Source organism: Mesoplodon bidens, assembly GCF_964165515.1.
Source record: "Mesoplodon bidens genome assembly, chromosome: 1".
Lineage (NCBI taxonomy): Eukaryota > Metazoa > Chordata > Mammalia > Artiodactyla > Ziphiidae > Mesoplodon > Mesoplodon bidens.
The window spans coordinates 86,968,782-87,112,960 of NC_138176.1; the positions used below are offsets into that span (position 1 = coordinate 86,968,782).

General features: G+C 37.5%; 1 long non-coding RNA gene across 1 annotated transcript; it reads left to right on the top strand.

Moving 5' to 3' along the window:
- Positions 1–33,469: 33,469 nt before the first annotated feature.
- Positions 33,470–96,784, top strand: LOC308620929. The gene is made up of 3 exons (XR_014016360.1): positions 33,470–33,557; positions 35,147–35,197; positions 94,219–96,784. It is a non-coding gene; the product is annotated as an uncharacterized lncRNA (long non-coding RNA).
- The last annotated feature ends 47,395 nt before the right edge of the window (positions 96,785–144,179 follow it).

Genomic DNA, 144,179 nt, shown 5'->3' on the forward strand with positions numbered 1-144,179 from the left:
AAGCAAGGTCAGGAAGAGATATTTGTACACCCATGTTTATAGCAGCATTATTCACAACAGCCAAAATGTGGAAACAACCCAAATGTCCGTTGATGGATAAATGTATAAACAAAACGTGGTCATATGTATATACATGGTCATATATATATATGGTCATATATATGTATATATACCATGGGATATTATTCAGCCTTAAAAAGGAAGGAAATTCTGATACATGAACAACATGAATGAACCTTGAGGACATTATGCTAAGTGATATAATCCAGTCACAAAAAGACAAATACTGTATGGTTTCACTTATCTGAGGTACCTAGATTAGTCAAATTCAGAAAGTAGAAAGGTGGTTGCCAGGAGGTAGGGGTAGGAGGGGATGGAGAGCTGTTGGGATATACAGCATTTCAGTTTTGCAAGCCGTGAAGAGTTCTGGAGATTGGTTGCACAACAATGTGGGTGCACTTAACACTACTAAACTGCACACCTCCCAATGGTTAAGATAGTAAATCTTATGCTATGTGTATTTGAACATAGTTTTTAATAAAGGAAAAATGCATTAATAGTATCATTTGAACTATACTTTACCTGCATTATTTTATTTTCACAACAACCGTGCTTTTATTATTTTCATTTTATAAATGAAAAAGGGAGGCATAGAGAATATTATGAAACTCAAGTTCACACAGCTAAAAACTGTTAGTCTGTTTCTCAAAATTCCCGTCAGTCAGGCTTTTAAGCCCATGCTGTCTTTACTACTCAGCAAAAAGCTATAAACTTATCAGGACAGAACCAAAAAAAAAGGTGAGGCAGGGGCTTGAGGCATGAAGTTGGTAATGAAGGAAGCCAAGCAGGTATTTATACTAGTGAACCTAGATTACAGGAACTACAGCAACTGAGTGGATTATTTAGATACCAGCTTCCTGACAAGAAGGGAGTCAGGGCCAGGAGAAAAATATAAAGTACTGAAATCCTCATTACTCAAAAAAGAAAGGAAGCATGCTGGTATGTCAGAAGAGAACAAGCTCTTTCTGGCTCTGAATTCTTGGGGGTGGGGGAGTAATTTACCACATCAGCCTTTATAGAAGAAACATTGAAGTACGTACTGGATGGTGTCTTCAGTACTGGTGGACATTCTGCATGTAGCCATAGCAAACGATGCCAGCTGATGGCATAATTCAAGTCATAGTTCTATAAAATGATGTGTATGGAAAACCAAAATAATAAAATGCAGGTATGGTGCGTTCTGGTGATTTGATTCCACAGGAAAAAGCTTAGGGAATGTATTACTATTCATGTCTCATAAACTACCAGCCCTGAATATCAATTCTATTTGTCAGGCTTTGGACAGGAGCTGTATAGGAAATGGCTCTAAATTGAGATAAATGAGGTAATCTCTGCTGTTGATTGAAAAGAGATCCAGTTGCTCTAGACACAGCATATCCACCGTTAGTGGATTTGCTAGGAAAGTTAAGGGGCTCAGCTGCGTTGTCCTACTGTTCAAGTGGACCCCTCCGATTCTGCACGGAGATTGGCAACAGATTGTACAGCCGGAAAGCAAGAGGATGACGAACTTAACCGATGGGGCCGAAGAACCACTGCTGAGAATCTTTAGAAAATCAGAAAACCAAGAAAAACAGTGTAAACTAGACATGGGTAAATTCTCCATTTCTCCAAGAAGGAAAATGGGGATTTTTAAACCATAAGTTTGAGGCCAGCTCCAGTAAAACTCTAGAGTAACTTAATAAAAGGAGGGAGATTATAAGCACAGGTTTTTATTAAGAACAAGTTTTGTCAAAATACTACATTATTTTAAGTGTTGCTAGACTAATGATAAAACACTGTGGTCAGGGGATACCCTGTTCATGAATGAATCCCAGCTCTGTCACTCACAAACTGCAGAACCCAGATGACTTTTTCGTTTTGTTTTTTGGCTGCATTGGTCTTCATTGCTATGCGGGCTTTCTCTAGTTGTGGCGAGCGGGGGCTACTCTTCATTGAGGTGTGCGGGCTTCTCACTGCGGTGGCTTCTCCTGTTGCAGAGCACGAGCTCTAGGCATGCAGGCTTCAGTAGTTGTGGCATGCGGGCTCAGTAGTTGTGGCTTGTGGGCTCGAGCGCAGGCTCAGTAGCTGTGGTGCATGGGCTTAGTTTCTCCGCGGCATGTGGGATCTTCCCGGACCAGGGATCAAACCCGTGTCCCCTGCATTGGTAGGTGGATTCTTATCCACTGTGTCACCGAGGAAGTTCCAGATGACTTTTTTTTTAACCTGTCTAGGCCTCAGTTTCCTTGATTATAACCTGGGGATTGTAATACCTACTTAACAGTTCTATTGTGAGCAGTAAGCAAAATAATTCATGTAAATTGTTTAGCATGGCGCCTATCAAAAAGTGGTTGATAAACATTAGTTATTGTGATTTTCTTCTGTGAAAATAAAAAAGCAAGCATAGGTTTAAAATAATGAGTTTAAGGCTCAAAACCCTTGGGAAATGCTTTCATTTTTATTAAAATGCTTTTCTTTGTGCCTATATGTAGGGTAAATTTCTCTATTTCACAGTCTCCTAAGGTTCATTTTTTTCAAACACAAATGTCGTTAAAGGCTTTGACTAACAATAGAACACAAGAAAGATATTGTAGCTGAGTGTTAGAAAGGTCTTAGGGTCCTTCTAGGGGGCTTTTACATTTAAGTTTTAACCTCCCTAATGTTTAGCTGACTTGTCTATAAGTTACTTTTTAATAAGACTAAGATTTTACACAATATATTGCTGAAGGAATAAGGTATGATTCAATTTAATATGTGCAACAATGTGTGGCCATAGTAAATGGAGAGATGATAAAGGGTTAGCGGTGGTGGTATAAGCACAGATGCTTTTTAGTTACTTTGTTTTGATTAGAAGTGTTTTCTATTTTTTCCTACAATGAGTATATATAAAAACAGCGGAAATATTTTGAATTTTAAGATGTAGAGTGATCAGGAATGTCAAAATCTAAAATTTTTATAATAGGATGAGAACATGCTTGGAATGTATTTGTTTAAATTTTCTAGCCAGTTGAGTTTAGTGGATAGAAATTGTAGCCTCCAGCCTTAGGAAAAATGTGTAAACACATTTCAGAATGTCCATTTATTTACTCATCAAGCACACATTATCCCCAAGATATGCCACATGCTGTGTTATATATTAGGAGTAAAATGATAAGTTAGATAGAGCATAATTCTGGGTGGCAGAGCCTCTTGCCCTTCCTAGAACAAAGCCTAAATTTTCCTAAGTCAGAAGTTCTCAGGTTTGGAGGCACATTCAAGTCATCTGAGGAGACTTTAACATCACCAATGCCCAGGCTCCACCTGAAGAGACTCTAGTTTAATTTAAAAGTGACTCAGGTGACTCTAATATGAAGCTACAGCCTGAAGAATGGGTATTAAAACCGACCGTTGAGGGATATGAGGAGGGGCATGCAGGGATGGAGGGAAGAAAGAGGCCGGGTAGAGGCTGGACAGTGATGGCAGAAGTGGACGAGGGATGCAGAGGGCATGGGAAAGAATGATGCCCAGTGACACCCTAAGAAACTACTGTGCACCTGCTTACAGGTATGCCCTGTGTAAATGTGTTTTTTAAATGTTTTACTAAAAAGGATCTGGCCCCTTTAATAAAGGAAAAATCTGTGCCAGCCATCCTGAGACAGGTGGGGAAAACTGCTAGAAGCCTGTGACATAGCTCAGTAAAAACAAAATTCCATTTGCATATAAAGAATTTATCATAAACCCCAGCTCCAGTGGAGAGAAGGCTGTCAAACCTCAGCTCAAATGGCACTTGCGGTGGGTCAGACTAGAAAAGACCAATAATCAGAAACACATCAAAACTGCAGGCGCAGAGAAGGTCACTGGGACAAGTCTCAGCAGTTATTGACAATAAAGCAAAGAACATACAGGGAGATTGACAAACGGATTTCAAGAGGCCTGGCAATAGTCCTAAGGCCATGAAAGCAGACTGTGGATATCAGCAAGATACAGCAGCAGGTGGCCGGCTTAGGCTGGGGCAGATATTTGGAGCTTGAACTACAGACCCCAGAGGGATGAAAGGGTGATTATCTCAGGTCAGGGCCTGCATCAGAGGCTGCAATGTGAAGGTGAGCATGAACAAGAGAAAAACAGAGACACATTCTTAAAACTAAGATATAAAGAAGGATATGATCACAGAAGTAAGTCAACAGCCTATTTGTGAGTGGACTAAAAGTCAGACTATATCCACGGTTATGTATGGGCCAACTTTAAGAGTGATGTGGCGCCCTTCATGAAGGAAGAGTTCAGGGCCCCCAGCCAGGCTCAGCTGGCGGCAGCTACAGTTAAGTGGCTCCAGCTGCAGGAACTCTAGGGCCTCTTATGAGCGAGCCCCGCCTGTTATCACGAGGCAGGCTGGAAATAGATCCAAGGAGAAGGGAGCAGAGGGCTCCCTTCCTAAGGCCTAAGGCTGCAAGAGCCCCTCTCTCCCCGCCGCTGCACATCAGAGAAAGGTGAGTTCTCCCTGGATCTTAACGGCCCCTGAGCTATTTTTTTCTGTGCTGAACTTGGCTGTCAGAAACGCTGAAAGGGGGTAAACCAGGAATGTTGGGAAGGCAGTTAGTGTGGGGTAAGAATGCCTGCAACACAGGAGAGGGCTACCAGGGAGGACTTTACACGTTCTGTGATGATGCGACTGCAGGCGAGAGCAAAAGAGGTGTGTTTGTTCATTTGTTTGGGGAGGGGAGAATCACTTTTTTTTTTTTTTTTGCAGCATGTGGGCCCCCCCCCACCGCCGCGGCCTCTCCCGCCGCGGAGCACAGGCTCCGCACGCGCAGGTTCAGCGGACATGGCTCACGGGCCCAGCCGCTCCGCGGCATGTGGGATCTTCCCGGACTGGGGCACGAACCCGTGTCCCCTGCATCGGCAGGCGGACTCTCAACCACTGCGCCGCCAGGGAAGCCCGAGAATCACTTTTTTAAGAGAATGAAAGGCAAGACAATTACACTGAGATTTTCATAGCAATGCACATTGTTAACAAACGGTTAAACTTAAGTTCCTGGTACATAGTATATGGCTTAATTTCAGTTGTATAACATTGAAAAAGAGGTTTGCCTGAATGCAGAACAATTGAAAATAAAATTAGATTAAGCAGTTACAAATAAGAGTTGGCATTTAGGAAGTTTTGCATTATTATCAACGTATTTCTTTATACAAAGCGCTTAAAAGTGTGCCTCTGAGAGGCTTCCCTGGTGGCGCGGTGGTTGAGAGTCCGCCTGCCGATGCAGGGGATACTTGTTCGTGCCCCGGTCTGGGAAGATCCCACATGCAGCGGAGCGGCTGGGTCCATGAGCCATGGCCGCTGAGCCTGCGCATCCAGAGCCTGTGCTCCGCAACGGGAGGGGCCACAACAGTGAGAGGCCCGCGTACCACACACACACACACACACACAAAAAGTGTGCCTCTGAGCTCCTGCTGCCACTGCTACTACAGCTGCTCTATTTAAAAAAATAAACATTTAATAGGCAGAATAATGGTTATGAGCCAAACTGATGGAACAAAAATCATGACTGCCACTTACAACGAGAGTGACTTTGGATAAGTCACTTAATTTCTGTCCCTTATTTCCATCAGCTGTAACATGGAGATAACAACAGTACCATAGGGTCATAAGGAAAATTAGGTGAGTTTATATTCATAAAATGCTTACAGCAGTGCCCAGGTACGTAGCAGGTACAATATCACAAGTGTTTGCAATTATTATGTCTAATTAAATAATATAAAAAATGTTAAATCTCCCTGTAAATCAGTAGTTCCCAAACTTAAATAAATGTTGGAATCTCCTGGGGCACTTTAAGATGTATGACACCTGGATCCCACCCCGAGTTATTATATAATGGAAACTCCCTAGATGATTGTAATGGATAATTAAGTTTGAGAATCATTCATGTAAATAATGACTCCCTTGCTTCAAGTAATGAGTTTCATTTAATTAAATAGGTCATTTTATAATAAATGAGTCTAATGACAGCTAACCAAACTGTAGATATAAAACCAACTGAAAAGAATCAGCTTTGTGACCCAATTTGGGAGGTACTTGCACTGAGTTCATCATACTTGTTTTATGTATTACATAATTCTAGTACTATGAGAAACACTGTAAACACCATGAAAAACAATATTTAATTGCCAACTCAATGGAGCAGGGATCATTTGAGCAGATGTTTTATCAAGGGAGCCACAAGGGGGAAAAGGCCTCTGTCCTCAGGATGGTGTATGAACTCATGCAAAGACTATACTCAGAAGCTTTTATTATTCCTGTGTATTTGTTTATGATGAGGGTAACACAGAATTGCTGATGTTCCCAGGATAGTGTAGCCCACATGCTACTGGTTTAAACAGAGATTTTCCTCCAGGGCCACTTCTGGGGCACTAGTACAAAAATAGTAACTGATGCTACATTTTCCAGGAAATGCCAGAGTATCATAGAATGGGAAATCAGTTTTTATCTCAGAGTCTGAGTAGCAGATAGTTCTTTGGGCTGAAGGGAGATTAAAGTGTGTGCATCTCCTGTTAGAAAGGCAGAATCCAGTGATTGCAGAAAGACCACAGCCACAAGATCACTGCAGACCCGGGGGTATTCAGATTAGAAAGTTTGAGAGCTGTAAAATTCCTGAGGTTGGTAAGCAAGGCAGGCAGCCAGAATTTTGTGCAGTGTTTTGGAAGGAAACAGCATTTTCTGAAGAAATTGATTGCATGCTGCTTAAAGACCAAATTTGGAACAATAAACAAAGGCATAAAATCTCTCTATGATTAGTATCAGGAACTCTGAACTGCATAGGATGTAAGGGAAGAGTCCTTTAGCTGCACTGGTCAAAGGCAATGGCCAGTTTTTGAGTGAAGACACAAAGGCCATCCACACCTACCATATACCCTTCTTGTATAGCCCATGTATGCTTAAATGTGTATAATTCCCATCACAGAATAAATTTACGGTCAGTCTCAGCAAGTCCATGTGAGAGGTAGCACGGCATAGCACAGCACAACACGACTGATTCAGACTTCCCAGGTTTGAATCCTGGCTCTGCCATGTACTCACTGGGGAAGCTTGGGCAGTTTTTTCATCTGTAAAATAGAGTCCATAAAAGTACCTACTCTCAAAAAGCTGTTATGTAGATTAAAAGAATTCATATTTGTAAACCACCTAGAAGAGTGTCTTCACACTGCTATAGAAATGCTTCTGAAATAAGTAAACCTTCATCAAGCCTCAAATTAAAAATTCCTTTCTGACTTCATTATGTGTAGTCATGTTCCTGGATCAGGTGTCTATCTGATAATCAAAGTCCCAACTCTGGCATTCAGACGTGCAGAAAATAAGCCATACTTCTTTTGGAAACGTGTTTTGCTGGGATTATCTCTACCTGAATGAGGACTGTGTTATAACACCCACTTAGAGGGTATCAGGATGACAGACAGGATGCAATTTAAGAATCTGAGGGCATCATTTGTCTATTACTCTCATATCAGGAAATAGGATGTTAATAAACTTCCTTGGATGTCAAGAATACCAAACAGCGCATGAGATTCAACCATTCATACTCAAAACTCTGCCCAGTGTTTGTATTTGTTTGGCTGGTTGGTTGGTTTGTTAGTTTGTTTGTTTGGTTTTTATGTTTATTGTTCAGTGTTTTTACAGTCTGGAGAAGAGACATGAAATTGCAGAAGCCTATGCTTCTCATATTTTCTGGGGTTGGCAATGCTCAGGGCAGAGACAGCTCTTTCAATTATGGGTCTCGGCCAGTGTTGGCCACAAGGAAAAATGAATGGCCACACAGTCCTAAGGGGCCAGTATTTTTTTTTTTTAGTTTTATTTGCATTTATTTTTTTGTGGCATTTATTCCCAGGCCATAAGTTTTTTGTTTCTTCGGTTTCTTCTGGGTTATCTTTTTCTTCTGTGCAGCCCCCTTTTCTGGTTTAGGAACAATCTGTTCTTTTTCAGTAAGGATCATCTCAATGTGGCAGGGAGAGCTCGTGTATGGGTTGATCTGACCACGAGCTCTGTAAGTCCTGCGCTACATCTTGGGGATTTTGTTCACGTGGGTATGCTCAATGACCAGAGAATCTACATCTAAGCCCTTAAGTTCAGCATTACTCTCTGCATCTTTGAACATGTGCAGTAAAAATTCAGGAATCTTTTTGGGTCACTGACCCTGCGTCCAGCCCCACTGTTTGGCCTGGCACACCTACCAATTCGACCACCATAACAAAGGAATGGCACACATTGCTTCTGTAAAGTGACATCCTTCAGATGCTTGGTAGCTTTTCTGCTCTGCATACCCTTAATGGCCTGGGCAGTTTCACGAGTGTTAAAGTGAACATGAAGATTTGAACCTCTTGACTTGCATGATTTTGTGGGGTTTTCTGGGTCAAGGGAATAGAAAACCATTTTTAGAGGTCACCTCAGGCCATTTACCAGAAAAGCAGCGGCTAGTATTTCTATATCACATAGAAGCTGAAGCCCAAATTCACCGTATCTGCAGCAGGGACTCAAAGAAGCTACCCAGTGACATTCTGCCCCCAAAGTGCTCTGGCTAACTCGTTACAAGCTTTATCTTTGATGGGCCAGTGACTCTCTCAGCTGGTTTAGTGGCAAAACACTGTTGACCCTCAGCCAATTTCTACATGGTATCATCATGGTAAAAGGATGACTCTAAGCAGCTCCTCTGGCCATACCTGCCCAGAGCGGTAAAAAAGGAATGTATGCCAGCACCGTGCATCCTGAGTGGCATAAACAGCTGACACCCTCCCACTTGGGATTTTAAGTTTTCATCCTTCTTAATGTGTGCAAGTGTCATAAGACTTTGACACCTCTCCCAGGATTTCTCGGGATATTTTCTGAAGAGCATTTGGCCTAGAACCCTATTGCTCCAGACTGTACCTCGTCTCTCTTCCTCTGCTGTTCTCTTTACAGCTAGACTTGCAGGTAGATTTGTGTTAAAATGCTTAAAAATGAAGATTATATATATATATATATATATATATATATATATATTTGTTGTTGTTGTTGTTGTTGCGGTACGTGGGCCTCTCACTGTTGTGGCCTCTCCCGTTGCGGAGCACAGGCTCCGGACGCGCAGGCTCAGCGGCCATGGCTCACGGGCCCAGCTGCTCCACGGCATGTGGGATCTTCCTGGATCGGGGCACGAACCCATGTCCCCTGCATCGGCAGGCGGACTCTCAACCACTGTGCCACCAGGGAAGCCCAGAAATCATATTAATACAGCTCAAAATTTACCTTATTTTGTTCCAAAAAAAAAAAAAGCACAGAGTGAATTGTCGAGTTTGAGCTATGAATGAAGCTTTGGGTAGATTTCAAGGCAACAATGCCAATTGGCCTACTGAGTTTATCCCAAAGTGGACTGAAAGTTTGAGGAATCTGGCTGTGCTACTTAGATTGCCTAACCCATCCCATTAAATATTATTTTCTAGACCCAAAATTTCCCTTTTAGATCATTATCCATTGTCTGTTTTCTTGCCTGTGGTAATTACTGGGCTCCTGCACCACTGGAAGTACAGCAGAAACATGCAACACATTCTTTTTTGTATTATGCTCCTAACCCTGTTTCTAAGTCCCAAGCAAACTCTCATCATCCTAAATTTACACATTCCTATTTTTCCTTAGAGAATGGTATGCATTTCGATTACTAAAATAATATAGTGGAAAAATATTTGCAATAAAACTTGTTTTTTCTCTTATTTTTAATTTTTATACAGTTTTTAAAGGTTTCACTCCATTTACAGTTATTACAAAATATTGACCGTATTCCCCATGTTGTACAATACATCCTTGTAGCCTATCTTACTCCCAATAGTTTAAACTTCCCACTCCTCCATTCCTATTTTGCCCACCCCGTTCTCCCCAAGGGTAACCACTAGTTCTCTATATCTGTGAGTCTGCTTCTTTTTTGCTGTATTCACTAGTTTGTTGTATTTTTTAGATTCCACATATAAGTGGTATCATACAGTAGTTGTCTTTTCTGTTTGACTTATTTCACTTAGCATAATACCCTCCAAATTCATCCATTTTGCTGCAAATGTCAAAATTTCATTCTTTTTTATGGATGAATAGTATTCTGTTGTGTGTATGTGATATATATCACACACACACACACACACACACCACATCCTCTTTATCCTTTCATCTGTTGATGGACACTTAGGCTGCTTCCACATTTTAACAATTTGTAAATAATACTTCTATGAACATTGGGGTGCATATATATTTTTGAATTGTTTCCATTTTTTTGGACATATATACACAGGAGTAGAATTGCCGGGTCATATGGTAGTTTTATTTTTGTTTTTTTGTTGGTTTTTTTTGACACATTTATTGGAGTATAATTTCTTTACATGGTTGTGTTAGTTTCTGCTATAACAAAGTGAATCAGCTATATGTATACATATATCCCCATATCCCCTACCACTTGCATCTCCCTCCCACCCTCCCTATCCCACCACTCTAGGTGGTCACAAAGCACTGAGCTGACCTCCCTGTGCTATGTGGCTTCTTCCCAATAACTATCTATTTTACATTTGGTAGTGTATATATGTCAATGCCACTCTCTCACTTCTTCCCAGCTTCCCCTTACCCTTCCCCATGTCCTCAAGTCCATTCTCTAAGTCTGCATCTTTATTCCTGTCCTGCCCCTAGGTTCTTCAGAACATTTTTTTTTGTATTCCGTATATATGTGTTAACATATGGTATTTTTTTTCTCTTTCTGACTTACTTCACTCTGTATGACAGACTCTAGATCCATCCACCTCACTACAAATAATTCAATTTTGTTTCTTTATATGGCTGAGTAATATTCCATTGTATATATGTGCCACATCTTCTTTATCCATTCATCTGTAGATGGACACTTAAGTTGCTTCCATGTCCCGCTATTGTAAATAGAGCTGCAATGAACATTTTGGTACATGACTCTTTTTGAATTAGAGCTTTCTCAGGGTATATGCCCAGCAGTGGGATTGCTGGGTCATATGGTAGTTCTATTTTTAGCTTTTTAAGGAACCTCCATACTGTTCTCCATAGTGGCTGTGTCAATTTACATTCCCACCAACAGTGCAAGAGTGTTCCCTTTTCTCCACACTCTCTCCAGCATTTATTGTTTGTAGATTTTTTGATGATGGTCATTCTGAGCAGTGTGTGGTGATACCTCATTGCAGTTTTGATTTGCATTTCTCTAATAATTAGTGATGTTGAGCATCCTTTCATGTGTTTGTTGGCAATCTATATATCTTCTTTGGACAAATGTCTATTTAGGCCCTCTGCCAATTTTTTGTTTGGGTTTTCTGTTTTTTTGATATTGAGCTGCAAGTGCTACTTGTCTATTTTGGAGATTAATCCTTTGACAGTTGCTTTGTTTGAAAATATTTTCTCCCATTCTGAGGGTTGTTTTTTAGTCTTGTTTATGGTTTCCTTTGCTGTGCAAAAGTTTTTAAGTTTCATTAGGTCCCATTTGTTTATTTTTGTTTTTATTTCCATTTTTCTAGGATTTGGGTCAAAAAAAATCTTGCTGTGATTTTTGTCAAAGAGTGTTCTTCTATGTTTTCCTGTAAGAGTTTTTATAGTATCTGGTCTTACATTTAGGTCTTTAATCCATTTTGAGTTTATTTTTGTGTATGGTGTTAGGGAGTGTTCTAATTTCATTCTTTTACATGTAGCTGTCCAGTTTTCCCAGCACCACTTATTTGAAGAGGCTGTCTTTTCTTCACTGTATATTCTTGCCTCCTTTATCAAAGATAAGGTGACCATATGTGCATGGGTTTATCTCTGGGTTTTCTATCCTGTTCCATTGATCTATATTTCTGTTTTTGTGCCAGCACCATACTGTCTTGATTACTGTAGCTTTGTAGTATAGTCTGAAGTCAGGGAGCCTGATTCCTCCAGCTCTGTTTTTTCTTTCTCAAGATTGCGTTGGGGCTTCCCTGGTGGCACAGTGGTTGAGAGTACACCTGCTGATGCAGGGGACACGGGTTCATGCCCCAGTCCGGGAAGATCCCACATGCTGTGGAGAGGCTAGGCCCGTGAGCCATGGCCACTGAGCCTGTGCATCCTGAGCCTGTGCTGAACAATGGGAGGGACCGCAACAGTGAGAGGCCCACGTACCGCAAAAAAAAAAAGATTGCGTTTGCTATTCGGGGTCTTTTGTGTTTCCATACAAATTGTGAAATTTTTTGTTCTAGTTCTGTGAAAAATGTCATTGGTAGTTTGATAGGGATTGCATTGAATCTGTAGATTGCTTTGGGTAGTATAGTCATTTTCACAATATTGATTCCTCCAATCCAAGAACATGGTATATTTCTCCATCTGTTTGTATCATCTTTAATTTCTTTCATCAGTGTCTTACAGTTTTCTGCATACAGGTCTTTTGTCTCCTTAGGTAGATTTATTCCTAGGTATTTTATGCTTTTTGTTGCAGTGGTAAATGGGTGTGTATCCTTAATTTCTCTTTCACATATTTCATCATTAGTATAGGAATGCATGAGATTTCTGTGCATTAATTTTGTGTCCTGCTACTTTACCAGATTCACTGATTAGCTCTAGTAGTTTTCTGGTAGCATCTTTAGGATTCTCTATGTATAGTGTCATGTCATCTGCAAACAGTGACAGTTTTACTTCTTCTTTTCTGATTCAGATTCATTTTACTTCTTTTTCTTCTCTGATTGCTGTGGCTAAAACTTCCAAAACTATGTTGAATAATTGTGGTGAGAGTGGGCAACCTTGTCTTGTTCCTGATCTTAGTGGAAATGGTTTCAGTTTTTCACCATTGAGAATGATGCTGGCTGTGGGTTTGTCATATATGTCATTATTATGCTGAGTTAAGTTCCCTCTATGCCTACTTTCTGAAGAGTTTTTATCATAAATGGGTGTTGAATTTTGTAGAAAGCTTTTTCTGCATCTATTGAGACTATCATATGTTTTTTATCCTTCAATTTGCTAATATGGTGTATGACATTGATTGATTTGCATATATTGAAGAATCCTTGAATTCCTGGGATAAACCCCACTTGATCATGGTGTATGATCCTTTTTAATGTTCTGCTGGATTCTGTTTGCTACTATTTTTTGAGGATTTTCACAACTATGTTCATTAGTGATATTGGCCTGTAGTTTTCTTTTTGTGACATCTTTGTCAGGTTTTGTTATCAGGGTGATGGTGGCCTCATAGAATGAGTTTGGGAGTGTTCCTCCCTCTGCTATATTTTGGAAGAGTTTGAGAAGGATAGGTGTTAGCTCTTCTCTAAATGTTTGATAGAATTTGCCTCTGAAGCCATCTGGTCCTGGGCTTTTGTTTGTTGGAAGATTTTTAATCACAGTCTCAATTTCAGTGCTTGTGATTGGTCTGTTTATATTTTCTATTTCTTCCTGGTTCAGTCTCGGGAGGTTGTGCTTTTCTAAGAATTAGTCCATTTCTTCCAGGTTGTCCATTTTATTGGCATATAGTGGCTTGTAGTAACCTCTAATGATCCTTCATATTTCTGCAGTGTCAGTTGTTACTTCTCCTTTTTCATTTCTAATTCTATTGATTTGAGTCTTCTCCCTTTTTTCTTGATGAGTCGGGTTAATGGTTTATCAATTTTGTTTATCTTCTCAAAGAACCAGCTTGTAGTTTTATTCATCTTTGCTATCATTTCTTCATTTCTTTTTCATTTATTTCTGATCTGACCTTTATGATTTCTTTCCTTCTGTTAACTTTGTGTTTTTCTGTTCTTCTTTCTCTAATTGCTTTAGGTTTAAGGTTAGGTTGTTTATGTGAGATTTTTCTTGTTTCTTGAGGTAGGATTGTATTGCTGTAAACTTCCCTCTTAGAACTGCTTTTGCTGCATCCAAGAGGTTTTGGGCCATCGTGTTTTCATTGTCATTTATTTCTAGGTATTTTTTGATTTCCTCTTCGATTTCTTCAGTGATATCTTGGTTATTTAGTAGTATATTGTTTAGCCTCCAGGTGTTTATATATTTTACAGTTTTTTTCCTGTAATTGATATCTAGTCTCATAGCATTGTGGTTGGAAATGTTACTTGATATGATTTCAATTTTCTTAAATTTACCAAGGCTTGATTTGTGACCCAAGATATGATCTAGTCTGGAGAATGTTAATAAGCACTTGAGCAGAAAGTGTATTCTCTTTTTTGGATGGCATGTCCTATAAATATCAATTAAGTCCATCTTGTTTAATGTGTCATTTAAAGCTTGTGTTTCCTTATTTATTTTCATTTTGGATGGTTGGTCCATTGGTGAAAGTGGGGTGTTAAATTTCCCTACTATGATTGTGTTACTGTCGATTTCCCCTTTTATGGCTGTTAGCATTTGCCTTATGTATTGAGGTGCTCCTATGTTGGGCGCATAAACATTTACAATTGTTATACCTTCTTCTTGGATTGATCCCTTGATCATTATGTAGTGTCCTCCTTTGTCTATTGTAACAGTATTTTAAAGTCTATTTTGTGTGATATGAGAATTGCTACTCCAGCTTTCTTTTGATTTCCATTTGCATGGACTATCTTTCTCCATCCCCTCACTTTCAGTCTGTATGTGTCCCTAGGTCTGAAGTGGTCTCTTGTAGACAGCATATATACTGGACTTGTTTTTGTATCTATTCAGCCAGTCTGTGTCTTTTGGTTGGAGCATTTAGTCCATTTACATTTAAGGTAATTATCAATATATCTGTTCCTATTACCATTTTCCTAATTGTTTTGGGTTTGTTATTGTAGGTCTTTTCCTTCTCTTGTGTTTCCTGCCTAGAGAAGTTGCTTTAGCATTTGTTGTAAAGCTCGTTTGGTGGTGCTGAATTCTCTTAGCTTTTGGTTTTAATTTCTCTGTTGTATCTGAATGAGACCCTTGCTGGGTAGAGTAATCTTGGTTGTAGGTTTTTCCCTTTCATCACTTTAAATATGTCCTGCCTCACCCTTCTGGCTTGCAGAGTTTCTGCTGAAAGATCAGCTGTTAACTTTATGGGGATTCCCTTTTATGTTATTTGTTGCTTTTCCCTTGCTGCTTTTAATGTTTTTTCTTTGTATTTAACTTTTTTTTTTACCCTTCCCCCTCCCTATATCCTCAAGTCCATTCTCTAGTAGGTCTGTGTCTTTATTCCTGTCTTACCCCTATGTTCTTCATGACATTTTTTTTTCTTAAATTCCATATATATGTGTCAGCATACAGTATTTGTCTTTCTCTTTCTGACTTACTTCACTCTGTATGACAGACTCTAGGTCCATCCACCTCATTACAAATAGCTCAATTTCATTTCTTTTTATGGCTGAGTAATATTCCATTGTATATATGTGCCACATCTTCTTTACCCATTCATCCAATGATGGACACTTAGGTTGTTTCCATCTCCGGGCTATTGTAAATAGGGCTGCTATGAACATTTTGGTACACGTCTCTTTTTGAATTATGGTTTTCTCAGGGTATATGCCCAGTAGTGGGATTGCTGGGTCATATGGTAGTTCTATTTGTAGTTTTTTAAGGAACCTCCATACTGTTCTCCATAGTGGCTGTACCAATTCACATTCCCACCAGCAGTGCAAGAGTGTTCCCTTTTCTCCACACCCTCTCCAGCATTTATTGTTTCTAGATTTTTTGATGATGGCCATTCTGACTGGTGTGAGATGATATCTCATTGTAGTTTTGATTTGCATTTCTCTAATGATTAATGATGTTGAGCATTCTTTCATGTGTTTGTTGGCAGTCTGTATATCTTCTGTGGAGAAATGTCTATTTAGGTCTTCTGCCCATTTTTGGATTGGGTTGTTTGTTTTTTTGTTATTGAGCTGCCTGAGCTGCTTATAAATTTTGGAGATTAATGTATTTAACTTTTGATAGTTTGATTAATATGCATCTTGGCTTTTTCTCCTTGTATTTATCCTGCATGGGACTCTCTGTGCTTCCTAGACTTGATTGACAATTTCCTTTCCCATATAAGGGAAGTTTTCAACTATAATCTCTTCAAATATTTTCTCAGTCCCTTTCTTTTTCTCTTCTTCTTCTGGACCCCTGTAATTCGAATGTTGGTGCATTTAATGTTGTCCCAGAGGTCTCTGAAACTGTCCTCAAGTCTTTTCAATTTTTTTTTCTTTATTCTGCTCTGTAGTAGTTATTTCCATTCTTTTATCTTCCAGGTCACTTATCTGTTCTTCTGCCTCAGTTATTCTGCTATTGATTCCTTCTAGAGAATTTTTAATTTCATTTATTGTGTTGTTCATCATTGTTTGCTGTTTAGTTCTTCTAGGTCACATTTAAACATTTCTTGTATTTTCTCCATTCTATTTCCAAGATTTTGGATCATCTTTACTGTCATTACTCTGAATTCTTTTTCAGGTAGACTGCCTATTTCCTCTTCATTTGTTTGGTCTGGTGGGTTTTTCTTGCTCCTTCATCTGCTGCATATTTCTCTGTCTTCCCATTTTGCTTAACTTACTGTGTTTGGGGTCTCCTTTTCGCAGGCTGCAGGTTCATAGTTCCTTTTGTTTTTGGTGTCTGCTCCCAGTTGGTAAGGTTGGTTCAGTGGGTTGTGTAGGCTTCTTGGTGCAGGGGACTGCTGCCTGTGTTCTGGTGGGTGGGGCTGGACCTTTTCTTTCTGGTGGGCAGATCCGTGTCTGGTGGTGTGTTTTGGGGTGTCTGTGAACTTCTTGTGATTATAGGCAGCCTCTCTGCTAATGGGTGTGGTTGTGTTTTTTTCTTGCTAGTTGCTTTGCATGGGGTGTCCAGAACTGGAGCTTACTGGTCGTTGAGTGGAGTTGGGTCTTAGCATCGAGATGGAGATCTCTGGGAAAACTCTCACTGATTGATATTATGTGGGGCCTGGTGATCTCTCGTGGTCCAATGTCCAATGAACTCGGGTCTCCCACCTCTGAGGCTCAGGCCTGACACCCAGCCAGAGCACCAAGACCCTGTCAGCCACACGGTGCAATGGACTGGTTTTCAGAGATAGAAATATTCAATGGAAGATACTTGGTCTGGAGAGCTTTTGGGAGAGGAACGTGCAGCTCGTTCAGTCCACAAAGGACTTCCTGCCAATCAACAAGGCACACTTCAGCAAGTTCAAGTTCGAGCCACTCAGGGGATTTTAGACAGGGTGTGATCTCCTCAGCCCAGTATTCCAAGAGCTGCCTGTACCTGCCTGCTGGGGAGAATTTCCAGAACATCTTCGATGAGCTGCCGGAGCTTGCACACCTGGACTTCGGTGGCTTCGAGCAGCCTCCCCACACCACCACCAGGAAGAACAAGAAGAACGCATGGCAGTCCAGCAGCCAGCAGGTGGCCTAGACTTCAGGACCCGCCCGCTGGCAGGTGTGCTCCAGCAGCAAAGTCAGCAGCCACCAGGTGCTGCATGCAGTCACTGCCAGGACTCTCAAGTAGCGCTCCCCAATTTGGGCAGGGGCTGCCACACCCGTGAACCTCCTTCCTCCTTCTCCTGGGCTGCCAGGCAGCTCGGTGAGGCCCTAGGGAGGCCTCCTGCTCAGGCTCCTTGCCACCAGCTGCCCGGGTATCTTGTGTTTTTTTGTTATTGAGTTGTATGAGCTGTCTGTATAATTGGGAAATTAACCCCTTGTCAGTCGCATCATTTGTAGATATTTTCTCCCAGTCTGTAGGTTGTCTTTTCATTTTGTTTGTGGTTTCCTTTGCTGTACAAAAGCTTGTAAGTTTGATGAAGTCCCATTTGTTTATTATTATTTTTTATTTCTAAAGCCTTGCGAGACTTAAGAAAACATTGGTATGATTTATATGAGAGAATGTTTTGACTATGTTCTCTTCTAGAGTTTTATGGTGTCATATCTTATATTTAAGTCTTTAAGCCATTTTGAGTTTATTTTTTTGTATGGTATGAAGGTATGTTGTAAATTCATTGATTTACATGTGTCATTCCAACTTTCCTAGCACTACTTGCTGGAGAGACTGTCTTTCCTCCATTGTATATTCTTGCCTCCTTTGTCAAAGATTAATTGTCCATAGGTGTGTGGGTTTATTTCTGAGCTTTCTATTCTGTTCCATTGATCCATATCTCTCTTTTTGTACCAATACCATGCTGTAGCTTTGTAGTATTGTTTGAAGTCTGGGAGGTTTATTCCTCCTGCTTCATTCTATTTCTCAGGATTATTTTGGCAATTCTGGGTCTTTTATGTTTCCACATAAATTTTAGAATTTTTGTTCTAGTTCTGTGAAAAATGCCATGGGTAACTTGATAGGGATTACATTAAATCTGTAGATTACTTTGGGTAGTATGGCCATTTTGACAATATTATTTCTTCCAATCCAAGAGCACGTATGTCTTTCCATTTCTATGAATCATCTTCAGTTTCCTTTATTGACGTTTTGTAGTTCTCAGCATATAAGTCTTTTACCTCTTTGGTCAGGATTATTCCTAAGTGTTTTACTTTTTTGCATGTGGTTTTTAAAGGGATATTTTTTTTACATTCCCTTTCTAGTATTTTATTGTTAGTATAAAGAAATGCCACTGATTTCTGTATGTTAATCTTGTATCCTTCTACCTTGCTGAATTCACTTATCAGTTCTAATAGTTTTTGTGTTGAGTGTTTAGAGTTTTCTATATATAGTATCATGTCATCTGCATATAATGACAATTTTACTTCTTCCCTTCCAATTTGGATACCTTTTATTCCTTGTCTGATGACTGTGACTAGGACTTCCAATTTCATATTGAATAGAAGTGGTGAGAGTGGGCGTCCATGTCTTGTTCCAGATTTTAGCAGGAAGGCTTTCAGCTTTTCACCTTTGAGTATTATATTAGCTTCTCATAAATAGCTTATATTATATTGAGTTATGTTCCCTCTCTATCCAATTTGGTAATAGTTTTTATCATGAAAGGATGCTGAATTTTAGCAAATGCTTTTTCTGCATCTATTGAGATGATCATGTGGATTTTGTCTCTTCTTTTGTTGATACGGTGCATCACATTGATTGATTTGCATATGTTGAGACATCCTCATGACCCTGGGATGAATCTAACTTGGTCGTGGTGTATGATCTTTTTATGAACTGTTGGATTCAGTTTGCTAATATTTTGTTGAGAATTTTTGCATCTACATTCATCAAAGATATTGGCCTATAATTACTTTTTTGGTAGTATCTTTGTCTGGTTTTGGTATCAGGGTCTTGGTGGCTTCAAAGAATGTCTTTGAGAGTGTTCCCCTCCTCTTCAATCATTTGGAAGAGTTTGAGAAGGATCGGTATAAATTCTTCTTTGTTTGGTAGAATTTCCTGTGAAGCCATTGGGTTCTGTACTTTTGTTTGTAGAGGGTTTTTTAAATTACAGATTCTATTTTACTTCAGATCATTGGTCTGTTCATATCTATTTCTTCTTCTTTTTTTAATAAATTTATTTATTTTATTTTATTTTATTTTTATCTTTGGCTATGTTGGTTCTTCGTTGTTGCACACGGGCTTTCTCTAGTTACAGCGAGTGGGGGCTACTCTTCGTTGCGGTGCGTGGGCTTCCCATTACAGTGGCTTCTCTTGTTGCGGAGCACAGGCTCTAGATGTACAGGCTTCAGTAGTTGTGGCTCACAGGCTCTAGAGCACAGGCTCAGCAGTTGTGGCGCACGAGCTTAGTTGCTCCACGGCATGTGGGATCTTCCCGGACCAGGGCTCGAACCCATGTCCCCTGCATTGTCAGGCGGATTCTTAACCACTGCACCACCAGGGAAGCCCTCTATTTCTTCTTGATTCAGCTTTGGTGGGCTGTATGTTTCTAGAAACCTATTCATTTTTTCCAGGTTGTCAAATTTGTTGACATATAGCTGTTCATAGTATTCTCTTATGGATTTTTGGTTATTTCTGCACTATCAGTTATTACTTCTCGTTTTTCATTTCTTATTTTGTTTATTTGGATCCTCTCTCTTTTCTTCTTGGTGAGCCTGACCAGAGGTTTGTCAATCTTGTTTACCCTTTCAAAGAACCAGTTCTTGATTATATTGATTTTTACTATTTTTCATCTCTATCTTATTTATTTCCTCTCCGATCTTTATTATCCTTCCTTCTGCTGACTTTAGGTTTTGTTTGTTCTTCTTTTAAATTATTTAGGTGGTAGTTTAGGTTGTTTATTTGAGATTTTTCTTGTTTTTTGAGGAAGGCCTGTGTTACTATGAACTTCCTTCTAAGAACTTCTTTTGCTGCATCCCTATGTTTTGTATGGTTGTGTTTACATTGTCTTTTGTCTCAAGGTATTTTTTAATTTCCTCTGATTTCTTTTTTGATGCATTGGTTTTTCAGTAATCCCATTTTTCTTGTTTCTTTTTCTGTGGCTGATTTCTAGTTTCATGCCTTTGTGGTCAGAAAAGATGATTGAAATAATTTCTATATTCTTAAATTTGTTGAGGCTTGTTCTGTGCCCTAGTTATGTGGTCAGTCCTAGAGAATGTTTCATATGCACTTGAAAAGAATGTGTATTCTGGTTTTTTTGGATGTAATGTCCTGAAAATATCAATTAAACCTAACTATGTATTATATCATTTAGGATCCCTATTACCTTACTGATTTTCTGTCTAAAAGATCTGTCCATTGATATGAGTGAGGTGTTAATGTCTTCTAGTATTTTTTTATTCCCATCCATTTCTCCCTTTATGTCTGTTAGTATTTGTTTTATGCCTTTGGGTGCTCCTATATCGGGTGCATATATATTGGCAATTGTAATATCCTCTTCTTGTATTGATTCTTTTGTCATTATATAGTGTCCTTCATTATGTTTCCTTTTTTTGATTTTTTATTAGTTTCTGCTTTATAACAAAGTGAATCAGTCATACATATACATCTGTTCCCATATCCCTTCCCTCTTGCATCTCCCTCCCTCCCACCCTCCCTATCCCACCCCTCCAGGCGGTCACAAAGCACCAAGCTGATCTCCCTGTGCTATGTGGCTGCTTCCCACTATCAATCTACCTTACGTTTGGTAGTGTATATATGTCCATGCCTCTCTTTTGCTTTGTCACAGCTTACCCTTCCCCCTCCCCATATCCCCAAGTCCATTCTCAAGTAGGTCTGTGTCTTTATTCCTGTTTTACCCCTAGGTTCTTCATGACATTTTTTTTTCTTAAATTTCATATATATCTGTTAGCATACGGTATTTGTCTTTCTCTTTCTGACTTACTTCACTCTGTATGACAGACTCTAGGTCTATCCACCTCATTACAAATAGCTCAGTTTTGTTTCTTTTTATGGCTGAGTATTATTCCATTGTATATATGTGCCACATCTTCTTTATCCATTCATCCAATGATGGACACTTAGGTTGTTTCCCTCTCCAGGCTATTGTGAATAGAGCTGCAATGAACATTTTGGTACATGTCTCTTTTTGAATTATGGTTTTCTCAGGGTATATGCCTAGTAGTGGGATTGCTGGGTCATATGGTAGTTCTATTTGTAGTTTTTAAGGAACCTCCATACTGTTCTCCATAGTGGCTGTACCAATTCACATTCCCACCAGCAGTGCAAGAGTGTTCCCTTTTCTCCACACCCTCTCCAGCATTTATTGTTTCTAGATTTTTTGATGATGGCCATTCTGACTGGTTTGAGATGATATCTCATTGTAGTTTTGATTTGCATTTCTCTAATGATTAATGATGTTGAGCATTCTTTCATGTGTTTGTTGGCAGTCTATATATCTTCTTTGGAGAAATGCCTATTTAAGTCTTCTGCCCATTTTTGGATTGAGTTGTTTGCTTTTTTGCTATAGAGCTGCATGAGCTGCTTATAAATTTTGGAGATTAATCCTATGTCAGTTGCTTCATTAGCAAATATTTTCTCCCATTCTGAGGGTTGTCTTTTGGTCTTGTTTATGGTTTCCTTTGCTGTGCAAAAGCTTTGAAGTTTCATTAGGTCCCATTTGTTTATCTTTGTTTTTATTTCCATTTCTCTAGGTGGTGGGTCCAAAAGGATCTTGCTGTGATTTATGTCATAGAGTGTTCTGCCTATGTTTTCTTCTAAGAGTTTGATAGTTTCTGGCCTTACAGTTAGGTCTTTAATCCATTTTGAGCTTATTTTTGTGTATGGTGTTAGGGAATGATCTAATCTCATACTTTTACATGTCCCTGTCCAGTTTTCCCAGCACCACTTATTGAAGAGGCTATCCTTTCTCCACTGTAAATTCCTGCCTCCTTTACCAAAGGTAAGTTGACCATATGTGTGTGTGTTTATCCCTGGGCTTTCTATCCTGTTCCATTGATCTATCTTTCTGATTTTGTGCCAGTACCACGGTGTCTTGGTTACTGTAGCTTTGTAGTATAGTCTGAAGTCAGGGAGCCTGATTCCTCCAGCTCCGTTTTTCGTTCTCAAGATTGCTTTGGCTATTCGGGGTCTTTTGTTTTTCCAAACAAATTTTGAAATTTTTTGTTCTAGTTCTGTGAAAAATGCCAGTGGTAGTTTGATAGGGATTGCATTGAATCTGTAGATTGCTTTGGGTAGTAGAGTCATTTTCACAATACTGATTCTTCCAATCCAGGAGCATGGTATATCTCTCCATCTATTTGTATCATCTTTAATTTCTTTCATCAGTGTCTTATAATGTTCTGCATACAGGTCTTTTGTCTCCTTAGGTAGGTTTATTCCTAGATATTTTATTCTTTTTGTTGCAATGGTAAATGGGAGTGTTTTCTTGATTTCACTTTCAGATTTTTCATCATTAGTGTACAGGAATGCCAGAGATTTCTGTGCATTAATTTTGTATCCTGCTACTTTACCAAATTCATTGATTAGCTCTAGTAGTTTTCTGGTAGCATCTTTAGGATTCTCGATGTATAGTATCATGTCATCTGCAAACAGTGACAGCTTTACTTCTTCTTTTCCAATTTGGATTCCTTTTCTTCTCTGATTACTGTGGCTAAAACTTCCAAAACTAAGTTGAATAAGAGTGGTGAGAGTGGGCAGCCTTGTCTTGTTCCTGATCTTAGTGGAAATGGTTTCAGTTTTTCACCATTGAGGACGATGTTGGCTGTGGGTTTGTCATATATGGCCTTTATTATGTTGAGGAAAGTTCCCTCTATGCCTACTTTCTGCAGGGTTTTTATCATTAAATGGGTGTTGAATTTTGTCGAAAGCTTTCTCTGCATCTATTAAGATGATCATATGGTTTTTCTCCTTCAATTTGTTAATATGGTGTATCACATTGATTGATTTGCGTATACTGAAGAATCCTTGCATTCCTGGAATAAACCCCTCTTGATCATGGTGTATGATCCTTTTAATGTGCTGTTGGATTCTGTTTGCTATTAATTTGTTGAGGATTTTTGCATCTATGTTCATCAGTGATATTAGCCTGTAGTTTTCTTTCTTTGTGACATCCTTGCCTGGTTTTGGTATCAAGGTGATGGTGGCCTCGTAGAATGAGTTTGGGAGTGCTCCTCCTTCTGCTATATTTTGGAAGAGTTTGAGAAGGATAGGCGTTAGCTTTTCTCTAAATGTTTGATAGAATTCGCCTGCGAAGCCATCTGGTCCTGGGCTTTTGTTTGTTGGAAGATATTTTATCACAGTTTCAATTTCAGTGCTTGTGATTGGTGTGTTCATATTTTCTATTTCTTCCTGATTCAGTCTTGGCAGGTTGTGCATTTCTAAGAATCTGTCCATTTCTTCCAGGTTGTCCATTTTATTGGCATAGAGTTTCTTGTAGTAATCTCTCATGATCTTTTGTATTTCTGCAGTGTCAGTTGTTACTTCTCCTTTTTCGTTTCTAATTCTATTGATTTGAGTCTTCTCCCTTTTTTTCTTGATGAGTCTGGCTAATGGTTTATCAATTTTGTTTATCTTCTCAAAGAACCAGCTTATAATTTTATTGATCTTTGCTATCATTTCCTTCATTTCTTTTTCATTTATTTCTGATCTGATCTTTATGATTTCTTTCCTTCTGCTAACTTTGGGGTTTTTTTGTTCTTCTTTCTCTAATTGCTTTAGGTGCAGGGTCAGGTAGTTTACTTGAGATGTTTCCTGTTTCTTAAGGTGGGATTGTATTGCTATAAACTTCCCACTTAGTACAGCTTTTGCTGCATCCCATAGGTTTTGAGTCATCATGTATCCATTGTCATTTGTTTCTAGGTATTTTTTTATTTCCTCTTTGATTTCTTCAGTGATCACTTCGTTATTAAGTAGTGTATTGTTTAGCCTCCATGTGTTTGTATTTTTTACAGATCTTTTCCTGTAATTGATGTCTAGTCATAGCATTGTGGTCAGAAAAGATACTTGATACAATTTCAATTTTCTTCAATTTACCAAGGCTTGATTTGTGACCCAAGATATGATCTATCCTGGAGAATGTTCCATGAGCACCTGAGAAAAATGTGTATTCTGTTGTTTTTGGATGGAATGTCCTATAAATATCAATTAAGTCCATCTTGTTTAATGTATCATTTAAAGCTTGTGCTTCCTTATTTATTTTCATTTTGGATGATCTGTCCATTGGTGAAAGTGGGGTGTTAAAGTCCCCTACTATGAGTGTGTTACCGTCGATTTCTCCTTTTATGGCTGTTAGTATTTGCCTTAAGTATTGAGGTGCTCCTATGTTGGGTGCATAAATATTTACAATTGTTATATCTTCTTCTTGGATCGATCCCTTTATCATTATATAGTGTCCTTCTTTGTCTCTTCTAATAGTCTTTATTTTAAAGTCTATTTTGTCTGATATAAGAATTGCTACTCTAGCTTTCTTTTGATTTCCATTTGCATGGAATATCTTTCTCCATCCCCTTACTTTCAATCTGTATGTGTCTCTAGGTCTGAAGTGGGTCTCTTGTAGACAGCATATAGATGGGTCTTGTTTTTGTATCCATTCAGCCAATCTGTGTCTTTTGGTGGGAGCATTTAGTCCATTTACATTTAAGGTAATTCTTGATATGTATGTTCCTATTCCCATTTCCTTAATTGTTTTGGGTTCGTTATTGTAGGTATTTTCCTTCTGTTGTGTTTCTTGCCTAGAGAAATTCCTTTAGCATTTGTTGTAAAGCTGGTTTGGTGGTGCTGAACTCTCTCAGCTTTTGCTTGTCTGTAAACGTTTTAATTTCTCCTTCAAATCTGAATGAGATCGTTGCTGGATAGAGTAATCTTGGCTGTAGGTTTTTCTCCTTCATCACTTTAAGTATGTCCTGCCACTCCGTTCTGGCTTGCACAGTTTCTGCTGAAAGATCAGCTGTTAACCTTTTGGGGATTCCCTTTTGTGTTATTTGTTGTTTTTCCTTTGCTGCTTTTAATATGTTTTCTTTGTATTTAATTTTTGATAGCTTGATTAATATGTGTCTTGTCGTGTTTCTCCTTGGATTTATCCTGTATGGGACTCTCTGTGCTTCCTGGACTTGATTAACTATTTCCTTTCCCATATTAGGGTAGTTTTCAACTATAATCTCTTCAAATATTTTCTCAGTACCTTTCTTTTTCTCTTCCTCTTCTGGGAACCCTATAATTTGAATGTTGGCACATTTAATGTTGTCCCAGAGGTCTCTGAGACTGTCCTCAGTTCTTTTCATTCTTTTTTCTTTATTTTGCTCTGCAGTAGTCATTTCCACTATTTTATCTTCAAGGTCACTTATCCATTCTTCTGCCTCAGTTATTCCTCTTCATTTGTTAGGTCTGGTGGGTTTTTATCTTGCTCCTTCTCCTGCTGTGTGTTTTTCTGTCTTCTCATTTTGCTTATCTTCCTGTGTTTGGGGTCTCCCTTTTGCTGCAGGTCCATAGCTCCCGTTGTTTTTGCTGTCTGTCCCCAGTGGCTAAGGTTGGTTCAGTAGGTTGTGTAGGCTTCCTGGTAGAGGGGACTAGTGCCTGTGTTCTGGTGGATGAGGCTGGATCTTGTCTTTCTGGTGGACAGGTCCATGTCTGGTGGTGTATTTTGTGGTGTCTGTGGACTTTTTATGATTTTAGGCCACCTCTCTGCTAATGGGTGGCGTTGTGTTCCTGTCTTGCTAGTTGTTTGGCATAGGGTGTCCAGCACTGTAGCTTGCTGGTCGTTGAGTGAAGCTGGGTGCTGGTGTTGAGATGGAGATCTCTGGAAGATTTTCACTGTTTGATATTATGTGGAGCTGGGAGGTCTCTTGTGGACCAGTGACCTGAAGTTGGCTCTCCCACCTCAGAGGCACAGCACTGACTCCTGGCTCCTCAACTTGGGATGATTTGTTGTCTATTCATGTATTCCACAGATGCAGGGTACATCAAGTTGATTGTGGAGCTTTAATCCGCTGCTTCTGAGGCTGCTGGGAGAGATTTCCCTTTCTCTTCTTTGTTCTCACAGCTCCTGGGTCTCAGCTTTGGATTTGGCCCCACCTCTCCATGTAGGTCGCCGGAGGGCATCTGTTATTCGCTCAGACAGGACAGGGTTAAAGGAGCAGCCACTTCGGGGACTCTGGTTCACTCAGGCCGGGGGGCAGGGAGGGGCACGGAGTGCGGGTGGAGCCTGCAGCGGCAGAGGCCGGCTTGACGTTGCATCAGGCCGAGGCGTGCCGTGCATTCTCCCAGGGAATCCATCCCTGGATCCCGGGACCCCGGCAGTAACGGGCTGCACAGGCTCCCCGGAAGGGGGGCATGGACAGTGATCTGCGCTCACACACAGGTCTCGCGGCGGTGGCAGCAGCCCCAGCATCCCACGCTTGTCTCTGGGGTCCGTGCTTTCAGCTGCGGCTCGCGCCCGTCTCTGGAGCTCCTCCAAGGTGCACTCTTAATCCCCTCTCCTCGCGCACCAGGAAACAAAGAGGGAAGAAAAAGTCTCTTGCCTCTTCAGAAGGTCCAATCTTTTTCCTGGACTCCCTCCCGGCTAGCTGTGGCACATTAGCCCCTTCAGGCTGTGTTCACGCCGCCAACCCCAGTCCTCTTCCTGCGCTCTGACCGAAGCCCGAGCCTCAACTCCCAGCGCCGCCTGCCCTGGCGGGCGAGCAGACAAGCCTCTCGGGCTGGTGAGTGCCGGTTGGCACCGATCCTCTGTGCGGGAATCTCTCCGCTTTGCCCTACCCAGGTACATGGGGAGTTTCTTGCCTTTTGGGAGGTCTGAGGTCTTCTGCCAGCGTACAGTAGGTGTTCTGTAGGAGTTGTTCCACATGTAGCTGTATTTCTGATGTATCTGTGGGGAGGAAGGAGATCTCCGCGTCTTACTCTTCCGCCATCTTCTGCAGATATCTTTCTGAAATAGAGATTTTGTTTTCTTTGAATAAATACCCAGAAGTAGAATTGTTGGATTAAAATGGTAGTTCTATTTTTAAATCTTTGAGTAACCTCCATACTGTCTTCCATAGTGGCTGTACCATTATACATTTCCACCAACATTGCACAAGTGTTCCCTTCTCTCCACATCCTCGCAACGCTTGTTATTTCTTGTTTTTTTGATGATAGCTATGCTAACAGGTATGAGATGATATCTCATTATGCTTTTTGGTTTGCATTTCCCTCATGATTAGTGATGTTGAGCACTTTTCATGTACCTGTTGGCCATCTGTATGTCTTCTTTGGAAAAATGTCTCTTCATATCTTCTGCCCATTTTAAAATCAGATTGTTTGTGGTTTTTTTGTTTGTTTGTTTCTGCTATTGAGCTATATGAGTTCTTAATATCTTTTGGATATTAGCCCTTTGTCACATATATGATTTGCAAATATTTTTTCCCATTCCATAGGTTGCCCTTTCATTTCATCAATGGTTTCCTTTGCTGTGCAGAAGCTTTTTAGTTTGATGTAGTCCTGCTTCTTTATTTTTACTTTTATTGCCTTTGCTTTTGGTGTCAAGTCAATGAAATCATTGCCAAGACTAATGTCAAGGATAGCATGTCTTGCTAAACGAGGTTCTCTCGGAACACTCTTTCTAATTAGTCTTGCCTGGGCACTCTCTATCACCTTATCCTGCTTTATTTTTCTATGTACCACTAATCACTACTGGTGTTGTATGTGCCCTTCCCGCTCTTGTATGTCTACTTCTCAAGGGATGGGGCGTCGTCTTATACCTGTTTCTCCAGTACGTAACATCAGTCTCTGAAAGATCATAGAAACTTCAAAATTATTTGTTGAAGGAATGAATGAGAGGATAGTTTCCATAAAAGGCCAAAGAAGTGAGAGATTTAGGGGTAGAGATGGAGGCATACTAATCTAAGACATACTTCTCTTTATGTGTCTATTAACTTAATCTTGAACTTGTAAAACAGATATAAATAGGCAATGTTTCCCCTCAGTTTTGCTTCTCATATTTGGAAATAACACAATGTATCTTAGACATTTGGTGTTGATTTGAACAATGAGAGTAAAATGAAAACTTGAGGCAATTATCTGATTCAAAATACAGGATATTTGTAATTTCAGCTATCTGAATATTCAGAATGTTTTCAGGAGGGTTAAAATATTTCAAAAGCAGCTTGAGCTGCCTCATAAATACTACCTTGAAAAAGAGCATATATTAATTAACATACTCTTTCACCTCTCTCTCTTTTTTTTTTGTCTTTTACCAGTTTCCTTTCACCCAGGATTCAGGCATTGCAAAGGAGGGTCTCCTTCCTGTTTTAAAAGAATTTATATTATATTCCATTCCCACTAAAAGCTGCTATCCTGAGGTTATGTAACGTGCACTTAGGAGCTGAGTCAACACATGGCTGCAGGCAGCCTAGTGTTTACTATGGACACAAAACCTGGCATTTAACAAAATCTTACTTTTAATTTTCCCTGCTCACAGCAATTAGTCTGTAACAGGGCAACCAGTGTTTTTATTGTAGGTCAACTGAAATTTTCTCTGTCCTTGCAGTGATATTTTGATGGTGGTTCTGTGCTAGATAGATAAAAAGAAGTCATGAGCCGAGATGAGGATGGCAAAGTGAAGGATGTGTACCCCTACCCGCCACCCCCCACAGAGCAGTGGGTCTCAGGAGAGAGTACAGCTATCTGAAGTCAGTTCCAACTGTAGGGTTGTTGTTGTTTTTGTTGTTGTTTCTGTTGATAAGTAATATTTTTAATTTTATAAGAATTTTTTTTTACATAATTCTCAAAGACAGGACCCAGATTTCAAAGATATCATGTACCTACAATGGGCCTCAACATACCCAGACCCTGGGGTGCACCTTTTGTCTCCTCTGTGGGAAAGAGTGTTTCCATGGAGACATCGGAGTACCACTGGAAAAAGCACTGTGTTCCAAAAGCTTTGGTCTAGAGTACAATTTGTACCTGAAACAAATTTCCATTTTGAATGGTTATTCCATGTGAGTTAGAGTTTATAGTAAGTTAAAAAATACCTACCTGGTATCTGCAACTGAAAAACAATTAAAATCAAAAGAAGTAACCTTTTATCAAGAGGTATTTTAGATATCTTAGAGCTTGTAGATACATCCAGAGATTCTCAAACAGTTCTTTTAAAGAATCCTAGTCTTCAGCACATTGGAAAAGGGGTTTAAATCTAATGTTGGACTCTGGCATTTTCTCCAATATAAAGAAAATATTTAGTCAGTATTTAAAATACTTGGAATTTTAAGTGTTTTTTCCTATCATTTTTTTTCATAAACTTTTGGTCATTTCATCGTTTCTTCATTTACTATTAAGTGTTATCTTAATTGAATGGGTGCATTTAATACTTTTAGTGGTTGTGATTTATTATTATATAACCTAATTGTAAATTTGTAACCCACTAGTTTGATGGAATTAAATAGATCCGTATTCCTCAAAATTATACTGATTTACAGAAACTGCTGTCCGAACAAGTTTGAGAACAATTTATTAAGTCCAGTCAACTTGTTTTATGATTAAACCCAGATGTTATAAGATGTCAGAAATGATATAAAACCATATGTTAGAAATAAGTTCACAGAAAAAATGATAAGACTAGAACCTAGGTCTTCCACATCATAGTAATCTTACTTTCATTGCACTTGATATTTTTGTGGACCACAGAGATTCTTATTTCTTATGCTAGATGTCAAACTTATAATGCATTATAACCTTTTGTGCATAGAAAAATGAAAAACATATATACACAGCTACATTTGCCCTAAGAAATAGCTGTTCTTTCTCTGGGGAGTTTGCAGGTAAAAAGTAAACACAGTTTAGACCTGGCAGCCCACTACTAAGAATCAAAATAAAGCAAATATAACCATTCATGACTACAAGAAGAAAAGAACATTCTCACATCCACAGGTGTCCACACGTTCCATGACATTTGGCTAAAAGAATAATCAAGGCAGCCAGGGAAGAAAGAAGGTAAAAACAGACAGCTCTGAAGGAGCAAAAGAAGACCAATGAATTCTTTAGTTTCCCAAATTAGAGAAATTAATTTCTGATTCTCAGAGGTGAAGGATGTCTATGCAGAATTTTGGAGCATATAACAAAGATAGGGATCAGAGATGGCCTAAAGCCTACCCTCATCTTGATCTCTAGGTCACTCTTTGGAACTTTCTTCCAGCAACTTCCAGCAACTAAACAGGGGCAAAGAACTAGCTGCAGTAGACACAGTGTTTGTCTGGTCAACCCTCCCACTGGGAGCAAACTAAGGAGTCAGATCACCTGGCTTTTTCTGAGAACTCCTAGCTTTCCAAGTGTAGGCAATTCAGGTCCCTAGCCTTCTATTTCTACATCTGGAGAAAAAGTGTGCTTTTTAAAACATCTCTTCTGGCTCTATAATCTAGAAAGAGATCAAAAGAACCTCTTCTCATCTCTCTTCCCAAAAGATACTTTATCAACTTCTGCCTGAAGACAGCTAAATCTATTGTTTACTGAATTCAGATAATCAGTCAGTGTTTAAGAATAGTGAATATACTCATGTCTCTGTTAATGAAAAAGATAATTCTGACATTTATTGGTCAGAAATTTAATTACCAGAGGTAAAATACTACTAGATTATACTACTTTCTAAGGGTTCAGAAGAGTTGCATTAAATACTAATTGAATTAATATCAAGTGTTTTGGGAAACAGAAAATATGAGTTGGCAATCATACAGTGGAGAGACGGGTTACATTGTGTAAAGGAGTGTCTGTATCATGTGCAGTAACAGCTGACATTTATTCAGTGTCTATAATGTATCAGAGGCTTTACATACATTCCCTCTGTCTCAAGCCAGAAAGTATGTATTGTTTTCTTTTCAGCTGAAAAACCAAGTCTCATAACTCAGCTCAAGCCCAGGTCTGTGTGGCTCCCAAAACTCTTTCTATCTCACCACCCTGCCTCCGTGCTCAGAGGGGAAGTGGGAAAGAGGCTGGGAATAGATCCAAAAAGAAGATAGAGCTATGGTGGGAAAAAAAGACTCCAAATTTCAAAACCCAAGGAAAACAGACACTTTTACTCCCTGAACCCCCTGGGAATTGATATCTAAGTGTACAAATGTGATTCAGTGACTCTTGTCAGCCCCACCAAAGGTCTACCTGCTTGTAGATGTCCAACATAGACTGTATAGAATTAAAAATTAAAGGCATAAAAGGGAAATAAAGGTCAGTATTTGAATGAAGGATACCAGAATCTTTCCTATTTTAGAAAAGTAGAGGAAATCATAAAAAAGGCAATGAATTTTTTAAAAAGTTGATGCAAGAAAATGTACGAATAGAAGATAAAATTTGGAAATCGCAACTTTGTCTAGTTCAAACTTGTGAACCTTCAGCTGGGGGTGGCTACTAGAACCTATACAGGGATTTGACCCTTCAGGCCCGTGGATTGTGCAACTTTGATTAAATAATATATTGATTTTTGAGTTGAACTATTTCTAAAACTTTTTGATAGATGAATTTCATTCCTAAAAGATCTATTAATCAGGGTCTCACTGTATTCCCAATGTACTTGTAACTGTGGGGAATATTAAAAGAGTGATCAGAAATTAAATACAGTTCTTTCTTCTGCTCAGTGGGAAGAATTTAACTCCTGTGATTACATAATCTTTGCTTTTCTCACGTAGGGGACTCAGCTCTCATAAAATTCTGATTAACAGTTCAGTATGTTTGAGAATCCAAAGACAATACTAAAATTAAGTCTACTTAACCCCCCTCTCCTTGAATTATTATTGGAATAATTAATTTCTATTGAAACTAAAGGCCAAAAGGGAATAGTTGGTACAGTTTTGTATACATTGGTGAAAAACTTATTTATTTATGATTCATTGGTATGCATTGCTTAAAGATGTGATAAATAAAAAATTAAAAAGTCAGTAAAAACATCTTTAAAGCATCCTTTCATTCCTCCGTTTAGTTTCTTTTTATACTAAAAATAGCAATAATTATATATTCCTACTTCTCCATCTGATCTGAGAAGATGTTTAGAATGTGTTCCATAAAAGTAAGAAGTGTTAAGGTTAATAATTTAAACTTAGAATGTTTTCACTAATTTTGCCTTTCACAAAAAAATAAGTAAATAAAAATCTCAAAAAAACCCACCTTCCGTCTAACTAGCAGCTCATTACTGTCAGGGATCTATACATCTCTTCATTTTGTTTTTTGTATTTTGTCCATCACAAAATTTACTAACCTAAGAGGCAGGCCCGAGAGGAGTAAAATGAGAGAGGGAGATTCTTGCCAGCCGCTTGGACTCTCAAGACTAGAGCAATGGTAAGATCCTCTTTCACCAGTTAAGATCATAGATCCCCGAAGGGAGAATATATTAACAGTTATTTTAATACCTTAGTGACTAACAGCATAGTGGGACTGGTCAGCAATCAGCTAAGAGCCGGCCAGGGGTCTAGACACTGAAACCCAAATGTGTGTGACTTTTAGCTATTCAGAAGGACTGTGACAGAAAATGGCAAAGCTGGAAATTCAGGAAGCATTTGGCCATGTTTTACTCCACTTTATTTCAAAGAATAGTGTCTTTTGACATGTATACACTGCTATATTTAAAATAGATAACCAACAAGGACCTACCGTATAGCACAGGGAACACTGTTCAATATTCTGTAATAACATAAATGGGGAAAGAATTTGAAAAAGAATTGATACATGTATATGTATGACTGAATAACTTTGCTGTACAACTGAAACTAACACAACATTGTTCATCAACTATACTCCAATATAAAATGAAAATTAAAAAAAGAATAGTGCCTTTGTGCATTTAATAAAAAAGCAAGACTTAGTTTCAAATCCAACAAATTTTATTGAACACTTTCCATATGCCACATCCTGGGTTTGTGCTTTCAAATACATTAGCTCATTTAATTCTTAAAAGAAATATTTGAACATGTATTAAGATGATAGGGGCTTAATGGTAAAGTAGAATGGGATAAAACTGTAAGACAAGCATGTGAATGGCTATGTAGACAGGGAATGAAAAATTTAGGTTTGGGTGCCTATATGGTCATAAACCAGACAATCCTGTTTAACTCAATATATTCTAAACCAGCGTATAGATTTTCCTCTTGTTCCTCTCTCTAATCGATCAGGGTTTGTCAAACTTTAGTATTCACAAGAATTTCCATATAGGTTTGCATATACAAAACCACATTTACAGGCATACCTTGTTTGATTGTGCTTTGCTTTATTATGTTTTGCAGATTTTTTTTACAAATTGAAGGTTTGTGGCAACCTTTCATTGAACAACTCTACTGGCACCACTTTTCCAACAAAATTGTTTTTAACGAAGGTATGTACATTATGTTTTTAGACATAATGTTATTGTACACTTAGAAGACTACAATATAGTGTAAATATAACTTTTATATACACTAGGAAACCAAAAAATTCATGTGACTTGCTTTATTGCAATATTCACTTTATTGAGGGAGTCTGGAACAGAACCCACAACATATATGAGGCATGGCTGTAGTGTATTTGCTGCTTGCCCCTCCATAAAACTGTGAACATCATGGGTGAGAAGAGGAAGGGAATGCATACATACTGAGCTAGGCATCATATAAGCAGCATCTAATACTATGCTCTTCTGACAGTTGTTACTTCCTTGTCAACTGGAGGTCAGAACATGTATTAAGTTGCCCAGTTGCCCAGTTCACATCACATAGCAGGAATTTGAACCAAGGCCAGATTCAAACAAAAGCCCAAACTCTTTCTGTTTTCCACTTTTCCTAGGCAAATATATACCAGCCTTGGAAACGTGTCTTCAATAAAAGAAAGGAAAAGTGATATGCTTGGGGACAGGAAGTGACCAGTAGGTGTTGCATAAAAACAAGATATGTCAAGTTAAACCTCACCACCTCACGATTTTACCTTAAGCGGTCTTCACTATTAACAGTCATCTCATATGACACCTTTGGATGAGGGTTTGCTCTGGGTAGGTTTCCTATGTATAAACTATCAACAGCCAAAGATGGATGTATGGAATCACCTCACTCACTATATTCCTCAAAAAAACACAATAAGCTATTATAATAATCATGCATTTTTTTTCTTTGCTTCTTAGCAAGCCAAATCAGAGTTTTGTTGTGTGTTTATGTGTATATGTGTTTAACCACAGTAGTAATTATGGTGCTATTAAATAGACAATAGCAACTGTGTTTTCATATTATTTAAGTTAAGATGGAAAAACACCCACACCAGTAGAAGTCTTTTAAAATATTAAACTTTGATTTTAAATTTCCATACTTAGAATTAAAAGAGAAATTTTAAGAGAGGATAGTAAAACCATGACTCTCTTAAAGATATAAAATGAACATATCAAAAGATTTTATTTAACTCATTAAATAAAAAGGGAAACAGATCAATGTTGCAGCTTCTTCAAAGGAGAAGTCAGACCCATTAATTTATATGAAGTAAGGGAATGTTGAAATGAACTTACAAATGGACCCAAAGCGGCTTTTTCCATGGGTAGAATTAGAAGAATTATTATATGGTTATCAGCTATTTACAATTTAGAGAGTTGTAAAATAGTTCAAAAGCAAGGAAAGGTGCAGAGTCCTTTACAGAATCAGATAATCTCCTGGAGGCTCCAGCATTCCACTGAAAGGATATCTAGTAGTTTCTTTAGTTTATTCCAAAGTCTTAAATTTTTCCTTACAAAAAGTACCTGATAATTCCTATAAAACCTATTTTCTAAAATAACAATTTTTAAAAAGAAGAGCAATTATTTTAAAAACATCCTGTTTATGCCTAACCATGTTATCGTGTTTCTTGGTTTCCTCTAGCAGCTGAAAAGTACACTAAATAGTTAGACAGTGTTCATGGAGAGTACTTGTTTAATGCCTATTTAGACATTACTGTGTCAAAATTTGTTTTCAGAGCCCTTCTTGCACTTGCATAGAAATGTATGAGAAGACCTGAACAGGGCAGGTAAGGAGCCAGAAAACAATATTGGGTGCGGTGGTAAAACAACCTGGGTGGGGGTGGGGGTGGGGAGCAAGGTTCCAAGTCCACACCTGTGGCTTAAGTTCACTGAAAGGACACAATTTAATAGATGTGTGCGTAAAGAGAATATGGTGGTGTTTTCCAAAGAATTGTTGAGGAACATCTACATTTTGGGGTGAATAAGGTGATTTGCAGGTACACATACCTACAGAGCCTCAAAGCATTAATTCACATAGTGATTCAGTTCTAGGAAAGCTTTAGAAATGAAATGATGTTAGATATCCTGACAGAAAAAAAGACCAACTTACAGGGCTGGCATTGAGGATCAAGTAGGATTTGGTGGATGGGTGTGGAGATCAAATGATAGAGCGTGTATGTGGGGGGGATGGTGTGTGTGTGTGCATGCATGTTCATGAGAGAGAGAAAGAGAGAGTGTGCACAACAGAAGGCTTACTGATGCAAACCTGTGGCCTGATTACCCATAAAGTTGTCTTTCCCTCAATACAAAGAATAGATTATACCCACAAAATAGACTCACAGACATGGAAAAAAAACTTATGGTTACCAAAGGGGAAAGGGGGGAGGGAGAGATAAATTAGGAGTTTGGGATTAAAATACACACACTACTATATATAAAATAGATAACCAAAAAGACCTACTGTATAGCACAGGGAACTATACTCAATATCTTGTAAAAACTTATAATAGAAAAGAATCTAAAAAGGAATATATATATATATATATATATATATATATATATATATATATATAACTGACTCACTTTGCTGTACACCTGTAACTAACATAACATTGTAAATCAACTATATTTCAAGAAAAATTTAAAAAATAAATTCACATTTGCTAATATATATAATTTTAATAATTTAATATATAATATAAATTATATATAATTTTTAATTGTGTATAATTTTTAACATATATATACACACACATAAACACATACCCATAGATCCTACCCGCCAATCAGAACAGTCAAGCATATATATGCAAGAGGCAGGAACATTGTGGTATTATATTTATAGGCTTCTTTTTTATAAAAGTTTCAAAAATCAAAACACATAGCTATTTCAAGATGGCACAGTGGTTATATTTCATCATTTGGCTTTTTTGTTTAATAATCTTTCTTTTTTTGTACTGTATGCCTTTGAGTAATTCTATTCAAATCTGTAAATTTCTGTAGCAGTTTCTACTCAATCTGTGTAAAATGACACACCTTTGGATTATACTTCTTCCTGAAGAATTATCAAAACATTGGTATTGAATTTATTATCACCCACCAAAATACAGCACCTGCTATGCTGTCCCTCTGCTATTGAGTTGTTTCTGTGAATGCCATGTTTAGTAGACTAATCTCAGTTTCATTTATCTAAAGTGATAAGTGAGAGACAATAGGATTTTTCCCACAATGCCTATTTTAATATAGTAGAAATCTGAAGAATAAACATGTGGGCAAGTGAAATCTAGACTACATATTATATTCAGACTAGCAAAAATTGATAAGTTCCCCTAATTAAGGCCTTCTTTAAAAATTAGCATTGGGATATTTTAATAATGAATTCTAAGACCCTAACCCTAACCCTAAGAAATAGAATGTTGTCCAAGAAATAGAAAACAAAAGGAGCAAATGAGTACTTTTCTAAATGCTAATAGCACAGTCTGCCAGTTTCATCTGGGGTCATTTCCACCAAGCATTTGAATAAATGGCCTAGAAGAAGAAAATCACAATAAAGCATAATTACTATAGGCTTGAGGATGACATTGTCCTGGTAAAGAACTAAAGAATGCAAATAGGGGCTTCCCAGGTGGCGCAGTGGTTGAGAGTCTGCCTGCCAATGCAGGGGACACGGGTTCATGCCCTGGTCCGGGAAGATCCCACATGCTGCGGAGCGGCTGGGCCCGTGAGCCATGGCTGCTGAGCCTGCGCGTCCGGAGCCTGTGCTCCACAACGGAGAGGCCACAGCAGTGAGAGGCCCGTGTACTGCAAAAAAAAAAAAAAAAAAAAAAAAAAAATAGACCATGAAGCTAAAATAATCTTTATGAGAGGAAGTCAATGGATGTCAAATAATTAACAAGTACCTTTTTGGTTTAGGCATTATTCTAAATGCTAGAAATATGGAACAGTAGAATATGTGCCATCATAATTATCTGTAAATTTCACAGTGACTGTGATAATCCCAGCTTGACTTCATCTTAGTAAGTGGTAACTATAATAGTGTGCTTTTGATATTGTAGGTTACATAGAGGCTTTTTGGTAGTACAGGAGTTAATACTGTGGTATCTATGATCCTCTCTAGAAGAAGATACCAAAGACAAAATGGCCATTACTATGAAACAAAAGTAGCAGGTAAATGAAATCATTAGAAGATTCATATTAAAGATTGGAAGGGAAAATTTCTAAGTTTCTATATTTTTTAAAAAGGCTTTTAACTGATATATACAGCAGCCCAAGTAAGCTCTAAATAATATAATGGCAACCTGATGGAGACAAAAATGTAGAGGAATAAGGGGTGCTGTAAGAGGTGAAATAGTTGAAGAGTATGAAAGAAATACACAAGATTGCTAACACCTATGCAACTATGAGTTGTTTCTATCATGTTGAAAGCAAAGTATATGGTAGTCATAATCTTTTAACTGGTCAGAATAGAGTGCAAACAGGAGGCCAGCATATCTTTAGTTGTGCGTACTTGCCCAATACCAAAGAAATTTGAGTGAGCTGCTTTTGTGGATGGCTATTGAGCAGTGAGAATATCAAGAAACATGGTTTCCCAAAGCTACAGACTGCCCTGACCCTAAATGGATAAGTGAGCCATGGAGCAGTGAGTTTCCTAGAGCCTATCTTTTATCAATTCTCTCTTGATAGAACAAGCCTCTCTTCCTATTCCTCTTCTCTAGAAGAAGGGTTCCACAAAGCTGGCTTTATTCTGATTTCTGTGATAAGCCTGTGCCATGTTTTATCATATATTCACTAGAAACACTAGAGGGTAAAAACAAAAAAAAATGCCCTCAGTTTGCCTATTCTGACAACAATGATAGAAAAATGATTTTTCTTACCGTCCATGGCATGGCCTATGTTAAATCTGTTGCTGATTTCTTTCCTATTGCCTTCCATGACATTACACTATTTTTTCCCCTTTCTCTTCTCTGTTTACTCCATTTCATTTTTGTGGAGTTCTCTCCTCTTATCATGAGTCATAAATTGTTTTCTCTCAGAGTTTGCCCTGAGCAATTTTATCACTTGGAATTCACTGCAGAAAACAAAGTTTTCTCTAGCTACTGTAAGCAGTAAGGAATTTGCTACAGGGTATTAAATTACCTACAGAGTCATTGGGAAAGTCTAAGAAACAGACTCAAGGTTGAACTTTCAGAAACATCTTCAAGGACACAAAACAAAAGACTGTCCCTTAAACCAGGAAGCCATTTGTCGAATTGTGAAGGTGCCACTTGTTCATCTACTGACTCCAGAATGGGAAAGATGCCACTTTCAGATGGTTCTTAAAACTGAAGCAGCATACACAGCAGCAGAATTACCCTCACTTTACTTTTACTTTCTAAATCTCACATAGGGACATCCAACTGGTAGAATCCAAATCATATCCAGAATCCTAAATGCAAAGGAGTATGGAAAATGTAGTTTTGGCCTTCTAGCCTCTGAAGTAAGGATGGCATATTAGAATAGAATGAGTTGGATCTATATTCCATTGGTTACTCAATACCCAAATACATTCTTCCATCCACACTTAAATGCTAGCAAAAATTCAATAGCAAACAAACAAACATATAACCTAAACAGATCATTTAAAAGTGGGAAGAGGACCCAAATAGACATTTCTAAAAGGAAGACATATAAATGGCCAACAGGTATATGAAAAATGCACAAATCACTAATTATCAGGGAAATGCAAATCAAAACCACAATGAGATATTACCTCTTGGTAGAATGGTTGTTATCAAAAAGACAAAAGATAAAAATTATTGGCAAGGATGCAGAGAAAAAAGAATCCTTGTGCACTGTTGGTACAGCCATTATGAAGAGCAGTACAGAGGGTCCTCAAAAAATTAAAAATACTACCATATGACCCAGTAATATATACCCCTTCTGAGTATATGTCCAAAAGGAATGAAAGCAGTATCTTGAAGTGATATCTGCACTTTCATGTTCATTGCAGCATTAGTCACAATAGCAAAGATATGGAATTAACCTGTGTCAATTGAAAAATGAATGGATAAAGAAAATGTAGAGAGAGAGAGGTCAAGATGGCAGAATTGGAGGATGTGAAATTCATATCCCCCTTATAAATTAAGCAAAATAGCATAATACAAGATTAATACACAGAAATCTTTTGCATTTCTTGACACTAACAATGAAATATCCAGAAAGAGAAAGTAAAAAAAAATCAATCCCATTTAAAATTGCATTAAAAAAATACCTAGGAATAAACTTAACCTAGGAGATGAAAGACCCATGTGCTGAAAAAGGAAATTGAAGATTATTCAAAGAAATGGAAAGATATCCCATGCTCTTGGACTGGAAGAATTAATACTGTTAAAATGCCTCCACTACCCAAAACAATATACAGATTTAAGGTAACTCCTATCAAAATACCCATGACAGTCTTCACAGAACTAGAACAAATAATCCTAAAATTTATAAGGAACCAAAAACGGCCCAGAATTACCAAAGCAATCTTGAGTAAAAAGGACAAATCTGGAGGCATAACACTTCAAGATTTCAGACAATACTACAAAGCTACAGTAATCAAAACAGAGTGATATCAACACAAAAAACAGACATATAGATCAATGGAACAGAGTAGACAGCCCAGAAGTAAATCCACACACCTTTAGACAAGTAATCTACAACAAAGGAGGCAAGAATACACAAAGGAAAAAAGAGAGTCTCTTCAACAAGTGTTGTTAGGAAAGCTGGACAACTACTTGTAAATAAATGACATTAGAACACTCCCGAAGAAGAACTAAAATCTTGCATCCTGTGGAACGAGAACCACATTCACAGAAAGATAGACAAAATTAAATGGCAGAGGACTATGTACCACATGAAGGAACAAGATAAAACCCCAGAAAAACAATTAAGTGAAATTGAGATAGGCAACCTTCCAAAAAAGAATTCAGAATAATGATAGTGAAGATGATCCAGGAACTCAGAGAAAGAATGGAGACAAAGATCGAGAAGATGCAAGAAATGTTTAACAAAGACCTAGAAGAATTAAAGAACAAACAAACAGAGATGAAACAATACAATAACTGAAATGAAAAATACACTAGAAGGAATCAATAGCAGAATAACTGAGGCAGAAGAACTGATAAGTGACCTGGAAGACAGAATGGTGGAATTCACTGTCATGGAACAGAATAAAGAAAAAAGAATGAAAAGAAATGAAGACAGCCTAAGAGATTTCTGAGACAACATTAAACACACCAATATTCACATTATAGGGGTCCCAGAAGGAGAAGAGAGAAAGAACCCGAGAAAATATTTGAAGAGATTATAGTCGAAAACTTCCCTAACATGGGAAAGGAATTAGCCACCCAAGTTCAGGAAGCACAGAGTGTCCCAGCCAGCACAAACCCAAGGAGAAGCATGCTGAGACACATAGTAATCAAACTGACAAAAATTAAAGACAAAGAAAAAGTATTAAAAGCAACAAGACAAAAACGTCAAATGACATACAAGGGAACTCCCATAAGATTAACAGCTGATTTCTCAACAACTATTATACAAGCCAGAAGGGAGTGGCATGACATATTTAAAGCAAAGAAAGGGAAGAACCTACAACTAAGATTACTCTACCCGGCAAGGATCTCATTCAGATTCAATGGAGAAATCAAAAGCTTTATGGACAAGCAAAAGCTAACAGAATTCAGCACCACCAAAGCAGTTGTACAACAAATGCTAAAGGAACTTCTCTAAGTGGGAAACACAAGAGAAGAAAAGGACCTACAAAAACAAAGCCAAAACAATTAAGAAAATGTCAACAGAAAATACATATTGATAATTACCTTAAACATGAATGGATTAAGTGCTCCAACCAAAAGACACAGGCTCACCGAATGGATAGAAAAACAAGACCCATACATATGCTGTCTATGAGAGACCCACTTTAGATCTAGGACATACAGACTGAAAGTGAGGGGATGGAAAAAAGATATTCCATGCAAATGGAAATCAAAAGAAAGCTGGAATAGCAATACTCATATCAGATAAAATAGACTTTAAAATAAAGAATGTTACAAGAGACAAGGAAGGACACTACATAATGATCAAGGGATCAGTCCAAGAAGAAGATATAACAATTATACATGCACCCAACATAGGAGCACCACAATACATAAGGCAAATGCTAACAGCTATAAAAAAAGGAGATGGACAGTAACAGAGTAATAGTGGGGAATTAAACACCTCATTTACACCAATGGACATAATCATCCAGACAGAAAACTAAGAAGGAAACACAAGCTTTAACTGACAAAACAGACCAGATAGATTTAATTGATATCTATAGGACATTCCATCCAAAACAGCAGGTTACACTTTGTACTCAAGTGCACACGGAACATTCTCCAGGATAGCTCACATCTTGGGTCACAAATCAAGCCTCAGTAAATTTAAGAAAATTGAAATCATATCAAGCATCTTTTCCAACCACAACACTATGAGATTAGAAATAAATTACATGGAAAAAACCGTAAAAAACACAAACAGATGGAGGCTAAACAATACGTTACTAAATAACCAAGAGATCATTGAAGAAATCAAAGAGGAAATCAAAAAATACCTAGAGACAAATGACAATGAAAACATGATGATCCAAAACCTATGGGATACAGCAAAATCCGTTCTAAGAGGGAAGTTTATAGCAATACAATCCTACCTCAAGAAACAAAAGAAATCTCAAATAAACAATCTAAACTTACACCTGAAGGAACGAGAGAAAGAAGAACAAACAAAACCCAAAGTTAGCAGAAGGAAAGAAATCATAAAGATCAGAGCAGAAATAAATGAAATACAAACACAGAAAACAATAGCAAAGATCAATAAAGCTAAAAGCTGCTTCTTTGAGAAGATAAACCTTTGACCACACTCATCAAGAAAAAGAGGGACAAGACTCAAATTACTAAAATTAGAAAGGAAAAAGGAGAAGTTACAATGGACACCACAGAAATATAAAGCAACATAAGAGACTACTACAAGCAACTCTATGCCAGTAAAATGGAGAACCTGGAAGAAACAGACAAATACTTAGAAAGGTATAACCTTCCAAGACTGAACCAGGAAGAAATAGAAAATATGAACAGACCAATCACAAGTATTGAAATTGAAACTATGATTGAAAATCTTCCAACAAACAAAAGTCCAGGACCAGATGGCTTCACAGGTGAATTCTATCAAACATTTAGAGAAGAGCTAACACCCATCCTTCTCAAACTCTTTCAAAATATTGCAGAGGAAGGAACACTTCCAAACTCATTGTTCAAGGCCATCATCACTCTGATACCAAAACCAGACAAAGATACTACAAAAAAAGAAAATTACAGACCAATATCACTGATGAAGATAGATGCAAAAATCCTCAACAAAATACTAGCAAACAGAATCCAACAACTCATTAAAAGGCTCATTCACCATGATTAAGTGGGATTTATCCCAGGGATGCAAGGATTCTTCAGTGTACGCAGAGCAATCAATGTGATACACCATATTAACGTACTGAAGACTAAAAACCATATTATCATCTCAACGATGCAGAAAAAGCTTTTGACAGAATTCAACACCAATTTATGACAAAAACTCTCCAGAAAGTGGGCATACAGGGAACCTACCTCCATAATAAAGGCCATATACAACAAACCTACAGCAAGCATCATTCTAAATGGTGAGAAAATGAAAGCATTTCCTATAAGATCAGAAACAAGACAAGGATGTCCACTCTTACCACTATTATTCAACATAGTTTTGGAAGCCCTAACTACAGAAATCAGAGAAGAAAATGAGATAAAAGAATCCAAATTGGAAAAGAAAAAGTAAAACTGTCACTGTTTACAGATGACATGATACTATACATAGATAATCCTAAAGATGCCACCAGAAAATTACTAGAGCTGATCAATGAATTTGGTAAAGTTTCAGGATACAAAATTAATGCACAGAAATCTCTTGCATTCCTATGCACTAACAATGAAAGATCAGATAGAGAAATTAAGGAAACAATCCCATTCACCACTGCAACAAAAAAAAATACCTAGGAGGAAACCTACCTAAGTAGATAAAAGACCTGTACTCAGAAAACTATAAGACACTGATGAAAGAAATCAAAGATGACAAAAACAGATGGAGAGATATACCATGTTCATGGATTGGAAGAATCAATATTGTGAAAATGACTATACTACCCAGAACAATCTACAGATTCAATGCAATCCCTATCAATTTACCAATGGTATTTTTTACAGTACTGGAACAAAAAATGTTAAAACTTGTATGGAGACAGAAAAGACCCCAAATAACTGAAGCAATTTTGAGGGAAAAGAACGGAGCTGGAGGAATCAGACTCCCTGACTTCAGACTATACTACAAAACTACAGTAATCAAGACAATATGGTACTGACACAAAAACAGAAATATAGATCAATGGAACAGGATAGAAAGCCCAAATATAAACCCACACACCTATGGTCAACTACTCTATGACAAAGGAGGCAAGGATATACAATGGAGAAAAGACAGTCTCTTTAATAAGTGGTGCTGGGAAAACTGGACTGCTACATGTAAAAGAATGAAATTAGAACACTCCCTAACACCATACGCAAAAATAAACTCAAAATGGACTTGAGACCTAAATATAAGACAGGACACTATAAAACTCTTAGAGGAAAACGTAGGAAGAACACTCTTTGACATAAATCACATCAAGATCTTTTTTGATCCACTTCCTAGAGTAATGGAAATAAAAACAAAAATAAACAAATGGGACCTAATGAAACTTAAAAACTTTTGCACAGCAAAGGAAACTACAAACAAGATGAAAAGACAACCCTCAGAATGGGAGAAAATATTTGCAAAGGATGAGACTGACAAGGGGTTAATATCCCAATATACAAACAGTTCACACAGCTCAATATCAAAAAATGAAAAGAAAAGAAAACAACCCAATCAAAAAATGTGCAGAAGACCTAAATGGACTTTTTTCCAAAGAACACATACAGATGGCCAACAGGCACATGAATAGATGCCCAACATTGCTAATTATTAGAGAAATGCAAATCAAAACCACAATGAGGTATCACCTCACTCTGGTCAGAATGGCTATAATCCATAAAGTCTATAAATAATAGATAATAATACTGCAGAGGGTGTGGAGAAAAGGCAACACTCATACACTGTTGTCAGGAATGTAAATGTAAACCTCCACTGTGGAAAACAATATGGAGGGTCCTTAAAAAACTAAAAAATAGAGCTACCATATGATCCAGCAATCTCAGTCCTGGGTGTATATCTGGAAAAAAATGAAAACATTAATTTAATAAGATACATGTACCCCAAAGTTCATAGCAGCACTATTTACAATACCAAGACATGGAAGCAACCCAAGTGCCCATCAACTGACGATTGTGTAAGAAGATGTGTTATATATATACAATGGAATATTACTCAGCCACAAAAGAGAATGAAATATTGCCATTTTCAGCAACATGAATGGACCTAGAGAATATTATACTTAGTGAAGTAAGTCGGAGAGAGAAAGACAGATACTATATGATATCACTTATATGTAGAATCTAAAAAATGATACAAATAAATATACATACAAAACAAACAGACACACATAGAAAACAAACTTATGGTTGTAAAAGAGGAGTGGTGGGAGAGACAAATTAGGAGTATGGGATTAACAGATACAAACTACTATATGTAAAATAGATAAGCAACAAGAATTTACTGTATAACACAGGGAATTATATTCAGTATCCTGTAATAACCTATACTGGAATAAAATCTGGAAAAATAACCATATCACTTTGCTGTACACTTGAAACTAACACAATATTATAAATCAACCGTACTTCAATTTTTTAAAAAAAGAAATTGTATGTATGTGCATATATACACAATGGAATATTACCCCACTGTAAAAAGGAAATCCTGTCAGTTCCTCACGTTTGCGACAACATTGATGAATCTGGAGGACATTTTGCTAAATGAAGTAAGGCAGGTATAGAAAGACAAATACTGCGTGATCTCACTTGTATGTGGGATCTAAAAAAGTTGAACTCATAGAAGCAGAAAGTAGAATGTTGGTTGCCATGGACTGAGGGATAAGGGAAATGTGGAGATGTTGGTCAAAGTGTACAAAGTTTTAGTTATGCAAGAGAAATAAGTTCTGGAGCACTGATGTACACCATGGTGACCAGAGTTAATGGTATTGTATTATGTACTTGAAGTTTACTAAGAGAGTGTATCTTAAATGTTCTCACCACAAAAAAAGGTAACCAGTGAGGTGATGAGTGTGTTAATTAACTTGATTATAGTAATCAGTTCACAACACACATATATATATATATATATATATGTATCAAAACATCACATTGTACACCATAAATATATACAATTTTAATTTGCCACTTATTCCTCAATAAAGCTGAAAAACAGAACAACACCAGGAACAACATACTCCCACTGAAAATGATGGAACTATGCTTCATACACATTAAAAGAAGCTCATCTCTCATGAAAAAGAGACCCAAAGTCCCATGAGTTACTGCATCCACCCTGGATGAATACTCAATTGTGCTTTCGTTTAGTCACAGTACTATTTTGATAGGCTATACCTATGGACAAAATTATAAAGTTGGCCATCATCCATACACCATATATTAAATGGGAAGGAAAAAAGAAAGGAGACAAAGGAAAAGCATACACAGAACATGTGCTTTATACATACTTTATAATGCTTAAATATATTATACTAATACATATGAGTAGCTACCACAGGCTCTACTTTACAACTATTCACAAGGTTGTAGTTGATATCTGTAACTTCCTCCATTACCGTAGTCATGAACTCCCGTAAAGGGAGAACAGCACATTCAGGTCGCTACCACCAAGGCCAGACTCTCCCACCCTCTGTGGGCCTGCTCACCAGTAACACCTTAGAGGGCAGTCTCCACCTCACTTTTATCTCCAAATCTTGAAGAGGTGCATTTGTCTTGTGAAATTACATCCCAAACAGCAGCTTCCAAGGAGAAAAGGGAGTTTCTCACTTTCAAGTTTCTGTAAAGCAGAGCAGAGTTTGGAATAGATATGGAGTGACAGTTCACCACATCCATGACAGGACTCATTAGCTCACATAATCCTTCAGGGATCTTAGCCACTCACGGGACTTCAATTATAGTCCACAAACACTTGAGACCAGATAGTTCCGAATTAGATTTTCTTTTTAGATTTTAGAAATCTAAGGCACTTGCATATACTATTACCAATACCAACAGCAGGATTTAAACAGTACCCCATAATTGAATACATTAACATTTCCAAAGCAACAGGTATAAATAATCATACTCCTGGGGTTAATAAAGATTTTTTTTTTTTTTTTTTTGGTGCGGTTCGCGGGCCTCTCACCGTTGTGGCCTCTCCCGCTGCGGAGCACAGGCTCCGGACGCGCAGGCTCAGCGGCCATGGCTCACGGGCCCAGCCGCTCCGTGGCATGTGGGATCTTCCCGAACCGGGGCACGAACCCGTGTCCCCTCCATCGGCAGGCGGACACTGAACCACTGCGCCACCAGGGAAGCCCTAAAGATTTTTTTTAAGTTTAAATCAGTTTGTCAGACTTCGCTTACAAAGGCATTTGCAAGAAACTTCTAAACAAAATATTTTCAGTTTTCAGAGCATCTGAGATTTGGAATTGTGGATCTGCACCAATTGCTGTTGATAATTCCCCACCTGTACTTCCAGTCCTGAGCTCTGTATCCTTATATGTTTATGTCCACTCCTAACCTTCACACACAGAAAACCACACTGTTTTTCAAACTGAATTCAAACCCACTCTTCCTCACGTGTTCTCTGACCCAATGAAAGGTGTCAACATCTACCTATTTGTTGAAGCTGGAAACCCATATGTCATCCAAGAAAATCCCTCTCCCTCATCTACATTCAGAATTATTCCTTAAGTCCTGTCGATCTTACTGCCAAAGTATCTCTCCAACCTACTCACTGCTCCCCAAACACTGCCACTACCTTTTGGTTCAGACCACCAGCATATTTTACCTAGATTATGTAAAACAGCTTCCTATCCTCTAGCTTCCCACACCCAGTATTTACTCTCAAGGCAATAACACAGTGATCCTGTCATTTCCCTACTTATAACACTTCCTATCTCTCTCCTAGAGACTGTTTTCCCTCAGGAAAAAGTCCCTCTTCTGAACATTGTTTAGAAGACCCCCCTTTGCTTACCACTCTACTCTCACATGCTTGAGCCTCACTGCGTGCACTCCTTTTAGAAATTTGAGTTGATCCTGCTTTCCCTCACATCAAATCTTTCTTTCCCGTGGAACAAGCCTTTTGATTTTGCCAAGCTAACTCCCACTCAGCTGTCAGATCTCCACTTGGATGTCAGTCTCACTGAGCAGACTTCCCAAGGACCAGAGCCTGAGTTTTTTTTTTTCCTTAGTTTCTGCTTTATAACCAAGTGAATCAGTTAGACATATACATCGGTTCCCATATCCCTTCCCTCTTGCGTCTCCCTGCCTCCCACCCTCCCTATCCCACCCCTCCAGTCGGTCACTTAAAGCAACGTACGTGTCCCTTTCCTTCCCAGTTACTAAATTCTGTTCATTGATCTGCACCTGCCCTCACCCCCACCCCCACCTCAGGTTGTACCTTATGGGAAAACAATACCATATCTTCTTCTCTCTCTCTTTTTTTTAAATTGGGTTATAGTTGTTTTACAATGTTGTGTTAGTTTCTACTGTACAGCAAAGTGAAGTAGAGTTCCCTGTGCTCTACAGCAGGTTCTCCTTAGTTATCTATTTTACACATATTAGACCATATCTTCTTTATCTGACCAGTGCTTGCCAGGTACTAAAAATATTTGAATATGGGTTATAAGGACAAATGAATCTCTCTCCTTTCTCATTCTTTTCTACCCAACTCAAAACTCCTCTGTCCTGTAAAGAAACAAGTAATGTGTCTGAGAGACTTGAAATCTCAAGAAAAGCAGAATTGGAACATTACAACAAAATATGAGACAGACAAATCAGTTTCCAAAGGAGTCACTTCTCCCTATGAGCCATGAGCATATAGATGAAGGCTGACATAAAAGCTTTCACGAGAGAAACAGAACAAAATCTGAGGGAAGCAGCTGCAGAGAACATGCTGTAATCAAAATAGCATGTAATACAGGAAGACAGAGTGAAGGAGGCTACAGCAGGGAATATCACTTTTTAAATATCACTTATTACACCAAGATCTTTGAACAAACAAGAGGAGCCAGGGGCTCAAAGAAGGTGCTTGGAGGCCGAGAAACAACACTAACGCCACAGTCTTGCTGCCACAAGCAGGTCCTTCATGAGTCTGCCTGAAGAACGATGAAGAAAAATATTTATACTTGGGTGGTTAAAAAAAAGAGGAGGGCTTCCCTGGTGGCGCAGTGGTTGGGAGTCCGCCTGCCGATGCAGGGGACGCGGGTTCGTGCCCCGGTCCGGGAGGATCCCACGTGCCGCGGAGCGGCTGGGCCCGTGAGCCATGGCCGCTGGGCCTGCGCGTCTGGAGCCTGTGCTCCGCAGCGGGGGAGGTCACAGCAGTGAGAGGCCCGCGTACCGCAAAAAAAAAAAAAAAAAAAAAAGAGGAAAAATGTCATGAAGCATCTGTATGTTTCATGTCTTTGGGAGCCAGAATTTAAGAGAAAAAAGAAAGTTTTCAAAGAAATTACTCATCCTATTTGAAAACAATCTGCAAATTAACATTATAATCAAAGTACATCTTATTTATTTATTTGGTTGTGCCGTGTCTTAGTTGCGGATCACCTGCTCCTTAGTTGTGACATGTGAACTTTTAGTTGCAACATGCATGTGGGAATCTAGTTCCCTGACCAGGGATCGAACCCAGGCCACTTGCGTTGGGAGTACAGAGTCCCAACCACTGTGCCACCAGAGAAGTCCCTCAAAGTACATCTTGATCGCACAGAGGGTTTTCCTTCCACACCTCTTTCCATGTTTAAAAATAAGTTACAGACACACTAAAAGATGCACTGGATGGTAACCTGGGCAAATGAAAACACAGCTTTTAATTCAGCATGGGATATTTGATCATTTTTGTCTTGGATTTCCCTTATTTTGAAAGCATTTTCAATGAAGTAATTTTTAACAAATAAAGGTTTAATGTTTCCTACGTAACAGATTTTGTTTAATTCTGACAGTCATGGGTAAAAGTGAGATTAGTTAAATAATAAGCTAAAATAAAATTAAAACAAGTACCTGTTGGGAAGACATCCCTGCCACTTAGAAGTCACTCAGCATGACCATAAGTTAACAGGCAGTAACAACTCAGTGTAGAAAGGAGGTACCAGCTGAGCCTGATAGCCTGACAGCACCCCATCCCCCCATGACCTCTCCACATTAGTTGATGATATGCATGCAGTCAAGATCCATGCTGTTTCCTGGGATGGAGAGACTGGGAAATGGAGAAACCTAATCATTTCTATTCTTCAACCCACAGGACAACAGAGATCTTGTAGAGAGAAAGCAGAAGCTAACAGACTTCTAGGGAACTTTACCAAATTGGGGATAACCAAGTGCTTCTTCAGGGACTAAAACAACCAAATGTAACATAGGCTTGAGTGTGGGAGGGAAGCTTTCTCCCTTCTGCTCTGAGAGGAGATGACGGTGGAGGAGCACAACTGAGACCCACCCTGGAGAGAGAGCAGGATGGATTGTATAGCTGGCCTCAGGGATGGGATGGAGGCTAGGCAGCATATGGGGACTAATGACCCAAGGAAATTCGGATCTGTACAGTTAATGGGGCCTCATTTGTAAACTCTGTTTTAGGAAGCCTGGGGACATTCTGGGTGTATAAGATAAAGTACTTAAAATAATCTCAGATCCCAGAAAGTTGACATTTCTCCCTGAGAGGAATATTAAAGAATTTACGATTTCCCTCAGTAAGCAATAGAATACTGCCCAGTTTCCCTTACAAATTAAGAGAAGTTTGGATTTTATTTTAACTCAGAAGTAAGTAGAACTCTACCAAAAGGAAAAAAAACAATTAAAAAATTTATTTGGGTAAAAGAAGCATTATAGAGAACAATAACCGTTTTACTAAATGATTGTAGATGCAATAATAATTGCATTAATAATTCTTTTTTTTACATCTTTATTGGAGTATAATTGCTTTACAATGGTGTGTTAGCTTCTGCTTTATAACAAAGTGAATCAGTTATACATAAACATATGTTCCCATATCTCTTCCCTCTTGCGTCTCCCTCCCTCCCACCCTTCCTATCCCACTCTCTAGGTGGTCACAAAGCACCGAGCTGATCTCCCTGTTCTATGCGGCTGCTTCCCACTAGCTATCTGTTTTACGTTTGGTAGTGTATATATGTCCATGCCTGTCTCTCACTTTGTCACAGCTTACCTTTCCCCCTCCCCATATCCTCAAGTCCATTCTCTAGTAGGTCTGTGCCTTTATTCCTGTCTTACCCCTAGATTCTTCGTGACATTTTTTTCTTAAATTCCATATATATGTGTTAGCATACGGTATTTGTCTTTCTCTTTCTGACTTACTTCACTCTGTATGACAGACTGTAGGTCCATCCACCTCATTACAAATAGCTCAATTTCATTTCTTTTTATGGCTGAGTAATATTCCATTGTATATATGTGCCACTTCTTCTTTATCCATTCATCCAATGATGGACACTTAGGTTGTTTCCATCTCCGGGCTATTGTAAATAGAGCTGCAATGAACATTTTCGTACATGACTCTTTGAATTATGGTTTTCTCAGGGTATATGCCCAGTAGTGGGATTGCTGGGTCATATGGTAGTTCTATTTGTAGTTTTTAAGGAACCTCCATACTGTTCTTCATAGTGGCAGTACCAATTCACATTCCCACCAGCAGTGCAAGACTGTTCCCTTTTCTCCACACCCTCTCCAGCATTTATTGTTTCTAGATTTCTTGATGATGGCCATTCTGACTGGTGTGAGATGATATCTCATTGTAGTTTTGATTTGCATTTCTCTAATGATTAATGATGTTGAGCATTCTTTCATGTGTTTGTTGGCAGTCTATATATCTTCTTTGGAGAAATGTCTATTTAGGTCTTTTGCCCATTTTTAGATTGGGTTTTTTGTTATTCAGCTGCATGGGCTGCTTATAAATTTTGGAGGTTAATCCTATGTCAGTTGCTTCATTAGCAAATATTTTCTCCCATTCTGAGGGTTGTCTTTTGGTCTTGTTTATGGTTTCCTTTGCTGTGCAAAAGCTTTGAAGTTTCATTAGGTCCCATTTTTTAAATTTTTGTTTTTATTTCCATTTCTCTAGGAGGTGGGTCAAAAATGATCTTGCTGTGATTTATGTCATAGAGTGTTCTGCCTATGTTTTCCTCTAAGAGTTTGATAGTTTCTGGCCTTACATTTAGGTCTTTAATCCAGTTTGAGCTTACTTTTGTGTATGGTGTTAGGGAGTGATCTAATCTCATACTTTTACATGTCCCTATCCAGTTTTCCCAGCACCACTTATTGAAGAGGCTATCCTTTCTCCACTGTACATTCCTGCCTCCTTTATCAAAGATAAGGTGACCATATGGGCGTGGGTTTATCTCTGGGCATTCTATCCTGTTCCATTGATCTATGTTTCTGTTTTTGTGGCAGTACCATACTGTCCTGATTACTGTAGCTTTGTACTATAGTCTGAAGTCAGGGAGCCTGATTCCTCCAGCTCCGTTTTTCATTCTCAAGATTGCTTTGGCTTTTCGGGGTCTTTTGTGTTTCCATACAAATTGTGAAATTTTTTGTTCTAGTTCTGTGAAAAATGCCAGTGGTAGTTTGATAGGGATTGCACTGAATCTGTAGATTGCTTTGGGAGTAGAGTCATTTACACAATGTTGATTTTTCCAATCCAAGAACATGGTATATCTCTCCATCTATGCAGTGAACATAGGAGCACCTCAATACATAAGGTGAATACTAACAGCCATAAAAGGGGAAATCGACAGTAACACATTCATAGTAGGCGACTTTAACACCCCACTTTCACCAATGGACAGATCATCCAATGTGAAAATAAATAAGGAAACACAAGCTTTAAATGATACATTAAACAAGATGGACTTAATGATATTTATAGGACATTCCATCCAGAAACAACAGAATACACATTTTTCTCAAGTGCTCATGGAACATTCTCCAGGATAGATCATATCTTGGGTCACAAATCAAGCCTTGGGAAATTTAAGAAAATTGAAATTGTATCAAGTATCTTTTCTGACCACAATGCTATGAGACTAGATATCTATTACAGGAAAGATCTGGAAAAAATACAAACACACGGAGGCTAAACAATACACTACTTAATAACGAAGTGATCACTGAAGAAATCAAAGACAAAATCAAAAAATACCTAGAAACAAATGACAATCGAGACACGACGACCCAAAACATATGGGATGCAGCAAAAGCAGTTCTAAGAGGGAAGTTTATAGCAATACAGTCCCACCTTAAGAAACAGGAAACATCTCGAATAAACAACCTAACCTTGCACCTAAAGCAATTAGAGAAAGAAGAACAAAAACACCCCAAAGTTAGCAGAAGGAAAGAAATCATAAAGATCAGATAAGAAATGATGGAAACGATAGCAAAGATCAATAAAACTATAAGCTGGTCCTTCGAGAAGATAAACAAAATTGATAAACCATTAGCCAGACTCATCAAGAAAAAAAGGGAGAAGACTCAAATCAATAGAATTAGAAATGAAAAAGGAGAAGTAACAACTGACACTGCAGAAATACAAAAGATCATGAGAGATTACTACAAGAAACTCTATGCCAATAAAATGGACAACTGGGAAGAAATGGACAAATTCTTAGAAATGCACAACCTGCCAAGACTGAATCAGGAAGAAATAGAAAATATGAACACACCAATCACAAGCACTGAAATTGAAACTGTGATTAAAAATCATCCAACCAACAAAAACCCAGGACCAGATGGCTTCACAGGTGAATTCTATCAAACATTTAGAGAAAAGCTAACACCTATCCTTCTCAAACTCTTCCAAAATATAGCAGAGGGAGGAACACTCCCAAACTCATTCTACGAGGCCACCATCACCTTGATACCAAAACCAGGCAAGGACATCACAAAGAAAGAAAACTACAGGCTAATATCACTGATGAACATAGATGCCAAAATCCTCAACAAAATAGTAGCAAACAGAATCCAGCAACACATTACAAGGATCATACACCATGATCAAGTGGGGTTTATTCCAGGAATGCAAGGAATCTTCAATATATGCAAATCAATCAATGTGATACACCATATTAACAAATTGAAGGAGAAAAACCATATGATCATCTTAATAGATGCAGAGAAAGCTTTCGACAAAATTCAGCACCAATTTATGATAAAAACCCTGCAGAAAGTAGGCATAGAGGGAACTTTCCTCAACATAATAAAGGCCATATATGAAAAACCCACAGCCAACATCGTCCTCAGTGGTGAAAACTGAAACCATTTCCACTAAGACCAGGAACAAGACAAGGTTGCCCACTCTCACCGCTGTTATTCAACATAGTTTTGGAAGTTTTAGCCACAGCAGTCAGAGAAGAAAAGGAAATAAAAGGAATCCAAATTGGAAAAGAAGAAGTAAAGCTGTCACTGTTTGCAGATGACATGATACTATACATAGAGAATCTTAAAGATGCTACCAGAAAACTACTAGAGGTAATCAATGAATTTGGTAAAGTAGCAGGATACAAAATTAATGCACAGATATCTCTGGCATTCCTATACACTAATGATGAAAAATCTGAAGTTGAAATCAGGAAAACACTCCCATTTACCATTGCAACAAAAAAGAATAAAATATCTAGGAATAAACCTACCTAAGGAGACAAAAGACCTGTATGCAGAAAATTATAAGACACTGATGAAAGAAATTAAAGATGATACAAATAGATGGAGAGATTGATTCTTATTAGACCTGTGGAATATAAATTTTAGTGTGAAAATATTATATTTCTTTTAGTTTAAACATCATAGGTCCTAAATAAAAGAGAGTCTCTTAATTTCAGAAACTAGCACTAATTCTCCTCTATTTATTATGAAAATAAAACTCTTATATCCAGATTTAGCCACCTGCCATCTTATTTGCAGACAGAAGTAAGAAGTACCCTGACATAGAAGTTAGAGCCCTGTAGTGGGTGTCAAGTTAGAGCACTGGTTGTAACTCAGATGCTTCCTGTATGACTTTGGGCAGGTTAATTAGTCTCTGTATGTCTAATCCCCAATTGGATTAAAACATGTCTAGAATTCCTCTATCTCTTAAAGTCGAAAGGCACAGACTCTACAGTGAGTAGAAAATATTCAGTGAGTTGACATGTTGTGTAATCTACAGGACAACTTTGCTGGCAAGTCAAAAAGGGAAAAAAACCCTTCAAACATAAGGGACTTCTGAACTGTAATAAAATACAACCACATGCCCCCATGAAATTTAGTCTCTTTTTGTATGCTTTTTGCATACATGTGATGGTTCACCAGATCCCTTGTGATACTTTCTCAGCCCTGGGAAGGGGAAACTTTCATGTGCTGCCTTTGCTGACCCATTAAGAAAATCTGTTCCATAACTGTTCTCTTTAGCATCTGTCCTTTATATTACTGAAACCATGTAGCTTCCAAGAAGGCTGTGCTATATGCATTCCCTCTCCACAACAAGCCAGTCACTAAATGTGTTAATTTGTGCAAGCATACATATTTTTGTTGTGTGTAAGTAAAGGTTAATGTCACAGACATTTAATCAGTACCTCCCTGCGGTAGGCAGAATAATGGCCCTCCAAAGAAGTCCACATCCTAATCCCTGAATCCTGTGAATATGCTACTCTACATGACAAAAGAGACTTTGTAGATGCCATGAGGTTAAGGACCTTCAGATGGGAGATTATCCTGAATTGTTTGAGTATGCCCAGGGAAATCACAAGGGTTCTGACAGGAGGGAAGCTGTGGTGTCAGAGTCAGAATAGAAAAGGAATGACAGAAATCAGATATTTGAAGATGCTACACTGTTGGCCTTGAAGATGGTGGAAGGCGTCACAACATAAATGTGGACTCTAGTAGCCAGGAAAGCTAAGAAAATGGATTCTTCCCTAGAGCCTCCAAAAAGAACACAACTTTGCTTACACCTTGCTTTTATCCCTTTAAGACCAATATCACTTCCATCCTCCAGAACTGTAAATTAATAAATGTGTTGTAAATTAACAAATTTGAGCCACTAAGTTTGTAACAAATTGTTAGAGCAGCAAAAAGAAACTTATATACTCCCTAATAACAGTATCTATAGAAATTAGGCAAATACCATCGACTCTCCCCATTTCACAGACAGAAAACTGACAGATCCGTGATTTGTATATCTCTTCTATACAGTTTAATTAATCAGTTTTCCCAAAGCTCAATTTAGGATAAATGAAAGTAATCCTATTTGTATTAAAGTTTTATAGATCAGATCAACTTCATGGAGGTACTGGATGGTTCCATAAAAGGATGATCCTACCATAAATCATGTACTTTAATGGATGTTCTGCTAAGAAATATCCCTTTCTAAATTAACGTTAGAGAGAGAAAAGGGGCCCCATGAAAACAAACAAGGGCCATTATTAAAACAAACTGTGTGCCAAATCTTTTTTATAAAATGGACATTTCTTTCTTGTAGACACAAAGCAAAAGGGCTGTGGACAAAGGATAAATGTTCAGGAAGTGTACATTATTGTTCTTTAAATAGCATTTGTGAGGAATCAACTGTGAAATACCTGTCTTGGATAACCAAGCAGAAGCAGCACTTATAATAATTACTTCATTCTGATAAGATTTGAGGAAGTTTTTCTGAAAATTCTTGACCATTTGACTAGAATCCTCCCTGTGAAAACCATTATCAGGTAAATATTCTACCAAGAGCCTGGGCTAGAGGTACCCAGGCCTCGGGTAATTGGCATGGAATAGATTTTCTGAAGAGAATTTAAAGTAAGAGTTTGATTCTGTTTCTTTAGAACTAAAAATCTGATATTTAAAAAAAGCTTTAAAAATGCTTATTAAGAGGGGATGTTTAGTAAAATACCTGTACAATATATTTACTATATTACTTACAAACTCTACTATGTCCTGCTAACTTTAATTACATTCAAGTTTTTCTTCAAGGTCACATTTTCTGTTCTTTCCTCAGACAAGGGCATGACTGAATGCCAGATGTCAAAATTTAAAGGATGCACACACAAATATTGCTTTGGTCTAACTAGGGAAACTTTACCATATTATATAGCTTCTAGTCTTAAGGAGCCCACAGTTAAAAGGGCTATTGTATTTCTTCTACATTAATTTAAAAATTTCCATTTTGCTATTACTTGTCTTGTGCCTCTCTCCTTTACCAGGTTCTATGTGCAGAATCTCATACCATCTGAATAACTTGCAGCACATCACTTTAGCCTCAGTTTCCTTGCCTGTGAAATGGGGCTTATATCAATTCCATAAGGCTGTTGTGAGGATTAAAAAGGATAATTACAACGAATTGTTTAGCATGACTTGATTTCACATCAGGATGTTGCTATAAGAGAACAAGCCAAAGTTCCATGTACACATCCCAGAAAAAAGTTAGAAATATCCCATAAATTAGAAGGGACAAAGAAGGACACTGATACTTATGTTTGACAACTATACGCCAGGCAAGTTATACACATATCTCCCTTAGTCCTTGGATCTAAAGAGGTATACTTATATTTTTCCAGCTTTACTGAGATATGACTTACGTAACACATTGTGTAAATTTAAGGTGTATAACATGATGATTTGATATGTACATACATATATTCTATTTTAGATTCTTTTCTCATATAGGTTATCACAGAATATTGGGTAGAGTTCCCTGTGCTATACAGTAGGACCTTGCTGGTTATCTATTTTATATACAGTATGTGTATATGTTAATCCCAAACTCCTAATTTATCCCCCTCCACCTTTCCCCTTTGGTAGCCATAAGTTTGTTTTCAAAGTCTGTGTGTCTCTTTCTCTTTTGTAAATAAGTTCATTTGTATCATTTTCTTTAGATTCCACATATAAGAGATAGCATATGATACTTGTCCTTCTCTGTCTGGCTTATCTCATTTAGTATGATAACCTCCCAGTCAATCCATGCTGCTGCAGATGGCATTATTTCATTCCTTTTTTATGGCTGAGTAATATTCCATTGTATACCACCTTCTCTATATCCATTCCTCTGTCAGTGGACATTTAGGTTGCTTCCATGTCTTGGGTATTGTAAATAGTGCTGCAATGAACATTGGGGTGCATGTATCATTTATTTTTTTAACATCTTTATTGGAGTATAATTGCTTTAAAATGTTGTGTTAGTTTCTGCTGTATAACAAAGTGAATCATCTGTATGTATACATACATCCCCATATCACCTCCCTGTTGAATCTCCCTCCCACCCTCCCTATCCCACCCCTCTAAGTTGTCACAAAGTGCCGAGCTGATCTCCCTGTGTGATGCAGCTACTTCCCACTATCAATTTTACATTTGGTAGTATATATATGTCCATACCACTCTCTTACTTCATCCCAGCTTACCTTTCCCCCTCCCTGTGTCCTCAAGTCCCTTCTCTACAACTGAATCTTTATTCCTGACCTGCCCCTATGTTCTTCAGAACCTTTATTTATTATTTTTTTTAAGATTCCATATATATGTATTGCCATATGGTATTTGCTTTTCTCTTTCTGACTTAACTTCACTCTGTATGACAGACTCCAGGTGCATCCAACTCACTACAAAATAACTCAGTTTCATTTCTTTTTATGGCTGAGTAATATTCCATTTTATATATGTGCCACTTCTTCTTTATCCATTCATCTGTTGATGGACAATTAGGTTGCTTCCATGTCCTGCCTATTGTAAGTAGTGCTGCAGTGAACATTGTGGTACAGGACTCTTTTTGAATTATGGTTTTCTCAGGGTATATGCCCAGTAGTGGGATTGCTGGGTCATATGGTAATTCTATTTTTAGATTTTTAAGGAACCTCCGTACTGTTCTCCATAGTGGCTGTATCAATTTACATTCCCACCAACAGTTCAAGAGTGTTCCCTTTTCTCCACACCCTCTTCAGCATTTATTGTTTCTAGATTTTTGATGATGGCCATTCTGACTGGTGTGAGGTGATACCTCATTGTAGTTTTGATTTGCATTTCTCTAATAATTAGTGATGTTGAGCATACTTTCATGTGTTTGTTGGCCATCTGTATATCTTCTTTGGAGAAATGTCTATTTAGGTCTTCTGCCCATTTTTCGATTGGGTTGTTTGTTTTTTTGATATTGAGTTGCATGCGCTGCTTGTATATTTTGGAGATTAAGCCTTTATCAGTTGCTTCATTTGCAAATGTATTTTCCCATTCTGAGGGTAGTCTTTTCATCTTGTTTATGGTTTCCTTTGCTGTAGAAAAGCTTTGAAGTTTCATTAGGTCCCATTTGTTTATTTTTGTTTTTATTTCCATTTCTCTAGGAGGTGGATCAAAAGGGATCTTGCTATGATTTATGTCAAAGAGTGTTGTTCCTATGCTTTCCTCTAAGAGTATTATAGTGTCTGGACTTACATTTAGGTCTTTAATCTATTTTGAGTTTGTTTTTGTGTATTATGTTAGAGAGTGTTCTAATTTCATTCTTTTACATGTATCTGTCCAGTTTTCCCAGCACCACTTATTGAAGAGGCTGTTTTTTCTCCATTGTATATTCTTTCCCCCTTTATCAAAGATAAGATGGCCACACATGTGTGGATTTATCTCTGGGCTTTCTATCCTGTTCCATTGATCTATATTTCTCTTTTGGTGCCAGTACTGTCTTGATTACTGTAGCTTTGTAGCATAGTCTGATTCCTCCAGTTCCGTTTTTCTTTCAAAAGATTGTTTGGCTATTTGGGGTCTTTTGTGTTTCCATACAAATTGTGAAATTTTATATGTAGTTCTGTGAAAAATGTCATTTGTAGTTTGATAGGGATTGCATTGAATCTGTAGATTGCTTTGGTTAGTACAGTCATTTTCACAATGTTGATTGTTCCAATCCAAGAACATCGTATATTTCACCATCTGTTTATATCATCTTTAATTTCTTTCATCAGTGTCTTATAGTTTTCTGCATACAGGTCTTTTGTCTTCTTAGGTAGATTTATCCCTAGGTATTTTATTCTTTTTGTTGCATTGGTAAATGGGAGTGTTTCCTTAATTTCTCTTTCAGATTTTTCATCATTAGTGTATAGGAATGCAAGAGATTTCTGTATATTAATTTTGCATCCTGTTACTCTACCAAATTCATTGATTAGCTCTAGTAGTCTTCTGGTAGCATCTTTAGGATTCTCTAGGTAGAGTATCATGTCATCTGCAAACAGTGACAGTTTTACTTCTTCTCTTCTGATTTGGAATCCTTTTATTTCTTTTTTTTTTCTCTGATTGCTGTGGCTAAAACTTCAAAAACTATGTCACATAACAGTGGTGAGAGTGGGCAGCCTTGTCTTGTTCCTGATCTTAGAGGAAATGGTTTCAGTTTTTCACCATTGAGAATGATGTTGGCTGTGGGTTTGTCATATATGGCTTTTATTATGTTGAGTTTGGTTCCCTCTATGCCTACTTTCTGGAGAGTTTTTATCATAAAACGGTTTTGAATTTTGTTGAAATCTTTTTCTGCATCTATTGAGATGATCACATGGTTTTTCTCCTTCAGTTTGTTAATATGGTGTATCACATTGATTGATTTGTGTATACTGAAGAATCCTTGCATTCATGGTATAAACCCCACTTGATCATGGTTTGCGACCCTTTTAATGTGCTGTTGGATTCTGTTTGCTGGTATTTTGTTGAGAATTTTTACATCTATGTTAATCAGTGATATTGGTCTGTAGTTTTCTTTTTTTGTGACATCTTTGTCTGGTTTTGTTATCAGGGTGATGGTGGCCTTGTAGAATGAGTTTGGGAGTGTTTCTCCCTCTGCTACATTTTGGAAGAGTTTGAGACAGATAGGTGTTAGCTCTTCTCTAAATGTTTGATAGAATTCGCCTCTGAAGCCATCTGGTCCCGGGCTTTTGTTTGTCAGAGGATTTTTAAACACAGTTTCAATTTCAGTGATTGTGATTGGTCTGTTTATATTTTCTATTTCTTCCTGGTTCACTCTCGGAAGGTTGTGCTTTTCTAAGAATTTGTCCATTTCTTCCAGGTTGTCCATTTTATTGGCATGTAATGGCTTGTAGTAATCCATCATGATCCTTCATATTTTGTATTTCTGCAGTGTCAGTTGTTACTTCTTTTCAATTTCTAATTCTGTTGATATGAGTCTTCTTTTTTTTTCTGGATAAGTCTGACTAATGGTTTATCTTCTCAAAGAACCAGCTTTTACTTTTATTCATCTTTGCTATTCTTCCCTTCATTTCTTTTTCATTTATTTCTGATCTGATCTTTATGATTACTTTCCTTGTGCTAACTTTGGGGGTTTTGTGTTTTTCTTTCTCTAATTGCTTTAGGTGTAAGCTTAGGTTGTTTATATGAGATTTTTCTTGTTTCTTGAAGTAGGATTGTATTTCTATAATCTTCCCTCTTAGAACTGCTTTTGCTGCATCCCAAAAGTTGTGGGTCATCATATTTTCATTGTCATTTGTTTCTAGGTATTTTTTAATTTCCTCTTTGATTTCTTCAGTGATCTCTTGGTTATTTAGTAGCGTATTGTTTAGCCCTCATGTGTTTATATTTTCTACAGTTTTTTTTTCCTGTAACTGATATCTAGTCTCATAGCATTATGGTCGGAAAAGATACTTGATATAATTTCAATTTTCTTAAATTTACCAAGGCTTGATTTGTGACCCAAGATATGATCTAGCTTGGAGAATGTTCCATGTGCACTTGAGAAGAACATGTATTCTGTTGTTTTTGGATGGAATGTCCTATAAATATCAATTAAGTCCATCTTGTTTAATGTGTCATTTAAAGGTTATGTTTCCTTATTTATTTTCATTTTTGATGATCTGTCCTTTGGTGAAAGTGGGGTGCTCAAGTCCCCTAATATGATTGTGTTCCTGTCAATTTCTCCTTTTATGGCTGTTAGTATTTGCCTTATGTATTGAGATGCTCCTATGTTGGGTACATAAATATTTACAATTGTTATAGCTCCTCTTGGATTGATCCCTTGATCATTATGTAGTGTCTGCCTTTGTCTCTTATAATAGTCTTTATTTTAATGTCTATTTTGTCTGATATGAGAATTGCTACTCCAGCTTTCTTTTGGTTTCCATTTGCATGGAATATCTTTTTCCATCCCCTTACTTTCAGTCTGTATGTGTCTCTAGGTCTGAAGAGGGTCTCTTGTATACAGCATATATGTGGGTCATGTTTTTGTATCCATTCAGTCAGTCTATGTCTTTTGGTTGGAGCATTTAATCCATTTACATTTAAGGTAATTATCGATATGTATGTTCCTATTCCCATTTTCTTTATTGTTTTGGATTTGTTATTGTAGGTATTTTCCTTCTGTTGTGTTTCTTGCCTAGAGAAGTTCCTTTAGCATTTGTTGTAAAGCTGGTTTGGTGGTGCTGAACTCTCTCAGCTTTTGCTTGTCTGTAAAGGTTTTAATTTCTCCATCAAAACTGAATGAGATCCTTGCTGGGTAGAGTAATCTTGGTTGCAGGTTTTTCTCCTTCATCACTTTAAATATGTCCTGCCAGTCCCTTCTGGCTTGCAGAGTTTCTGCTGAAAGATCAGCTGTTGACCTTATGGGGATTCCCTTGTGTGTTATTTGTTGTTTTTCCCTTGCTGCTTTTAGTATGTTTTCTTTGTATTTAATTTTTGACAGTTTGCTTAATATGTGTCTTGGCATGTTTCTCCTTGGATTTATTCTGTATGGGACTCTCTGTGTTTCCTGGACTTGATTAACTATTTCGTTTCCCATATTAGGGAAGTTTTCAACTATAATCTCTTCAAATATTTTCTCAGTCCCTTTCTTTTTCTCTTCTTCTTCTGGAACCCCTATAATTCGAATGTTGGTACATTTAATGTTGTCCCAGAGACCTCTGAGACTGTCCTCAGTTCTTTTCATTCTTTTTTCTTTATTCTGCTCTGCAGTAGTTATTTCCACTATTTTATCTTCCAGGTCACTTATCCATTCTTCTGCCTCAGTTATTCTGCTATTGATCCCATCTAGAGTATTTTTAATTTCACTTATTGTGTTCTTCATTGTTGCTTGTTTCATCTTTAGTTCTTCTAGGTCCTTGTTAAATGTTTCTTGCATTTTCTCTATTCTATTTCCAAGATTTTGGATCATCTTTACTATCATTATTCTGAATTCTTTTTCAGGTAGACTGCCTATGTCCTCTTCATTTGTTAGGTCTGGTGGGTTTTTATCTTGCTCCTTCATCTGCTGTGTGTTTTTCTGTCTTCTCATTTTGCTTATCTTACTGTGTTTGGGGTCTCCTTTTCGCAGGCTGCCGGTACGTAGTTCCCATCATTTTTGGTGTCTGCCCCCAGTGGCTAAGGTTGGTTCAATGGGTTGTGTAGGCTTCCTGGTGGAGGGGACTGGTGCCTGTGTTCTGGTGGGTGGGGCTGGATCTTGTCTTTGTGGTGGGCAGGGCCATGTCCAGTGGTGTGTTTTGGGATGTCTGTGAACTTAGTGTGATTTTAGGCAGCCTCTCTGCTAATGGGTGGGGTTGTGTTCCTGTCTTTCCAGTTGTTTGGCATTGGGCATAGCATTGAGATGGAGGTTTTTGGGAGAGCACTTTGCCAACTGATATTACATGGGACTGGGAGGTCTCTGTTGATCCACTGTCCTGAACTCAGCTCTTCCACTTCAGAGGCTCAGTCTTGACACCAGGCTGGAGCAGCAAGACCCTGTCAGCCATATGGCTCAGATGAAATGTGAGGAAAAAAAGAAAGAAAAATATAATAGTAAATAAATAATTTTTTTAAATTATTAAAATAAAATTTTTTTACAATTATTAAAATAAAAAATTAAAAGTAATAATAATTTTTTAAAAAGAGAGAGCAACCAAACCAATAAACAAATCCACCAATGATAACTAGTGCTAAAAACTATACTAAGATATACATAAAAATCAGAAACAAGTCCGTCGCAGATAGCAAACCCCATGTCTACAGTTACTCCCAAAGTCCACCGCCTCAATTTTGGGATAATTCATTGTCTATTCAGGTATTCCACAGATGCAGGGTACCTCACGTTGATTGTGGGGATTTAATCCTATGCTCCTGAGCTCCACGGAGAAACTTCCCTTTCTCTTTTTTGTTCGCACAGCTCCTGGGGTTCAGCTTTGGTTTTGGCCCCACCTCTGCTTGTAGGTCACCTTCAGGCCTCTGTTCCCACCCAGACAGGATGGGGTTAAAGAGTGGCTGATTACGGGGCTCTGGCTCACTCCTTTTGGGAAGTCTGAGGTCTTCTTCCAGTGTTCAGTAGGTGTTCTGTAGGAGTTGTTCTACATGTAGATGTATTTTTGATGTATTTGTGGGGAGGATGGTGATCTCCACGTCTTACTCCTCCACCATCTTGAAGGTCCCCCCACATGTTTCTTTTTGAATTGTGGTTTTCTCCAGATATATGCACAGGAGTGGGACTGAAGGATCATTTGGTAGCTTTATTTTTAGTTTTTAAAGGAGCCTACATACTGTTCTCCATAGTGGCTGTACTAATTTACATTCCTATCAACTGTGTAGTAGGGTTCCCTTTACTCCACCCCCTCTCCAGCATTTATTGTTTGTAGACTTTTTGATGATAGCCATTCTGACTGGTGTGAGGTAATATCTCATTGTAGTTTTGATTTGTGTTTCTCTAATAATTAGTGATGTTGAGGATTTTTTCCTGTGATCTTGGCCCTCTGTATGTCTTCTTTGGATAAATATCTATTTAGGTCTTCTGTCCATTTTTTGATTGGGTTGTTTGTTTTTATGGTATTGAGCTTCATGTGCTGTTTTAAATTTTGGAGATTAATCCCTTGTCTGTTGCATTGTTTGCAAATATTTTTTCACATCTGTGGGTTGCCTTTCTGTTTTGTGTATGTTTTCTTTCACTGTGCAAAAGCTTTTAAGTTTCATTAGGTCCCATTTGTTTATTTTTGTTTTTATTTTCATTACTCCAGGAGGTGGATCCAAAAGATATTTCTGCAATTTATGTGAAAGAGCGTTCTGCCTATGTTTTCCTCTAAGAGTTTTATAGTATTCAGTCTTACATTTAGGTCTTTAATCTATTTTGAGTTTATTTTGTGTATGGTGTTAGAAAATGTTCTAATTTCATTCTTTTACATGTACCTGTCGAGTTTTTCCCAGCATCACTTGTTGAAGAGGCTGTCTTTTCTCCATTGTATATTCTTGCCTCTTTTGTTGTAGATTAATTGACCATAGGTGTGTGGGTTTATTTCTGGGCTGTCTATTCTGTTCTATTGGACTATAACTCTGTCTTTGTGCCAGTACCATACTCTTTTGATTAAAGTAGCTTTGTAGTATAGTCTGAAGTCAGAGAACCTGATTCCTCCTGCTTCATTTTTCTTACTCAAGATTGCTTTGGCTATTTGGGATCTTTTGTGTTTCCATACAAATTTAAAAAATTTTTGTTCTGGTTGTGTGAAAAATGCCATTGATAATTTGATAGTGATTGCTTTGACTCTCTAGATTGCCTTGGGGAATGTGGGCATTTTAACAGTATTGATTCTTCAGGTCTGAGAACATGGTATATCTTTCCATCTGTTTATGTTGTCTTCGATTTCTTTCTTCAGCGAGTTACAGGTTTTGGAGTACAGTTCTTTTACCTCCTTAGGTAGGTTTATTCCTAAGTATTTTATTCTGTTTAATGCAGTGGTAAATGGGATTTTTTTCTTTATATTGTCTTTCTGATCTTTTGTTTTTAGTGTATAGAAATGCAAGAGATTTCTGTGTATTAATTTTGTATCTTGCAATGTTACCAGATTCATTTGTGAGCTCTAGTAGTTTTCTGGGAGCATCATTAGGATTTTCTATGTATAGTATCATGTCATCTGCAAACAGTGACAGTTTTACTTCTTCTTTTCCAGTTTGGATTCCTTTTATTTTTTTTTTCTTCTCTGCTGTGGCTAGGACTTCCAAAACTATGTTGAATAAAAGTGCTGAGAGCGGACATCCTTCTCTTGTTCCTGATGTCAGAGGAAATGCTTTCACCTTTTCACCTGATGTGAGCCTGATGTGGGGCTCATAACTCACACTCCTGTGGGAGAACCTCTGTGATATAATTATTTTCCAGTTTGTGGGTCACCCACCCATCAGGTATGGGATTTTATTTTATTGTGAATGGTCCCTTCCTACTGTCTCATGGCTTCTTCTTTGTCTTTGGATGTAGAATATCTTTTTTGGTAGGTTCTGGTATTTTTTGTTGATGGTTGTTCATCAGTTGGTTGTGATTTTGGTGTTTTCATGAGAGAGGTGAGCTCAAGTCCTTCTTCTTAGCCATCTTGTCTCCAGACTCCCTCTGTGTGTGTGTGTGTGTGTGTGTGTGTGTGTGTGTGTATATATTTTTTTTTTGCAGTATGCAGACCTCTCACTGTTGTGGCCTCTCCCATTGTGGAGCACAGGCTCTGGGTGCGCAGGCTCAGTGGCCACGGCTCACAGGTCCAGCCACTCCATGGCATGTGGGATCTTCCCGGACCGGGGCATGAACCCGTATCCCCTGTATTGGCAGGCAGACTCTCAACCACTGCACCACCAGGGAAGCCCCTCTCTGCATATTTTTAATTGATTTTTTTTCCTATTGAGTTGTATGTATTCCTTATATTTTTTGATTATTAATCCCTTATCTGATATATTGTTTACAAATACTTTCTCCCAATATGTTGGTTACCTTTTCATTTTGTTGATTGCTTCTTTTGCTATGAAAAAGCTTTTTATTTGACATAGTCCCTCAAACATCAAACTAATGCAGTAGTTGGTTAATTTTTGTTTTGTTTCTTGTTTTTTTTTTTGGTGTCATATCCAAAACATTGCTCCAAGACCAATGTCAAGCAGATTTTACGATATGTTTTCTCTAGGTATTTCATGGTTTCAAGTCTTACGTTTAAGTCTTTAATCCATTTTGAGTTTATTTTTGTGAGTGGTGTGAGATAGGGGTCTGCATGTGAATATCCATTTTTCTCAAAACCATTTATTGAAAACTTTATCTTTTGCCATTGAGTATTTTTTGGCTCCCTTGTGAATATTAGTTGACCATATATGCATAGATTTATTTCTGAGCTCTCTATTCCATGGGGCTATATGTCTGTTTTTATGACATTAACATACTTATTGATTACTAAATCATTGTAGTATAGTTTGAAATCAGAAAGTGTGATACCTCCAGCTTTGTTCTTCTTATTCAAGAGTACTTAGGCTATTCAGGGTCTTTTGTGGTTTCTTATGAGTTTTAGGGTTGTTATTTCTATTTCTGCAAAAAGTGCCATTGGAATTTTGATAGAAATTGCATTCTTTAGATGAATTTGGGTGGTATGGGCATCTTAACAGTATTCTTTTGATCCATAAATTTGTGCTATCTTTTCATTTATTTGTGTCTTCTTTAATTTTTTCATCAATGTCTAATAGTTTTCAGTGTAGAGATCTTTCACTCCTTGGTTAAATTTATTCCTAAGTATTTTACTGTTTTTCCTCAAGCATTATTGACATATAACTAACATATAGCATTGTGTAAGTTTACATGTTTATTTGGTACATTTATAGATTGAAAAATGATTACCACCATATTATTAGATACCACTTCCATCCCATCATATAATTACCATTTCTTTTCTGTTGTGAAAACATTTAAGATTTACTCTCTTAGCAACATTCTAGTATATGGTACAGTATTATTAGTTATAATCACCATGCTGTACCTTGGATCCCCAAATATATTAATCTTATAACTGGAGGTTTGCACACGTTGACAAATATCTCCCCATTTCCACCACATGCTAACCTTATGTAGCCACCACTCTACTCTGTTTCTGTGAGTTTGTCTTTTTTAGATTCTACATATAAGTGATATCATACAGTATTTGTCTTTCTCTCACTTATTTCACTTAACATAATGCCCTCAAGGTGTGTGTGTATGTGTGTATGTGTGTGTGTATCTTCTTTATGTAATCATCTGTTGAAGGACACATGTTGTTTCCATGGCTTTTCTATTGCAAATAATGCTTCAATGAACATGGAAGTGCAGATATCTCTACAAGATCTTGATTTCAATTTCTTTGGATATATATGCAGAAGTGGGATTGCTGGGTCATATTGTAGTTCTATTTTTAATATTTTGAGGACCTCCATATTCTTGTCCATAGTGGCTCTACCAATTTACATTTCCACCAACAGTGCAAGATGGTTCCCTTTTCTGCACACCCTCACCAATACTTGCTGTCTCTTGTCTTTTTAATGAGAGGCATTCTAACTGGTGTTAGGTGATATCTCATTGTATTTTGACTTGTATTTACCTAATAATTAGTGATGTTGAACACCTGTACATGCACCTGTTGGCCATTTTTTACCTCTTCCTTGGAAAACTATCTATTCAGTTCCTCTGCCCATTTTTTTAAACAACTGAATTGTTAGTTTTTTGTTATTCAATTGTGAGTTCTTTATATATTTTGGATATTACCTTATCATATATATAATTTACAAATATGTTCTCCCATTCTATAGGTTGCCTTTTAATTTTGTTGATTGTTTTATGTGTAAAAGCTTTTCAGTTTAACGTAGTCCCACTTATTGGTTTTGGCTTTGTTGATAGTGCTGTTACATTCAGTAAATCACTGCTGAGACCAATGCCAAGGAGATTTCCTCATTTTCTTCTAGGACTTTCATGGTTTCAGGTCTTAAATTTAAGTATTTATTCCAGTTTGAGTTCATTTTTGTGAGTGGAGTAAGGTGGGGGGCCAATATCATTCTTCTGCATGTGGTTATCCAGTTTTCCCAATATCATTTATTGAAGAGACATTTCTCCACTGAACATCCTTGGCTCCCTTGTCAAATATTAGTTGACTGTATATGAGGGGGTTCATTTCTGGGCTCTCAACTCTGTTCCAAACAGTACCATACTGTTTTGACTATAATAGCTTTGTAGTATAGTTTGAAATCAGGAAGAGTGATGCCTCCAGCTTTGTTTTCTTTCTTAGGATTACTTTGGTTATTTGGGGTCTTTTGTGGCCCTATACAAATTTTAGGATTTTTTTTTCTATTTCTGTGAAAAATGCCACTGGAAGTACATTGAATCTATAGATGGCTTTAGGTGGTATGGACATGTTAACAACATTCATTCCTCCTGTCCATGAACACAAGATATCTTTCTGTTTGTTTGTGTCCTCAGTTTCTTCCATTGAAGTCTTGTGGTTTTCAATTCAAAGAATTTCACCTCCTTGGTTACATTTATTCCTAAGTATTTTATTGTTTTTGATGCTATTGTGGCTGGGAGTATTTCTTTCTTTTTTCAGACATTTTATTGATTGTTGAATATACTATTGTTATATATATTCAGGTGTTTTTCTATATGTTGATTTTGTATCCTGAAACCCTACTGAATTTGTTGATTAGTTCTAGCAGTGTTTTGTGCAGACTTTGGGATTTTCTATATGTAAGATCATATCATCTGCAAAAAAAGACAATTTTGCTTCTTCCTCTCCTGTTTGGAAGCCTTTTATTTCTTTTTCTTTCCCAATTTATCTGTCTAAGGTTTCCAGTACTGTGTTAAATAGGGGTGGTGAGAATGGGCACCCTTGTCTTGTTCCTGATCTAAGAGGAGAAGTTTTCAACATTTTACCACTGAATATAATCTAGGCTGTGAGTTTGTCATACATGACCTTTATTTTGTGGAGTTATTTTTTTTCTATACCCATTTTGTTGAGGGTTTTTATAATGAAAGGATTTTGTACTTTGTCAGATGCTTTTTCTGCATCTATTGAGATGATCAAATAATTTTTATCTTTCATTTTGTCAATGTGGTTTATCACACTGATCTATTTTTTGGATGTTACACCATCCTTGCATCCTAGGAATAAAATCCACTTGATTATGGTGAATTATTCTTTTAATGTTCTATTAAATTTGGTTTGTTAATATTTTAGAATTTTAACATTTAAGAATTTTTGCACCTGTATGGTTGACACTTGTACAATGCAGGGGTTAGAGGTATTGACCCACTGTGTAGTTAAAAATCTGCATATAAGTTTATAGTTGGCCCTGTGTATCTGCAATTCCACAAGCTCCTGTGGGGGCCCTGGCTGTTGATGTTTTCACTCATGGCTGCATACTGTCTCCTATGTGCACTCATGCTACAGTGGAGGCCAATTTGGGGCATCAGGCCAGTGGCATGCAGTACACAGCTTAAGGGGCTAGCCCCCAGTGTGGACATGCTGGTGGGGATAAGTAATATAGGGGGCACTATGCTGGTTTCTTGCACTCATGCAGCTGGAGGAGGCTGACATAGCTGCCAGCATAGCTCCTAGGCTCTGGTGGGGGACACAGAGGGACCCGGCTATCTGATATTTTATACTTGCGCAGGCACAGAGAGCTTGGATGGCTGTCATTGTGAACCTGGGCTCTAGTGGTGGTGTGAAGGCTGAGAGAGAGAGTAGAGGGTGGGGAAGGGGTAGAGAGGCACTGAGGTAAGATTGGCATTAGCAAACATAAATACCTATGGGGCAACTGGTAAGATCTATGTAGCTGACCCTTGACTGCCAGTTGCAGAAGCTGCTAGTTTGTCTGCAGAGCAGGTCTCTGTGAACCATAATCACTCTTGCTATGTGTTTGCTAATGATAGCCTCTGTTTTTCTTTCTTGTTCCTGGCCAGCTCTCTTTGTTTATCTGGGTGGGGTAAAACCAAAGCTAGACATTAATGATGTTCTAGGAAAGGCTACAGAAGGTAGTCACTCACCCCACTCTTCCTTTCCTGGTGAAAGGAATTCTTTCTAGTTGGGAAGTTTCTTCTTGGTGTTGCATGATGCCAACTTGGGAGATAGGATGATGCAGGCAAAATGAAGTTTTCTTTTTTCTTCTTCTCGTGCAATTACTGCTTTTTTTGTTCCATGGTATTGCTTAAAACTTCCTAAGTGGAATATAGGGGTCTCTGGAAGCTGTTTTTCTTTGTGGATAGCTGTCTAATCACTGATCATGGTGGGAGGATGGGGAAGTTGGGATCTCGTACATTGCTATTTTTTCCCAGAATGTATGAGTACTTACTTTGCTGTTTATGATTCTATTGTAAATGGGATTTTTCCTTTATTTCTCACTCAGTTATTTTATTGTTGTGTATAGAAAAGCAACTGATTTTGTGTATGTTGATTTTGTATCCTGCAACTTTACTGACTTCATTTAATCTAAAAGTTTTTTGGTGGAGTCTTTAGAGTTTCCTATATATAAGATCATGTCACTTGCAAACAGATACAATTTTACTTCTTTCTTGATGATTTGGATTCTTTTTATTTCTTTTCTTGCCTAATTGCTCTGGCTAGGACTTCTGATACTGTGTTTAATACAAGTGGTAACAGTGGGCATCCCTGTCTTGTTCCTGATTTTACAAGAAAACCTTTCAGCTTTTCACCAGTGAGTATAATGTTAGTTATCTTATCTAAATGGCCTTTACTCAGTTACAAGGCCCTTTTAGTATCTACAGTCTGACCAAGTTTGGTGGGTTTACCTCTGGGTCTCCCAGACTATAGCCAAGAGGGGCTGGAGTTGGTTCATGGGTCACTTCAGTTTCCACATCTGGGACCAAGGACTGTATGTCTATTATCAGATACAGAGTGGGCATGACTCCTCTTGTGTCCCTTGGTGTATAATGCTGGTGACAGAACCAAGGCAAACAGAGCTATAGCCAAGTTTCCCATGGGTAGAGAGCTGTTTCTGTTTCTGTAGCTGGGACCATGGTCAGTGAGTCAGCCACCTTGGTATGAGCCTACTTAACAAAATGACTCTCTCTGTTCTTGGACTGCACTTGGGTTTCACTATTTCCTACCTGGATCCCAAAACTCCCAGAAAGAAACTTTTGTCTGTGGTTGTATGATAAATTGTTGTTGGGGAGGGAAACATGCAAAGGGCATATTATTTGGCCATTCTGATGACATTTTCCTCTTGATTAGGTAAAATTATTAACACCATTTTGTATGTGAAGATGGAAAGGATAAGTAATTTGTCCAAGGTCCCAGAGGTATTAAATAATAGGAAGAAGCTTCAATCCTTGTCTCTCTGAAAAAAAGCCTTCTATTTTTATCATACAGCCTCCTAGTAAAATTAAAGTATATCGTCTTTCAATGATGACAGCACAGAGACTGTTTGATGTGTCTTGTCTCCCCAAGCTGTAGCCTCAAAGCCAAGGTACTATCAAGAAAAGCAGCATTGTCAAATAAAACAGCATAGCTCGGTCTTCTCAGGAATGGTGGCAGCATCTCAGCAGAGGAGGCTCTTGGTTAAATTCTGCAATAGGCCGAACGAACTTTTTGGCCAACCCAATATTTAGCGTCAAATGTTGTTTTCCCCTGCATTGAAGTTTTCTCTAGTTATTCTTCAGTAGTTATTTGATAAAGTCTGTTTCTTGTCCAGCCCTGTGTTGGGCATTGGTACTCTGAAAATTAATGAAGGAGCAGTAAACACTGTGCCTTCCTAAGTAAAGGGTGGTGTGCCCTTCCCTGTACTGTCCCTCAGGGCTCACCAGATACCCCAAACAGCATAATGAGAGGTTCTAGGCAGGGAGAAGCTATACAGTGAGCAGATACCTGAGACTGGTAGGAACAAGGTAAACCCGGAAATGTGGCCTATAACCCATTCTCACACAGGTGTATGTTAAAAGCAAATCTTTTTTCCCCATGTAACTAGGAACAGATGATCCTAGAAAAGTCATATAGAAAGAGGTGGAGAGACGGAGGAAGTGTCTGGAGGGAGGCTAAATTACACATATTCTGTACAAGGATAAACCTTTGGGTCATAATAGGTGCTTAATATGTGAAATTTCTTATTTTTTCAAACAGTGGCCTGGTTTGTATTTAGAGTTTCTCTATAGATCATTTAAGTTCCCACTTACAGTTTATGGGCTCGTCTCCATGGAGTTTGATAGAGAAAATGATTATGAATTTTTTTCTTACTGCAAAGCACTGAGCAGTATGGGGATTAAACATATGGCCTCTGGCATGAGTTTGCCTGGTACTATTTCTAGATTCTTAATTTAATTGCTAGGTGACTTCAGACAAGTTACTTGGTCTCTCTAAACCCCATTTTTTTATCTATTAAGTAGGTAATGGTACCTACCCTATAACATTTGGTAATGAGTAAATGGAAGAATTAATGTAATTTGTAAATTTGTTGGCATATAATAAGTGCTCAGGAAATGTTATTCCTAACTGTAATTATCATTATTTCTAAAGTGCTAGGAAACTCTCCTCTCCTCTATGGATGACAGTAGTTGGTTGAGGACTCTTGTGAGAAAGAATTATGGGGTCAACAATATCTTGGGTGGAGTCAACCATGTCTTTGATGTTATGCCCACTGGAAGGAGCCCAAAGGTTTCTCTCATTGGTTCTTAACTGTGGTTGCACATTCATATCCCCTGGGGAGCCTCTAAAGCTCCTGATGCTAGGCCACTTCCAGACTAATTAAATCAGAATATCTAGAGATGACATTATCATTTTTACAGCTCTCCAGCTGACTTGAATGTGCAGTCATGAGCGAGAACAATTACACTAGCTCCTAAAAGTGCAGAATGAGGACTAGTAGCCTTGGCATTACTTGGGAGATTGTTAGAAGTGTTCAATCCTGCCCCACCCCAGCCCAGAGGTACTGAATTAGTCTGTATTTTAACAAGGTTCCCAGGTGATTCACCTGCACATTCAAGTTTGAGAAGCATAGCTCTAGCTTGATGTTTCCAGCAATATCTCTCAGCAGCTTCTCTTAGCACAAGTAATTTCACTAGCAACAGAATCTTCTGGTGGTCATTCTTTTCAATATTTGTCTGGTCAACAGTTCCCAAGAATGCTTCCTGTCCCACCTTTTGTACTTCTTCAGTCTGGAAATAGCCCAGTTCCCTGTTTCTTGTTCAGGGTTCCCTCTAGAGGGCACTGCCATACAGCTCTTCGGAGGACCTCTTTCAAAGACCAATGGATATCATAAAGCACATGATATCATGTTTCTAAGCGCAAAAGCAATCATTTTTGCACTTTAGTTATTAAAGGTAGAGGTTTATTGGCACTCCTTAGCTCGGGGAGGACTCACATACTCTTTGGAAAGGCATCTGAAGTGTTGCTAGACATAACCCAACAGTCCATCAGGCAGTCTCTGAAGTCAGGTAACTAGGGAGAGGATCTGGCAAGACTTTACAATTTCTTTTCTCAGATAAGCCCTTAAGGAATAGCAATAAATAAGTGAGAAATGTCTTAGAAATATACCCATACATCTTTGTCAGTAAGCAGAGGCTCAGTTACAATGCCATAACAATCAATTCCAAGACCTCATTTGCTGCATACAGAGTTTATTTGCTACTAACAAGAATGGATAGTAGGGCTCTGCTCATCATAGGCACTCAGGTTCCCAGGCTTACCAAGACTCCATCTGAACATAGGCTTCATCAGTTACTGAGGCTGGGAAAAGGAAATTGCAGTTTCTCACAGAAATGAAATGTTTTTGTCTGGAAGTGACACATGTCACTTTCATTCTCATTTCACTGTCCTTGCAAGCTTACAGGACTAACTTAGAAGAATGAGAGGGAACAAAACCTTACTGTGTTTTGTTGCTTTAAGGAGAGAAGCATTAATTAAGAATGGACATATTTCTTTAGTCTCCCATTTTCATTTCTTTTATATCCTTTCTTATATCTAAAAAGAAATGTTGATATATATACTGATAGCATAAGACAAAAATAATAGTTTAATCTCACATCCTTTTGTCTCCCCTATTTCCCAATTCTCATTATATTATTTTCTAGACTTTTCATTCTGGGTTATTACAGGTATATTTCTTCTTTTCCTTGGTCTTGGATATTTATTTTATAAATAAAATTTATCAGATAAAATACATTAGGTATAGTATGCTTTTCTCTTGTATTCTCCCAGATTTGAATCATTTCTAATTTAAATCCTTCATCAAAAACCATTTTCAATGAAAGTCTTGGTATGGCAAAGATGCTGATTCTTTATAGGCCTTAGAATATTTTTATTATGTTCTGACCTTTCAGTGACAGTTTGGCTGGGTATACAGTTCTAAGTTCAAATTCCTTTTCCTTTAATTCTTTGAAAAGACAACATTTTCTTCATTCATTGTGTTGTTGTTGGAAATCTGATGGAAATTTAATACTCTTTCCTTTGTATGTAATCTTCTCTTCCTCTATCAGCTTTTGGAATTTGTCTTTGATGTTCTTAAATTTTACTACCGTTTGCCTACATGTGGCTCTGCCCTTATCATCTTCTTTGTCATTCTGTGATGTCTTCAATCTGAGGTCTTCATCTTTTTTTCTAATTCCAAGACAGTTTTTTTTTTCATGAGTTCTTCAATTTTATTTCTCCTTCTTTCTAAAATTCCCATTATCTGAGTATTAGTCTTTCTACATGAAAAAAATCCCTTGTCTTTGTTCTCTCCTTCAGGGATATTTCCTCTATCAGGTCTTCCAATTTAATGATTTGTTCCTCAGTCATATCCATTCTGCTATCCAGCCTACATATTAGGTCTTTTACTTCAAGTATTATGTTTTTATACCTAATATTTGTGCTTGAGTCTTTGCTATGTTTCTTTGTTCTTATTTTATATTAGTGATATGTTCTAGTAGGTTTCTTAGTCTAATTTTAAATTATTAAAAAAAAATTTTTATACTGGAGTATAGTTGATTTACAATATTGTGTTAGCTTCAGGTGTACCACAAAGTAATTCAGTGATTCAGTGGATAATATACATATATCCATTATTTTTCAGATTCTTTGCCCAATAGGTTATTACAGAATATAAAGTTCCCTGTGCTATACAGTAGGTCCTTGTTGATTATCTATTTTATATACAGTAGTGTGTATATGTTAATCCCAAACTCCTAATTTATCCCTCCCCACCACCACGTTTCCCCTTTGGTAACCAGAATTTTGTTTTTGAAGTCTGTGAGTCTATTTCTGTTTTGTAAATAAGTTCATTTGTATCATATTTTTTAGATTCCACATATAAGTGATATCATATGATATTTGTCTTTCTGAAGGGACATACCTCAATCCTTTCAAGATTCCATAAACAAGAAACAGCAGAAACAACAACCAGCAGAGATTCCTGTCCCCCACAGTTAGTTTGCAACCTCTTCAAGAGCTTCCCAGGTGAAATGTGAAACTGGTCCCCATACACAGAGGGCAGGGAACTTCCATATGAAGCTTCTCTTGAGCAGCTGCAAGACAAGGAGATCTCTGCACTGACCCACCAAATTTTGAAAGTTTATGTAGAAGGTCAGTCACACATGCCATCCAGAAAGTTTCAATAACACGTTGCTCTCTCAAGGCTGCATCCTTGAAAATGGTTCCCATTGTGGGAATGGGGGACAGTGTACATTCCAAGCACAGGGAGAGAGGTGAGAAGCCTCTGACTTCTGTGTCCAGCTTGAGAGCCAACTGGAGGTCATGTCCTCTTGATTGCCTCCTCCAACACCCACCCAAGACTTCAGATATTAGAATTATTGGCCAGAAAACAAAAAATAATAAAAGTTTTTCAATGTATAAAGAAGTAAAAGAGATACTCAAATGCTCATCAAGAAAATAAGTCACCAACAAAAATGAAGACAAGCTTTGAAAAAAATCAAACCCCTAGGAGTGAAAAAAAAGTTAAAAATATAATCTCAGGGGATAAAGAGCAGATTGGGCACAGCTGAAGAAAGAATTATGAAACTGGAAACAAAATTATTAGCTCAGAGAAGAAAGGGCTTAGAAAATATTAGAGTTTAAAAGACGTTTAATTTATAACGATAAGTTCTAACATCTTTAAAATTGGAGAGTCATATAGTTGGGGTATCAGAAAGATACAATAGAGAATGAGGAAGAGACAATATTTGAAGAGATTATAGCTGAGAATTATAAAAATAAAGATGTTAAGATATGAATTCATAGGATATGGAAGAAACTTTTAAAAAGGTAAATAGAAGTAAATCCAAACCTAGATCAATCATAATGATATTGAACACCAAGACAAAGAAAAAATCATAAAAGTAACTGAAAAGCAAAAGAAATAATATCTGCAAAGAATAATATAAATATTAGCTAACATTGACTTTTGGGGATATAGTTGACATACATTCTTTTCGTTTCAGGTGTACAACATACTGATTCAATATTTGTATATATTGCAAATTAATCACCACAATAAGACTAGTTAACCTGTATCACTAGACATAGTGCTTTTTCTTGTGATTAGAACTTTTATGACCTATTCTCTCAGCAACTTTCAAATATACAATAGGGTATTATTAACTATAGTCACCATGCTGTATATTACATCCTCATAATTTATTTTATAATAAAAGTTTGTACCTTTTCTGTTTCACCAATTTTACCCACCTCCCACCCCTCACCTCTGGTAACCAACAACTGTTCTCTGTGTTCATAAGCTCAGATTTGTTTTCATTTGTTTTGGATTCTACACATATAAGTGCGATCATACAGTTTCTGTCTTTCTCTGTCTCACTTATTACACTTGGCATAATACCCTCAAGGTCCACCGCTGTGGCCACAAATTCATGATTTCATTTTTTATGGTGGAATACAACACCGTTGTATATATGTGTGTGTATGTATTTGATATATATAGTGTGTATATATACTATATATATTTATATTAATTTATATGAATGAATCTATTCATCCATCAATGGACACTAAGGTTGCTTTCATGTCTTGGCTGTTGTAAATAATACTGTAAAAAATGTGGAGATCTACATGACGTAGACATAGAGAATGGACTTGAGGATGCAGGGAGGAGGGGGAAGCTGGGGCAAAGTGAGAGTAGCATTGACATATATACACTACCAAATGTAAAATAGATAGCTAGTGGGAAGCAGCTGCACAGCACAGGGAGATCAGCTCGGTGCTTTGTGACCACCTAGAGGGGTGGGATAGGGAGGGTGGGAGGGAAGATCAAGAGGGAGGGGATATGGGGACATATGTATGCATATGGCTGATTTGCTTTGTTGTACAACAACACAGTATTGTGAAACCATTATACTCCAATAGAGATGTATTTTAAAATGTGAGAGTGCATATATCTTTTTTGTGAGAGTGTTATCATTTTCCTCAGATAAATGATTAGAAGTGGAATTGCTGGATTATATGGTAGTTATGTTTTAATTTTTTTGAAGAACCTTCACATTGTTTTCCACAGGGGCTACACCAATTTACATTCCCACTAACAGTGCACAAACGTTCCCATTTTACCACATCTTTGCCAACAATTATTTCTTTCTGATAATGTCATTCTAACAGGTGTGAGGTAATATTTCATTGTGGTTTTGATTCACATTTCTCTGATGATTAGTGATGTTGAGCATCTTTTCATGTACCAGTTGGTTAGCTGTATGTCATCTTTGGAAAAATGTCTATCCAAAGCCTCTGCCCACTTTTTAATCAGATTGTTTGGAGTTTTTTTTGCTATTGAGTTGTATGAGTTTTTAATATTTGGGAATTTAGCCCCTTGTGAGACATATGATTTGCAAATATTTCCTCCCATTCAATAGATTGCCTTTTCATTTAGTTGATACTGTGCAGAAGTTTTTTAGTTTGATGTAGTCCCACTTGGCAAGAATGATGCCAAGGAGCTTACCACTTATGTTTTCTTCTAGGAGTTTTCTTTTTAAAGTTATTTAGTTATGTGTGTGTATATATATATATATATAAAAATATATGTATTCTTTTTTTCAGATTCATTTACATTATAGATTATTATAAGATATTGAATATAGTTGCCTGTGCTATACAATATGTCCTTGTTGGTTATCTATTTTATATGTAGTAGTGTGTATATGTTAATCCCAAATGCCTAATTTATCCCTTCCCTTGCCGCCCCTGCTTTCCTCTTTGGTAACTATAAGTTGGTTTTCTATGTTTGTGAGTCTCTTTCTGTTTTGTAAATAAGTTCGTTTGTATCATGTTTTTTAGATTCCACATGTAAGTGCTATCATATTATATTTGTCTTTCTCTGACTTTACTTAGTATGATAGATCCACCATGTTGCTGCAAATAGCATTATTTCATTCATTTTTATGGCTGAATAATATTCCATTATATAAATATATATGTGTTTGTGTACATGCACATGCATGTGTGTGTGTGTGTATACACACACCACATCTTCTTTATCCATTCATCTGTCAATGGACATTTAGTTTGCTTCCATGTCTTGGCTATTGTAAATAGTGTTACTATGAACATTGGAATGCATATAATTTTTTGACTTAGAAGTTTTTGTCTTTTCTGGATATATGCCCAGGAATGGGATTGCAGGACCATATGGTAGTTCTAGTTTTAGTTTTTTAAGGAACCTCAATACTGTTCTCCATGGTGGCTATACCAATTTACATTCCTACCAACAGTGTAGGGAGGTTTCCTTTTCTCCACACCCTCTCCAGCATTTATTATTTGTAGGCTTTTTGATGATGTCCATGCTGATTGGCATGAGATGATACCTCATTGTGGTTTTGATTTGCATTTCTCTAAAAATTATCAATGTTGAGCATCTTTTCATGTGCCTGTTGGCTATCTGTATGTCTTCTTTGGAGAAATGTCTATTGAGTCTTCTGCCCATTTTTTGATTGGATTGTTTTTTTATATATTAAACTATTTGACTTGTTTGTATATTTTGGAAATTAATTCCTTGTCAGTCACATCATTTGCGAATATTTTCTCTGATTCCATGGGTTGTCTTTTCACTTTGTTTATGGTTTCTCTTCTAGGAGTTTTATGATTTCAGTCAGGCCTTACATTCAATTCTTTAATCCACTTGAGTTTTTGTGTGTTAGTAGTTAGTTTGTTAGTAGTATTATTTTGTAGTTAGTACTTAGTAGTTTGTTTGTTAGTTAGTATGGCATAAGGTAGTGGTCCACTTCATTCTTTTACATGTGGCTGTACAGTTTTCCCTACACCATTTATTGAGGAGACCATTCTTTCCCATTGTATATTCTTGTCTTCTTTGTCATGATCTATTTGACCATATATACATGGGTTTATTTCTGGGCTCCTTATTTTGTTCAGTTGATCTATATGTCTCTTTTACGCCAATACAACACTATATTGATTACTATAGCTTTGTAATGTAGTTTGAAATCAAAGAGCATGATGCATCCAGCTTTGTTCTTTCTCAGGATTGCTTTGGCTGTTTGTGGTCCTTTGTGGTCTCATACAAATTTTAGAAATTTTTTGTTCTTTCTGTAAAAAAAAATGCCATTGGAATTTTGATAAGGATTGCATTGAATCTGGAGATTGCTTCAGTAATACAGGTATTTTAACAACATTACTTCTTCCAATCCATGAGCACAAAATATTTTTCAATTTCTCTGTACCTTTTTAAATTACTTTCATAAATGTCATATATTTTTCAGGGTACAGGTCTTTCACCTACCTGGTTAAATTTATTCCGAGGCATTTTATTTTTCTGATTCAATTGTAAATGGATGGTTTTCTTAATTTCTCATTCTAATATTTGTTGTTAGCATAGAAAAATGCAACAAGTTTCGTATACTGATTTTGTATCCTGCAACTTTGCTGAAGTCATTAATTAGTTCAAACAGTTTTCTGGTGGAGTCTTTAGGATTTTCTATAAATAATATGTCATCTGCAAATAGTGAAATTTTACTTCTTCCCTTCTGATTTGGATACCTTTTATTTCTCTTTCTTGCCTAATTGCTCTAGCTAAAATTTCCAATACGAGGATGAATAAAAGTTGTGAAAATGAGCATCCTTGTCTTGTTCCTGATCTTAGAGGAGGCTTACTTAAAACATCTTGTAACAGTGTATTTTAAGTTGATGATAGCTTAAATTTAAGTCATTCTAAAGCTCTACATTTTTACTCCTGTCCTCCACATTTTATTTTTTTGAAGTCACAATTTACATCTTCTTCTTTTATGTGTTAACAATTATTTATGTTAGTTATTTTTACTACTATTGTTTATTAACCTTCATACTAGTTCTATAGGTGATTAACTCTAACTCACCACCTTTAAAATATAAGATTATTTTGAATTTTACTATATGATTATCTTCACCACTGAGATTTATGCTTTCATATGTTTTCCTGTTACTGATCAGCACCCTTTCATTTCAGCTTAAAGAAGTCCTTTTAACCTTTGTTGTATGCCTAGTTTAGTGGTGATAAACTCCTTTAGCTTTGCTTGTCTGGAAAACTCTTTATCTCTACTTCAATTATGAAGGACAACTTTGCTGGTGAGAGTGTTCTTTTTTAAATTGAAGTATAGTTGATTTACATACAATATTTGGTTATTTTCAGATGTACTGCAATGTAATTCAGTTATATATATATTTTTCAGATTATTTTCCATTGTATGTTATTATAAGATGTTGAATATAGTTCTCTCTGCTACACAGTAAATCCTTGTTGCTTATCTATTTTATGTATAGTAGTTTGTATCTGTAAACCTCATACCCCTAATTTACCCCTCTCCCCCACCCTTTCCCCTTAGGTAACCATAAGTTTGTTTTCTATGTCTGAGTCTGTTTCTGTTTTATATTTAAATTTCATTTTATATTTAAATTTCATTTGTATTATTTTCAGATTGTACATATTAGTGATATATGTCTTTCTCTGTTGGACTTACTTCACTAAGTATAGTATTCTCTAGATCCATCCATGTTGCTGCAAATGGCAATATTTCATTCTTTTTTATGGCTGAGTATGTACCACATCTTCTTTATCCATTCCTCTGTTGATGGACATTTAGGTTGCTTCCATGTCTTGGCTATTGTAAACAGTGCTGCAATGAACACTGGGGTGCATATATCCTTTCAAAGCATCTTCTTCTCTGGATATATGCCCAGGAGTGGCATTGCTGGATTGTATGTTGGCTCTTTATTTACTTTTTTAAGGAACTTTCCTTCCTGTTCTCCATAGTGGCTGTACCAATTTACATTCCCACCAAGTGTGGAAGGGTTCCCTTTTCTCCACACCCTCTCCAGCATTTATTGTTTGAAGATTTTTTGATGATGGCCATTCTGACTGGTGTGAGGTGATATCTCATGGTAGTTTTGATGTGCATTTCTCTAATAATTAGCAATGTTGAGCATCTTTTCAGGTGCCTGTTGCCCATCTGTATGTCTTCTTTGGAGAAATGTCTATTTAGGTCTTCTGCCCATTTTTTGATTGGGTTGTTTGTTTGGGTTTTTTTTTTGATATTGAGCCACATGAGCTGTTTGTAAATTTTAGAGACTAATCCCTTGTCGGTAGCATAGTTTGAAAATATTTTCTCCAATTTTGTGGGTTGTATTTTCATTTTTTTATGGTTTCCTTTGCTGTGCAAAAGTTTTTGAGTTTAATTATGTCCTATTTGCTTATTTTTGTTTTTATTTCCATTATTCTAGAAGGTGGCTTGAAAAAGATATTCCTGCAATTTATGTCAAAGAATGTTGTGCTTACCTCTTCCTCTAAGAGTTTTATAGTGTCCAGTCTTACACTGTCTTTAATATATTTTGAGTTTATTTTTGTGTATAGTGTTAATGTTATTATTTCATTTTACATGTAGCTGTCCAGTTTTCCCAGTACCATTTATCAAAGAGACATCTCTTTGCTCCATTGTATAGTCTTGCATCCTTTGTCATAGATTAATTGAGCATAGGAGCGTGGGTTTATTTCTGGGATTTCTATCCTGTTCCACTGAACTATATTTCTCTTTTTATGCCAGTACCATAATGTTTTGATGACTGTGGATTTGTAGTATAGTCTGAAGTCAGTGAGCCTGATTCCTACAGCTCTGTTTTTCTTCCTCAAGATTGCTTTGACTATTGGGGGTCTTTTATGTCTTCATACAAATTTTAAGATTGTTTGTTCTAGTTCTGTGGAAAATGCCATTGGTAATTTGATAGGGATTGCATTGAATCTGTGGATTGCACTGGGTAGTAGAGTCATTTTGACAATATTGATTCTTGCAATCCAAGAACATGGTATATCTCCATCTGTTTGTGTCATCTTTGATTTCTTTCATCAGCATCTTATACTTTTCAGTGTACAGGCCTTTTGCTTCCTTATGTGGGTTTATTCCTAGACATTTTATTCTTTTTGATGTGATGGTAAATGGGATTGTTTCCTTAATGTCTCATTTTGACTTTTTGTTGTGACTGTTTGGAAATGCAAGAGATTTCTGTGTGTTAATTTTGTATCCTACAACTTTACAGAATTCATTGATGAGCTCTAGTAGTTTTCTGATAGAATCTTGAAGATTCTCTATGTATAGTGTCATGTCATCTGCAAACAGTGACAGTTTTACATCTTCTCTTCCAATTTGGATTCCTTTTATTTCTTTTTCATCTCTGATTACCATGGCTAGGACTTCCAAAACTATGTTGAATAAAAGTGGCAAGAGTGGACCTCTTATCTTGTTCCTGATCTTAAAGGAAATGCTTTCAGCTTTTCACCCTTGAGAGTGATGTTACCTGTGGATATGTCATATATGCCTTTATTATGCTGAAGTAGGCTCACTCTATGCCCACTTTCTGGAGAGTTTTTATTATAATTGGGCATTGAATTTTGTCAAAATCTTTTTCTGCATCTATTGAGATGATCATATGCTTTCTATTCTTCACTTTGTTAATATGGTGTAACACACTGATTGATTTGCTGATATTAAAAAATCCTTGCATCCCTGGGATAAATCCTACTTGACCCTTTTAATGTATTGTTGGAGTCAGTTTACTAATATTTTGTTTAGGATTTTTGCGTTTGTATTCATCAATGATATTGACCTGTAATTTTTTTGTGTGTGGTATCTTTGTCTGGTTTTGGCATCAGGGTGATGGTTTTGGCATCATGGTGGGCTCACAGAATGAGATTGGGAGTTTTTCAGCCTCTGCAATTTTTTGAAATGGTTTCAGAAGGATAAGTATTAACTCACCTCTAAATGTTTGATAGAATTCACCTGTGTCTGTGTGAAGACATCTGGTCCTGGACTTTTTATTGTTGGAATTTTTTAAATCAAAGGTTCAATTACAGTACTTGAGATTGGTTTGTTCATATTTTCTATTTCTTCCTAGTTCAGTCTTGGGAGATTGTACCTTTCTAAGAATTTGCCCATTTCTTCAAGGTTGTCTATTTTATTGGCATATGGTTGCTTGTAGTAGTCTCTTATGATCCTTTGTATTTCTGTGGTGTCCATTGTAATGTCTGCTTTTTCATTTATAATTTTATTGATTTGATCCCTCCTTTTTTTTTCTTGATGAGTCTGGCTAAAGGTTTATGCATTTTGTTTATCTTTTTGTTTATCTTTTCAAAGAACCAGCTTTTAGTTTCATTGACCTTTTTTATTTCTTCCTTCATTTCTGTTTCATTTATTTCTGCTCTAATCTTTTGGATTTCTTTCCTTCTACTGACTTTATTTTTTTATTTTTTATTTTTTTTTATTAGTTTCTGCTTTATAACAAAGTGAATCAGTCATACATATACATCTGTTCCCACATCCCTTCCCTCATGCATCTCCCTCCCTCCCACCCTCCCCATCCCACCCCTCCAGGTGGTCACAAAGCACCGAACTGATCTCCCTGTGCTCTGCGGCTGCTTCCCACTATCTATCTACCTTACGTTTGGTAGTGTATATATGTCCATGCCTCTCTTTCACTTTGTCACAGCTTACCCTTCCCCCTCCCCATATCCTCAAGTCCATTCTCAAGTAGGTCTGTGTCTTTATTCCCTTTTACCCCTAGGTTCTTCATGACATTTTTTTTTTTAATTCCGTATATATGTGTTAGCATACGGTATTTGTCTTTCTCTTTCTGACTTACTTCACTCTGTATGACAGACTCTAGGTCTATCCACCTCATTACAAATAGCTCAGTTTCGTTTCTTTTTATGGCTGAGTAATATTCCATTGTATATATGTGCCACATCTTCTTTATCCATTCATCCGATGATGGACACTTAGGTTGTTTCCAGCTCCGGGCTATTGTGAATAGAGCTGCAATGAACATTTTGGTACATGTCTCTTTTTGAATTATGGTTTTCTCAGGGTATATGCCCAGTAGTGGGATTGCTGGGTCATATGGTAGTTCTATTTGTAGTTTTTTAAGGAACCTCCATACTGTTCTCCATAGTGGCTGTACCAATTCACATTCCCACCAGCAGTGCAAGAGTGTTCCCTTTTTTCCACACCCTCTCTAGCATTTATTGTTTCTAGATTTTTTGATGATGGCCATTCTGACTGGTGTGAGATGATATCTCATTGTAGTTTTGATTTGCATTTCTCTAATGATTAATGATGTTGAGCATTCTTTCATGTGTTTGTTGGCAGTCTGTATATCTTCTTTGGAGAAATGCCTATTTAAGTCTTCTGCCCATTTTTGGATTGGGTTGTTTGTTTTTTTGCTATTGAGCTGCATGAGCTGTTTATAAATTTTGGAGATTAATCCTTTGTCAGTTGCTTCATTTGCAAATATTTTCTCCCATTCTGAGGGTTGTCTTTTGGTCTTGTTTATGGTTTCCTTTGCTGTGCAAAAGCTTTGAAGTTTCAATAGGTCCCATTTTTTAAATTTTTGTTTTTATTTCTATTTCTCTAGGAGGTGGGTCCAAAAGGATCTTGCTGTGATTTATGTCATAGAGTGTTCTACCTATGTTTTCCTCTAAGAGTTTGATAGTTTCTGGCCTTACATTTAAGTCTTTAATCCATTTTGAGCTTATTTTTGTGTATGGTGTTAGGGAATGATCTAATCTCAAACTTTTACATGTCCCTGTCCAGTTTTCCCAGCACCACTTACTGAAGAGGCTGTCCTTTCTCCACTGTACATTCCTGCCTCCTTTATCAAAGATAAGTTGGCCATATGTGCGTGGGTTTATCTCTGGGCTTTCTATCCTGATCCACTGATCTATCTTTCTGTTTTTATGCCAGTACCACACTGTCTTAATTACTGTAGCTTTGTAGTATAGTCTGAAGTCAGGGAGCCTGATTCCTCCAGCTCCGTTTTTCGTTCTCAAGATTGCTTTGGCTATTCGGGGTCTTTTGTTTTTCCAAACAAATTTTGAAATTTTTTGTTCTAGTTCTGTGAAAAATGCCAGTGGTAGTTTGATAGGGATTGCATTGAATCTGTAGATTGCTTTAGGTAGTAGAGTCATTTTCACAATATTGATTCTTCCAATCCAGGAGCATGGTATATCTCTCCATCTATTTGTATCATCTTTAATTTCTTTCATCAGTGTCTTATAATTTTCTGCATACAGGTCTTTTGTTTCCTTAGGTAGGTTTATTCCTAGATATTTTATTCTTTTTGTTGCAATGGTAAATGGGAGTGTTGTCTTGATTTCATTTTCAGATTTTTCATCATTAGTGTACAGGAATGCCAGAGATTTCTGTACATTAATTTTGTATCCTGCTACTTTACCAAATTCATTGATTAGCTCTAGTAGTTTTTCAGTAGCATCTTTAGGATTCTCTATATATAGTATCATGTCATCTGCAAACAGTGACAGCTTTACTTCTTCTTTTCCAATTTGGATTCCTTTTATTTCCTTTTCTTCTCTGATTGCTGTGGCTAAAACTTCCAAAACTATGTTGAATAAGAGTGGTGAGAGTGGGCAGCCTGCCTTGTTCCTGATCTTAGTGGAAATGGTTTCAGTTTTTCACCATTGAGGATGATGTTGGCTGTGGGTTTGTCATATATGGCCTTTATTATGTTGACGAAAGTTCCCTCTATGCCTACTTTCTGCAGGGTTTTTATCATAAATGGGTGTTGAATTTTGTCGAAAGCTTTCTCTGCATCTATTGAGATGATCATATGGTTTTTCTCCTTCAACTTGTTAATATGGTGTATCACATTGATTGATTTGCGTATATTGAAGAATCCAGCATTCCTGGAATAAACCCCACTTGATCATGGTGTATGATCCTTTTAATGTGCTGTTGGATTCTGTTTGCTAGTATTTTGCTGAGGATTTTTGCATCTATGTTCATCAGTGATATTGGCCTGTAGTTTTCTTTCTTTGTGACATCCTTGCCTGGTTTTGGTATCAAGGTGATGGTGGCCTCATAGAATGAGTTTGGGAGTGTTCCTTCCTCTGATATTGTTTGGAAGAGTTTGAGAAGGATGGGTGTTAGCTCTTCTCTAAATGTTTGATAGAATTCGCCTGTGAAGCCATCTGGTCCTGGGCTTTTGTTTGTTGGAAGATTTTTAATCACAGTTTCAATTTCAGTGCTTGTGATTGGTCTATTCGTATTTTCTATTTCTTCCTGAGTCAGTCTTGGCAGGTTGTGCATTTCTAAGAATTTGTCCATTTCTTCCAGGTTGTCCATTTTATGGGCATAGAGTTGCCTGTAGTAATCTCTCATGATCTTTTGTATTTCTGCAGTGTCAGTTGTTACTTCTCCTTTTTCATTTCTAATTCTATTGATTTGAGTCTTCTCCCTTTTTTTCTTGATGAGTCTGGCTAATGGTTTGTCAATTTTGTTTATCTTCTCAAAGAACCAGCTTTTAGTTTGGTTGATCTTTGCTATTGTTTCCTTCATTTCTTTTTCATTTATTTCTGATCTGATCTTTATGATTTCTTTCCTTCTGCTAACTTTGGGTTTTTTTTGTTCTTCTTTCTCTAATTGCTTTAGGTGCAAGGTTAGGTTGTTTACTCGAGATGTTTCCTGTTTCTTAAGGTGGGATTGTATTGCTATAAACTTCCCCCTTAGAACTGCTTTTGCTGCATCCCATAGGTTTTGGGTCGTCGTGTCTCCATTGTCATTTGTTTCTAGGTATTTTTTTATTTCCTCTTTGATTTCTTCAGTGATCACTTCGTTATTGAGTAGTGTATTGTTTAGCCTCCATGTGTTTGTATTTTTTACAGATCTTTTCCTGTAATTGATATCTAGTCTCATAGCATTGTGGTCGGAAAAGATACTTGATACAATTTCAATTTTCTTAAATTTACCAAGGCTTGATTTGTGACCCAAGATATGATCTATCCTGGAGAATGTTCCATGAGCACTTGAGAAAAATGTGTGTTCTGTTGTTTTGGGATGGAATGTCCTATAAATATCAACTAAGTCCATCTTGTTTAATGTATCATTTAAAGCTTGTGTTTCCTTATTTATTTTCATTTTGGATGATCTGTCCATTGGTGAAAGTGGGGTGTTAAAGTCCCCTACTATGAGTGTGTTACTGTCGATTTCCCCTTTTATGGCTGTTAGTATTTGCCTTATGTATTGAGGTGCTCCTATGTTGGGTGCATAAATATTTACAATTGTTATATCTTCTTCTTGGATCAATCCCTTTATCGTTATGTAGTGTCCTTCTTTGTCTCTTCTAATAGTCTTTATTTTAAAGTCTATTTTGTCTGATATAAGAATTGCTACTCCAGCTTTTTTTGATTTCCATTTGCATGGAATATCTTTTTCCATCCCTTACTTTCAATCTGTATGTGTCTCTAGGTCTGAAGTGGGTCTCTTGTAGACAGCATATATATGGGTCTTGTTTTTGTATCCATTCAGCCAATCTGTGTCTTTTGGTGGGAGCATTTAGTCCATTTACATTTAAGGTAATTCTTGATATGTATGTTCCTATTCCCATTTCCTTAATTGCTTTGGGTTTGTTATTGTAGGTATATTCCTTCTGTTGTGTTTCGTGCCTAGAGAAGTTCCTTTAGCATTGTTGTAAAGCTGGTTTGGTGGTGCTGAACTCTCTCAGCTTTTGCTTGTCTGTAAAGGTTTTAATTTCTCCATCAAATCTGAATGAGATCCTTGCTGGGTAGAGTAATCTTGGTTGCAGTTTTCTCTCCTTCATCACTTTAATTATGTTCTGCCACTTCCTTCTGGCTTGTAGAGTTTCTGCTGAGAGATCAGCTGTTAACCTGATGGGGATTCCCTTGTGTGTTATTTGTTGTTTTTCCCTTGCTGCTTTTAATATGATTTCTTTGTGTTTAATTTTTGACAGTTTGATTAATATGTGTCTTGGTGTATTTCTCCTTGGACTTATTCTGTATGGGACTCTCTGTGCCTCCTGGACTTGATTAACTATTTCCTTTCCCATATTGGGGAAGTTTTCAACTATAATCTCTTCAAATATTTTCTCAGTCCCTTTCTTTTTCTCTTCTTCTTCTGGAACCCCTATAATTTGAATGTTGGTGCGTTTAATGTTGTCCCAGAGGTCTCTGAGACTGTCCTCTGTTCTTTTCATTCTTTTTTCTTTATTTTGCTCTGCAGCAGTTATTTCCACTATTTTATCTTCCACCTCACTTATCCGTTCTTCTGCCTCAGTTATTCTGCTATTGATCCCATCTAGAGTATTTTTCATTTCATTTATTGTGTTTTTAATCGATGCTTGATTCATCTTTAGTTCTTCTAGGTCCTTGTTAACTGTTTCTTGCATTTTGTCTATTCTATTTCCAAGATTATGGATCTTGGAAATAGAATCTTGGATCAGCTTTACTATCATTGTTGTGAATTCTTTTTCAGGTAGACTGTCTATTACCTCTTCATTTGTTAGGTCTGGTAGGTTTTTATCTTGCTCCTTCACCTGCTGTGTGTTTTTCTGTCTTCTCATTTTGCTTATGTTACTGTGTTTGGGGTCTCCTTTTTGCAGGCTGCAGATTCGTAGTTCCCGTTGTTTTTGGTGTCTGACCCCAGTGGCTAAGGTTGTTTCAGTAGGTTGTGTAGGCTTCCTGGTGGGGGGGACTAATGCCTGTGTTCTGGTGGTTGAGGCTCGATCTTGTCTTTCTATTGGACAGGTCCACGTCTGGTGGTGTGTTTTGGGGAGCCTATGGCCTTATTATGTTTTTAGGTAGCCTCTCTGCTAATGGGTGGGGTTGTGTTCCTGCCTTGCTAGTTGCTTGGCATAGGGTGACCAGCACTGTAGCTTGCTGGTCGTTGACTGAAGCTGGGTGCTGGTGTTGGGATGGAGATCTCTGGGAGATTTTCGCTGCTTGATATTATGTGGAGCTGGGAGGTCTCTTGTGGACCCGTGTCCTGAAGTTGGCTCTCCCACTTCAGAGTCACAGCACTGACTCCTGGCTGCAGCACCAAGAGCCTTTCATCCACCCGGGTCAGAATAACAGGGAGAAAAAGTAGAAAGAAAGAATTAGTAGAAGAAAGAAAGAGAGAGGGAAAGAAAGGAAGAAGGGAAGAAAGGAAGGACGGAAGAAAGAAAGGAGGGAGGGAGGGAGGAAGGATGGAAAGAAAGAAGGAAAGAAAGGAGGGAGGGAGGGAGGAATGAAAGCAAAAGGAAGAGTGAATGGAAGAAGGGAGGGAGGGAGGAAGGAACGAAAGAAAGAAAGACAGGAGGGAGGGAGGGAGGAAAGAAAAAGAAAGTGGAAAGAAGAAGGGTGGGAGGGAGGGAGGGAGGAAAGAAAAAGAAAGAAGGAAAGGAGGAGCGGACGGAGGGAGGGAGGAAGGGAAGGTAGGAAAAAAAGAGCAGGTAAAGTAAAATAGAATAACGTATGAAATATAGTAGCGTTATTAAAATTAGAAAGTAATTATTGAAAAAAAACGGACCGATAGAACCCTGGGACATATGGCGGAAGCAAAGCTATACAGAGAGAATCTTACACAGAAGAATACACATACACATTCACAAAAAGAGAGCAGGGGGAAGAATCAAAAATCTTGCTCTCCAAGTCCACCTCCTCAATTTGGGATAATTCGTTGTAAAAAGAGGAAAAGGGGGGAAAGTCTTAAATCTTGTCCTCAAAGTCCACTTCCTCAATTTGGGGTGATTCGCTGTCCATTCATGCACTCCACAGACGCAGGGCACATCAAATGGACCGTGGAGCTTTAATCCGCTGCCTCCGAGGCTGCACAGAGAGATTTCCCTGTCTCTGCTCTCACAGCTCCCGGGTCTCAGCCTTGGACCTGGCCCCGCCTCTGCGCGTAGGTCGCCGGAGGGCGTCCGTTCTTCGCTCAGACAGGACGGGTTTAAAGGAGCCGCTGATTGGGGGCTCTGGCTCACTCAGGCAGAGGGGAGGGAGGGGCGCGCAGTGTGGGGCGGGCCTGCGGCGGCAGAGGCCGGCGTGACATTGCAGCAGCCCATGGTGCTCCGTGCGCTTTCCCGGGAAAGCCGTCCCCGGGTCTCGGGACCCCGGCAGTGGCGGGGTGCACAGGCCCCCCGGAAGGCGGGGCGGACAGTGACCCGCGCTCGCACACAGGCCCCGCGGCGGCGGCGGCGGCGGGCGGCGGCGCCGGCGGCGCCGGCGCCGGCCCACACCCGTCTCCGAGGTCCGTGCCTTACCCGCGGCTCGCGCCTGTCTCCGGCGCTTCCCCAAGCAGCCCTCTTAATGCCCTCTCCTCGCGCACCAGGAAACAAAAGGGAAAAAAGTCTCTTGCCTCTTCGGGCAGCTCCAGACTTTTTCCCCCGGACTCCCTCCGGGCTAGCCGTGGTGCACTAACCCCTTCAGGCTCTCTTCCTGCCGCCAGCCCCAGTCCTCTCCCTGCGCTCCGACTGAAAGCGGATACCCGAGCCTCGGCTCCCAGCCCCGCCCGCCCCGGCGGCCAGAGCAGACAAGCCTCTCGGGCTGGTATGTGCCTGAGGGCACCGATCCTCTGTGCCAGAATCTCTCCGCTTTGCCCTCCGCACCCCTGTTGCTGTGCTCTCCTCCGCTACTCCGAAGCTTTCCCCCTCCGCCACCTGCAGTCTCCGCCCGCGAAGGGGCTTGTAGTGTGTAGAAACCTTCCCTCCTTCACGGCTCCCTCCCACTGGTGCAGGTCCCGTCCCTATCCTATTGTCTCTGTTTATTCTTTTTTTCTTTTGCCCTACCCAGGTATGTGGGGAGTTTCTTGCCTTTTGGGGGGTCTGAGGTCTTCTGTCAGCGTTCAGCTGTAGGAGTTGTTCCACGTGTAGATGAATTTCTGATGTATCTGTGGGGAGGAAGGTGATCTCCGCGTCTTACTCTTCCGCCATCTTCCTCCGGGCTCCCCCTCTTCTACTGACTTTAGGTTTTATTTGTTTTTCTTCTCTAGTTCCTTTAGGTCTAAGGCTAGGTTATTTATTTTGGATTTTTCTTGTTTTCTGGGGTAAGATTTTATTACTATAAACTTCTCTCTTAGGACTGTTTTTGCTGCACCCCATAGGTTTTGGATCATTGTTTTTTCATTTTCATTTTTCTCTAGGTATTTTTCATTTCCTCTTTGATTTCTTCAGTGACCCACTGGTTTTTTAGTCTCCTTGTGTTTGTGAGTTTTACAGATTTTTTTAATCTTTTAGTGGTACACAGGCCTCTCACTGTTGTGGCCTCTCCCATTGCAGAGCACAGGCTCCAGACGCACAGGCTCAGTGGCCATGGCTCACGGGCCCAGCTGCTCCGTGGCATGTGGGATCTTCCTGGACCGGGGCACGAACCTGTGTCCCCTGCATTGGCAGGCGGACTCTCAACCACTGCGCCACCAGGGCAGCCCCCAGTTTTACAGTTTTTTTTTCTTGCAGTTGATTTCTAATTTCATAGCATTGTGGTCAGAAAAGATACTTCATATGATTTCAACTATCTTAAATTTACTGAGTCTCACTTTATGGTCCAGCATGTGGTCAATCCTGGAGAATGTTCTATGTGCACTTGAGAAGAATGTGTATTCTGCTTTTGGATGGAAGGCTCTATAAATATCAATTAAGTCTATCTGGTCTAATGTGTCATTTAAGGCCTGTGTTTCCTTACTGATTTTCTGTCTCGAAGATCTGTCCATTGATGAAAGTGGGTATTAAAACCCCCACAATTATTGTGTTACTGTTGATTTCTCCATTTATGGCTGTTAATATTTGCCTTATATATTGGGGTGTTCCTATGTTGGGTGCATATATATTTACAGTTGGTGTGTCTTCTTGGATTGATCCCTTGATCATTATGTAGTGTCCTTCTTTGACTCTTGTAACGGTCTTTATTTTAAAGTCTATTTTGTCTGATTTGAGTACTGCTACTCCAGTTTTAATTTCATTCACATTGAGTACCTTTTTCCATCCCCTAACTTTCAGTCTGTATATGTCCCTAGATCTGAAGTGGGTGTCTTGTAGACAGAATATATATGCATCTTGTTTTCATATCCATTCAGCCAGTCTATGTCTTTTGGTTGGAGCATTTAATCCATTTACATTTAAGGTAATTATTGATATGTATATTCCTATTGCCATTTTCTCAATTGTTTTGGATTTATTTTTGTAGGCCTTTTTTCTTCCCTTCCTCTTTTGTTCTCTTGTCTTGTGATTTGATGATTAACTTTAGTGTTGTGTTTGGATTCCTTTTTTCTTTTTTGTGTGTGTATCTCTTGTAGATTTTCAGTTGTGGTTAACATGAGGATTTCATATAGCACTCTCTATATAAGCAAGATTATTTTAAGTTGCTGGTCTTTTAATGTCAAATGCATTTCCAATATCCTGCACTTGTGCTCTCCTCTTCTCACAATTGATATCATATTTGTGTACAGATGATTTCCTACATTTACTTCATGTTTGCCTTTACCAGTGAGCTTTTCCATTCATAATTTTCCTTTTTCCAGTAGTGGCCTTTCTTTTCTGCTTAGAGAAGTTCCTTTAGCATTTGTTGCAAAGCTACTGGTGGTGCTAAATTCTCTTAGCTTCTGCTTGTCTGTAAACCTTTTGATTTCTCCATCAAATCTTAATAAGAGCCTTGCTGGGTAGAGTATGCTTGGATGTAGAGAATTTTCCATGTGCACTTGAGAAGAAAATGTATTCTGCTGCTTTCGGATGGAATGTCCTATAAATATCACTTAAGTCCATGTGGTGTAATGTGTCATTTAGGCCTGTGTTTCCTTATTGATTTTTTTGTCTGGATGATCTGTCCATTGATGTAAGTGGGTTGTTAAAATCCCCCACTATTACTGTGTTACTGTCTATTATTTCCCCTCTTATGGATGTTAGCATTTGCCTTATATATTGAGGTGCTCCTATGTTGTGTGCATATATATTTTACAATTGTTATATCTTCTTCTTGGATTGATCCCTTGATCATTATGTGGTGTTCTTCTTTGTCTCTTGTAACAGTCTTTATTGTAAAGTCTATTTTATCTGATATGAGTATTGCTACTCCAGCTTTCTTTGGATCTCCATTTGCATGGAGTACCTTTTTTCATTCCCTCACTTTCAGACTGTATGTGTCCATAGATCTGAAGTGGGTCTCTTGTTGACAATATATACTGGTCTTGTTTTTGTATCCATTCAGCCAGTATATATGTCTTTTGGTTCAAGCATTTAATCCATTTACATTTAAGGTAATTATCAATATGTATGTTCCCATTACCATTTTCTTAATTGTTTTTTCAGTCTGTGTATGTAGGTCTTTTTTTTTCCCCTTCCTCTTTTTTTCTTTTTTCTTGTGTTTCTTGTCTAGAGAAGTTCCTTTAGCATTTGTTGTAAAGCTGGTTTGGTGCTGCTGAATTCTTTTTAGCTTTTGCTTAAAGCTATTGATTTCTCTGTCTAATCTGAATGAGAGCCTTCCTGAGTAGAGTATTATTGGTTTTAGGTTTTTTCCTTTCATATCCTGCCACTCATTTCTGGCCTGCAGAATTTCTTCTGAAAAATTAGCTGATAGCCTTACAGGGATTCTCTTATATGTTATTTGTTGCTTTTCCCTCATAGACAGCCTCATCCACCAGAGTACAGACAGCAGATGCAAGAAGAACTACAACCTTGCAGCCTCCGGAATGGAAGCTGAAATCAAAGAATGTTAGACATAATAACACAGCAGAGGAATATGTCCCAGAAGAAGAAACAAGATAAAATCCCAGAAGAACAAAGAAGTGGAGATAGGCAATCTACTGGAAAAATAATTCAGTGTAATGACAGTTAAGATGATCCAGGATCTTGGAAAAAGAATGCAGGTACAGACTGAGAAAATACAAGAAATTTTAAACAAGGACCAAGAAGAACTAAACAAAGAGTGATGAACAACACAATAAGTGAAGTGAAAAATACACTAGAAGGAATCAATAGCAGAATAACTGGGGCAGAAGAATGGATCAGTGAGCTGGAAAATAGAATGATGGAAATCACTGATGTGGAAAAGAATAAAGAAAAAAGAATGAAAAGAAATGAGGACAGTCTCAGAGGACTCTAAGACAACATTAAACACACCAACATTTGAATTATAGTGGTCCCAGAAGAAGAAGAGAAAGAGAAATGTTCTAGGGAAAATATTTGAAGAGAATATAGTTGATAACTTCCCTAAAATGGGAAAGGAAACAGTCACCCAAGTCAAGGAAGTGCAGAGTCCCATACAGGATAAACCCAAGGAGAAACACACTGAGACACATATTAATCAAACCAACAAAAATTAAATACAAAGAAAAAATATTAAAAGCAGCAAGGGAAAAGCAACAAATAATATATAAGGGAATCTCCATAAGGTTAAGTTGATTAATCAGCACAAACTCTGCAAGCCAGAAGGGAGTGGCAGGACATATTTAAAGTGATGAAAGGGAAAAACCTACTGCCAAGATTACTGTACCCAGCAAGGATCTCATTCAGATTCAACAGAGAAATTAAAACCTTTACAGACAAGCAAAAGCTAAAAGAATTCAGCACCACCAAACCAGCTTTACAACAAATGCTAAAAGACCTTCTCTAGGCAGGAAACACAAGAGAAGGAAAAGACCTACAAAAACAAACCCAAAAAGATTAAGAAAATGGTAATAGGAACATACATATTGATAACTACCTTAAATGTAAACGGATTAAATGGTCCAAACAAAAGACATAGACTGGCTGAATGGCTACAAAAACAAGACCCGTATATATGCTGTCTACAAGAGACCCATCTCAGACCTAGGGATACACACAGACTGAAAGTAAGGGGATGGAAAAACATACTCCATGCAAATGGAGGTCAAAAGAAAGCTAAAGTAGCAATTCTCATATCAGACAAAATAGACTTTAAAATAAACACTGTTACAAGAGACAAAGAAGGACACTACATAATGATCAAGGGATCAATCCAAGAAGAAGATATAACAATTATAAATATATATGCACCCAACATAAGAGTACCTCAATATATAAGGCAAATGCTAACAGCCATAAAAAGGTAAATCAACAATAACATAATAATAGTCAGGGACTTTAGCACCCCACTTACATCAATGGATGGATCATCCAGACAGTAAATTAATAAGGAAACACCAGCCTTAAATGACACATTAGACTAGATAGACTTAATTGATATTTATAGGCTATTTCTATCCCAAAGCAGCAGAATACACTTTCTTCTCAAGTGCACATGGAACATTCTCCAGGATAGATCACATCTTGGGTCACAAATCAAGCATCAGTAATGTTAAGAAAATTGAAATAATATCAAGCAACCACTTGAAACACAAGCCTATGAGATTAGAAATCACTACAAGAAAAAAAAACTTAAAAAACACAAACAATATGTTACAAAATAACCAATAGATCACTGAAGATATCAAAGTAGAAATCAAAAAATACCTAGAGAAAAATGACAATGGAAACACGATGACCCAAAACCTATGGGATGCAGCAAAAGCTGTTCTAACAGGGAAGTTTATAGCAATAAAATCTTACTTCAAGAAACAAGAAATCTCAAAAAAAAAAAACCCAACCTAACCTTACACCTAAAGCAACTAGAGAAAGAAGAACCAACAAAACCCAATAAATCATAAGATCGGAGCAGAAATAAATGAAATAGAGATGAAGAAAACAATAGCAAATATCAATGAAACTAAAAGCTCTTTCTTTAAGATTAAAAAAAATGATAAACTTTAGCCAGACTCATCAAGAAAAAAAGGGAGAGGACTCAAATCAATAAAATTAGAAATGAAAAAGGAGAAGTTACAATGGACACCACAGAAATACAAAGGATCATAAGAGACTACTATAAGCAATCTATATGCCAATAAAATGGACAACCTAGAAGAAATGGACAAATTCTTAGAAAGGTACAATCTTCCAAGACTGAACCAGGAAGAAATAGAAAATGAACAGACCAATCACAAGTACTGAAATTGAAATTGTGATTAAAAATCTTTCAACAAACAAAAATACAGGACCAGAAGGCTTCACAGGCAAATTCTATCAAACATTTAGAGAAGAGCTAACACCTATCCTTCTCAAACACTTACAAAATATAGCAGAGGGAGGAACACTCCCAAACTCATTCTCTGAGGCCACCATCACCCTGATACAAAAACCAAAGATATCACAAAAAAATATTTTTTATTCACTGATGAATTATTGTTCAGTGATGAACATAGATGCAAAAATCCTAAACAAAATACTAGTAAACTGAATCCAACAACACATTAAAAGGATCATACACCATGATCAAGTGGGATTTATTCCAGGGACACAAGGATTTGTCAATATCCACAAATCAATCAATCAATGTGATATATCACATTGACAAATTGAGAGCGATAACAGTATGATCATCTCAATAGATGCAGAAAAAGCTTTTGACAAAATTCAACACCCATTTATGATAAAACCTCTCCAGAAATTGGGCACAGAAGCAAGCTACCTCAACATAATAAAGCCCATGTATGACAAACCCACAGCAAACATTATTCTCAATGGTGAAAAACTGAAAGCTTTTCCTCTAAGATCAGGAACAAGACAAGGATGTCCACTCTCACCACTGTTATTCAACATAGTTTTGGAAGTCCTAGCCATGGTAATCAGAGAATAAAAAGAAATAAAAGGAATCCAAATTGGAAAAGAAGTAAAACTGTCACTGTTTGCTGATGACATGATACTATACATAGAAAACTCAAATGATGCTAACAGAAAACTATTAGAGCTCATCAATGAATTTGGTAAAGTTGCAGGATACAAGATTAATACACAGAAATCTCTTGCATTCCTATACACTAACAATGAAAGATCAGAAAGAGAAATAAAGGAAATAATCCCATTTACCATCACATCAAAAATAATAATGTACCTAGGAATGAACCTACCTAAGGAGGAGAAAGACCTGTACTAAAACTATAAGATACTGATGAAAGAAACAAAAGATGACACCAACAGATGGAGAGATATACCATGTTCTTGGAAGAATCAATATTGTGTAAATTACTACCCACAGCAATCTACAGATTGAATGCAATCCCTATCAAATAACCAATGGCATTTTTCACAGAATTAGAACAAACAATTTTACAATTTGTATGTAAACACAAAATACCACAAATAGCCAAAGCAATCTTGAGAAAGAAAAAAGGAGTTGGAGGAATCAGGCTCCCTGACTTCAGACTATACTACAAAGCCATAGTCATCAAAACAGTATGCTACTGACACAAAAACAGAAATGTAGATCAATGGAACAGGGTAGAAAGTCCAGATCAACTTAAGAGAGAGATCAACTCAAACACCTATGGTCACCTAATCTATGACAGTGCAGCAAGAATATACAATGGAAAAAGACAGTCTCTTCAACAAGTGATGCTGGGAAAACTGGACAGATATATGTAAAAGAATGAAATTAGAACACACCCTAACACCATACACAAAAATAAACTCAAAAGGGGTTAAAAACCTAAATTTAAGGCTGGATACTATAAAACTCTTAGATGAAAACTTGGATAGAACATTCTCTAACATAAATCACAGCAAGATCTTTTTCAATCTACCTCCTACAGTAATGAAAATAAAAACAAAAATAAACAAATGGGACCTAATTAAAGGTAAAAACTTTTGCACAGAAAAGGAAACCATCAACACAACAAAAAGACAACACTCAGAATGGGAGAAAATATTTGCAAATGAAGCAACCAAAGAAGGATTAATCTGCAAAATATACAAACAGCTCATGCAGCTCAATATCAAATAAACAAACAACCCAATCAAAAAATGGGCAGAAGATCTAAATAGACATTTCTCCAAAGAAGACAAACAGATGGCTAAAAACACATGAAAAGATGCTCAATATCACTAATTACTAGAGAAATGCAAGTCAAAAATACAATGAGGTATCACCTAATACCAATCAGAATTGCCATCATCAAAAAACCTACAGACCATGGTGTGGAGAAAAGGGAACCCTCCTACATAGTTGGTGGGAATGTAAACTGGTACAGCCACTATGGAGAACAGTATGGAGGTTCCTTATAATACTAAAAACAGAACTACCATATGATCCAGCAATCACAATCCTGGGCATATATCCAGAGAAAACCATAATTGAAAAATATACATGCACCCCAATGTTCATAGCAGCACTATTTACAATAGCCAGGACATGGAAGAAACCTAAAAGTCCATCAAGAGATGAATGGATAAAGAAGATGTGATACATATATAGAAAGGAACATTACTCAGCCATAAAAAGGATGAAATAATGCCATTTGAAGCAACATGTTGGACCTAGAGATGGGAGATTGTCATACTGAGTGAAGTAAGCCAGACAGAGTGAAGTAAGCCAGACAAAGACAAATATCATATGATATTGCTTATATGAGGAATGTAAAAAAAAGGCTACAAATGAACTTATGTACAAAACAGAAATAGAGTTACATATGTAGAAAATAACCTTATGGTTATTGGAGGGTAAGGGAGGGGAGAGATAAATTGCAAGATTGGGGTTGACACATACACCCTCCTAGATATAAAATAGATAACTAATAAGGACCTACTGTATAGCACAGGGAACTCTACTCAATACTCTGTAATGGCCTATATGGGAAAAGAATCTAAAAAAGAGTGGATATATATATATATATATATATATATATATATATATATATATATATATATACGTATAACAGATTAACTTTGCTTTACACCTGAAACTAACACAACATTGTAAATCAACTATACTCCACAAAATATAAATAACTAAAAAATAAAGGGTAAAGAAAGACTTGTATGGCCATCTAGACAAGAAGGGAAGTCAAGTGCAGGTTGGGTGGGAATTATATTTGCCTCATTTTTCTCCATAACAGAAGATGGCAGTGCAACCATTACAGAGTTTTAAGGACGACTATGAGGACTCTGTAATTTAACCCAGCCAATATTCTGAGTTGCCATTGACATTCTCAAGTAATCAAGAATTGTAGACAAAATCCAGCCAAACAAGAGAAATATACAGATCAGAAATTAAGAAATTATGGTAAAGGACTGATGGTAAGCATTTGATGGACTCAAATATAGAACAAAAATTATACAAATGAACAATTATGGATACAATGACAATTATGACAATGACAATTATGGATACAGGACAGACTATAAATGTTATGAACTTTGGTAGTATAAACATAATAATGTAATACGAATCAGACAGATGAGTTAGGAATTAGGAGGAAGTATAAATGTACTAATTTCTTCAACTTTTATAACAGAATCAACAAATACAACCTAAAGTGAATAGTATAGTTTAAACAATTACTCAAGCCTCTAAGTTTTCAATTAATCATTTTTCCTTAACAAGATAACTATCTTAGTTTCTGATCATAAGGGATTGTAGTTACTATATAAAGTTTATCAGTTCTTTGAGTTTTATTTTTTCTATTAAGTGCAAGTAAAATTTAATACTTTTTAGTGGAGATAACTTATAATAGGAATTATAAATTTTTTCTTGAGTTAACTACTGTGTGTGTGTTCCTATAAGTCCCCTCATAGTTGTCTACAATAATGATTATTGAATGTTAATAATGGGTATATTAAGTTGGTTAGATATGGAAATTATTATTTTACTTTCATCTCCATACTTTTTCTGTATTGCCTCTTTCTAACCTCCTTTTCTTCTGTATTGATCATTTGTAAAATAATTTTTATAAAATAATAGAATCATGATTGTAAAAAGGAGATGGAAGAGCAGCAGCAGATAAGAGAAGAAGGAATGGAATTTTCAGAAGTATAAAATCCTGTCAAGAAGTAAATGAATTAAAATAATTATCTAAAGGTATTCTCCATATTTAGTAATAAGAAGGTCATGATGATGTGGATGAGAAAATTTTCTATGGAAGGGAGGCCAGAGGGCCAACTAGTAGTGGAGAGAGGAATAAACGGGAGTGAAGAATAGAGGTAGTGGGGAGGTGTGTTAAGCTCTTTATATGTTAGACATTAAAATCTTAAGTTATAGTGAAATTATCCACAGTATTTTTTAAAAAATAAATTATTTTAAACATCTAGTTTGGGTAAAACTCTATCTGCATTTTTGAACACTTTTAATAGTGCTACAATAAATAGTACTTTAAACCTACTTATACATGTATTCAATGCATACCATTCAGTGTTTATATGTGTTCAATGTGTACATGGTATTCAATATAATCAATGGTAACAAGGTTACAGCTCTTTCATGACTCTCTAATTCCCCAAGCATTGTATTATGTACATTTACAGTAACATTTGTATTCAGAAGGCAATTTTATCATAAGCTGAATCTTAGCAATTTTCTCACTATTTGCTAAAGGTTATTTCTATTATAAAACACGTCTTCACATATGCCTATGGTTTTGCCCTTATTTATCAATTTTACAACTGTAAGAAAGATTATTCAAGGTTCATTTGTCATTATGTTTTCTTAAACGTTTTCTTAATAAGTAAAATTGTTTACTCATTTGTTTCTAAAACCCCAAATATCTATTTAATAATCATTCCTAAAATTTAACATAATGTACATTAAACATTGATCTGTAGCATTCTTCTTTTTCCTTTTTTGAAAATTAGAAGAAATATGACATGTTTCCTATTATTTTCACATCTACCTGCATGAATTCTAAACGGTTTTACCCAAGGACTATGAGATTATATTCAGCAGAATCATCATTCCAAGGTTCAAGTCTCTATTAAGACTGATGAAACTAGGATAATGTTTAGAAAAGTTTCAAATTCCACACATTTGAGAGACTTGTATGCAAATTAGGAGGTATTATATATACATTAAGTCATACAAAATCCTTCTTATTTTCTCTGGCTGTAATTTCCTTTTTATATCAATACATGTTTTCTGCCTTTGTGAATTTGAATTTTTTTGTTTTCCAAAAATGATAATACCTCATTCAAGCAATAATCATTTGTTTCACTCAGCACTGGGAAAAATTACTTCATGTTTCAGATCTCTTTGAAATTATGTTGAGATCCTATGTTATTAACAGACCATGTGAATTAGGCTTAGAGACAGAAAACCTGGATTTCTGTTCTGCCCTAAGTTATAGTAGGGTGAAGTTGGGCAATTACTGACACTGCCTCATCTATACAACTAATGACTTCTTTTTGTCAGTGTATTTGTGCTTAGTGCAGCAACTAAAAAATCCCAGTAGGTATTTCAAGTAGAAAGAGATTTAATAATAGGAATTAGGTGCTTACAAAGATCAGAGGTTGCCAATGGAACATTTGAGAGAAAAGTATATCACCAAGCTTCAATCCAGTGATAAAGCAGAAGCAGGAAGCTATGGCTGCTCCAATGGCAACTGTCTCTTGACAACCGCAAACTTGCTGTATGCGCATTCTAATATTACTGCAGAAAAATCCCACATCCCATTTCTGTGCTTGCCAACAGAGAACGGCCAAATAAAAAGTAGCAAAAAAGATGGCTTCTGCCTCCCAAATCACACTTAAGCACATTTTAAAGTCTATATAAGGTGTGGATTCTAGCTTTCCATGCCCTGCAGTAAATGAAGCCACACTGGAAGCTCATGAGAATAGAAACTGAGTTATCAGGTGACACTTTCAAAATCGCTAAGCTGCTGTGGAGCCCACACTTCAGATTCTCATTTAGGGAAAGCTGAGGAGTTAAGTGGGGCCTCAGAGCAACTCGAGAGCAAAAAGTAAACACATTACTCTAGAAGGTGGGTCAAAAAGGATCTTGCTGTGATTTATGTCATAGAGTGTTCTGCCTATGTTTTCCTCTAAGAGTTTGATAGTCTCTGGCCTTACATTTAGGTCTCTAATCCATTTTGAGTGTATTTTTGTGTATCGTGTTAGGGAGTGTTCTAATTTCATACTTTTACATGTTCCTGTCCAGTTTTCCCAGCACCACTTATTGAAGAGGCTGTCTTTTCTCCACTGTATATTCTTGCCTCGTTTACCAAAGATAAGGTGACCATATGTGCGTGGGTTTATCTCTGGGCTTTCTATCCTGTTCCATTGATCTATATTTCTGTTTTTGTGCCAGTACCATACTGTCTTGATTACTAAAAACAAAAATTAAAAAATGGGACCTAATGAAACTTCAAAGCTTTTGCACAGCGAAGGAAACCATAAACAAGACCAAAAGACAACTCTCAGAATGGGAGAAAATATTTGCAAATGAAGCAATGGACAAAGGATTGATCTCCAAAATTTACAAGCAGCTCATGCAGCTCAATAATAAAAAAACAACCCAATCCAAAAATGGGCAGAAGACCTAAATAGACATTTCTCGAAAGAAGATATACAGATTGCCAACAAACACATGAAAGAATGCTCAACATCATTAATTAGAGAAATGCAAATCAAAACTACAATGAGGTATCATCTCACACCAGTCAGAATGGCCATCATCAAAAAATCTAGAAACAATAAATGCTAGAGAGGGTGTGGAGAAAAGGAAACACTCTTGCACTGCTGGTGGGAATGTGAATTGGTACAGCCACTTTGGAGAACAGTATGGATGTTCCTTAAAAAACTACAAATAGAACTACCATATGACCCAGCAATCCCACTACTAGGCATATACCCTGAGAAAACCATAATTCAAAAAGAGTCATGTACCAAAATGTTCATTGCAGCTCTATTTACAATAGCCAGGAGATGGAAACAACCTAAGTGTCCATCATCGGATGAATGGATAAAGAAGATGTGGCACATATATACAATGGAATATTACTCAGCCATAAAAAGAAATGAAATTGAGTTATTTGTAGTGAGGTGGATGGACCTAGAGTCTGTCATACAGAGTGAAGTAAGTCAGAAAGAGAAAAACAAGTACCGTATGCTAACACATATATATATATATGGAATCTAAGGGAAAAAAAAAAAAAGGTCATGAAGAACCTAGGTGGGGCTTCCCTGGTGGCGCAGTGGTTGAGAGTCCACCTGCCGGTGCAGGGGACACAGGTTCTGCCCCAGTCTGGGAAGATCCCACATGCCGCAGAGTGGCTGGGCCCATGAGCCATGGACACTAAGCCTGCACGTCCGGAGCCTGTTCTCCACAACGGGAGAGGCCACAACAGTGAAAGGCTCGCATACTGCAAAAACAAACAAACAAACAAAAAAAACTTCCAAGAGGATTGGAACCAACATGGCGGAGTAGAAGGATGTTCTCTCACTCCCTCTTGTGAGAACACCAGAATCACAACTAGCTGCTGGACACTCATCGACAGGAAGACACTGGAACTCACCAAAAAATATACCCCACATCCAAAGACAAAGGAGAAGCCACAATGAGAAGGTAGGAGGGGTGCAATCACAGTAAAATCAAATCCCATAACTGCTGGTAGGTGACTGACAGACTGGAGAACACGTATACTACAGAAGTCCACCCACAGGAGTGAAGGTTCTGACCCCCACATCAGGCTTCCCAACCTAGGGGTCCAGCAATGGGAGGAGGAATTCCTACAGAATCAGACTTTGAAGCCTAGTGGGAATTGATTGCAGGACTTCGACAGGACTGGGGGAAACAGAGACTCCACTCTTGGAGGGCACACACAAAGCAGTGTGCGCATTGGGGCCCGGGGAAGGAGCAGTGACCCCAGGGGAGACTGAACCAGACCTACATGCTAGTGTTGGAGGGTCTCCTGCAGAGGTGGGGGGGGTAGTGCTGTGGCTCACCGTGGGGACAAGGAAACGGGCAGGAGGAGTTCCGGGAAGTACTCCTTGGCGTGAGCCCTCCCAGAGTCTGTCATTAGCCCCACTAAACCGCCAAGGTAGGCTCCAGTGTTGGCTTGCCTCAGGCCAAACAACCAACAGGGAGGGAACCAAGCCCCACCCAGCAACAGTCAAATGGATTAAAGTTTTACTGAGCTCTGTTCACCAGAGCAACAGTCAGCTCTACCCATCACCAGTCTCTTCCATCAGGAAACTTACACAAGCCTATTAGATAGCCTCATCCACCAAAGGGCAGACAGCAGAAGAAAGAAGAACTATAATCCTGCAGCCTGTGGAACAAAATCCACGTTCACAGAAATATAGACAAGGTGAAAAGGCAGAGGGCTATGAACCAGATGAAGGAACAAGATAAAACTCCAGAAAAACAACTAAATGAAGTGGAGATAGGTAACCTTCCAGAAAAAGAATTCAGAATAATGAGAGTGAAGATGATCCAGGACCTCGGAAAAACAATGAGGCAAAGATCGAGAAGATGCAAGAAATGTTTAACAAAGACCTAGAAGAATTAAAGAACAAACAAACAGAGATGAACAATACAATAACTGAAATGAAAACTACACTAGAAGGAATCAATAGCAGAATAACTGAGGCAGAAAAACAGATAAGTGACCTGGAAGACAGAATGCTGGAATTCACTGCTGCAGAACAGAATAAAGAAAAAAGATCAAAAAGAAATGAAGACAGCCTAAGAGACATCTGGGACAACATTAAAGGTAACAACATTCACATAATAGGGGTACCAGAAGGAGAAGAGAGAGAGAAAGGACCAGAGGAAATATTTGAAGAGATTATAGTCTAAAACTTCCCTAACATGGGAAAGGAAATAGCCACCCAAGTCCAGGAAGCGCAGAGAGTCCCATACAGGATAAACCCAAGGAGAAACACACTGAGACACATAGTAATCAAATAGGCAAAAATTAAAGACAAGGAAAATTATTGAAAGCAACAAGGGAAAAACGAAAAATAACATACAAGGGAACTCCCATAAGGTTAACAGCTGATTTCTCAGCAGAAACTCTACAAGCCAGAAAGGAGTGGCATGATATACTTAAAGTGATGAAAAGGGAAGAACTTTCAACCAAGATTACTCTACCCAGCAAGGATCTTATTCAGATTCGATGAAGAAATCAAAAGCTTTACAGACAAGCACAAGCTAAGAGAATTCAGCACCACCAAACCAGCTCTACAACAAATGCTAAAGGAAGTTCTCTAAGTGGGAAACACAAAAGAAGAAAAGGACCTACAAAAACAAAGAACAATTAAGAAAATGGTCATAGGAACATACATATCGATAATTACCTTAAACGTGAATGGATTAAATGCTCCAACCAAAAGACAGAGGCTTGCTGAATGGATACAAAAACAAAACCCATCTATATGCTGTCTACAAGAGACCCACTTCAGACCTAGGGACACATACAGACTGAAAGTGAGGGGATGGAAAAAGGTATTCCATGCAAATGTAAATGAAAAGAAAGCTGGAGTAGTAGTACTCATATCAGATAAAATAGACTTTAAAATAAAGAATGTTGCAAGAGACAAGGAAGGACACTACATAATGATCAAGGGATCAATCCAAAAAGAAGATATAACAATTATAAATATATATGCACCCAACATAGGAACACCACAATACATAAGGCAACTGATAACAGCTATAAAAGAGGAAATAGACAGTAACACAATAATAGTGGGGGACTTTAACACCTCACTTACACCAATGAACAGATCATCCAAAATGAAAATAAATAAGGAAACAGAAACTTTAAATGACTCACTAGACCAGATAGATTTAATTGATATTTATAAGACATTCCATCCAAAAACAGCAGATTACACTTTCTTCTCAAGTGCACACAGAACATTCTCCAGGATATATCACATCTTGGGTCACTAATCAAGCCTCAGTAAATTTAATACAATTGAAAACATATCAAGCATCTTCTCTGACCAGAATGCTATGAGATTAGAAATGAATTACAGGGGAAAAAACGTAAAAAAACACAAACACATGAAGGTTAAACAACACATTACTCAACAACCAAGAGATCACGGAAGAAATCAAAGAGGAAATCAAAAAATACCTGGAGACAAATGACAATGAAAACACGATGATCAAAAACCTATGGGACATGGCAAAAGCAGTTCTAAGAGGGAAGATTATAGCTATAAAAGCCTACCTCAAGAAACAAGAAAAATCTCAAACAATCTAACCTTACACCTAAAGGAACTAGAGAAAGAAGAAGAAAGAAAACCCAAAGTTAGCAGAAGGAAAGAAATCATAAAGATCAGAGCAGAAATAAATGAAATAGAAACAAAGGAAACAATAGCAAAGATCAATAAAACTAAAAGCTTCTTTGCGAAGTTAAACAAAATTGATAAACCATTAGCCAGACTCATGAAGAAAAGATGGAGGGGACTCAAATCAATAAAATTAGAAATGAAAAAGGAGAAGTTACAACAGACACCGCAGAAATACAAAGCATTCTAAGAGACTACTACAAGCAGCTCTATGCCAATAAAATGGACAACCTGGAAGAAATGGACAAATTCTTAGAAAGGTATAACCGTCCAAGACTGAACCAGGAAGAAACAGAAAATATGAACAGACCAATCACAAGTAATGAAATTGAAACTGTGACTGAAAATCTTCTAACAAACAAAAGTACAGGACCAGATGGCTTCACAGGTGAATTCTATCAAACATTTAGAGAAGACCTAACACCCATCCTTCTCAAACTCTTCCAAAAAATTGCAGAGGGAGGAACACTCCCAAACTCATTCTATGAGCCCACCATCACCCTGATACAAAACCAGACAAAGATACTACAAAAAAAGGAAATTACAGACCAATATCACTGATGAATATAGATGCAAAAATCCTCAACAAAATACCAGCAAACAGAATCCAACAACTCATTAAAAGGCTCATTCACCATGATTAAGTGGGATTTATCCCAGGGATGCAAGGATTCTTTAATAAACGCAAAGCAATCAATGTGATACACCATATTAACAAACTGAAGAAGAAAAACCATATGATCATCTCAATAGATGCAGAAAAAACTTTTTGACAAAATTCAACACCAATTTATGATAAAAACTCTCCAGAAAATGGGCACAGAGGGAACCTACCTCAACATAATAAAGGCCATATACGACAAACCCACAGCAAACATCATTCTCAATGGTGAAAACCTGAAAGCATTTCCTGTAAGATCAGGAACGAGACAAGGATGTACACTCTCACCACTATTATTCAACATAGTTTTGGAAGTCCTAGCCTTGGCAATCAGAGAAGAAGAAGAAATGAAAGGAATACAAATTGGAAAAGAAGAAGTAAAACTGTCACTGTTTGCAGATGACATGATACTATACATAGAGAAACCTAAAAATGCCACCATAAAACTACTAGAGCTAATCAATGAATTTGGTAAAGTTTCAGGATACAAAATTAATGCACAGAAATCTCTTGCATTCCTAAACACTAATGATGAAAAATTTGCAAGAGAAATTATGGAAACACACCCATTTACCATTGCAACAAAAAGAATAAAATACCTAGGAATAAACTTACTAGGGAGAGAAAAGACCTGTATGCAGAAAACTATACGGCACTGATGAAAGAAATTAAAGATGTTACCAACAGATGGAGAGAGATACCATGTTCTTGGATTGGAAGAATCAATATTGTGTAAATGACTATACTACCCAAAGCAATCTACAGATTCAATGCAATCCCTATCAGATTACCAATGGCATTTTTTATGGAACTAGAACAAATCATCTTAAAATTTGTATGGAGACACAAAAGACCCTGAATAGCCAAAGCAGTCTTGAGGGAAAATAACAGAGCTGGAGGAATCAGACTCCCTGACTTCAGACTATACTACAAAGCTACAGTAATCAAGACAATATGGTACTGGCACAAAAACAGAAACATAGATCAATGGAACAAGATAGAAAGCCCAGAGATAAACCCACACACCTATGGTCAACTAATCTATGACAAAGGAGGCAAGGATATACAATGGAGAAAAGACAGTCTCTTCAATAAGTGGTGCTGGGAAAACTGGGCAGTTACATGTAAAAGAATGAAATTAGAACACTCCCTAACACCATACACAAAAATAAACTCAAAATGGATTCGAAACCTAAATGTAAGACCAGACACTATAAAATTCTTAGAGGAAAACATAGAAAGAACACTATTTGATATAAATCACAGCAAGATCTTTTTTGATCCACCTCCTAGAGTAATGGAAATAAAAACAAAAATAAACAAATGGGACCTAATGAAACTTCAAAGCTTTTGCACAGCAAAGGAAACCATAAACAAGACGAAAAGGCCACCCTCAGAATGGGAGAAAATATTTGCAAATGAATCAACCGACAAAAGATTAATCTCCAAAATATATAAACAGCTCATGCAGCTCAATATTAAAGAAACAAACAACCCAATCCAAAAATGGGCAGAAGACCTAAATAGACATTTCTCCAAAGAAGACATACAGATGGCCAAGAAGCACATGAAAAGCTGCTCAAAATCACTAATTATTAGAGAAATGCAAATCAAAACTAAAATGAGGTATCACCTCACACCAGTTAGAATGGGCATCATCAGAAAACCTACAAACAACAAATGCTGGAGAGGGTGTGGAGAAAAGGGAACCCTCTTGCACTGTTGGTGGGAATGTAAATTGATACAGCCACTATGGAGAACAGTATGGAGGTTCCTTAAAAAACTAAAAATAGGGCTTCCCTGGTGGCGCAGTGGTTGAGGGTCCGCCTGCCAATGCAGGGGACACGAGTTCGTGCCCCGGTCCGGGAGGATCCCACATGCCGCGGAGCAGCTGGGCCTGTGGGCCATGGCCGCTGAGCCTGCACGTCCAGAGCCTGTGCTCCGCAATGGGAGAGGCCACGACAGTGAGAGGCCCGCATACTGCCAAAAAAAAGAAAAAAAGAAAACTAAAAATAGAATTACCATATGATCCAGCAATCCCACTACTGGGCATATACCCAGAGAAAACCATAATTCAAAAAGACACATGCACCCCAATAATTATTGCAGCACTATTTACAATAGCCAGGTCATGGAAGCAACCTAAATGCCCCTTGACAGACGAATGGATAAAGAAGATGTGGTACCTATATACAATGGAATATTACTCAGCCATAAAAAGGATCGAAATTGGTCATTTTTAGAGACGTGGATGGATCTAGAGATTGTCATACAGAGTGAAGTAAGTCAGAAAGAGAAAAACAAATATCGTATATTAACACATGTATGTGGAACCTAGAAAAATAGTACAGATGAACTGGTTTGCAGGGCAGAAGTTGAGACACAGATGTAGAGAACAAATGTATGGACACCAAAGGGGGAAAACTGTGGTGGGGTGGGGATGGTGGTGTGCTGAATTGGGCGATTGGGATTGACATGTATACACTGATGTGTATAAAATTGTTGACTAATGAGAACCTGCAGTATGAAAAACAAACAAACAAAAAAACAACTAATACTAAACTTTCTTTGGGTTATTTGTCTGGAAATATGTTAATATAAACGTTTCAGACATTACATGAAATTTCTAAAAATCTTATATGTGCTGGTTATTATAAGTCATAATTCTAGTTATTACTTTAAAATGTATATCTCAGAAATAACTAAATTTCCTTGTCAATTGCATTATTATGTACTTTCATCAAATCTTTAACCGTGGTCATTTTTAAGTCTTTTGTCTTTTAAGATAGTTCTGGGTGTACTCTGATGCTTTTGCAAAAATGTTCCTATAAAAGAGTTTCATCTTCAAGGAATTCATGGAAAAGACTCTGACAAGTACAGGTTTCTGATAACTGACTGTACTGCTGAACTGAATGAATAAACATTTTCAGACCTCTAATGGAAAAGTGATGAATTCATAAAAGTGCTAACAAAAGATCAAGATGAAAAAAATTAATTACATGGGACTGAGTGAACTGATGAGGATGATTATTTTTGTGACTTTCTGTTTGAATTTTAAAAATCCCACAAGGACTCAGAGGCAAAAAATATACAAATCAATTTTCACTGCAAAGTAAAGGACCTGTTACAGTGGAGGATTACTGGACTGAATGTCAATATTATGACATAGTATGAGTGTGTTTCATGTTTGGTAATTGCAATCATTGTTGCTTTTTTTGTGGTCATCCATTTACAATGCTTGGTGTCAGTTTATTTATCTCTTGTAAAAATAAAATACAGTGTGTGTGTAAAAAAAAAAATCGTGGGACTTCCCTGGTGGTCCAGTGGTTAAGACTCCATGCTTCCATTGCAGGGGACACAGTTTCGATCCCTGGTCAGAGAACTAATATCCCGCATGAAGCATGATGTGGCCAAATAAATAAATAAATAAATAAATAAAAAGAGTGGCTGGCAAAGAAGCAATGTCACCAAGATGGCAGAGTAGGAAGCTCTAGATCTTCCTTCCTTCCACAAACACACTGATTCAGCAACAGTTCATGGGCAAATTTTCTTTGTGAGGAGTCCAGGAATTAATCAGAAGATTCCTGCACACTGGGCAAACATGAAACCAGACTGAAGCCGGTAGGGAGATTCAAACTCTGTAGCCAGACTTCTTGGCCCTGTTGCAATCTCATATGATCAGGAAGAGATCTCTTAGGTCCCAACTTCTCCCAGAGGAGGGAAAAGGTTGGTTCATGCAACCAGTACTACAACTTTATTGAGGGGTCTCCCCTGAGGGCTGGCTTCTGTCTTTCAGACACACCAAAACAGAGAGTCAAAGAAAATAATCAGGCAAAGATAAAAATCTCCAGAAACTGACCCTAATGAAATGTAGTTATATGATTTACCTGAGAGAGAATTCAGAATTACTGTCATAAAGTTGCTAACTGAGGTCAAGAGAACAATACATGAACAAAGGGAGAATTTCCACAAAGAGGTAGAAAACATTAAAGTACCAAACAGAAATCATGAAGCTGAAGATTACAATAAGCAAACTGAAAAAGTCACTAGAACAATTCAACATCAGACTAGGTAAAGCAGAAGAAAGAATCTGTGGACTCAAAGATGGATAATTGGAAATCTTCAATCAGAGGGACAAAAATTTTAAAAAAAGAATGATCAAAGGTAAAGCATAAGGGACTTACAGGATGCCATCATGCATAGCAATATACACATATGGGATTCCCAGAAGGAGAGAGATAGAACCAGAAAGCTTATTTAAAGAAATAATAGCTGAAAACTTTCTAAATCCGGGAAATAGACATCCAGATTCAAGAATCCCAAAAGACACAAATAAGACACCAAAGAAATCCACACTGAGACACATTATATTCAAATTGTCAAAAGTCAGATGAAGAGAGAATTTTGAAAACAGTAAGAGAAAAGAGACTTGTCACATACAAAGGAACCGCATCCCCATAAGACTACCATTGGATTTTCCAGCAGAAACTTTGCAGGTCAGAAGAGAGTGGAATGATATATACAAAGTGCTGAAAGAAAAAAACTGCTAACTAAGAATGCTATAGGCAGCAAAACTGTGCTTCAAAAATGAAAAAGAGATAAAAAACTTTCCCAGACAAACAAAAGCTGAGAAAGTTCATCACCACTAGACCAACTCTACAAGAAATGTTAAAGAGAGTTCTTTAAGTTGAAATGAAAGGACACTAAATAGAAATATGATCGCAGAAGAAAGTATGAAACTCATTGGTAAAGGTAAAATATACAGACAAATACAAAATACTATATTACTGTAGTGGTCATGTAGTGGTAAGTCACTTTTAACTCTAGTATAGAAGTTAACAGACAACAGTATTAAAAATAACTATAAAATATGTTAAAGATATACCATATGAAAACATGTAAATTGTGATAATAGTAACAAAGTAGGAGGGAGGAGTTATAGTTTTTAATGTAATTAACCTTAATTTATTATCAGCTTAAAATAGAATACAATAACCATGAAATATTTTGTGTAAGTCCCAAGATAACCATAAAAAATATACCTATAGAAATTAAAAGAATCAAAGCATAGCAATACAAAAAATTGATGAAATATAAACGGACTTGAGAGAAAAGTATAAGATTAACAGAAAACAACACAATGGCAATAGTAAATCCTTTCTATCAACAGTTACTTTAAATGTAAATAGATTAAAATCAAAAGGCATAGATTGGATGATTGATTTAAAAAATAAGACACCCCACAAAAAAATTAAATTAAAAAAAATTTTTTTAAAGACCCAGCTTATGTCAACAAGAAACTCACTTTAGATTTAAGAACACACACAGGCTGAAAGTGAAGGGGTAAAACGAAAAAAAAAAATATTCTATGCAAATAGTAACTGAAAGTCAGCAGCTGTAGCTATACTTATATCAGACAAAATTAGTTTGACCTTAAGTTCAGACTGTCAAAAACTGCCACAGTAAACAAAGGAGGCCATTATATAATGATAAAAGGGACAATCCCAGGAAGCTGTAACAGTTACAATTATATATGCATCCAACATCAGAGCACCTAACTATACAAAGCAAACGCTGACAGAACTACAGGGGGAAATATACATCAATACAAAAATAGTAGGAGACTTCAATATCCCACTTTCAATAGTAGATAGACCAACCAGACATAAGATCATAAGGAAACAGAGGACTTGAACAACACTATTGACCAATGGACCCAACAGATAGACACAGAACATTGCACCCAACAGTAGCAGAGTACATATTCTTCTTAAGTGTGTATAGATCTTTCTGTAGGATGTATCACAATTTAGGTCCAAAACACATCTTAACAAATTTAAGAAGATTGAAATCACGTCAAGTATCTTTTATGACTGCAATAGATGAGACTAGAAATCAATAACTTTCCTTTCCAGAAGGAAAACTGGAAAACTCACAAATAGATGGAAATTAAACAACACATTCTTAAATAACCATAAAGTCAAAGGAGAAATCAACAAGAAAATTAGAAAATATCTCAAGACAAACTAAAGGAAAAACACAATATACCAAAACTTATGTGATGCAGCAAATTACAGGCCTACAAACTGTATAACCTAGAAGAAATGGACAAATTATTAGAAACATATAACCTGCCCACACTAAATTATGAAGAAACAGAAAATCTGAATAGATCTATTACTAGTATAGAGATCAGATCAGTAATCACAAACTTCCAAACAAACAAAAAAAAAACCCAGGACCAGATGACTTCACTGGCAATTTTAATCAAACATTTAAAGATGAATTAATGTCAATCATTTTCAAACTATTCTCAAAAATTGAAGAGAACGGAATACTTGCAAAATCATTTTATGAGGCCCACATTATGCTGATACCAAAGCCACACAAAGACACCACCAGAAAAGATAAATACATCCCAATACCCCTGATGAACATAGATGCAAACATCCTTAACAAAATACTAACAAACTGAGTCCAACAGTATATTAGAAGGATCGTATAGCATGACCAAATGAAATTTATCCCTGGGATGCAAGGATGGTTCAACATATGAAAATCAATTAACATGATATGTTATACATTAACAGAATAAAGGATTAAAATCACATGGTCATCTCAATAGATGCAGAAAAAGCATTTGACAAAATTTGACACCCTCTAAAGATAAAAACTCTCAACAAACTAAAAATAGAAGGAAAGTGCCTGAACAAAATAAAGTACATATATGAAAATCCCATAGGCAACACCATATTCAACAGTGACAACTGAAAGCTTTTCCTCTAAGGTTAGAAACCAGGCTAGTATGCCTACCCTCAGCACTTCTATTCAACATAGTACTGGAAGGCCTAGCCAGATCAAGTAGGCAAGGAAAATCAACAAAAGGCATCCAAATCAGAAAGGAAGAAGTAAAATCATCTCTGTTTGCAGATGAAATCATCTTATATGTAGAAAACCCTAAAGACTACATCAAAAAACTCTTAGAACTAATAAATGAATTAAGTAACTTTGCAGGACACAAAATCAACATACAAAAACCAGTTGCTTTTCTATATACTAGAAACAAGCTATCTGAAAAATAAATTAGGAAAACAATCCCACTTACAATGGCACCAAAAAGAATAAAACTCTTAGGAATAAACTTGACTGAGGCAGTGAAAGAACTGTATGCTGAAAACTACAAAATATTGATGAAAGAAGTTAAAGAAGACACAAACAAATGGAACGATATTCTGTGGTCATGGGTTGAAAGATTTAATATTATTAAAATGTCCATACTACCCAAAGTGATCTAAATCAAAATCCCTATGGCATGTTTTACAGAATTTTTTTTAATTCTAAAATTTGTATGGAACCACAAAAGACCAATAGCCGAATCAATCTTGAGAAAGAAGAGCAAAGCTGGAGGCATCACACTTCATGATTTCAAATATATTACTCAGATTCAGTAATCAAAACATTATGGCACTTGTGTAAGACAGACATATAGACCAATGGAACAGAATAGAGAGTCCAGAAATAAATCCACACATATACAGTCAACAGATCTTTGACCAGGGCTCTAACAATACACAGTGGAGAAAGGATAGTCTCTTCAACAAATGGTGTTGGGAAAACTGGATATCCATGTGCAAAACAATGAAATTGGACCTTTAAATTATGTCATATGCAAAACTCAACTCAAAATGGATTAAATACTTAAATATAAGGCCTGAAACTATAAAAATTTCTAGAAGAAAACATAGGGGAAAGACTTCATGATATTGGTCTTGGCAATAATTTCTTGGATATGGCACTGAAAGCTCAGGCAACAAAAACAAAAATAAACAAGCTGGACTACATCAAACTAAAAAGCTTCTATACAGCAAAGGAAACAAACAACAGATGGAAAAGTTAACCTATGGAATGGGAGAAAATATTTGCAAACCGTATATCCAACAATGGATTAATCTTCAAAACGTATAAGGAACTCCTACAACTCAAAAAGAAAAAATCAATAACCCAATTAAAGAATGGGTCAAAGAGTTAAATAGACATTTCTCCAAAGAAAACATACAAATGGCCAACAGATATCTTAAAAAGTACTCAACATCACTAATCATCAGGGAAATAAAAATCAAACCCACAATGAGATGTCGCTACACATCTATTTAGATGGCTATTATTTTAAAAATAGGCAACAATTGTTGACAAGAATGTGGATGAATTGGAACGTTAGCACACTGTTGGTGAGAATGATAAATGGTGTAGCCACTATGACAACGGTATGGAGGTTCCTCAAAAAATTTAAAATGGAACTACCATTTGATCCAACAGTCCTTTTTCTGGGTATTTAGCCAAAAGAATGAAATCAGCATCTCAAAGATATATTAGCATTTCATGTTCATTGCAGCACTATTCACAATAGCCAAGATGTGGAAACAACCTAAATGTCCACCAACAGATGAATATGTAAAGAAAATATGGTATATACATTCAACGGAATACGATTCAGCCTTAATTCTGAAGGAAAATCAGAAAGAAATTATGTCTGTCATGTGTGAAAACATGGATGAACCTGAGCACACTATACTAAATGAAATAAGCCAGTCACATACAAACAAACACTGCATGATTCATCTTATATAAGGAATGTAAAATAATGAAGTTTACATAATCAAAGAGTGGAATGGTGACTTCCAGGGGGTAGTGGGGAGAAGGAAATGGGAGTTATGGAACAAGGGGCATAAAATTTCATTTAATCAGGTGAATAAGCTCTAGAGATCTGTTGCACAGCATTGTACCTATAGTCCACAATAACATATTGTACATTTAAAAGTTTGCTAAGATCTCTTGTTAAGTGTTCTTATCACAATAAAATACAATTTTTTAAAAAGAGTGGCTGGCTAGAGAAAATAATTGTTAGATACATTTAAGAAGGTCAGAGAAGGGCCTCTCTGTAGAACTGTTTCAGCTGGGTGAGATCTCAATGAGAAGAGTGAGCCAAGTGAATGTTTGGTTGCAGACATTCAAGGCAAAGACCCAAAGATTAAAAGAAAACAAAAACAAAAACAAAAAAACTCAACATGTTTAAAAATTCAAAACACAGGAAAAAAAGACAATGTGCCTTTTTCACTGAATATCAGCTGAATTATCCAGGAGCACTGTAATCAAGGAGAGTGACTTTAGGGGATAAAGTCACAGTGTTAAGTGGGAGCTGAATTGTGGAGCACCTTCTGTGTTGTCTTCAGACTTTAGATCTTGTCCTAATAACAGTGAAAACCTATTAAGATATTACTGTCATGGACAGGCTGCAGCAGTTCAGAAGTAGTACAGTTGACCCTTGAACAAAGTGGGCGTTAGGGGTGCCAACCCTCCACACAGTAAAAAATTGGCATATAATTTTGTGAATTATACATGGTTCCTCTGCATCTGTGGTTCTGCATTTGTTGATTCAATCAACAACCAACCATGTAGTACTATAGTATTTTTACTATTGAAAAAAATTTTGTGTTATAAGTGGACCCATGCAGTTCAAACCAGTGTTGTTCAAGGATCAACTATAGTTATATCCAAGGTATATTTTGGAACTGGAACTCACAGGATATGTAGATGGGTTATGTGATAAATTAACTGCCACAAATGTCTTCCATCCCAACATACGTGACCCGTTGCAAGGTAAATTTCTTCTCCTCCCATCCAGAGGTGGAATCTATGGGTTATGTGATAAATTATTTGCCATAAATTTCTTCCATCCCAACATACATGACCTCTTGCAAGGTGAATTTCTTCTCCAATCCAGAGATGGAATCTATCCACCCTCTTGAATCTGGTTACCTTATGACTTGATTGACCACGTAAGTTAGGGAAGAAGTGACTTTATGCAAATCTTAAAGCTAGGCCTTAAGAGATATTGCAGCTTCAGGTTCTGCTCTCTTGAAATGTTGCCATGAGACCATTTTACAGGAAAGCATATTTAGCTTATTATTGGATGAAGACTCGTGGAATAGAGCCAAAGCACTCCAACTAACAGCCAACATCAACTGCCAGACATGTGAATAAAGCCTCCTTACAGTTCAGCCAACTTGTCAGCTGAATGAGCCAAATGAGTGCAGGTGAAACTAGCAGGAGAATCTCCCAACTAACCCATAGAATTGTGAGAAAGAATATCAATAAACTGCTGTTTTTAAGCCACTATGTTTGTGGTAGTTTGTTATGTAGCAGTATGTAGCTGAAACAGATAATATCTGGAGTGTGAGGAACATAGAGGAATTACGGATAGGTCTTAAATGCTCAGCTTCAACAATTGGTTAAAAAATAGTGCTACTTGCTGAACTGGGGAATGCTGAGGGAGGAAGGGTTTAGAGGTGTAAAATTACAAGTTCTGTTTTGGCTGTGCTGAGTTTGGAAAGGTCTGTTAGCCATGCATTTGGAGTTAAGTGGAGGAGTCAACAATGGTTATAATTTTGAAGGCCATCAACATATAAATAGCATTTACAGCCAATAAAAATAAAAAGACCCACCTAAAAATAGAATGTAGTTAGTGAAGGATAGAACCAGGACTCTGGGATCCTCTAACTTTCAAAGGTTGAGCAGAAAAAGAAGATCCAAAAAGAACAAAACAGAGAAGAATCATCTAGTGAGGCAGGAGAAGATGGTTCCATGGAGGCCAAGAGAAGAGAGTGTTTCAAGGTGAGCATGATCAGATGCTGCCAGGAAGCAGCCAAGTGACTACTGCACGTATAAACATGGCAGTCATTGGAAACCATGAGCACCTTCAGTGGAATGGAGACTGCCCTACAGACCACTCTTGTTAGAAGCACTGCCATGGAGGGTAACACAGAAATGCTTCAGGGAGCCAGGGAGCCATTAAGTCAAGGAAATTTGATTTTTTTGTTTTGCTCTATTGTTTCAATTTTAAACCCTCCTAACCTCAGATAATGTCATGGAATCATAAGGCCAGAAAGTACCACACATTCCAGTTAACCCTCTCAATTTACATATTAGGAAACGAGACACAGAGAAGGCAATTACTCTGCCTATAACCACACAGTAAGCTGAACTGTGATTGACTACACACAAGATTTTCTTTTTTTTTTTAATTTGAATATGAACTGGATACTAGATGATATCATGAAACTATTGTTAGTGATTTAAGGGCAGGAATTGTAAGGTAGTTATCTAGGAGAATGTCTTATTCTTTTTAAAAATATTTGTTAATAAATTTATACTCTCTTCACCCATTTCTCCCACCCTTCACCTTCTATCTCTGGCAACTACCAATATGTTCACTGCATCTATGACCTTTTTTTTTTTATTTGTTTACATTCAAGTCTTTAATCCATTTTGAGTTAATTTTGGTGTGTTGTGTAAGAAGGTGATCAAGCTTTATTCTTTTGCATTTGGCTGTCCAGTTTTCCCAGCACCACTTAGTGAGGAGACTGTCCTTTCCCCATTGTATATTCCTGGCTTCTTTGTCATAAGTTGATTGACCATATATGCATGGGTTTATTTCTGGGCACTCTATTCTGTTCTATTGATCTATGTGTCTGCTTTTATGCCAATTTCATACTGTTTTAATTACTGTAGCTTTGTAATATTGTTTAAAATTAGGGTGCATGATGCCTCCAGCTCTGTTCTTGTTTCTCAAGATTGCTTTGGCTATATGGGGTTCTTTTAAATTCCACACACGCTTTACAATTTTTGTTCTATTTCTTTGAAAAATGCCACTGGAATTTAGATAAGGATTGTATTGAATCTATAGATTGCCTTGGGTAGTAGAAACATTTTAACAATATTGATTCTTCCAATCCATGATCACAGAATGTTCTTCCATTTATTTGTGTCTTCTTCAATTTCTTTCATTAATGTCTTGTATTTTTAAATATACAGGTTTTTCACCTCCTTGGTTAAAATTATTCCTATATGTTTTATTCCTTTTGATACAATTATAAATGGGATTCTTTTCTTAATTTTTCTTTTTGATAGTTTGTTATCAGTGTATAGAAATGCAACAGATTTTTGTGTACAGTAGCCTCCTACATACAAACCTCCAAGTTGCTGACTTTCAAAGATGCGAACATGCATTTGCATATCCAATCACATAAGTTAGTTCACATGTCTGGCATATGTTGTCACATGCATGCATCGTCACATGCATGCATCCTCTACAAGTGGTTATGCTTTTGTGTACTTTACTATACAGTACTGTACATAGTACAATAATACATTATCTTTATTTCAAGCCCAGGATGTCCAGAAGCAAGCATAAAAGCAGCAGTGATGTAGCTGCTACTACTGTACTTTTCAAGGTACTGTACCCTAAGATTAAAAATATTTACTTTATTTTTGCTTGTTTTTTATGTATTATTTGTGTGGAAAGTATTATAAACCTATTACAGTACAGTACTATATAGCCGATTGTGTTAGTTGGGAACCTAGGCTAACTTTATTGGGCTTATGAACAAATTGGACTTATGAATGTGCTCTCCGAACAGAACTCGTTCATATGTTGGGGACTTACTGTATTGATTTTTTTTTTTATCCTCTAACTTTAGTAGATTCATGTATTAGTTCTAATAGTTTTTTGATGAAGTCTTTAGAGTTTTCTATATATAATATGTCATCTGAAAACAGTGACAGTTCTACTTCTTCCTTTCTAATATGGATACCTTTTTTTTTTTTTTGTCTAATTGCTCTGGCTAGAACTTCTGAAATTATGCTTAATACAAGTGGTGAAAGTTGTCATTCTTGTCTTGTTCCTGATCTCAGAAAAAAGCTTTCTGTTTTTCACCATTGAGTGTGCTTTTAGCTACAGGCTTGTCATATATGGCCTTTATTAGTTAAGGTACTAATTGTTTTTTGGGAGCTTTTTGATTACTGATTTAATCTCCTTACCTGTAATTGGTCTGTTCGGATTTTCTATTTCATCATGATTTTGTCTTGGTAGGTTGTATGTTTCAGGAAATTTATTCATTTCTTCAACATCGTCCAATTTGTTGAAATATAATTGTTCATAGTAGTCTCTTATGATCCTTTGTGTTCTGTAATCAGTTGTAACATCTCCACTTTCATTTTTTATTTAATCGGAGTTCTGTCTCTTTTCTTCTTGGTGAGTCTAGCTAACAGCTTAACAATTTTGTGATCTTTTCAAAGAATAGCCCCTACTTTCATTGATCTTCTCTATTGTCTTTTTAGTTTTTATTTTATTTCTGCTCTAATTTTTGTTATTTTCTGACTAGATTTACAATTTTCTGGTTAGATTTTCTAACAATTGTTCATTAAAGAATCATTGATTCTGTATGGAATCTTTTCTGACAAGTATCATTTTTAATAATTATCTACAGTCAATGGGCTAGACATTTAAAGAAGCACAATGCTGCCCATTCACCATGTAACAGGATCCTACAAATGCCTCTATAATCCCATCTATGTCATTTGCCCCTTTCCACTAAAAGAACAGTTGACCCTTGAATAACGCAGGGGTTGGGGCACCAACCCCACGTGCAATCGAAAATCCAAATGTAACTTTACAGTTGGCCCTCTGTGTCAGTGGTTCCACATCTACAATTTAACCAACTGCCAATTTTATAGTACTATAGTATGTATTTTTTAAAATCTGCATAAAAGTGGACCCACACTGTTCAAACCTGTGTTATTCAAGGGTCAACTGTATTACCTCATAAAACCCAGTTAGAAGAAACAGCTGGCTCTCTCTGGGTAGACATTTTTAAAAGAGGCTTGGAATCCAAATGACAATTATATACTTCTACTTTCCTTCCAAATCTCTGATTACTGTTAATCCCTGGTGGAAGCATAATGTAAGGATTTTAAACTTCTGTCTGCAAAGAAACACTAAACATAATTATTTAAGATGAAAGATAGATTTGTTACAATAGAACAATGCTTCATTCTCTTCTTTATCCACAGCCTGACAAACCAATGTGCTACATATCACTATGACATACATAACCTAAATATCTAGATAAATGAGATCATAAATATTCTTATAGCACCCTGTGCTGACAGTGTCTTCAGAAAATGGCTCCACCTTTGATAATATATTTGGGGCTGCCATTCATTCTAGAGAGCCCTGGAAGCAGCCATGATATGCCTCTGGGGCTGCTATACTCCAGGGTGCTCTGCTCTCATTCCATCACATCTCCACAACAGGTCAGATACAGCCAATATCTTTCAGAGCTGAAAGACCAGGATGTTCAGCTATGCCTGACACATAGAATAGACAAGTCAAAAATCTTCCAAGTCTTCCTTACAATCCTGGGGTGCAAGGCTCTAATAAAGGAGACAATCTCTAATCTTGTCACACTTAATTCATGAATTCAAAAAGCATTTACTAAGAATCTACTCTATGATAGATGCTGAGGAACACAAAAGTTAGTAAAGTAGGAAACCATCAGAATAAGCCCTCACATCTTCTGTGTTGTTCATCCTCAGGTGACATTCCTCCAGTGCTTGCACCCAGCATCCTATGTGTTCTCACTTCCATCCTATATGTTCTTCACCCCAACAGATAGCTTCTCTTAAGTTCATTCACAGCCACCCAAACATTTGTTTCCACACAGGCTATTTTTAAAAATAAATTTTTATTTTAAATATTCTACCTTTCACATTTCTGTTTTGCATCATCTACCATAGAGCAAAGAAAAACTTACTAAAGTTATTTAAAATGTCATTTCTTTTTTCAGGAGTCAACATGTTGTAGAAAGACTGTGAGTTTTAGAAATTAATAAACTGGAGAGTGTAATGCCAGCTCTCCCTTTCTGACTGACTTAAAGCAAGTAATTTAACTTCCTTGAGCCTCAATGTCCTCCTCTGACTAATAGAGTAATAATACCTGTCTTGTGAGACTTATGTGATTAACTTAAATAATACATGTAAAGAATCCTGTACATTGCAAGTGTTCAATAAAGATTAGTTTCATTGCAATCTATGTTTTAGATATGGTGTTCTCACAATTTGGGCAGGTAAACACCGACTGCAACAATTATTATACAACTTAAATTAGCTTCCTAGAAATGACTTCCAATGCTTGTTTTATATGAAAAAAAGTTGTTTGCTATTAGACTTTCTTGGTGGATCTCTTGGTAGCTGAGGACTGGAGAGAGTTCTTGGGCCTATTGAGTTTGCCTTGCAGCTATTTTTTCCTAGGGAAACCCAGACAAAGATTGAGATGGTAATTCTGAGATGCTTGATTATCTACCATGTGCCTGCAATCACTAATGTGTTTGGCCCATGCCTTGCCCCTTGGTTTGTGCCTTAAAGTAGGGAGGAGAGTCCCTTGCTACCAGAAGCTTAAAACACTTTAACTACTTTAAGCCTTTAAACTATAGGTTAAATCTTCTGATCTTTATATAAATCCCTGTGCAGAGGAGTAGCCAGTCCAAAGTCCCAGCAATAAAGATAGCTTTATTTGTATTGATAGTATCCCAGATAAGGCAGGCAGTCTGGTGAGAAACAGGTGGCATTAATTCCAGTGAGATCTGTCATAAGTCCAATTTAAGGCTCTTGTTATGAGGAAGAGACATAGTGCAGTTGCAATCACAACAGAGTTTAATAACAGATTAAATGCATTGACCAAGGAGCATCAATCACTAGGTATAATTCTTGACTCAAGAAGTCACTTATTTGTTGGCCTTACCCTTCAGATGATTTAGCTGTGGAAGAATGAGGAGCAGAAATCCCTTCCCATTGCTTATTTTTATTTTTAATGGTGGTGACACATTTGGTTTAATATCTTATTAAATATGTTAGGTGGGTCAGGACAAGAGGAAAAATGCAGGAGTAGATAGATATATTTGTGTGTCCTTTGCTCATAGAATGTGGTTTGATCCATCAAGCAGATATTGTGGCTCAGGATTGTGTAATAAAGAAAAGGATCTGGAGACAGTGATGGAGCCCTCAAAGTGGAGGTAAGATACCCAATTCTGGAGGAAACACGGTAAGAGAGGCCAGGAGAGGAGTGTGTGCTCAACGCCAAGGTTGGAAAGGCTCTTTCATGGAGTAATTATGGTTTTCAAGCTCTTCAACTGGGAAGAAAAGATTTTCCATTTTCTCCCTTCTGCTTAACGGGCACATGGAAGGGGAAGAAAAGTGACCTTCTCTAAGCTCTGGCTCTTGTGAGGAAACAATGTGTCCTCCTTACTGTAAGTTTCCCTCTTTTGTGTATATTTATCTTGGTTTTTTAACATGATGCTTCTATATGATATGAAACAAACAAATCATCTTCATAATTACTTATTCATCATCCTGAACAATTTTCCACCAGAGTATTGTTTTAAAAACAAAAAGTAGTCTCACACTCCTAGGAAAACATTGATTGTTCTATAGCCATGGCAATAACCAGCGAAGCTAGTTAAACCTGTATAATAGATCAATGAAAACTTGCTTCAATGAACATGCCTCTGAAAGCCAACCAACCAGGGACACCCTTGCAACTTTGAAAGTCAGCCAGTCAGCAGACAACTTACTCTAGAAAACATGCTTCTAAGGCTGAGGTCAACACACTATCAACACATTCTCCTGTGGAAGCAACACATCTGTTTCTCTCAGACTGATATCTACCCATTCCTGCCCCTGACACAAATACACACTTGAACAAATTCTTCCCCCAAACCCTATATAAAATCAGCACTTCAGGGGCTTCCCTGGTGGCGCAGTGACTGAGAGTCCGCCTGCCGATGCAGGGGACACTGGTTCGTGCCCCGGTCCGGGAAGATCCCACATGCCGCGGAGCGGCTGGGCCCGTGAGCCATGGCTGCTGAGCCTGCGCGTCCGGAGCCTGTGCTCCGCAACGGGAGAGGCCACAACAGTGAGAGGCCCGCATACCGCAAAAAAAAAAAAAAAAAAAAAAAAAAAAATCAGCACTTCACTTAATGAGCCTTTGCCTATTCAGTCTAGTTCTTCCTTACTTAAGTAAGCAATAAATTCAGCTTTAGTTTTCATTTCAGATTTTTAAAATATCTTTATTAGAGTATAATTCCTTTACATTGTTATGTTAGTTGCTGCTGTATAACAAAATGAATCAGCTATAGGTATACCTATATCCCCATATCCCCTCCCTCTATTCGTGCTTCTCTTCATAATTGAATGAATCTTTTATCTTTTACTTTCATTTCATATTTTGAGTGGTGGCCTCACCCATTCAGTCTTCATTTGAAATGTTCCACAGTGACACTTTTGTTATGACACCTAGAACCTTGAAAAAAGTGTTAAATTTGGTTCTAGATTTTACCGTGCCAGTAGTTTGGTGTATGTATGCATTTTTTTAATCTGTAAAAATAAGGGGATCAACTAGATGATCCTTATCTTCCTTTAACTTAAATACTGCATGTTCTGTTTCTTGTAAAGCCCAACATGACTTGATTATTTTTCTCTACTCCTACATGTTTATAAAGGCCGATTTCAGATATCTTAACGTCAACATATGTCAATAATTGACATCTCAAAGCAGCAGCAATAGCTTATATATATTGAGTACTTACATGTCAAGCACTGTTCTAATTAAATACTTTATATCTATTTACTCATTTGATTATCATAAAAAACGTCAACAAGGAACTATTATTATTATTCCTGCCTTGTTTATGAAGAAATGAAGGCATAGATAAGTTAAGAAACTTGCCCCAAAAGCACACAGGAAATAATTACTGAAACCAGGATTTAAGCCAGACTGTTGATTCAGAGCCAGATTTTGGTTAAAATAAACTATAGAAATAGAGAATGGTGCTTAACTATTCTCTATGCCCTACAACAATATAGACTTTTATTTTAGAATTTCTTCCTGTTGAGTCTTTTCATTGGTTGTTCCCAGCTATCTTCCAAAAAATCAGAATCATTATTGTCCATTACCATTATACATTCATGAGGTTTATTATTTTGTATATTTTCAACCTTTAAATATCTGAATAATTTAACAAATGTATACTTAAATTAAGACTCATTTTGTGTGTGTGCATATATATATGGATAAACACATGGCTATACATATGTATAATTACATGGCCTCTAAATCTAATTGTAAAAAAGAACTAACCAAAGAAAACATTAGTATCTCTAAATTCCTATTTACACTCCCTCAAGCAATAATTTAACATGTAATGCAATTCATTTTGAAATAGCTTCATTTTTCTTTGTAACTGTTCTGTGCTGCAGGAAAGTAAAGTGTATTTATTTTGCTTTTAATAAATGACACTGGTAACTCAGAGAAAAAAGTCATCTCTGTCAATAAAATTTCAAATCATGTTTAGAGTACTCATCTCCTAGCCTGCACCATTTCTCAATCAAAAGAGATCTTTGAAAGTAGCACTAGAAGTTTAGTAATATCAGAACATTCTGGCCCCACTTCCACCCTAGTCTTCTAAATTTAGCTTACTGCTTCCACTCTTTCAGATAAATCTTTTAGTAAACTTACTAACAAATTTCTTCAAATAAATCACATAATAGTGTAGCACCATTCACAGAAAAGTTACTGTTTATTCACCTCTAGAGAGGGAAATTAAACACTCTGGTACAATAACTGAAATTTTATTTATCTCTTCATAACTACTCTCAATTACCTGCATGTATTCTTTTAAATTCCAAACAAGGCTGCTACCCAGTACTGTTCCAGACAGTTCTGTGGCCTTTGAAATACCAAATAAATTTAATATTATCCTAAGCAAATGGTGAGCACAGATAAATACATATAATGCATTCAGAGACCAAATAGACATTATAGTCTAGGGAACTTTGTGAAACTTAAATTTAATATGACATGCCTTTGAAGAATATATATCAGATGATTTCTTTGGCTTAATTAAACATTTTTAAACACTGAGGCTTACACATAATGAAAGGCCAAGTTTGTACATAACAAAGCACTTCCTGGGTATTTGAGTGAAACAGTTCAAATGAAATAGCATACTTCATTGAACATAAAATCCCATGGATTGTGAGATACATTCCAACTTCAAGGATGTTAAAATATATATTTTTTAAAGTCTATATTAAGGGCTTCCCTGTTGGCGCAGTGGTTGGGAGTCCACCTGCCGATGCAGGGGACACGGGTTCGTGCCCCGGTCCGGGAAGGTCCCACATGCCGTGGAGCGGTTGGGCCCGTGAGCAATGGCCGCTGAGCCTGTGCGTCTGGAGCCTGTGCTCCGCAACGGGAGAGGCCACAACAGTGAGAGACCCACGTACCACAAAAAAATAAAAATAAAAAAAGTCTATGTTAAAATCGATAAAACATAGTACTTAAAAATCTAGAAAACAATGTAGGTCTTTCAAAGGACTAGGACAGGTGCCAAACTTTGGAGATATTTTTATTAGGTGGGTCACCATAGAGATAATTTCTTGATCTAGTAGGAAATTATTCCATGGCTGTCCACATTTAAAAGAGCTGTAATTTTCACTGCGAAGGGCCACAGTGATTATTATTATTATTTTATGTACATCATGAATTATATAGCTCATATTTCTCTCTTTAAAAAGAACAAATATAAGGCAATAAAAGGCAAGAACCACGCATGTGCCCCGGCCTGTTGAATCCCTCTTAGTAACCTATTATGTGCCTTTGGAACTGTACTCACTTATGGCCTCCTCTTCCTTTAAGCTTGTACCCCCATTTTACTATATTTTCTTGGTAGCATTTTATGTCTTTGATAAGCCTTCTTAAATCTTGTTTTTTTACAACATGAGATATAAACAGACATACACACTGAGAATGTATTATACTCATAATGAGTTGTAAATTTTATGAAGAAGCCTCCAGGTCAGTACATCAGAAATGAATGGAATAACTTTTTTTTTTAGAAAATATATTGATATAAGCCATTATGAATATAGAAACAGATGTTCTCTTTCATTTTCTATTCTGCCACTTTCTACCTGTTTGCCTGCCCCTACCACCAAAACCTAATATACACAGTTTGAAAGAATAGCAAAATTCAACTAGAAAATTCTATTAGTTAAGATGGTGACAGAAGTTGTAAGAGAATTTTTAAAATTTCCTTCTGTAATTAGAGAATTAAAAGCCGTTTAAATTCCTTAAAATATTTCCCACAGGAATCAAATTCCTTAAAACACTGATTCCCAGGCTTCCCTGGTGGCACAGTGGTTGAGAATCTGCCTGCCAATGGAGGGGACATGGGCTCGAGCCCTGGTCTGGGAAGATCCCACATGCCACGGAGCAGCTAAGCCCGGGCGCCATAACTACTGAGGCTGTGCTCTAGAGCCCGTGAGCCACAACTACTGAGCCTGCATGCCACACTACTGAAGCCTGTGCTCCTAGAGCCCGTGCTCTGCAACAAGAGAAGCCACCACAATAAGAAGCCCGTGCACCACAACGAAGAGTAGCACCCGCTCACCGCAGCTAGAGAAAGCCTGTGGGCAGCAACGAAGACCCAACATAGCCAAAAGTAAATAAATAAATTTATTTAAAAAAAAACAAAACACTGATTCCTTGGATGTAAACAACTTTCCTAGCAAGCACCTCATGAAGCTGTAGAAATTATTTCTTTGTAAAGAGTCATAAGCTAATCTTTATAATAATTTCTACATTTCATGTTGATCTGAAAAAAATTGGAAAATCAAATAGTATAACATATGACCAACAATTATTAGATATCTATATTGTACTAGGTACTCTACACACATAATTTAATCTTCACAGCACACCTATAAAATTGTTACCGTTTTCCTTATTTCACATAAAAGAAAAGAGAAGTTTTGAGGGATTAAGCAAAATGTGCAAGATCACATAGCGAGTAGTGATTTGACAAAATTTCAAGCCCATATCTGTTTGACCCAAAATCTACATTCTTTGTTCTTCAGCACATGGATGGCCAATATAATACTGGTGTTATGACTTCCAGAAGGCATCTCTACTTTGCCCTAGTTTTCTTAGGAAATATACATTAAGGCACAAACTATTAGCTGGCTGGGAGATCCTAGGAGAATCTCTTGATGATATGGTACCCATACACTAAGAAAGTTCCTGAGCCAAATTCTCAAGCCGAATTCAGAAGGACAAAAATTCTCAACAGTTCTATAAACTGAATTTTGCTAGTTTTATTTCAATAACATCCACATGGACTAATGGCAGGAAGGCACAAGAGATGGGGATAAGGGAGGGAAAATTATCAGGAGAGACTGAGCACCTTAGATTTCAATAGACCTTTTGCTTCCATCCTAAGTGACTGCCTCCCCACAACATGATCATGTGGGGCAAAGAAAGAGAATTTTATTTCTCCTTAAATTTTTTGTTTTGAAATATCTTATATATACTTAAAAGTATAAAAATAATATAATAAATTACTAATGTATTTACCTCACCGGTAAAGAAATAAAATGTGACAAATACAGTCACAGATAGAGTTGGAGTCCCTTTTTACTTTTTACAAAGGCATCATCACCCTTCCTTCCTCCTCAAAAGTAATGGCTATCCTGAATTTTGTGCCTACCTTCATAGTTTCATCAAGTAACTTAATAAGCCTTAATACATAGTTTACTTTCGGATTTTGCATACAATTTTATAAAATTTTGTATGATATTCTTATAAATTTTGTATAGACACTTGCAGTAGGCAACTTCCAACGTGACTCTCAGTGACCTCCACGTGTTGATATTCACATCCTTGTGAAACACCTTCCCTGTGAAACTGGGCTGAACCTAGTGACTTACCTCTAAAGAACAGAATATAGCAATAGTGATGGAACATCACTTCCATGATAAGGATGCAAAAGACTGTGACTTACAACTGGCTAATGCTCTCTCATGGTGACACTTTCTGTTGCCTTCTTTCTCACTTGGTCTAAAAAAACAAGCTGCCACATAGATGCACTATGGAGAGAACCACTTGGCAACAAAAGCTCAGTGGAATTTAAAGGTTCCAGATCCTTGAGCCACCTGAACGCAGCTAAATGTCTCCATTCCACTTGCCATTTTCCCTCTCTTTCTGTATCAATGTTCTAACTCTTACATAAGAGTCCTGACAAGCCTGTAATTTAGCAGCACTCAAGATCAGACTCATGTCTGTTTTTTGGCTATACCAGCCCTAGAGCTACAAAAAATAAAGACTTTTTTGAGGTCAATCATTGTACGCTGGTCCTCTGACTATCTCATCAGCAAAGAATTTTTTTTTTTCTTTTTTTTGTGGTACGCGGGCCTCTCGCTGTTGTGGCCTCTGCAGTTGGGGAGCACAGGCTCCAGACGCACAGGCTCAGTGGCCATGGCTCATGGGCCCAGCCACTCCACGGCATGTGGGATCTTCCCGGATTGGGGCACGAACCCGTGTCCCTTGCATCGGCAGGCGGACTCTCAACCACTGCACCACCAGGGAAGCCCCTCATCAGCAAAGAATTTAAAACTCTTAACCTATCTTAAGTGCTGTCAGAAATATCCAGCCCATCTCACAGTTTTGTATTCTTTATTCCTATTAAAACACAACAGCCATTGGATAATAATGTATAGTACAGCTACTATATAACACAGGGAACTCTACTCAATATTCTGTGATAACCTATATGAGAAAAGAATCTAAAAAGAATGAATATATGTATATATATATAACTGAATCAGTTTGCTGTAGACCTAAAACGAACACAGCATTGTGAATCAACTCTATTCCAATCAAATTAACACACACCACACACCAGCCAGCTGGTTTGTCAAAGACCTGCATTCCAGGTGACCACACATAATGAGTAAAGTAAATGTTTGGCACTGTATGTCATTATTACTGGTATCCTATTTCCGAGGCTATAGTGTCATCCATCACAACTTTCAAGCCATTCAGGCCAGAGAAGCAACCCGACCTGCTAGCACCCTGATCTCAGACTTCCAGCCTCCAGAACTGTGAAGAATAAATGTCTGTTGTTGATTAACCACCCAGTCTACTTTGTTATAACAGCCCAAACCTACTAAGAAAGGAAAGAACAAAACTCCCATTACTTTCAGATGATAACATTATCTACACATCAGTGCTTCTCAAATTTTCCATGATAAGAATCATCTTTTTTTCCCTGATCTGTCACAGACTGAGCTTTGTAAAATACAATAGAAATGAATCTTGAGAGAAAGAAAAATAAAGACATACAAAATTTAAACCAAAATTTTTATTGTTAGATTCTGCAGATATATAATTACCCTATCAAAGTACTATGAAAGTTTCTTACCTCTTACTCTCAATTTCTTATCTCATTGCAGACCAGTAACAAACAGTTCAGGAACTAGCACTGGCTCATGAAACACACACATTACATTGAGTAACACACAGAAAAAATTTAAATCTATGTCAGTTTCTTAGAATTAATAAGAGGATTTAGCAACATAGCTGCCTTTAAAATCAACATACAAAATCAATTATATTTATACACATCAGCAACAAACAAAAATAAGATATCTACAAATAATATAATAAAGATATCTAGAGAAAATTTGGAATGTTTATTGAGATATATTAAAGAACTAAATAAAGCCACATTTATTGATACAAAGAATATATTTTGTTTTAGTGTTAATTCTTCACCAATTGGTTTATAAATTCAAATGTGAAACTCCTCTTTCATCCAGGTATTGATAATTTGAGCTCTTTCTCCCATCCTCCTTACCCCACTCCCTTCTACTTTCTCTCTCAGTCTACTAGGGGTTTCTCAATTTTACTTAACTTTTAAAAGTACAAGATTTTGGCTTTTGAAGTTTTTTCTGTTGCTTGTTTTCTATTGATATTTCAATGATTTCTGCATTTATTATTATTTCTTTTGTTTTTACTTCTCTGGGTTTACTTTGTTCTTCTTTTCTTAGCTTCTTAAGGTGGAAGTTTAGGTCATTGGATTTTAGGTCATTTCTTTTTTCATTTCTACTATAAGAATTTAGAGATGTAAATTTTCTTCTAAGCACTTCTATAGCCATATCCCATAAATTTTGATATTTTGTATTATCTATATTCATAGATTATCTGAAGTATCAATATTGTCAACTTTCCTTTGATTTCTTCTTTGATTCATAGATTATTTAGAAGTGTGTTACTTAATTTCCAAGTACTGGGTGGTGTTTCCCAAGGTATTTTAATGTTATTGATATTTTATCTGATTTCAAAATGGTCAGCAAACATTCTCTGAACAATTTCAACTCTTTTAAATTGAGACTTACTTTATTGCCTAGAATATAGTGTTTCTTGTGTAATGTACCATGTGCACTTGAAAAGAATGTGCATTTTGCAGTTATTGACTACAGTGTTTTATAAATATTAAGGTCAAGGTGGCTGATAATGTGGTTCACGTGCACTATGTCTTTACTGATTTTTTTTTCCCTCTGAAGAGGGGAACATCTGGTGAACATTCATATGGGACACAAATGTTCTTCCACACTGAGCCTATTTTGAGAGGTTCATCCACATCATACTCTTCCCCAATTCTCTTTGTTGTGAAGCTTCCAATTTTATTCTTTCTACCAGAGCATAATTCCTAGCTCCCAAACTGGTGTGAACTAATGCTTCTGCACAGCTCTCCCTCCTGGCATAACAAATAATCATAGGTACTCCTTGAAGTTCAACCCAATGAGAGCTAAGATTTTCTTTTCTCTAGTATTTTTCAGAGCTACTCCTGAGTGGGGCTGTAACATTGCAACAGCTCACTTTTGGATAGTGTGTGAAACCATCCAAAAAACACGCTCAGATTGTTCTCCCTCGGCCAATTGGTCATATGGAACTCCACATGAGGCTATAGGTATAGGCTGAGGATGAATTAGAAATACAGCAGAAATTGGTGCCCTGAGAGTGTGAACCACATGATCATGCACCTAACTTGAGTGAGTCCTGCTCAGATGCCATCTTGATGCATCCACTTGATAATAGAGCACTGCCAGGCACAACAAATCCAAGGCTTTATGAATAAAATCATTCCCGTTTTGTTATTTTTGTGATGGGCAGTTTAGTTCTCATGGTTATTTGAGCATTCAGGATGGGAGGTTCTGGTTTCTCAAAAAGAAGGTATTTCTTAGAGGTTATCTTGTCTACAGTGTTAGGTACAATTTTCTCGGGCACTGTATGAAAATCGTTAGTGCATGACTCAGAACTTCAAGTGATGACCAGAAGGCTTGAATCCTAGTGCTGATCCTACTCTTATAGTTCGGTTTTCTTTTCATCCAAAGGGCTAAAAGTCTGCACTGAAGTCCATAGCTACTGAAAAACGTGAATGAATCTAGGAGACAAAGTATTTATTTTTTCTAATATATGTCACCTCTTATAAACTTACTTATTCACTGAATATCATTTTGTGCATAACAAAAATAAATAATAAAATAAAAAAATTTTTAAAGAAGCTGTTTCTTAAAAAGAAAATCTTTCTTTGACTAATATGGCATATATTTGCTCCAAAAACCTAGGGCCTTCACTGTGAGTCTTCTTTTAGGGTATGCTCAGATCCAAGAAAGCAATGTGAGCTACCACAAAGATGCCAAACCATGGAATCTACTACATCATCAAGATTAAGCAGTGAGCCTCTTCCACAGCAATATAAACAACCCGAAGAGCCTTCTCTTATTCTAAGTGCCATTCAAATTGGGAACCTCAGAGGTTATGTCATAGCTAGTCCAGCAGTACACCCAAACATGTCAGACTTTGCTTAAAATATCCATAGAGAACCAAAAAGTTTTGGACTTCTTTCTTAGTGATGGGCGACTTGAGATGCAGTAATTTCTCTTTTACTTTAGAGAAGATATCATAGCTTGCTCTGGACTACTGGATTCCAGAATGTTTCCTGATGTGGAAGGCTGATAAATTTTCAAGAATCTATCCCTACTCTGGCAAGTGTCTTATTGAAGCATAGAATATTCTTGCTACTTCCCAATCATCAAGTCTAATCAGTATGATTTCATCGAGATTGTGGATGAGCAGTATGTTCTTTGAGATACTGAGATAACAAGGCTCTTGCAAACCAAATAGTAACTGAGAATTGAGAATTGACATATCCCTGAGGAAGACTGTGAAGATATGCCTCAGCCCTTGCCAAGGAAAAACAAAATGCCTCTGGTGTTCTATACTTATTAAAATAGATGAAAAAGAGAAAAAAATGTTCTGCCCGATTAATAGTTGTCTATGTGTCAGGAGTCATATTGATTTGTTCTGGTAAGAGATCTCAACTGAAATAACAGACACCATCGTAGTCAACACAAGATTAAATTTATAATAATCTACTATATTTTTCCAGGATCCAAACTTATTCTTCACAAGACAAAAAGACAAACTAAATGTAGATATTATAGAAATAACCATTTCATTAGCCTTTACGGTGACACTAATTTTCTGTGAATCTCCCTGGGTTGGGAGATTGCTTTATTTTACTATTTTGGTAGGTGAGGGTAATTTCAGAGGCTTTCAATGGGCTCTATCAAAATAACCCTTACTCCATGGGTCAGGAAGTAAATGGGAGGAATTCTGTGGTGGTTGCATCTGCCTAAACCAGTGATACACCCTGGAAATGGGAAATTATGATAGCATCACAAATCTACTCAGTCTTTCATGAAAAACAACCAAGCCAAAATGTTTTCATCACCTGACCCACTGAAGTCCCTACCACCAATGGACCACAGTGGTATTCTGGGTCCCCAGTAGGCCCCTAAAAGTTGTAGCTATTTTCCTTTCCCCAGTGTGTAGTTATATAAATCAGTGGCTTCGGGTCTCTTTGGGAAAGGCTAAGAGTACATTATGTACCTGAAGTATCATCACAGAACCTTTTTATCCCACTTTCCCTTTATTCAAGGATCCCTGAATACATGAATCACTCAATGAGAGGCCATGACTTTTATATACTGGTGACTCAAGCAGACTTCAGTTCAACAAAATGGGTCTAGGGCTTTTAGAATACATTCTCACGCATACCATCCAGGTTTCTGCCCACATACATTAATAAAAAGAATATATATATATATATATATATATATATATATATATATATATAATTGAGTCTAAGCTTCTACTCATATGGCTTACTCTGTCCTTGCCCCCTGAGGCATGCTAGACCTGGACTCCAATTACAGGTCAGTTGGAAATGACTAGTGGTGGGCTATGAGGTAGAACTGCATCTCGCTGGAAGGCAGCTGGCTCAGGCGAGGTCCTTAAAGTTCTTCAGGAAGAAGAATAACTCAGCCGACAAAGGATGATTTGCTTGCACTCCTAAGGGAGACTCGGTGGGTTGGAAAGTTTGGGGCCACTCGAGTACATCTGAATTTCCAAAACATTCATCTTCCGATTCTTGGGCTCTCACTTTCCCACTGATATCTTAACTTTCCCTTAAAAGAACTGGCAAATTATGAATTCAATCTATATCTTAATTCAACAAACTAAGATTAGATTCTGCATCTGACTTATGGATATGTTGGCTCTGGATCTAAAAGGGACAAGAGATGCCTTCAGTGCACCAGTGGAGGCTCCCTAGCACTTGAGATCATGTCTTGAATTTAAAACCTTAGTCTTGCTATTTTTTAAGCTCTCTAGTGCAGTTAGATATATGCAGCCCACCTACAGTCCATGTATTCCTCCTTCTTGTCATAGTGGCTCATTTTAGAAACAATTCAGTCTGACAAAACCAATTTTTTTTCCAATACACACTTCATTCTAGGTGTTCAAGTACATGTTTTACCACAATATACTATAGTTTGAGTGTTCCATCCTCTGGTCCGAGTGATATCTTTAAAGATATCACAATTTTGTCTGACAAAACCAATTTTTTTTCCAATACACCTTCATTGTGTTCAAGTACATGTTTTACCACGATATACTATCGTTTTAGTGTTCCATCCTCTGGTCCTATTGATATATTTAAAACCTTCAAACACAACCAGTTATATATTCACAATTCCTTGAGAGTTTGTGGCCTGCATCATTCTTGGTATAGATTTTTGCATTGTGAGGGTTCCAATAGAAAGAGTTAAGTTCACACTGATATTGCTTAAGAATTGATTACTGGCTAATAAATGGCTTATATAATCATTGAGCTAGCAGAAAAATCAGACTATTGGCTCAGCTTCCAGGAATGGAAAGTGATAACAAAAAACTGAACTGACACAGCAGGAAACCATTTTGCAAGTATATCAGGAGGCTTTCCCTAGAGCTGCCAGCTCCAAGAACCATGCCACCTCTCTACCACAAGAAATCCACATGCCAAGGTGAGAAGCTGCCACCTCCAGAACTGTGTGGCCTCTGCTAAGAGCCATCAGTAAAATAGATCTCTCCACTGACTTCAGTTCTCATTGAAGTCTCCTGTGAGTATATCTGACTGAGAAACCCATCCCAGAACTCTGGCTGCAAGGAAATCTAGGAAATAACAGTTGTTTGCTTGCCAAGCTCTGCTAAATAAGAAGGCAGATGAATAAATGTAAATAAAAGAAAGATGAATGAAAAACAAACCAATCCATATGATCTGCCCCAACACTTTAGGGGGGAAAACTGTACTAGGCTATATGTCCAAAATGTTCATAGCATTGTTGTTAGCAATTCCAAAAAAATGTGGAAACAGGAGAATTGTACCTAGGTCTGCGTCCAGCTGTATACACAGACAGGAAAGATAAATTCTCACACAGTAGTAAATGAGTGAATTATAGCTACATGGATGATTCTTAGCAACATAACGTTGAGAGAATAAAGCAAGTCAAAACTACTATATACAGCATGATATGATCTTCATAAAGCTCCAAAGCAAACAAACTAAATTGTTTAAGGATACATGCATATGTAGTATAACTATACTTGAAAAAGCAATGAAATTATAACCATCAAATTCACGAGGGAAGAAAGAGATTAGAATTGAGAAGAAATATTTCATTTCAATGGGGCTGGTAATAGTCTAGTTGATAGGTTGGCTGTGGGTACTCATTACTATACTTCAAAACATGTTACATTCCATGTTTACGTATTATACAGTTTTATGCTAACATTTTTTAAACCTATGCGACTTAGGTTGCATTAAAAAAAAGCATGAGATTCAAATAAAAGAAAATAAAATATCAATAGCTTTTCTACTTTATGTATGATCAACATATGTGCTGTACCCACTTCAGGTAATAACGTTTAAGGAGAATACTGTCAAGCTATAGGGTCTTTATAGAAGTGCTTCTCAACCTTGATTGTACATTGAAATCATCTGGGAGCTTTAAAACACACTGATGTCAGCTTCCCACCACTGGGAAGATGACGTAGTGGGTCTGAGGCGTAGCCTGGGTACCAGAAGTTCATAAAGCTCTCCAGGTGATAACATTTATATGCAAGGTTGCAAACTACTGCTTTAGAGGAATACAACCGAGATTCGACGATTCCACAAGAGAGGCATCAAATGAGTACTGATCCCTAGAGAAAGAAATGGCTAAACTGGGGAACAACGTTGGCAAAGCTGTCACGTTAAAGGAGGAGTAGATTTATTCTGTCTACTTCAGACAGTCTGCAACGCTAGCATCCCATATCTGGTGTTTCTCTCAAAATGTAAGTCTTACATCTAAGAAATTTGGGGGTTCCTACAGGTCATGTTTTCATGTTTCTGGGGTCTTAAAGTAGCCAGACTTGCTCAGCATACTGAGTTATGCATTGCTAGAATTTTATACATGGATTTAAGGAATTTAGGATTCCTTTTTGGTGAAGGTAACTGTTTATCAATCAGGAGAGCAGACATATGGAGAAAGACTGTTACAACTGCACTCCAGACACAGGCAGACAGAGATCAGGGACCCAGTGCAGGGTGAATTTTCTCAAACAAGGAGGACAGTTTACCAACTTAACCTAAAGGTCTAAAGGTCTCCGAATGTGTGTGTGCATACTGGTTAGGCAAAGGTTTAGGAGACATGACAGTGTACCTACAGAAGATAAGCCAACCTATGATATTCTATTCCCATAAGTACATTTACTAAAAAACACTTCTGTTGTCTTAACAGCCAAAATAACCTGATAGAGTAAGCTGATGGCTAAGTGATCCTCCCCTTCCCCAGGACACCCACCTTGCACATAGTTACTTGTATCCAGATCATCTATAACTAGTTAACTCACTCAGAATATAATATTAATATAGTCCCAGTTCTGTCTTCCAGCCCCTTGTGGGTGTGTTAGCTTCACTCTGCTCTACAGAATTCACCCCAAACCTAGCAAATGTGTGCTTCAGGCAATAAATAAGGAGAAGTAAAAAGAAAATGTGGATGATTATTGCCAACCTATCCTCCTTGCTAACAAAGCACAGTAAAGTGTATACTTAGTAGAAATTGTGGTGGGAGAAGCATATGACCAACTTACAAAGTCTTCGAAAGTGCAACTTAGAAAAATGCACAGATGAAGCAAAGAAGTTCCCAGTTACAGAGTTGGGAGCTTTTGTCCCAAAGCCCAGTGCACAAGTCCAATAACCTAGACTGGACTACATGGAGATCTCTGCTACCCAAACAAAGATGGCTGGCATGAATGAAAATGAACAGTGTGAAACCATGCTTTGTTGATTGCCCCTGCTGACTCCAACTAAGCCTGTGATCTTATACATGGTGTGGTATCACATGGAAAATCTACCTCCAAGCCAGAAAATAGCAGATGGGAAAAAAAACTAAAAGAGAGAGTAATGTCATACATAATCCCGCCTATTCCAGGCCTTCTCAGGTCAAAGTAAGAGGTGGAGCAAGGAATTTAAGCAGAGAGAAGGAGAAACACCCTCCCATTTGTTGCTTATTCTTCCAGACTGAAGGACCGGAAGAGAGGAGCAACATTATACCCACACATGACTTTCAGCCCCTTTGACATCTCTGCCTTAGAAAATGTGGCTCCATCAGAGTTCCTGAACTTGAATAACTCCTGTCCTCCTTGTGGAATGAAGCTTATTTCCTTTCTTTGCTTCTGACTTTTTTGTGTGGAAATGGTAAAAGCGGGGGAAAGGAAGGTCCCTGAGTTCCATCAAAAGATGAACATATCCTTTCAGGAATGAAGCACTAATGCAATTTTCAGGTACAAACAGAAGCATATTGTGGGTGTTTTAAGACTCAGCCTTAAAAATAACCTTCAAAGATTCTGCGCCAAACATGTCACAGCCAAGGCCAATTCTTGGTGGGTAGGGAGGAAAAACTACCATTTGTTGAGAATCTACCTATGAAGTGACAGGCACTGTGCTAGGAGGTAAATATCACCCTGTTGGGCTCAGGGTTGTTATATCCCATGTTACAGACAGACATAGAGGCTTGGGAAATTTTGCTTTCCTGCCCATTAGATAATAGCAGAGCCAGGATTCAACCAAACCACGTCTCCAACACCCATGTTCTTTCTACTATAGCACAGACTTTATTTCAAAGGTGAGATCCTAGACATAGGGGAGAATATGTGAAAATGCCTAAGGGGAAGTAATGATCTCTTCCATCTAAAGGAAAGAGTCAAAAATAACCACATCCAGAACTAAATCAGAATGTTGCTCTCCCTAGCCTGGCAATCTTACTTGAAGAAGGGAATGGCAGGAATAGTAGAAAGGAAGTTCACTGTCAAATGTTCTCAACCAGAAGTAATTGATCTGAAACATGCATACCAGACAGGAAAAGTAATTTAGAAAATTATAAAATCAATGATTGGGGGATAATATATTTAGTTTAAAAAGAAATGGATTTAATATGGAAACATGCATGGATGCCCTTTCTCATTTGGGTCACCTGCATCTCATATAGTCACACCCAGGGGCGTGTTGCCTAGAAAACTACTTTTATCAAAACCCAAACCTTATGAGGATGAGCTATGTTTCACATTCTAAAACTTGCATATCTAAACACCTTGAGAACCAGACAAGCCTACCAGTACTTCTGATAATCACGATTCATTCAACATAAATGCATTGTACATCTTCTGGCAGACATGGAAGCCCTCAGCTGCCCATTTTCTTTTCAAAGCTCTACCTTTATCAAAACTGTTATTAAATTCCTCTAATTACATTAGAAGGGAAGCCTCAAGCATCTATTATTTGCCTTTAACAGCTACCTCTAGCATTTGATAATCTCTTTTTTTTTTTTTAACGAGAACACTATGCCTTAGGCCCAGAGCAAACTACAGGCAATTGCAGAAGCAGCCAGCTACAGGCAAACAGAAGGGCTGGACACCCATGGGATGGGAGGAAGAGAATAAATAAAGCTATGGAACCATAAATAAAACTGTTTCCTGTAAATAAAGGAACTCATTTAAAGAAAGAAGAGAGGATAACTAAATAATTCAGGGTGGAAGACAAATCATGCAGATCTTCTAAAGCTCGGGCTTATCCTTTACATATTCCCCTGCAGAGCGTTAGCTTCCCCAGAGCACAGTTTGAAAACCTTACATCTAGCTGAGCTCTCACGGCCTCCTCCACATGTGTGATCTCAAGAGCAGAGAACAATCCTTTATATGCCAAACTAATGAAGTTTTGTTACGTATTGAAAATTCATGATAATGATATTTTTAGAAAAGTGTGCATATCAAATCACATGTGAAGTGTTGTTGTACTACTGTATGTCACTTAGGAAATTCTTAAGCAGGTCCCTTGCCTTATCACTCCCACTGGGGTTGTTCCTCAATATTTCTATAATCAAGGGAGTAGAACAAAGGCCCAGGAATTTTTTTTGACAAAACACCCTTCATAAGTTACAGAAGCCAAAGTCAGATTCTCCACTGAGTTCTAGGGCCACTGGTGACCCCACATTTTAAAACTGCATTTGGTTCCATAGAAGATACTTGGTAAGTATGTGCCAAACTTATAAACCAATTACTACCTTCTCACTTCCATTAGCAAAATTTGCACCAAGGCAAACCATCAGATGGGAAAGCTAGAAGGAATCCTATAGACATCATGCATTTCCCCTAGACAGACAGGCCCAAGGTCTTCAACACCAATTTAATCCCCTCAGGACAATTCACAATTATTTCCAGACTAAGAGCTCCAGACCCTGATACTGATACAAATTCATACCTGACAACTCCACCTGGATGTCCACCTATGCCTCCAAGTCATCATGATCAAAACTGACCCATCGTCTTTTCACCAAAATCCCTTCTTTCCCTGCTTCAGTCATAGATAGTGATGTCACCAGCTACTCAGTTTCCTAATCTAGAAAATCTGGCAAATGACTCCTTCCTCATTAAGTCTCATCAACTCTGCCTCCAAAGTCTCCCTCATTTCTGCCCTCTTCCTTGTCCACATCCTTAGCCTCTGTCCTCATCCCCTCTTACTAGGACTATTACAATAGCCATGAAACCGAGTGAGATCCCTAAACTTCTTCCTGCCTCCTGCCATCATGCTCAAAGCAGCACAAAGACATCTTTCTAAAACCCAAATCTGATTGCACCCCTTCCCTGCATTGAAGCCTAGGCAGATTCCCATTTTCTTTCAAATGAAGACCAATTCCTGGGCAAGCCTATAAGAGACCTTTAAAAGCTGGTGTCAACCTGCATGTCCAGTCTCTTTCCCCAAAGCTCTGACACTACATGCCTCATGCTTCACTACACAAAACTTGTCATTCCTATAATGTGCCTGTGTTTTAGCATATGCTGTGATATCTGTCTAAAATGACCTCCCCTTACTTTTTATGTGGCAAATACCTACTTATCTTTCAAGATCTGGCTCCTGCATCACTTTCCCTGAAAGATCTTCCCTCCTCCCCTAGGCTACTAGTTGCTCCTTTTTCTGTACCACCATCATGCCCTCTACCTGCCTCTTGTGGGCTGAATTGGGTCCCTGAAAATATATGTTCAAGTCCTAACCCCCAATACCTGTGACCTTATTTGGAACTAGGGTTTTTGTAGATGTAATCAAGTGGAGATAAGGTGATACTGGATTAAGGTAAGCCCTCATCCTTATAAGTGTCTTTACAAGAAAAGGGAAATTTAGACACAGACAGACACACAGGGGTCAATGTTGTGTGAAGACAGAGAAGATATAAGTATGAGGGTGTACATTAAGATAAACTCCTAGTGCTGTTGTCCAGGAGAATCTCATTAATGAAACTATCAGCTTGCCATCTGTAACCCAGAGGATGTGATCCTTCAGCTTTCTTCTCTCACTCTCAGAACAGCTGTTTAACACTTTGAGGTAAAGGAAAGGGCACAGAGAGTAACTTTGCTCTTTTCGTAACCTAAATGGCTGCAAATTTGTGTTCACCATAAATGCCCTTGTGTATTTATTTTATCGTTTTGAAAATAAGTTCAATAAGAAAAATGGATAACTCTAAAATGTGCTTTATAAAGACGTAGACATAGAGAATGGACTTGAGGGCACAGCGGGGGAGGGGAAAGTCGGGGCGAAGTGAGAGGAGAATTGATATATATATACACTACCGAGTGTAAAACAGTTAGCTAGTGGGAAACAGCAGCATAGCACAGGGAGATCAGCTTTGGTGCTTTGCAATGACCCAGAGACATGGGATAGGGAGGGTGGGAGGGAGGCTCAAGAGGGATGGGGATATATGTATGCATATGACTGATTCACTTTGTTGTACAACAGAAACTAACACAGTATTGTGAAGCAATTATACACCAATAAAGATCTATTAAAAGTAATAATAAAATAAAATGCCCTTTACATCACTGCATTAACTCACAGACACCCACAGAAAAAGTCTCAGTTAAAATTTACATGCTCTTTACTTGATTCCTCCTTTTCTTCATCATTTCCTTTTCTCCTGAGAAATTAGAAACAGAACTAAAGGCTCAGGTCAAAAATTAAGGGAAAGAGAAATCTTCAGATAGAAAAAAAAAAACCCTCTGTTTTTAGTTCCTGAAAGTTATAATATTTTTGAGGTATTGAACAGCACTGGTTTTGTCAATTGAAGATTCTCTCTCTGTATTGAAACACTGCTCTCCACAAATGTGCACCACTGATGAATGGGATTTCCTCTTCACTTATCCCTTTTTAAATGAGCCTCTTTGGAAGAAAAGGTCCCCTGAAAAATCATCTTGTGGCTAACCTGCTCCTGAGGGAACCACCTTGGGAATCAGGATCTCAAAATCCCTTCACAGCAGGTGTGGCTGCTAAAGAGAGTACCCCCGCCCCCAAGTTCATTAGAAATAACTTTCACTGGGGCGTTAGCCCAGGAATCTCAACTTATCCATACTGAATTGCTAATATTACTTTATGGCCACCTTTGAGATTTCCACGTCTTCAGAAAAAAATAGAGTGATAAGAAAAGTCATGAATCATAAGAAGGAGCAGATAGAGATTTTCAGTTTGCTTCTCAAATGTTTTGACAAATGATCATTTACATGTGCCATTCTTGACCTAAGTCCTTCCTAATTTATCCAGTTCTGGTCCTTTCTACGTATTACTTACAATGGTGTGCTGATAGACTAAATCAAAGCCAAGGAGTGACTGCTTTATAGGACTTTTAAAGATTACTCTCCCAAGGGGACAGGGAAGGAGGGAGGGGAAATATAGGGGTAGGGGATTAAGAGGAACAAACTATTATGTATAAAATAAACTGCAAGGATATATTGTACAACATGGGGAATATAGCCAATATTTTATAATAACTATAAATGGAAATAACCTTTAAAAATTGTGACTCACTATACTGTACACCTGTAACTTATAATAATAATGTAATCAACTATACTTCAATAAAAATTTTTTGAAAAATAAAATAAATTCTATAAAATAAAAAATAAAGATTACTCTCCCATTAGATATGATGTTGCACTAAAAACAGTCTCCATTTATCGATTTCCCAAAATTGAAATACTTCAGAAAGGTTAAGTCTACAATTCTTTTTCAATTATATAAAGAAAAAAGAAACAAACAGAAAAACAAAGAAAAGCCCCAACCCAAATTATTTAAAATCTTCCTGTGGCAAAAGAATAACTGAAGTCAAGATATGAAACAGTTACATGAAAAGAGAGCAATTAAACCATGTGTGCCAAGGCCCGACTGACATACTTGGAAAATAGGCCATAAGTGGTGTGTGTGCAGAAACGAGTGTTTGTGGTTATGTTCAGTTTGTTTAAACAATAAAGAATTTAGGCTATCTATGTGACAATTCTTATCACACAGATTGTTTAGTCTGGAGGGAGGTAGGTTGAAAATGACTAGAGTAATTTCCCATTCTCAAAGACCTTATTCCACAGATTAAGTCCACTTCATGCCCCCTTTGCAGCCAGCCTGGACAGAACGGGATCATGGCCTGGGAATGAGCCAGAGAAATATGTTGGGGCACAGGGGTGAGAGGGGTGGTGTGGAAAGATGTAGTCTGTTATCTAAGATAGGGTAAGGAGGACTGGGCAAGGCCACAAGGGTTCTTCTAAAAGACCTGGCAAGCTGGCGAAGCAGGCGTCAGACACATGGCTAAGACTGGGCAGTAAGGATCTCTAGTCACCAGAGGGAACAGGTTGTGTAAGAAGAGAAGCAGAGACTTCAAAAAACACCAAAAAACCCCATAAAAGGCAGAGGCCAGAGGCCCCACCAGCTGAAGAGTAGAAAAACTCCAAAAATAGCACTGCCTTCTAAGAAACTGTAAGACTTCCTTGACAATTTGCAAGATCTGTCATTTTGATAAGCCACTGGCCTTGATTATTTTCAGAGTGCCTGTGGTGAAAAGATGTATGTGCTCAAAGAATTCAACAGCAGGGCAAACACTGTATAAATATATTGATTCATCTGTCAATACTAATGCCAGCACCAAACTATTTCATTATTATAGGGTTATAGGACATCTTATTATTAATAGTCTCTCTTGGGCTTCCCTGATGGCGCAGTGGTTGAGAGTCCGCCTGCTGATGCAGGGGACACGGGTTCATGCCCCGGTCCGGGAAGATCCCATATGCTCCGCTGGGCCTGTGCGCCATGGCCGCTGAGCCTGTGGGTCCGGAGCCTGT